This window comes from Mauremys reevesii, unplaced genomic scaffold (genome assembly GCF_016161935.1).
Source record: "Mauremys reevesii isolate NIE-2019 unplaced genomic scaffold, ASM1616193v1 Contig60, whole genome shotgun sequence".
Lineage (NCBI taxonomy): Eukaryota > Metazoa > Chordata > Testudines > Geoemydidae > Mauremys > Mauremys reevesii.
The window spans coordinates 272,554-415,042 of record NW_024100874.1 but is presented as its reverse complement, the minus strand read 5'-3'; the positions used below and the strand labels follow the sequence as shown (position 1 = coordinate 415,042).

The following is a 142,489-nucleotide window of genomic DNA, read 5'->3' as shown; positions in this document are numbered from 1 at the left end:
AAAGGAAGCTAGATTAATTCAGACTGGTAATAAGGCGTACATTTTTAATAGTAATTTTAATTAATCATTGGAACAATTTACCAAAAGTTGTTGTGGTGGATTTTCGGTCACTAGCAATTTTAAAATCAAGATTGGATGTTTTCTAAAAGATGTACTCTAGTTCAGAGACTATTTCGGAGAAGTTCTATGTTATGCAGGAGGTCAGACCGGATAATCACAATGAACCCTTTTGGCCTTGGAATCTAAGTAACTAGAAATCTAATAATAGGATTATGCACGTGTATTATGTTACCGAGTTTGGCTCATTGTAGCTAGCACCTGGTCTGAAATATAGCTATAGATCTCAGGAGGGAGAGAGGGTTGATGAAATTCCCACAGCTTCATAACTGCTAAAGAAAAGTTCTTAGAAGTGTGATCAGTGATAAGTTTTCTTTAATGTCGTATGTTTGTACAGGTGAAAAAGTACAAGAAGTTTCTTCTGGACATACTGATCGGGGCCTTACATGACGTTTTCAGTTCTGAAGTGATTGGTGAGAGCATGAAAGCACTGGCCAAAGTCCTGAAGGAGCTGAAAGAGAAGGACATCGGTTCTTCCTTCAAAGACCTCACCGAACAGATCCGGGCCTACTTTGACGATGTATGTGAACAGAACTCTCCAACCCCAGTTCAACCGATCTTGATTATACTCGATTTACGATGTGTGATGTGGACTCCCTGGGCATTGCTCATGTCAGAGTGCAGAGATTTTAGGCCCCAGGGAAGGGAAGTATTTTACGGAGGAGGAGAACATTAGGAGGATGGGGATGACATCCCTGCTCCCACAGTCTCACCCTTCTGTTCGTGATTGCCACTGAGAACCTCAAAGAAAGTCTGAATACTAGATTAGGTAGCTAGATAACCATGAAAAGGGGAGTGCAATAGAAAGTGTTGGGCCTGCTCTATACCGTTTTTATGTGAGAGGTTGGAATGATAATTCTGTTTTGCAGAGAATTTTTGAGATTTCAAATTTTGGTTTTGTTCCTATTTGTGGGAACCCCTCCCCCAAACTTCAGAACTCCTTGTGAAACAGAATTACTATTCTCAACCTAGCTCTGTTGGAAGCCTTGGCCCGGGGCAGTCTGCTCTCAGACTATCCTGGTGCTGGGAACCCAGGAAACTCTGGGAGCTAGAGGTGCCAGGGAGTTGCAAATTTGAGAGCTAGGACCCCCAGGGTCATAGGGTTGGAAGGGACCTCAGGAGGTCATCTAGTCAACCCTCTGCTCAAAGCAGGACCAATCCTCAGCTTTTTTCCCAGTTCCCAAAATGGCCCCCCAGGGACTGAACTCACAACCCTGGGTTTAGCAGGCCAATGCTCAAACCACTGAGCTATCCTTCCCCCCAAAGCTGGGAGCCTGGAAGCCTATGATCCCAGTCAGCCTGCTAGATTGGCTGCCAAGGAGCTCGATGGGTGTACTGGCAAGACACCAGGCAGGTTTCTAAGGACCCTGCCTGGCTTCTGGAGGAATTTCATCAAAATTGAACTGTCTCTAAAATATTTTCATGAATCAGAAAATTCGAATAAAAAATTGGTTAATTAAAGTTTATCTGACTAGCTGTAGTTGCAATCACTTTACTTTAGCGTAGAAGAGACGGCTGTGTGAGGTGCGTGATGGGATTGTCCCTTACTTACCAAGTTGTGGGGCTTTCTTGGCTGTAGGAGAATGATGGTCTTCGCTCAGTGGCCTTTGTCCTATTTGGCATCCTGGCTCAGTTGACAAAGAAAAAATGGAAGGCCTATTTCGCTGAGCAGGTTCGAAAGAGCTGGGTCATACTTCTGCTGCACCTGCAAGACCCAAGCCCAGAGTTTTCAATGGTATGACCAACATTGACTTATTTACTAAGCCAAAGGAATCTTCCTCCCAGTGCCAGGGGAGCACTGCTATTCCTGCTTGTTGTGGAGGCCCAAATTCTCCCCTCAGTTCATTGCCCTCCTGCTGAGTCACTTCCAGCCAGGTTGGTCCATGGCTGCCTCACCAGAATCCAGGATAGGTCATGGGTCTGACCCCTACAGGTCTCTGTTCCTGTCTGACTCTTCACCCCAGGCCCCTGCCTCCCCAGAACAGAGGAGAGACCACAGCTGTGCCTGGTGAAGCAGCTTTCATCTGTATATCTGTTCCCAAAAAGACATTGATGCTACCTCCAGGTTTCAGTGGAAGCTCTCCCCTCTATTAGTCATTCCTGCATGTTTCTGCCAGTCACATCCAGATGAATCCTTTTTTGTCCTGGAATAGATGAGCAGTCACGCAGATGAGTTCCCTTTGATTGAACACAGCACTCGGTAGGGAACAAGTCAATGGTGTGGCGCTCTTTTCAGGAATGCAGAGCTACATTTCACCTCTGTTTCCCGTTTTTGGGACTGAAGAGACTCAACATGCGATCAATAAGCACCTTGGTGGCAGAGCCGAGCTGAAGCCTGAAGAGCTCCAGGTGGACATTTGCAGACACCTTGTGAGTGAGCTGTTGAACTGTAGGAGATTATTGACTGGAGGGTGATGGGAAATGTAAATCTGCCCCAGATTCCCATTTTCCACTTCTACCCAGCCACCTGTTCTTGCTCTTATTTACCTGTGGTTCATAAAAGCATGTGCTGGCAGTCAAAGGGCACTTCTAGCCAGAGAGAGCTCATGTGTCCCTGATTTCCTCTAGGCCAAAGAAAATGCAGAACTGCTGGAGAACTTGTATAGCACAACCATCGCGTCCTTCAGTAGCAGCTGGGAAGGGATCCGGGCAGGTGCCGCCAACAGCTGGTGAGAGATGATGCCCAGTGTCCTTTTGATATTCCCATTGAGGAGACAGAAAAAATCCCACTGTGCAGCACTGAGCTGCCATTAATCTCTCTGTGCCTCAGCTTCCCACCCATAGATGGAGATGTTAATGTCCCTACCTCTCAGGATGGTGGTCGGAGGAATTCATTAGTTGCTATAAAGGGCTTGGGATTGTTGCAGGGAAGCACGGTGCAGTCATTTCGTAGTAGTGCCTGGGACACTGTCACGTAGGGCATGGTTACACTTTGAGCTGGGTATAATTCCCATCTTGATGAGACACACCCGCACTAGCCCTTTGTGCTAAAAATAGAGAGTAGCTGCGGCGGCAGGAGCAGCAGGAGGTTTAACCACCCCAAGTATGATCCCATCCAAACCCCAAAGTCTATTCTCACAGTGGCTGCTCCTCCCACGGCTTGTGCTGCCTTAGCTACATTCTAATGCTAGCGCTGTCAGAGCTAGTGTGGGCCTGTCCCATTGAACTGGGTGTGATACCTCTAGCTCAAAGTGCAGACCTACCCAGTGCTGTTCAGTGCTCCTCACTGTGACTTCATCACTGGGAGGCAAGCAGCCCACCTCCCCATAGCGCCTGCTGTTTCACCTTCCTGGCCACAGCACCTTGTCAAGGAAGCATTAGGTTCCTCCTGTTTGGCCCTGTGGCCTCTTCTCCCTAGCACACCCATGTGAGACAGGCAGGCATTGGGGCTCACCTATCAGTCACCTTGTGAGATCCTGCTTAGAACTCGCTTATTCCTGGCCCCAGTCCTTTGCTCAGACCACTAGACCAAACACTATCTTAGTATGTCTCCAATAACTGACTGCAGTGGCAAGAGGAGCACAGACTGTTTCAAGCAAATGGGTTTTATGTAAACATTCTTTTTAAAAAATGTCTCTCTCATTCTCTTCAGTGTGGACTCTAAACTGCTCTAGCATCCTCTTGCCCACAGCTCACCCTTAGGCCCACAGTAGGAGACCCCAAAGACCTGTCTAGGGGCTGCTAATATCACTTTGCACTCAACAAGGGAAGGTTTTATTGTTATTGTTGTTATTTATTTGACATTGTGTATTTAGGCATCATCCTGGAACACACAGACACTCAGCGTATGAAATGGCTGGACCTGGAACATCTGCTGATGTGTAAGTGATAAATACAGCTGAAGTCCTGCTCATTAATGAGTTATAAAGGAATTTAGCTGACAAGCAGCAGTAACCGATACCACTGGTGCAAAGTGCATCAGCCACACATCAAAGGACAAATTCACTCTTGCCCAGTAGAAAGTCAGCCTTAATTTCCCCTGAAGGAGGAAGCTGCAGAAGGTGTGATATGAGTCAGTGCATCTCCTGGTTGTCCTGGCAATGCCCCCTTCCCAGCCAGTGCTCTCCACACTTTGGGCTTTATTGGCTTTCTGTGGACTCCCCAAGTGAGAAGTAGCCACTTTCTGCTACCCCAAATTTCCCACCAGCAATTTTGCTTCCAGTAGGTGCCCTCTATCATGTGCAAACCAGCTTGGACCTGGCCTGTGTTAAATTCCAGGTTGAGTTGAGCTCAGGCAGTGGCTCCTGAATAGAGCTGGAAAATAACTGAAAAGTGGAAGCTATTGAAACAATGGACTTCCTTCCATTTGCAGCGGAGTGGATGACTTTCTGGTAGAGTCAGGGTCTCCCCACAGTTGGGAGCATGGAAGGGACCCAATGAGGGACCCTAAAGCTTTGTTTGTATTGGAGAGCTGCTGTCGTGTGGTATTCAGAAGTAATAAGTCTCCAGCTAGTTCAGGCACAGGTGACTATATGAAAAGTGAGGCCTATTCATCTCTCATGTATTTTCCACCCCAATAGAAGGACTGAGCCCAGTTTCACATTTTTCCATGTGATCATTCTGCTCAGGTACTTCAAGGTTCTGTGATCACGCTTAGCTGTGATTTGACAGTCTGTTCACTAACGTGATGTCCTCTGTAATTTCAGCTCTCCGGGTCCTAGAGAAAGACCCAAGTCCCACTGTCCAGCTGGTGGCACCTGAGCTCATAAGTGACATCTGTCCTGGCAGCGCTTGGCGAATGAAGCAGAACGGAGACAAACAGAACAAGGCGCTCCAGTGGTATAAGGGCCCTACCATCAATCAAATGTTAATCCCACCCCTTGACCCCGGCAGCAAGATGTGTCATGTGACCCCTCTAAGGACTCCTCCACTGCCATCTACCGATCAGGGTGGGTTTCACCCAATAGGAATGCCCGAGGAAGACTTGACCAATCAAGGGAGTTCGGGGCAGGTGACCTGTCCTTTGTGTGACCCCTCTAAGAACTCCTCCCACTGCCATCTACCGATCAGGGTGGGTTTCAGCCACTGGGGATCACTCCAAGAGGAGATTTGACCAACTGGGGGGAATTCTGGGGTGGGGTGACCCATCCGGAAGTGCTTCATGTGACCCTTCTAGGAACTCCTCTCACCACCCTTTACCAGTTGCGATGGGTTTCAGCTGCAGAGGACTGCCCCAAGAGGAGAGTTGACCAAAACAAGGTAGGTTCTCGGAGGGGTGAACCTCCCAGAAGAGGGTTGTGTGACCCCTCTAAGAACTCCTTCAATGCCCTCTGCCAATCAGAGTGCAGCACATCACCTCATAAGTCCCAGCGCTGGGCAGAGGAGGCCATCTCTTACCAAGAAGACGTGTTTTATGAATTGTGGAAAGGCTGAGAGGAGACATGGACTCCTTTACCACTCCCCTGAGAACTACAGACTTTGTTTTAGCCCCGAGGACCTTTGGGCTTGTATGGATAAAGCGCTATAGCAGTTACAGTTCCGAGGAGGGCCCTTTGACTCGACCATTGATAGATACCTCAGGACCCGACCCCGAACCCTCGTGAAGAACCCCGATGAGTGTGACGACCCCCCCCCCAAAGTGGGAAGATGATCATGGCTTGGGGGAGTCACTGGTGGACAAGGGAAAGACGTTGCTCAGGTAAATGAATGATTAAGAAGCGATGGTCGATCATGGGGGTATAATGGGGTTAGGAATCAACTTGGCATTGCATAAATCTAAGAACAAGCAGAGGGTTGCTTACACTGTTTTTGTCTGAAAATCTCTCAACAGCTCGACGATGCCTTTCAAGAGGCCTTTGAGAACTTACACATCAGTAGCCCTGTTGTGCATCAGCTGTTTTGCTCCTGTCTGAGATCACGGATCTCAAGAGGAAAATCCGGAAAAGGACAAAATAGAAGAATGAACCAGCTCAGAGTCTTTCGTTGTAGGGTCATGGCGTCCATTTTACAGGTGGCTGTCAAGGTTGTGTTAAACCAGGCAATTAATTAAACTTATTTAAATGTGTCCCTATGACTGTATCCCCTCCATACTTGCGTTAGTAAAAGGCGGTACCAGGAACAGTCCTGTCTCCAGACAGCTCTGTTAATGAAAATAGATTACATCCCCAGGGATGCTGGGAGCTTTGGTGGGAATCCTCTTTTGAGTGGCCAAAAGCACAGTAAAACTTTTAAATAGAAGACAGGTAACAGCTTAGCTTTCAGATCAGATGCTTACACTTTACACAAACTGGCTCAAATACATTTTAAAAGAAACAAGACCATTGTTTCAGATGTGGGCGCAATGGCAGGAAGATCTGGTAGATGTGCACGGTTCTCCAAACACAACAGAGGCTTTAAGGCGTATTATCTGACTTTATAAAGAGTGACAACCGGGCTTTCACAGAACTATACGTACCAGTCCTGCTGATGTTAATCCTTCACATTCTCTGAAGATATGGAAAACAGTTTATAGAGATGGTTTTAAAATAAAACCAGTTGTTGCCCCTTTTAGAAAAGGCGACCACGTGAGACTATCTAAAGTCAAAGGAGCCTTTGAAAAAGGTTATGAACAGACGTTTACTGATGAGCTATTTATAGTGGATGAAGCCTTAACCAGGAGCCAGAGACCTGTATACTGATTAAATGATTACGAGGTGAGACAGTTACTGGATCTTTTGCCCTGAAGAATTACAAAAAGTAAACCCCAAACAAGACAGGATTTACAGGATTGAAAAAGTTCTAGCGGATAAAGGAAAAGGGAGAAAAAAGCAGCTACTGGTGAAATGGTTTGAGGAGGCGATAAGTTTAACAGCTGGGTGGAAGCTTCTCAACTCTGTGACATTTAGACGTGAACAAAACAAACAAACAAAAAGATTCCTCCTGCAAAGACAGAGAGAGAAAAATGGCGACAGCGGGTTCTACATTACGTTGCCCAGCAATGCCAGCTCTGCAGTTTTTCCTCAGAACACCAGCTTGAACTTTACAATATGGCTAATTAAGCCCTGGGATATCCAGAGAGCCTGGGAGGTGGGTTAGTGGAAATACAATACCCGCACAGCCAGAACACTATCAATGAAGACACCCCTTTTGAAATCACCTTTGCAGGTGTGGCATGGAGTTTATCCTACAACGAGGTTATTACTCGTCCATACCTGAATTATTGGATCATATGAACAGTACTGTGGTTCGTCATCCCACACCGCCTGAGGTGGTCATGAACTACGACCCTGGGGGTAGAAAAGTTAGTCTTAAATCTGCCAATTTTACTTGTATGTTTTCTATCAGCGGGGAGCTAGCTAACATTCTAGGTTTGGGCCCGAAGCATAGAGTCCAAAAATTCCCCTTCTCAGCAGACATCACACAGGTTTTAATTTCTTGCGTCTGTTCACAGATATTGTAGAACATGAGTTTGTGGGGGACTTTTCTGTTCCCCTGTTACATTGTCTCTCTGTCCGAGGAAGGAACAATGAGTTTGTCACCATCACCTATGATAAACCTCATTACGTTCCTGTCAGAAAACACCACATCGATACCATTACCATTGAAATAAAGACAGATCAGAACAGACACGTCTTGTATTGCTTTGGCAAGGTGATCATCAAGGTGCACCTGTGTCCCCGGAGAGGCGAGGTTTCTAAAAAGCAAAACATTTGGCGATCCTAAAAATTACAGCGACCCCACCATCTACAGGAACTATTACAAAGCCCAGGTGGGATATGCCCTTCCTGGATGTCTGAGGCTGGCGTAGGTGGAATATTCCATAACCAAGCCTCTGCAGCCAGACTTGAGGCAGAACACTGCGTGAGAGGATACATGAATCTGGTACAGACAGCTGGTAAACCCGTGAAAGATCGTTCTCTGTTAATCAACCGTGAGGTTACACCTTGTTGCCTTTGACCTGTCTCCCAACCAGGAATGCACCAATCACTGTTCCCTGTTTAAAACCGGGAACCTGAGAGCAGAAATACATTTTGGGATGGCTCTAACCATCACCGTCAATATGATCGTGTATGGGGTTTTGACAACATCATAGTGATAAATCAGAGGAGAAATGTTCTGCTTGACTATATGTGAACAGGGACACCTTGCAGCTCTCACGTGTCTCATCAATGACCCCTTACACAAAAAAGAATTCCCTTATGATTGGCTCCCTGTCTGCAAGTTGTCTCAGAAACCCTTAGGTTTGGTGGTCAACACGCATCCACATAACCAACCCGGTGAACATTGGCTCACCTTGTATCTGGTGAAGTGTAACCGTGGAAGTTTTTGACTCATACGGGCACCCCCCCCCCGGATGGCGTGGTGTTTCCTTAAAGCATTATGAAATTTTTAAACAAAATTGGCACAGATAATGTGTTTCACAATAGACAATTATAAGACCCCCACTCTGTCGCCTGCAGCTATCACTGCATGTTTTCTTACATCATCGTAGCAAGGGTTTATCTTAAATTGTATTCTAACGACTTAGTGCTAAGCGACCGGATGGTGATGAATTTTGTAAAAACTAAATTTAAATTCTTGGGCATATCTAGCCTTGCTTAAAACATGTTTCGGCAAGCCCAGACATGTGTATCTTGTAATGATTTTTATAGCTATATTATCCAATACTCTCAGGCATAACAGACAATGTTTGTTTGGCATTATCAACACATTTTCCCATAGTTGCTAGGCCCCAAGAATTGCAGAAAGGGTGTTTCCACCTCAGATCCATTTTTAAAGCCATAGGGCAGGGTTTTAAACCCTTCTCCTAGGACCTTCTTGGTGAAACAATTTTCTGTGTTTTTCTTAAGGGTTTTTGTCTTAATTTGCCACTGATATTTGTACCTTATGATAGAGGGCTGCAGCACCTCTATCTTTTAGGAAGTGTTTTCTCACAGGCCAATGCAATAGTCCAGAACTAGATCTTACAAACTGTCCAAGTTGATCTTTTCACAATTTGCTACGTTCAGGGTAATACCTTTTGACTTTCATGCAGGCCTTTCTTCCCGATAGCTTTTATCTGTATGTTTCGGTCCTGCTGACACAAACTTCGGTGATGTGTTGATCTGGCGGTGTCTTGCCTAAATAATTCCGCAGAGGAGGATTCCAGTCACCCTCCTTTTCACACATATCACCAAGTCAGTGTCATGGTACAGGCACTGCTTTTGAAATCTGTCTAGCAGTTTGTATAGTTCTATGCGGGCATAAGCAGTGGTGAAACAGGCTATGAAAACACTGGTATTTCCAGAGACAGAGTACTGGTCTTTTGGGTCCTTTCAAGACACTCATGCTGTTTCATCGTCGATAAACTTGCAGGATGGAACCTTATAGTTGGGGGAAAACAGGTACTGAGAGAGTTCGTCAGGGTCTCTCACACTGCTGGTATTGGGTAGGTTTGTGGAGCAGATGATATTATTATTATTATTATTTATTATAAATCACATGAAACTGTCTTGTAAACTTAAAAATAGAAAAATACCCTAATGAATATTTTATTTAAAAAGTCATAGCTTTAAAACAAAATAATCCATTTCAGTCTGTATAACGAACAGGAGTTTTGAGTTTGTTTCTACCATTTAAAACAACAAACCCACAAACTTTTTTTTAAATACACCTCATTTTGCAAAATAAAAACCAAACGGCTTTTAAAATCAACTTTTAAAATCCAGGTTAAAACACATTTGCACACTAAAAACCAACACCCTCTTAGTTTGAAACACACCATTACCATCAGTTTGCAGCCATATACTTAAAAAAAATCCCACCTATGTTTTACAGAGAGAGAGAGAGTTTAAAATACAGTTTGCAACAAAATAGTTTTCAATAATCCCACATGCATTTAATAGCCAATTGCAGAAAGTTACCTTCTACTACAGGATAAAGTGTTGCAGGAACATGCTTGTTCTGTCCCCCTCAATGTGTGTTTGGGCCTTTGAATTAAAGAACAAGCAAAAACTGTTAGTTAGTATTAGTCCCAAATCCCTATACAACCTGTGTAGTACCTGACGTTATTAAGCAAAACTACAGTTACAATGGTTTTTACCTTGTCCAGGAGAAGAAATGCAAATTAAAGTTACAAGTTCCATTATAAACAGATAACAAAGCAATAAACATAGTAACCAATATTTACTAAGACAGCACGCCAGCGAGTGATATTATACAATATATATTTTCAGAGTTGAAAACAGGAGCATACCTCCTCTTGCAGCCCAGCAGCCATTCAAGAGATTCTGTTGAAAAAACAACCTCAGGTATTTTGGAGCGTTCATACCATCCTAACCCTTTGTTTCAAAAGGACTTCAAAATAGTAGCGAGCAGGTTGATTTGATGGCTACAGCTCTGAAATACTAGAGACTTAAGGACTTTAGGCCCCTTCCTAACATTCCCTTTTGGGAGCTGGGGTGGGGGAATTAAGCTGGCTGCACAACTGAGCTGCTTTTGGCTACATTTTTTCTTTTAGTTAAAATCCATTTTTCTGCAGGGCCTTCTTACAGTACAGTATTAAACAGTAAATCCCCAATCCTTAATGTAACTGTCCCCCCCTCAGTCCCAAGTGGGGACCTTTTGCAGATATCAATACATCTCTTTGGGGCTTGTTTTTTAAAACATTTCTTTCATGCATATTATTTGGGGTGGGGGTTGAAATAAAATGGTTGTATCACAACCATAATAAGCCCTCCAGAGCTTTTAAATGTTTGATTGTCTTTAGAGCAAATGCTTCTTCTAAAGCATGTTGAAGGTTTGTGACCCCTTGAAACATTTCAGTTTTGGTTTAGACCCTTGGGGGGGGGGGGCTTTGGTTTGTTTGTTGTGAATATATTAATTTAAACTTTTAATGGCTTTGAATTGACCCATAGCATCAACCAACTCCGAGTCATATTTAAACTGTCCAATAGCATCTGCAAATTCCTGAAGTTTTATTTCATTTCATATTAATCAGAACTCACCCACCCACCTCCCTTACCATGGGTGCACACCAATCAAATTTATCCCTATGGCAACAACGATAAGTAGTCACAGTTAGCTTCGCTATTCAGTGGGGGTGTGGTTAAAACCATTCAGGTCAACAGGATTAGTCAACTCTATTGTACTCAAACACATGTCTGAACCATCCCTGTTTGTTTCACTGTTGCAAGCAGAGTCAGGATGAGATCTACCCTGACATTTGGTGGTGAGTTGTGGAAAAGAACGTCAGGGGTTGATCTCGTTTGCGCAGGCACACCCACCCCGCCTAGCATGAGCCCACAGTAGCCCAAATGATCACTTTGGCTGCTGTGGGAACCCCAATTTCTCTGTTACTGAGGCAGAAAGAATAAAGTGTTGTTATCCTGATTATGTGAATCAAGGACAGTGGACCTGTACTTGGCCTTTTATGGCAGAGGACTCGCCATCAACTAAGTAGCACTCGCTAGGCAGGGGCGTGGGTTCCAAAACTCAGCAAATTGAGAAAGGCTGGGGAGAGGTATTTGTACCTGGTGAGCCCCAGACACTAATTCTATCTCTTCTTCCTGTCTCCACTGTGAAATGTTAGTGCTAATTTTGATTCCATGCAGAGTCTGATTACAGACTGCAGAGCTGAATTCACTTTGGGCTAATGGTGAACCAGCACTGAGTCCTCCCTACTACTTAACACAGTAAGTGGTGATTTTGGCTTGTAGTAGGGAGCCTCAGTGCCCCATTAACTGAGGGCTTGAGCCAGTTTTGCATTGTGTTATTGGAATGGAGTTCCTAGCAACTGAGCAGCTCTTGTTGCTGCCAACTCTGATGGGCAGAATGGTTACACTATAAACACATTTTTAGGATTTTCTCCTCCCACAACATACATTTCAGCTTTTGCTGTAAATGGGTCTTTTACACAAAACCACAAAAGTTAGATTCTCACAAACCATTTTTTTATTTAAAGACATACAGCTCCTTGAAAACAAACCAAGAGGCTCCATTAAAACTTTTAGCTCACTTAAGGGCCAGAGACCGTCTAACAGAAATGCAGATAGTCACAAAGCCCTTTTCAATAGATGTTTTTTAAATTTACATATTTAAATTGACAAATTTACATATAAAGTTGAAGTCTAAATCACACAGTCATGGTGCCGTTGGGCTGGGGCATCTATGACATAGCCCTCATAATCTTCAAAAGCTTTTCCCTAAGACAGTTATTAAGAACAGCATAAATAGCAATGCATACAATAGTCCACATAAATTTTTACACTCACAATGTGGCACTGGCTCAGCGAGTTCCATGCCAAACCTTCTCTTAAACTCCTTATAACCTTCATCCTCGAAGTCCTCTTCAACAATTTTTAGCGGCGTTCAGCAAAAACAAGGCGGGCCCGGTTCATCTTTGCTGCTTGATGCAACGTTGTCCAGGGCCTCCGGGTCCTCTAGAAAGGCATCATCGAGCTGTCTCAGACAAGAAACAAGTGTAAGTTCTCACTGCTTGTTTTTTACATTTACACAACCCCAGGTTCCTAACCTCATTACACCTCATCATCAACTGTTGCTTCTTAATCATTCATTTACCTGAGCGATGTCTTTTCCATTCAGCTTGTCCGCCGGTAACTCCCCCAAGCAATGATCGCCTTCCTCCTCCAGGGTGGTGGACAATGAGAGGCCGCCATGCTCATTGGTGTGTCTCGTGAATGGTTGGGCTTTGGGTTCAGGTTCTGGCGTATCCATCAATGGCTGGGCCAAAGGAATCCCCTTGGGTGTTCCCTCATCCTCGTCAGAACTGTTGCTGCTGTAGCACTTTCTCCACATAAGTCCAAAGGTTCGCGGGGCTAAAACAAAGTCTGAAGTTCTCAGGGGGGTGGTAAAGGAGTCCACGTTTCCTCTCAGCCTTTCCACAATTTCTGAAACATGTCGTCTTGGTAAGAGAGAGCCTCCTCTGTCCAGCTCTGGGACTTGTGGGGTGATGGTGCGGCACTCTGATTGGCAGAGGGCATTGGGAGGAGTTCTTAGAGGGGTCACACAACCCTCTTCTGGGTGGTCACCCCATCCCAGAACCTGCCCTGTTTTGGTCAAATCTCCTTTCAGGGCAGTCCTCTGCAGCCGAAACCCATCGCGACTGGTAGAGGGTGGTGGGAGGAGTTCCTAGAGGGGTCACACGAACCACTTCTGGATGGTCACCCAGCCCCAGAATTCCCCCCAATTGGTCTAATCTCCTCTCAGGGTGCTCTCTAGTGGCTGAAGCCCCTCCCGATTGGTAGAGGGCAGTGGGAGAAGTTCTTAGAGGGGTCACACAAACCCCGGAACTCCCCCTGGTTGGTTAAATCTTCTCTCGGGGCGTTCCTATCGGGGCAAAATCTATCCTGATTGGTATAGTGGAAGGAGTTCTTAGAGGGGTCACATGACACACCTTGCTTCCGGTCATGTGTCCTCCTTGACACCAAGTAATACCCCATGCGGTGAGGCTTCTGATGACCAGTGGGCAGGGCTTATTGGGTCAAGAGGTGGGGTTAAGTTTTGATTGACAGTAGGGCCCTTATACTCCTCGCTCCGCTACCCAAAATTGGAAGAAGACAGAGACAACTATAATCCTGGGCAGTATTAGCGTTGTCCTACTGCTCAGATGCTGTAAGTGAGAGAAGGATCAGGCCCTGTAAAGTAGCCTGGGTTGATTTTTATTACTCAAAGCGTTTTATTACACATCAGGACATCTAGTCATTCTGATGGACATGCAGCCTCTGGACAAGCTCATTGATAAGCATGTACATTATACTGCTTGCTCAGGGGTCATTGCTATAGTAACAGCCAAGTACTGGCCCAGATCCTCAAATACACCTGAGCTCTAGACTCTGGGCTGTTCTAAATTACGCTGTCTTGTAACAACCATTGCTACACTGGAGATAGCTGTAGCACAACGCACACTGTGTGTGCCATCTTCTGTTCCCAGTTCACACACCATATACTTGGGTAGGAAGCTAGGAGTTGGTGACATACAGCCAGCTACACTGGCTGTGAACTCTCTGTGCTGGTTCTCTGGGTGTTAGGGATTTGCACATGCTGGGGAATTCCTAGCTGCCTCTTAGGGCAGCTTTATGGCTACTGCCCTGCCCACTGCAACATAGGGCAGCAAAGGGTGACTTTACAACTAACCCCACCTATTGATGCACCTACCCGTGGTTGTTAGGAGTCTGAGTTCAGGTATCCGGGTTTGGAAAACCCACTCCCTGGCATAAAGTTGTCTAATGGCAACCAAAGGCCAAATATGCCTTTAAACATCAGTCCTTGTTTTCAAATATCTATTTGAAACACCACAAAGCTGATAGAGATTTAAGTGCCTAATCAGCACCTCTGCAGGTGGCTATAATGGGTATTTAGGCATCTACCTGCAGATTTTAGTGTAACTTTAGCCACCCAAGGCCTTTGTATTTGTCTTGCCCAAGCCTATGAGTTGCTGAGTGTTCTCAAACTCCCACTGATGTTATTGGGAGATAAGGATGCTCTGCCCTTCAGAGAAGGCGCTCAGCAGATATAACTCATCCTCCAAAGTTAGCTACTATGATCCTTCACCTCATATCAAAAGGTCACTGAATGGTCAGGTTTCTAGTCTCCATCACCACCTCATTCTCCAGTTTACTGTCCCCTTGGGTGCAGGGCTTGTGAGGATTCACCAGGCAGCAGTTAGCATAGGAGGGCGAAAGGCAGAGGAGTCTGGGATGTTATTGCTTATAGTTCTCAATGGGAGACAACGTTCCTGTAACAGTTGAATATTGGAAGGAAACCAATAGAGACCCCTGTTGAATTGACACATTCTGCTAATTCAAAAGTGACTCTATTAAGTAATATGGGTTCCCCTAATCTTGTAGTGTTTCCTGTTTTGGTGATTGTTTTCTATACCGTATCCAGCAGCTTATTCCCAGTCTATGTTTTCATTTTGTTATTCCCTAGTATTCTGCACTCTGTTTATGTGTATTAAGGGGCACTGGACAAATACTGATGACTCTTCACATTTCTTTTTCAGGTGCTGGCCATGTATCTCACAAACAAGATCATATGTAAATAACCCAGCTCTGGATTTTGTATATACTGTGTACATATTTCCTATTAAACTGTTTGAAGTATCTGTTTCAATTGCTCAGAGGCCTGATTTCGTCTTTCAGAGAATTGGGGCTTCCTCAATGTCCTCTGTAACCATGATGTGGGGGCTTCCTCCTTTGCCCTTTCTCCATGGAGCTGGACGAAGACCTCAGCTCAGCGCCTCTCTGGGGTCTCTAACCACTCTTCCGCAGTCCCCACAAAGCTAGATCTAATCCCTGTAGTTAGTGGCCTGGGGTTTGGTTCTTAATCATATTCTCATCTTTGTTTTTCTGGGAGTTCAGTGTTGCTGATGAATTCTGGGTTGTAAGTGGGATGGACTGTGTTCTGGTGAGTTATCCTCCCTCCTGTCTAGCCTATTTGTGGGTCAGAAGGCTATCTGTGAACAGCGTCTGTTTACTTACAGACTTAGGCTCGGTGCCTGTAATAGTGTGTGAGGGAAGGCATCTCTGCTTTTCTACGCCAAGTCCCTGTTTGTGAACTGCAAGACTTTATCGGAGAGGAACCATTGGATTCCCTAGCTTCCCCCACTGCACTACAAGGGAACGACTGTCATTGGGTATCTCTGACAGGGTATGTCCTGCTGTGCTCACTGGTCTTGTGGCTTCTTAAGGGCCAGCTCCTTTTGTTAATAATTCACATTGGACTAGAGCTGGGTGAAGGCTGATGGGGCATTCACTGAGGGGCTCACCAGTTAAACTCCACAGTTCAGAGAATCCTAGAAATGTAGGGCTGGGAGGGTCCTAGAAATATCATCCCATCCAGCACTATACTTGGGCCGTCCCTGACAGCTCTTTGTCAATGGGTTCTTAAAAACCTCCAATCATGGGGATTCCACAACCTCCCTTTGAAGCCTATTCCAGAACTTAACTATCTTTATAGTGAGAAAGTTTTTCCGAATATCTAACTTAAATCTCCCTTGCTGCAGATTAAGCTGATACCTACTTCTCCTACGTCCAGTGCACATGGAGAACAGTTGAGCGGGGTCCTTTTTATAACAGTCCTTAACATATTTGAACATGGTTTGAACATATTTGAGGGTTGGCTAAGATAAAGAGGGCCCTGGAGGAGAGAAAGCAGGTTACAGGGGTATGTGTGCAGCTTTCTTGGGGTGCCCAGGCTCTGAGTCACTTTGTTACCCATCCGGCGAGAGGAAGATTTTCTCAGGGAGCTGATATCTAGTTGAGCATAACACCACCGGTCTGTTAGCCAGCCTACCAATCTCCACAGGGCTCTGCCAGCCCTTGCTCCGCTTTGCACGGTAACAGTAATGGCACTGCAGCCCCCAAGCCCCTCTGAAAGTGTCCCCCAGTAGCATCAGATTACTGTCACAGGACACTCACAGAAATTACCGGGGAATAGAATCTAAACAGCTTGATTGGTACAGCTCAGGATCAGATCTTTATAACCTCACAGCACTGAGACATATATATAGTGGAATAATCCTAAATTCGTTACCAAAGATTAAGATTTAAGAGGTAGTGAGTCAAGATCATGGAAACAGAACTGGTTACATATAAAATGAAAATCACAACATGCTTCTTAGAGTCTAAAATCAATTATTACGGCAGTTTTTCACCTAAAGCAATCTCCCAGCAGCATTAACCAACATGCCTGGGATCCAACTTTCCTGAGGAAAGAAAAGGGCTTTTTGCAGGCTGTTCCCAGATGTGCCCTTTACTTTGGGGGTAGGTTCATTTATCAGGGTTATTCTTCTGGGGGAGGGGCTTCTGTAATTCTATTAACGTGCTGTGAAAGTCACTTGTGTGTTCACATGGAGCTCTGCTCCTTCCTTCTGCAAGTCCCCTCCCAATGGAGCTCTCCTGCAGGACCTCGATTCCCCAGGGCTGGGTTCTTCCAGCCTTAGAACTGGATGAACATGTGCACACACACACTAGCAGAGCAAGTCTGAGAGGACCAGGTCAATCAGCACTCTCCAGCTGATCCCCTCATGTGTTCCTGTACTCAATGGGCTGGGTTAAGCAGCACTTTCAAGCTGGTACCCTTATGTGCTCCTGGTCTCAATAGGCTGGATTGAGCTCCACTTTCAGCTGCTCCCTCCCCACCCATGTTCCCCAAGTTTAACACATCCCTATCACGCATTCACATTACAATTGTACTGGTAGTAACCCACTTGATGAGCAAACCCCACCGTATATTTTGGGGCACTACAGGGATCTTTAGCTTAGGTACAAGAAGCGTCGCTGCAGAGTAAATGGGGGAAGCTAAAATACAAAAGAGTAAAATTCAGAGAGAGAGAGAAAAGCAACCAGCTGAACCATAAAAGTCATTGATTGAATCATAGTGATAACCACACCAGGAGGGCTAAACAAACACAACAGTTACATTTTAAAGGTTAATACCTGAGGTAGGAAAGAAAACAGAGAGCGAGATGGATCTCACCCACTCCATGAGGCTTGAACTGGTCGGGGTTCCCAGGTGATGGTGGTAGCTCAGGGTCCTGAGTGCTGGAGACAGGCAGAGCCCCCAGCACGATCAGTCAGTAGATGAAATCCTGGTGGAACTGATGCAGAGTTTGGGTCTATACATCAGAACCCTTACCTGGGCATAGGTAGCGGGTTTTGTAGAGAAAATACAATGGTTCAAGGGAGAACACTAGATTTGTTTATGGGTAAACTGATGGCTCAAGGGTTTTCTTCTTTGCCTTTGTTCCTGTCTTTCCTGAACAGCACATACCCTTCAATCCCTGGACTCCAGCCATGCCTATTCCACCAGGTTTCTGTTATCCCTGCAGTGTCTGGTTTCACTTCCTGCAGCAGCAGCTCTAGTTCCTCCATTTTGTTGCCCAGCCTCCTTGCCTTGGTGTACAGGCATCTTAATTGCTGCTGCTTGGCTTCACCTACATTCCTCGCCCAGCTGGGTACAGTCATTCTGCTTCAAGCATCACCTTCCTGAATGGAGGGAGGGGAGAATCCCTCCGCTCCCCAAGCCAGACCTGGGCTCACTGGTGCCTGTGGCTCTGAGACAACCGGAAACACCCCAGTGGACGGGCAGGCTGGGCTGGGGGAGGGGAGAGCCTGGAGGCTCTCTCCCCGGCCAAGGCTGAGACCCAGAAAGACCCCATCCATGGGGGGCAGGGGGCTGGTGCAACATCCCAGACCAGTTCTCAGCTCCCTGCCCCCTCGGGTAAGACCTCTGCCTGTGTAGCCTCAGACTCTGCTCAGCCCTCTCAGTTGCACCCTCCATGCCCCCCGCGCAGGACCCACCTTGGCACAGGGTCGTGTTCCCATTGGAGGGGACATAGCCGGCCCGGCACTCACACCAGTAGCTCCCATTGGTGTTGATACACATGATCTTGGGGCTGCAGATATCTGGGGTCTTGCGGCACTCGTCAATGTCTGGGAAGGGATAGCGGGGTGGGAGGGGTCACACACAGCAGGGCAGGGGGCTCACTGGGGGCGAATGACCACAGAGACACCCCCAACCCATTGCAGGGGCCGTGGTCTGTCGGTCTGTCTGCTCCATCTAACCCCACCCCCATTCTATTCTCCTTTCTTCCCTGCTATGTGCAGTGCCCCAATCCCTGCAGCAAAACCCCTCCCACCCCATCCCAGACTGGGGACCAAATCTTATCCAGACCAGGACCCTGTGATGTCCCCCCTGCACCAGCCCTGACAGAGCGGGGTTAAGGGGGGGCTGATCAGCCAGTTAAGCTGCAAAGGGGAAGTGACTCAGGCTGCGTGCAGGGCGCTGGCTAGAAGGAAGCTCGCCTGGGAGGGGGCAGGTGGGGCTTCTCTACAGCCCGAGGGCTGGGCCCAGTGGTGGGGGCTTGAGTCGAGGGGGGCTAGGAAGCCCCGAGGGGGGGCTGGGAGCCCCGGAGGAAGGGTTTCGCTATTAGGCATAGGACGGAGGGGTCTGGCTTTGAAAGGCTCCCCCAGAATGGGGATCACAGCGTGACCTGGCTGGACGGCCGAGACACGGGGCAGCCACGACTGCGGGAGCTGCAATGGTGGAAGAGAAGAAAGGGGGCGCTGAACTGGAGCTAGTCGCCAGAAGGGGGCGCCATGCTCAGTGTTACAGACCCCAGCCCCATGGGTCCCCTTCCCATTCGGGATACACCCAGCCCTGCCCCTCCCCTGGAGCACTAGGAGAAGGGTGCAGAGGAGGTGGGCTGTGCCCAGGAAGTGCAGGGGTGGGTGCTGTCCCTTTAATCTAGTTTGTTTGCCCTCTGGTGGCTCTCACGGGGTCTGTGGCAGAAGCCCCAGACCCCGACTTGCGGCCAGTGCACCCACCTGTACTGACCTGGGCAGGAGTCCCAGGACCCAGGTGACTGATGTCCTGAGTATTCAGCAGTCAAAGGCTGGATTCACAGCTACGGAGACACTGCCTGGCCACTCTGGCAGTGTAATGGTCTCTGACAATCCCCACATCCTGTGCAGGGGCCTCCCCAGCCAGCCTGGAGCAGGTGTAAGGGCCCTTCATCCACCCTGCCGCCAGCCTGTTGTAGGGGGTGGTTCGGGGCATGGCCGTAGTACCCTGTGCTGGGGCTGTTCTCAGCACCCTGGGGCCAATCAGGGCAGATTGGGGGCCTGTCTAGAGCATCAGGCACTGGGGTTATTCTCTGCTCCCCAGAGCCCATGGGGGCAGAGCGCACTGTGCTGTGTCTATGGACCATATATAAGGCTCCTTCCCAGGCTCAGGGGGGCCCTAGCAGCCCGGATGCTGTGTGCTGGGGACAGCGAGGGCCCCACCCATCTCCCTGGTGCTTCTCTGCAAACCTAGGGGTTTATTCCCAATCCAAACACCAAGCCAGGGAGCTCCTGCCCCACGCTCTAGGGCAGCAGTTGAGGTCACGGCTGATCACAGCCCGGTGAGTGGATCGGGGGCCTTTGCTGCAGCTGGCAGCAGCCTCTGGTGCAGCACCAGGCCTGGAATGAGCCCAGGGGTGTGGGGGACTGAGCAGGGTGTAGTGGCAGCAAGGGGAGAGCTCACCCTGGCAGCTGTTCTCACTCAGGTGTGGGAACTTGGCTTTCCCAGACCTGGACTCGGATCCATCGAGGCAGCTGCAGGAGTAATTCCCAGTCACATTGGTGCAGTTGGTGTTGGGTCCGCAGTTTACTCCACTGAGCCCCAGACACTCGTCAATATCTGCTTCCCAGTCTTTATTCAGGTCATGTACATTGGCCAAACTGGACAGTCTCTACGCAAAAGACTAAATGGACACAAATCTGACATCAGGAATTATAAGAGTCAAAAACCAATAGGAGAACACTTCAGTCTCCCTGGTCACTCAATAACAGTCCTAAAAGTGGCAATTCTTCAACCAAAAAACTTCAAAAACAGACTCCAACGTGAATCTGCAAAACTAGAATTAATATGCAAACTGGACACCATCAAATTAGGCCTGAATAAAGACTGGGAATGGTTGGGTCATTACAAAACCCAATTTCCCCCATACTAATTTGCCCCTACTGTTACTCACACCTTCTTGTCAATTGTTTGAAAGGGGCCACTCTCATTACCACTACAAAAGTGATTTTTCCTCCCTTGGTGTCCTATTGTTAATTGAATTGACTGGCCTCCCACTTGGTAAGGCAACTCCCAGCTTTTCAAATGTTGTGTATTTATACCTGCTACTGTATTTTCCACTCCATGCATTTGGTGAAGTGGGTTCTAGCCCACAGCTTAAGCCCAAATCAATTTGATAGTCTCTAAGCTGCCACAAGGACTCCTCATTATTTTTTGCTGATACAGACTAACACGGCTGCCACTCTGAAACCTTTCCGGTTCTGAAGATCCTGGGTTTCCTTTCTGTTGGTAAACCGTATGGTCAACTGCTTGACCACACTTTGGTTCGTTATGCAGTATGCCCAAGAGACCAAATAACCAATATCGGTCTGGTTTATTGCTAATACTCAGTAACAGCATATTAACAAAGGTTCAATACAACTCCAATTTTCAGGAATATCTCCTGCAGCAGTGCTGAATTCACCTTACAAAGAAGGCTTGTGTCCAGAGTCACACCCCTAAAGCTGTCCTTTTATACCCAACCTGTTTACAAGGAAAGAGGTACTGTATGCAGCCTGTGAGGCTATTCTTAACCAATCATCTTTCTACCTTGTTTTTCCTGGTACCACACGGTACCCTTAGCTCTTTGTTCTGGACTCAGGAATTCAAGGTACCAAGGCGTGATGCACCTCTAGGCTTGTCCCATATATATTGTCCTTATCTTTGGGACATTCCAATGAGAGTAACTCCCTGCCTGTTTCTACAGTAGAACACCCCATATGTGCTGATCCTGAAAGTTTTCCTGGCTAATGCAAGGTGTTATGGGATACTTAGCACAGGTGAACAAGATTATAGGAAGATACAGGCTACCATTCCAGGCCATGTAACTGCTAGAGGTGTATATACAAGGGATGTTATATGTGTTGTTAGAGAGCTTATTCCTTCACTCTCCCACTTCCCTGGTCCTTCTCGCATGAACAGAGAGCAACAATACCCGAAGTCCGAAGGTGCAAACAATTCTGTGTTTATTGGGGTGAACTTCCAGCAAGCTTAAATTCAAGTTCATTTTCCTTATTTTCGAATCCAAACTTAGTTCCTGTTTGCCTTTAATTTATATAGTAATATTCACAGAATCAGAGAGAGACCTTGCAAATAAACATACAAAACAATACAGAAGCGAGGATTTCACAACTACATCTATACAGACATAAGGATTCTCCAGCTGGTCCCTGGTATCAAAAAAAATTGAAAAACACTGATTTATGTAATCAGTCTTGCCAGTCCCCTTACTTCCAGCTCTCTAGAGAACATCCCACAGTCTGTTGTCCCTTGTTCCTTTGTGTGCATGCCCTCTGTACACTGATACAAATGTGGGTAAGTAGCATGGAAGGTGTGAGGAGACACATGTAATGGCAGGAAAGCTGCTGCACGAACACAAACTGAATCCTGAAGAAGAGATCTGTGTATGCTTGAAAGCTTGTGTCTCTCACTATTGGAAGTTGGTCCTCACCTACCTTGTCCCTTCTATGTAACTTTTAAGTGATTAAGGTGACTCATGCCTCTCTGAGTCCTAGTGTGGACTAGGAGGGAACATTTTCAAATAGTGCCTGTGACTTAGGCCCTCACTATATTCAGTGGGTGTTGGGCTCTTAAGCACCTGCCAACCTCTGCACTTTATAGGGCCAAGTGCTCTGTAGTGCAAATTGCAGCCTTAACTCCAGCCATGTTTGTTTTAGTTTGATTTGTTTCTTACTCCAGCAGAGATGGCCTTTGAGCATTGAAAGTAAATGCAAAAGGATTTACTTCAGAATGCCATGCTTCTGCTGACCCTTAGCATGTCACTGCTATACAGCTAGCTAATTTGGTAGCTTCAAGGGTTTTTATAGTAATGTATTTCCAGCTCACTGTTCTGCATAAGTGTACTCGTGGATATATACTGGCCACTCTGCACTACTGACTACACTTTCCTCATTTTTAATTTAATATTCCACTCACAAAAAGTCCAAAGTGAATTTGGTTGGGTGTACACAATGAGTGCCACTGTAGCAATTTTAAATTTTTGTCTAGGCTATTAAAAATTAATGGCTTAACCCCATTAGAGGAAAGCTCCAGTACCTAGTATGTTTCCACTTGTTAATTGTGTTGATGATGTTCTTAGATCTTGTTTGGCAGAATGTTTTCTTGTCTTTTTATTCATTCTCCTCCAGTTGATGCTTTGGATCCAGAGAAGTTAATACAATGTCCATATGATCGCTATCATCAAATCCGAGCCTGTCGGTTTCCCTATCATCTTATAAAGTGCAGGAAGGTAGGACAGGATGTTAAGGTCTCTAATGCACTTGGGAAATCATATTTTTGTAAAGCTAATGCATGGTGAGCTCAGTATGCTTTGTTGCCTTTTGCTAGAAGGATGCATTCACTTGCTATTAGACTGGAAGAAGCCATCTTTATTTCATATTTATATCTGTCATCCATTTACCACTTAGTAAAAGCATCCAGTTCATATTTAGTAATGCACTTCAGATCAGTGCATTTGCCCCAAAGAAAGGTGATATAGGTTCTTCAGAATACCTAGGTTAGTGATGGGATTCTATTCTCTTCCAGCAGTTCACTTGTGGGACCTGGGTATTTGCTTCCCACTTCAGGGCATGGAGCAAATGCAGCCAGTGTTATATGGATGCCTTCTGGCTGGCCAAAGCAAAAATGATCTGATGTTGCAGCTAATTCTTTAGCAGCTGCACTGCTCTGATTGCAAAATAAACCATCTTTTTTATATTGCTAATAACTCTATTCAATGTACATCGGTCTGAAACTTTTGTCTCTTCTCAGTCTTCTATTCTGGGCTAGAATGCTATATATTTAACAGGAGAAGCTGCTCCTTTCTTTTGTCCTCTCAGTCAGTAGCTTATTTTAACCTCTCCAGTGCTAGTGTATATTAGTTGTATTGATATAAGCACACTTATACAGATATAACTGCATCCACATGTTAAGATGATGTACTGTATAACTGTATTGGTTAGGAATCACACTAGCCAGCATAGCTATAGTAATATAAAAACTGTGCAGAGCAAGCCTGAGCAGTGTGTGTTCTTCCTCTTTGTTGTCTTGCTCTTTTCTAAGGGTAAAGGCTCTTCATTCAGTGGGGGATAGTAGCGCTCTTCTGTGTCCACACTCGTTTACCTCTACTGGCAGAACGCCCCCAATATAGATGTGGCCTCAGCTGGAACATTGAGTAACTTCCTCCTGTTTCAGGAGAGTTAAATTTACTGCAAAGACTTAAGCTCTAGTGCAGGCAGGAACTTGTTCTCTAGTCTGTTGCTTACTTAATTTAAAAATAAAGTGGCTGAATTTTTTAGGGTTTCAAGGCACTTACTCCCCGTGTAGGCTTATTAGGGCAATTTCATCTGTGCATCGAACCATGCCAGTGATGACACTGCAGGGGTTTCACTGTGTTTGATCTGGGGCTGATCTTCAATCAGATAAATTCAGGGTGGTGTTTAAATGTAAAAATGAACAACCATAGCCTCTATCATAAACGATGCATATGCTTCGCTGTTTCTACACTGCATTTGTGCTCAGGACCTGAGCTAAGTTTTGTCTTTCCTTGTTTAAATGTTTTCAACCTATTTCAGGATGCAGATTGCACAAACCCTTCACTAGTGACTAGAAAATACAAGGGCTAGGATGAATACAGTGAGATAGCACGTACTTTTTCTGTTTCTCTAGAACCACCCTGATATTGCACAGCAGCTAGCCACATGCCCCTTTAATGCCCGCCATCAGGTTCCCAGAGCTGAGATCAGACATCATATATCAAGCTGTGATGACAAAAGCTGCATTGAGCAAGACATTGGTGAGAAAAACTCCTTTACAGACAGGGGCGGCTCTAGAAAGTAGGCTGCCCCAAGCAGCGCGGTGCGCTGCGCCGCCCTTCCCCGGTCCCGCGGCGGGTCCCCTCTTCCCGCGGCTCAGGTTGAGCTCCCGCTGGCATGCCTGCAGCAGGTCCACCGGAGCCCGGGACGAGCGGACCCGCCGCAGTCATGCATGACTGCGGCAGGTCCACCGGAGCCAAATGCCGCCCCCCCGGGAAAGGGCCGCCCCACGCGCCTGTTTGGCGCGCTGGGGTCTAGAGCCGCCCCTGTTTACAGAGCCAAAGTCACTTCTGGAACTCTTGGGCTAACAGCGTTGTAACTTAATTTTTGCTGTTAAAGATTGTTACTCTGTTATTCCATAAGCAATCCTTTACCTGTAGTGCTATGTGATACAGAAGCAACAGGAGCCCTGGGAGACTTGAGTTTCATTCATTCTGTGTCCATGCAAATTCTCCTAAGCATCTGAGAGGCAACTGGCTTGCATTACATGTGTTATCTGCCAGAGATTTTAGCGTTAAAATGGGAACTGTACATTGTGCCCTAAACTGTGTGTGCTGAAATGAGATCTAGCTGGTAATCTGGACCGCTTAGAGCGGAAAGATAGTGGCCATGAGAGAGGTGGGTCTCCAATGCAGATCTGACCTGATAGTGACCAAAAATCTTCATAGCCTGTCTAGTGGCATATGTGAAATAAATTGGTCTCAGTCCAGTTCTTAATGGACAAGTGTCTAGATCATAACAATCCTCACTTCTGTGACTGGGCCAGGAAGGCTGAGTAACTTTCCCAATTGAAGGTGGGTTCTTCCAGTTCAGAGTGGAGCAAGTTGGGGAGGGGACTATGGGGAAGCTTTCCTACCACTGCCCATGCTGTCGGCTCTGATGAGGAGTTCACTGTCCAGGTCTGTCACCCCAGCACCTAAATCACTTGGTTATGTGGGTTGTGTTCCAATGTCTCCCCCCACTGATGTCTATGTGGTTGTCACTACACTGGAAAACGTACCTGTTCTCTGGCAAAAGTAGAGTTGTACTGAAGCTAGCAATGATGTGCATGTTCATGTAGACAAGGCTTGGAGCATGACAGTAGTGGAAAAAATCCTGAGCAGATTTTTGTGACATGACAATAGAAACACACCTGAACCCTCTCCCAATGCGTATGTTGGAGCAACTGCACCATTGCTGAAAAATGTGTGCAGAATTGTTTAGCTTTAGAAGAGGCTTAAAACAGGGATTGGCAAATGAGGGCTGCAACCACCCTGCCAGATCATTTGATTTGGCCTGCTAAACATTCTGTGTTGTAGCAAACTCTCAGAGCTGGGCAATGTATAGCCTCTTAAGGTATGGCCCACCAAAGGGGTCTCATGGATTTTGTGTCCCTTTGCTACCTTCAAGGTGCCCATCCCTGGCCTAAAGAGTTTTTTGCTGCTAAGACTAGGGGAGTACTGATCAGCTTCCAGCGTATGCTGCTCCTCTCCAAAGCGTAGAGCTGTTCTGCAGCTAGGTCAAAAAATGATTAATGTCCCTAAAATAGGATTGTATTTTATCCAAAAAGATTTTCTCACTAAGAATTTTCTTTGCTTTAAGTGAGTCAGTCGAATAACTGCCACAGAGAGATGAACACTGTCAGCATGTGGCAGCCGTCCCCATGTGACGAAGACTGGGATAAAGGTGAGGAGGTTGATGACACAAGGTGGCTGTCAGCCCCTGCTATTCCCTTCTTCTTGCCCCCAAAGAAGTTACATGGACTAAGAGAGAGGTCCCATAGAGCCCTCTGCACAGATCATGTGTTGGGACACCCAGTTATACTGTCCCTGAACAAATTAAGTTCTCCTGCTTCACAGGATCTACGACACGCCTGCTATTCTCTACAAAACATCTGTTGTTTTCCATATAGTCTGTTGCACCATCTGTGCTTTGATGAAAATGGAAATTGATGATGATCTTTACACTTTATATTTCTCAATTAAATGCCTGCTTTGCTGTCACTTATGCCAAGTCTTAGCTCAAGTCTCATTCCATTTTGTAAACCTAGCAGCGTCTCTGCCATATTTCTCATTTTGTGTTGCTATGACGCTTGCAGAAGTTACTCAGTTCTGAGCCACAATGATGTCTGTTTCCTTTGGCAGAGCTACAGGAGCAATCAGATTCTGTGTTCGTTTGGGGCACGTTCAATAGTGGCATAAACAACAGGTAACAAAAGGTGTATTTCTTGTGACAGTGCTTTTCATAGAAGATGTGCTTTCAAACTACTTGTAACTCATGCTGCTGTGTTGATGGGCAGATGCAATTTACTTTGGGGTGATGGTGGGGGAGTTCCCACTGGATGAATCAACATTCTTATGCCTCTTGGTCAGTGTTTCCTGTCTCCTTTTAGTTGCAGATCCATAGGAGAGTATAAGAACATACTATTGCTACCAGATAATGGTTACTCCTCTAGTTCTACTGTAGTACTATTAGTGCTGATGGTCCTGGATTCAATCCCCACTGGTTATATATTTATTGGGGGGGTTATTAAACATTAAACTGTTATGCTGGGCATGATAGAAATGCAGACTGATGTCAGCTCTTAGGCAATTTAGGCTTAAACTTCTGACACTAATCTAATCTCTCATGACCTGCTACAAATAACTTTTAACAGCCAGGAGATTTTGCAGGCAGTTAGAGCCCTGAGTCAGAAATAATTTTATTTTTGAAGTGTAATCACAATGTAGGTTCGGAAAATAAAGCATAATGTGTCTGGTCATTATCTGTCTCACCCCTGAACAACCAAATCATTGTACTGTGCCTTACCTGTCTAATCAAAGGTCATCAACGTACGGCCTCCTACAGCCTGTAACAGTGACACAGAATTGAAGGACTGAAAGGAACCTCGAGAGGTCATCTAGTCCAGGCCCCTGCACCCATGGCAGGACTAAGTATTATCTAGACAAGTGCTTTTCAAACCGTGGGTTGTGGCCCAGAAGTGGGTCATGGAACAGAAGGCACTGGGTTGCAGTGGCTCTGGTCAGCACTGCTGACTGGGCTATTAAAAGTCCTGTCGGTGGTGCTGCCCAGCTAAAGCAGGCTAATCCTCACGTGTTCCGACACCGTGCTGCGCCTCGGCGGCCAGCAGCAGGTCCGTCTCCTAGGTGGCGGGGTGGGGAGCCACGGGGCTGCATGTGCTGCCCCTGCCCGAGCACCGGCTCTGCACTGGGAGCTGGTGGGGGGCAGTGCCTGTGGGCGACAGCCACGCGGAGTCACTTGCACGCCTCTGTCTAGGAGCTGGACCTGCTGCTGGCTGCTTCCGGGGCACAGCGTGGTCCGTGGTGCCAGGACAGGCAGGAAGCCTTCCTCTTCACCCCTGCTGTGCCACTGACCGCGAGCTGTCCGAGATAAACCCGTGCCCCAGCCTTCAGCCCCCCCAAACCCCGAGCTCCCTCTTGGGCCACAAACCCAGTATCCCTCGCCCCAGCCAGGAGCCTAGACCCCCTTCTGCACCCCAACCCTTGCCCCAGCCCAGAGCCCCCTCCCACACCCTGAATCCCTCATTCCTGGCCCCACCCCTCAGCCCTCACCCCCACACCCCAACTCTCTGCCCCAGCCCTGAGCCCCTCCCAGACCCCTCATCCCCAGCTCTTTTGGATCATCTAGGTCACCAGAAAAAAAGTTTGAAGATCACTGATCCAGACTATCCCTCACAGCTGTCTGTCTAACCTGCTCTTAAAAATCTCCAGTGATGGAGATTCCACAACCTTCCTAGGCAATTTATTCCAGTGCTTAACCACCCTGACAGGAAGTTTTTCCTAATGTCCAACCTAAACCATGCTGAAATTTAAGCCCATTGTTTCTTGTCCTATTCTCAGAGGTTAAAGAGAAGAATTTTTCTCCTTTTTCCTTGTAACAACCTTTTATCTACTTGAAAACTGTTATCACGTCCCTTCTCAGTCTTCTCTTCTCCAGACTAAACAAGGCCATTTTTTTCCAATCTTCCCTCATAGGTCATGTTTTCTAGCCCTTGAATCATGTTTGTTGCTCTTCTCTGGACTTTTTTCAATTTTTCCACATCTTTCCTGAAATGTGGCCCCCAGAATTGGACACAATACCCCTGCTCTACTCCATGCTGATTAAATGTCAACTGAAGAATTACTTCTCGGATCTTGCTTACAACACTCCTGCTAATGCATCTCAAAATGATGTTGACTCATATTTAGCTTGTGATCCACTATGACCCCCAGATCTTGTTCTTCAGTGCTCCATCCTGGGCAGTCATTTCCCATTTTGTATGTGCGCAACTGATAGTGGAGTACAGGTCTGTCTCATCTTACGCTGGGGTTACGTTCCGCGGTCAGTGCGTAAAGTGAAAACGGCGTATAGTCAAAATTACATTGAGTTGAATGGCAGGCGGAATCGCCCGCACTACAGGAACAGTATTTAAATTATTTTTCTCTTTTTTTGCCAGCCGCGTAAAGCTGAATTCGTGCATGTTAAATGCACGTAAGATGTGACAGACCTGTACTCTGGATTTGTCCTTATTGAATTTCATCCTGTGATTGGTTCCCCCCGGGGTGCCACCTGGAACTGGGGTTTCACTGAGCCCTGTGACTCACCAGCCTGGGCTCCCTCTTAGCACTGTGCTGCTGTGACAGGCTATAGACTGCTCCCACCAGCATTCACACAGGCAGGGACACACCCAGCTGCAGTTGCATGCAGGCTTTGGACAGCCACTGCATGAACCAACAATAGAGAGACTACAGCCAAAATAACCCCCGGCCTGGGACCCCAGAGTTGTACCATCCTGCCCTGATCAAAACATCGACCAGTATGAATTTATTACCCAGTTTGCCATTCCCTCAATGTGGAGAGGACCATGCATACTTGTGTTAAGCAGGCTGAGATTTTTCCCAAGACACTTTGGTCACAGGCACACGGGTTTAGATAAAATCTATCTTCTGTAGTTAATAAACTTGTTTTTTGCTTTAAGTGATTATAAGTGATAGAACACAGACCAAAGCGGATTACCTAGTAAATAAACAGAACCGCAAACTAAGCCTAAAATTCTAGAAAGATTGGATATGAATTAGCAAATTCTCACCCTGGCTGACAATATAAGCAGGCTTGCAGATCCTTAAGGGACAAGCTGCATTTGTTATGCAGCTTGGGATCTTGTACCCCGTTCCAAGACTTTTTCTTTCAGAGCTTCTGTCTGTTGAGTTGTAGGGGAGTGAAGACAACCGATGATGTCACTCTCTGCCTTGTATAGCTTTTTCATATGGCAGGAACTCTGTTTCAAACTTGGTTTCCAGACCAGTTTGTGGAAAAATTCAGGTACCCAAAATGGAGTCCAGAGACATGTGAACTGGTCACATGCCCTTGCAGAGTCGTAGCAGCCATAACTTACAGACTGGCCTTCCACGAAGGCTAAGCTATTCCACAGCCAATTGTCTTTGTTGATGAGCCAGTAACCTTCTTTGGCTTTTTCATTGTTGTATCTGAAAGGCTGGCTGTGGGTGTTTTCTAGAGTAAGCCCATCTGAAATATAGATACCTAGTCAATATTCATAATTTCAGATACAAAAACGATACATGCCTACAAATAGGATACTTGTATTCAGCAAATCATAATTTTCCCAATGACTCCTTACATGACCCATCTTGTACAAAATGCTTCATAATTATGCCATGATCATATCCTAATAATATTACTATGATGAATATGGAGTGTAGTGTCGCACATCCTATTTACTTCAGACCATTTCTCCAGTTTGTCCAGATAACTTTGAATTTTAATCCTATCCTCCAAGGGGCTTTCAACCCCTTGCAGCTTGTTATCGTCTGCAAACTTTATAAATGTGCTCTATGCCATTATCTAAATCACTGATGAAGATATTGAACAGAACTGGACCCAGAACTGATGCCTGTGGGACCCCACTCAATATGCCCTTCCAGCTTGACTGTGAAACACATACTCTCTGTGCATGGGTGGCAAGTTTGTAAAAATTTTGGTGGGGCCCAGAACCCGCCCCCAACTCCGCCCCCCCAAACTCCGCCCCCACCTGCCTAAGGCTCTGGGAGGGGGCTCGGCGGGGGAGGTCTTGGGTGCAGATCGTGGGCTGGGGATTAGGGTGCAGGAAGGGTGCTGGGTGCAGGCTCTGGTCTGGGGCAGGGGGTGGGTGTGCAGGAGGAGGTGAAGGGTGCAGGCTTTGGGATGGAGTTTGGGGTTGGGAAGGGGTGTGTGGGAAGGGGGAGGAAGTTTGGGGATAGGAGGGAGTGCAGGGTGAGGACTGTGGGGCTGAGGATGAGGGGTACATGATGCAGGAGGGGGCTCAGGGCTAGGGAAGAGGGTTGGGCTGTGGGTGAGGGCTGTGGATGAGGGGTTCATGATGTAGGGGCGCTCAGGGCTGGGGCAGAGGATTAGGGTGTGGGGGGATGAGGGCTCTGGCTGGGGCTGAGGATTAGGGTGCAGGGGGATGAGGGCTCTGGCTGGGGCTGAGGATTAGGGTGCAGGGGGATGAGGGGTTCATGATGTGGGGACGCTCAGGGCTGGGGCAGAGGATTAGGGTGCGGGGGGAATGAGGGCTCTGGCTGGGGCTGAGGGTTTGGGGTTGGAGAGGCTCAGGGTAAGGGCAGCCTGCCTTGCCAGTACTGGCGGAGGGCAGGCACTAGGACCCTGCGGCAGCAGACAGCAAATCTGCTGGGAGCCCTCCCGGCAGCAGCGCGCTGCGTTCTGTCAGGCAGGGACACAACACAACGCGGCGGAGGGGGGGGAACCCGCGGAGGGGGGGTGGCAGGCGGGGGCTGGGACCTGCTCCAGGCAGGGTCGCAGCGGCGGGGGGAGACCTGCGGTGGCTGGGGCCGATCCAGGCAGGACGGGTGGGGGGGGGCGGGAAGAGACCCAGCTCCAACTATTGCTGGAGCAGGGCGCCCAGCCCTGAATATTGGTGGGGCCCGAGCCCCACACAAATATATAACCTGCCGCCCATGTCTCTGTGAACGATTTTCCAACCAGTTATTCACCCACCTTATAGTAGCTCAATCTAGGTTGAATTTCCTTAGTTTGTTTACAAGGAGGTCATGCAAGTCAGAATCAAAAAAAGTCCTATTAAACTTAAGATGCACCACATCTACCACTCCCCTCCCCCATCCACAAGGCTTGTTACCCTGTCAAAGAAAGCTATTAGGTTGGTTTGACACGATTTGTTCATGGCAAATCCATGCTGACTGTTACTTATCGCCTTATTTTCTAGGATTCTGCAATTGGATTGCTTAATTGTTTTCTCCATTATCTTTCCAGGTACTGATGTTAAGCTGACTGGTCTGTAATTCCCCAGATTGTCCTTATTCCCTTTTTTCTAGATTGGCACTATATTTGCCCCTTTTCCAGTCCTCTGGAATCTCTCCTGTCTTCCATGACTTTTCAAAGATAATCGCTTATGGCTCAGATATCTCCTCAGTCAGCACCTTGTGTATTTTAGGATGTATTTCATCAGGCCCTCCCAACTTGAAGACATTCAACTTGTCTAAGTCATTTTAACTTTTTCTTTCCCTGTTTTAGCCTCTGATCCTACCTCATTTTCACTGGCATTTACTGTTCGACATCTGCATGAAGTCTGCGTATATAGAGACAACTAGGGCATGTGTGCTGAGATGCCATTTACAGTTGAGGGCAGTGCAATATTTATAATCAAGCTTTAACTCTGATTTTTCTTGCTGTCTTTGGCTTATTTATTTCTTGTTTGGTTAACTGATTAATTGGGGATTTTAGTCAAAAAGTAAATGGCATCACCGTATTCTACACTTTTGTCTAGCCTTTGCGAGAAGTAACTGTTCTGATTGCATGAAGGTTTGTTTAAATTAACATACTCTGTCTTCTTCAATGTTAGAAAAATACTCAAATATTTATAGTAAAAGATACTTGGCTAGAAGAAGTACACGTGTGTAGGATAATTCTTATTTGATCTCTTTCAGCCCTGGGTCCAGCGTAGTGATGGAACTAAAGAATAACCTAATGCCAGGCATGAGAGCACCCAGGTCCTTGCCATATAGCCTATCCTGGAAAAGCAGTAAGTGCAAAGGCAGGTGGTCTCCCCATTCTGTAAGCTGGGGCCTACATGTTAGCTCAAAGTGGAACGGGATAACTTTTCTCTGTATTTGTATTCCGTGTGTCAGCATTCTCCTACATGAACTGAAATGCTTTTATTCCCACCATCAGCAAGTGGAGATGGAGAGCTCTGTAACACAGTTCTCCCTAGAAGCAGGTGCATTTCTGTGGTGGGTGGAGTATCCTCTGTGTCCAGGTTTTATTTTACTGTAGGCGGCATTGTGGCAAAGGTTGTCTGGCTCCATGTATTGCCCCCATTACTATGGCCTCTGACATCTAAATATCAGATTATTATTCACTGCTATTGGTTGAACAAAAGTTGAGGCTTACAAACGGGTCTGAGTTTGGCACAGTGGAGCGCAACACAGTTGTAGTTCTTCAGGTGTAGCTGCTACGGGAGTCAGTGGAAGCTGTACATGTGTGTAGCAGCTGTAGCGTTTGGTTTGGTTTTGCAAAACCTGATTGAAATCTCATAGCTAGGGTGTGTCTATCCAAGGAAACCTCCAAGGGATTACTTCCAAGGGAATGTAACCTAAACTGAAAAGGTCTTTGTTATTTGAAGTAAGTGTTCACATAGGAAGCCACCCACATAGTGGTGTAGTAATGTGTACTCCTGAGGGAATTCTGCACTAAAAAATTAAACATTCTGCCCACAATATTTTAAAAATCTGCATATTTTATTTATCAAAACACAATATAATCACACCAGTTTCAGTTATTTTGGTAATTTAATTCAAAATACCTGTCAGCCAGCAAAAAAGATTCCCCCAGAAGTAGAGAGTCAAAGAAACTCCTACAACAGCCCAGTTCCTGTTTCTCTGTTACGCTTTTGTTGGGCACCTGTCTGAGTGTGTCACACGTGTCAGCTGGACACATCTTGTCTGACATCCACACCCCCAGCATCCAGCTGTGGGACACCCCCCAGCCCAGACACCTGCACCCCCTACCACCCAGAGCATAGCTAGGGGGAGAACAGGGGGAGCGGCTGCTCCCCCCCCCCCCAGCACCTTTTCCAAAAGTGGCGCCTTTCCAGACAGCACTGGACTCTGGAGCCAGGTTTTGTGTGCGTCCGCCAGCTGGCTCTCAGCTCTGCACTGCCTTCCCGCATCCCCAGCCCGGCTTGCTCCCAGGCTGCCGGTGACAGCGGCTGGTTGCCTGGCTCCCCGGGGATGAGGAGGAGGAGGCTCCTGCCTGCCCACCCGCAGCTCCCCGGCTCGCTAAGCTGAGCCCCGCTTGGCACATGCCGCCCAGGCAGGGGTGGGCTCTGCCGGGAGGGGAAGGGGCGGCAGCACGGTGGGAGGGGGCTGAGAAGCAGCAGTCCCATTGGCCCCCGGCAGCCCCATGCAGAGCGAGGCGGCCACGCGGTGGGTAAGGTAGCTCTGAAGCCCAGCTGGTGCCGATGGAGGAGGTGGAGAAGGAAAGAAAAAGGCGGGCGGGGGTGTTTCTCGTGGTCTCTCTTCAGTGGCGTCTTTTCTCTGCAAGCAGCGGCAGCCCGGGGAATGACTGTGCTGCAGTCGAGACGCTGCTCTGCTCCGGGGGGTGCGCGGGGACGCCAGCCGCTGATGTCTCTGTGCGCTGAAGTTGGTCCAGTGGAGCAGGGAGGCGAGGATGACGCCGGGCTCTCCCTTGCGGAGGGGGCTGAGGGAGTGGCAGGACCAGGAGGCAAAGGAGAGACTTTGAGTTATTGCCCCCCTTCTCGTGCTTAACCCCCTCCCCTCTTTCTTCTTTCTCTCTCTGTGAATTATCACTAATTCAAAATAGTAGTGTGCAAGTGGACTGGATAATGGTAATAGCATAATCTCTTGTTGTAACATTCTAAACCCTACTACCTGATTTTTATATTAAACACTTACTATACATCATACAATAAATCCGACAGTAACAAAACCTAGGAAAACTTTATTCTTTCTGTGTCTTATTTAAAGTTTTCCAGTAATCTCCTCTTGCTTCAGAATGCCTCATGCATCACCCATACTGTTTGCAATAGGATTCAGCCTGTGGCTTGGCTGCTGACTCTTCACTGCTTCCTGAAGAGCTGGGAGCTCAATAATAATCTCAGACAGATACTATATCCAGAAGCACAACTCTGTATATGGGGAGAGAGGGGGGAATTATTGACCTTGTGCATATGTAATGGTGTTTGGTGTTTGTAAGACAAGGTATAATAATCACACTTCCAAATTGCAATGAACTGTGGAGAAGTTCCTGTTTGGTGTGAGAGATGTTACCTATACCTAGATGCACTCCCCTTCCCCACCCCCAGCCCTATGCATGCTGGCTTGGGACTATCACTGCTGTAGTGTCAACTTTTAGAGAGCTTCACATGCACCTCTTCTAGTATTACAGTAAGTTAAAACAAGCTACAGTACATTGGGACACTAATACTCTATTACAGTGTTTGCATTAGCATATTAAAAGCAATAACACTTAACAGACCAGTGTATCCAGGACATAACTAGCACACTTCCCCCACTGATACCTAGTAGTTGCACTGTTATCTCCCATAGCTACTTACATTGAAGCTTTTTTTGTTAAAACTAAATTGGGAAGAAAGACGATTGATTCAGAACTTGTTTAATGGTTACTTTATTGCTATAGGCTTGGAGGGAGGAAGGTTTCTATGATGTAGGAAAGATCAGGTGTTTTATCCAAAACCAGAATATGAATGGTGCTGTTCTTGGTGGCTGGCTGACCTTGAATTATTGTCAAAAGTTAGAGGGTGTACGCCTCTCCTTCCTCACATTTTGGTTGAGGATTCCATTGATAAGGGCATTGGCCTCAAACACCTGGTTGTAGGACTCTTCCATGGTATAGTTTTCATCTTGGGTGGTCCCGTCCTAATTATATTGAAGCATGTACTTTAGTCTTTGTAATTCTCTGTTATAACTCGGTAGCTTTTTATGAAGGCAGGAGTAAAATAAAAGTAGCTGCAATAGTTCCACAGTTAACTCAAACTGAATTTACATAATTTAAATCAGACTCCTAATCTTAATTTTTCCTTAATAAATAAATCCATAAGAAAACTCTGTTGGGGAAACTGCTACAGTTTACTTGAGAGTGCACTTCTCCTATATAGGTCATAAGGATCCTATCTGGCTGAATACTGGCTGCTCTTTCTTTTTGATCTGCCGAGTGACTGATGCTTTTCAGATATCAGTTATGGGTACAGGAAGGTTTCATTGCATTTTATCTCTTGGCCCCTGCTACTGTTCTCCCTTCTTGTTGCATTGATAGTGAGTGAGTGTGTCTCGCCTTTTTTTTTTTTTAAATCATATTTGCTAGGGACAGTCATGTCCTCTTCTCTCCTGATGTCATTGTAGATGCAGGCAGTGCAAAATGTACTCAAGTCATATAGTATCTCAAATGCAAAGCTGCATTTCACTGATCTGAGGTTTGAAGAACAATGTGGAACTAGCTATTTTATGGGATGTCTAGATTTCATTCCTGTAATAACAGAACTGGTGATAGGAAAGCAGGAAGGTTTTTTGTTTTGTTTTGTGTGTGTGTGTGTGTGTACACACAGCTTAAATTGGTTAAAAACCCTAACTTTCAGTACTCAGTGTTTCAAAAATGTTAGACTGCCAACCTGTGTCGTAGAGATGTCTTTTGTTTAATCCCCCCCCCGAATAAAGCTACTTTAGGGGAAATTACTGCTTTGTCCAACCCCGAAGAGCTATGAGATCTTTGCTCACCAATTCTCATTCTTGTATTTGTCATGCCTTTTTGGTGACTTTAGTATTATAATCTATTATAAATAAAGTGCATTTCATTGATTTTTAAAATGAAATTAGTAACTTGAAAAAATATCACAGGTTTAAAAAAAATACCGGCCAATTATAAACTACTGTATTGTCATTTACTTTCTAGAATCTAAAGTATATCTAAGTATAATCTGTGCAAACACTTCTGTTGCCTGGATCATTCTTGTGTTTTTATTTTAAGTACAAAATATGCATACCAAATTTAAAAGTATGTAATTAGTAATTTGATATGTCGGGTGGTATCTTTTTTTTTTTTAATGTGTTCACTCCCCCTGATGATAGAACCTGGCTCTGCCACTGAGAGGGAGAAGCAGCCTGATGCTGGGTCCCAGGCTTGTACAAAGTTTCCTGCATGCCACTTCCTTCCTTCAGGACATGCTGGGAACTGCACCTGCATGGAGCAGTCCAGCGCCCCCTCTCCCTGGCAGTGTCATGTATTTGCAAGTTGGAGAGCCAGGCTCTGGTTGCTCCCGCATCTGCTACTGACAGTGCTGCAGAGCTGCTGGCTAATTCTGCTGGGAGGGGGTGTGTGTGTGAGGGGGAGGAAATAAATTTCTGCATTGTGTTGTGGCTCAAAATTCCTCCTGGAGTAAATGTTGGAAAATTTCCCCTATATACAAGCCTGGGTCTGTGCACAGCAGTGTCTATGGACGAGTCTATTGTCATTGTTGGGGAATGTGGGCTCAAGACTTGGCATTTTTCTCAGTCCTCTGAGTCCATCCCTGATGTGCTGAAATGGCTGTTACCCCTCCCAGAGTCTGATCCTGGGCTTCAGCTCCATGCCCTACTGTGAATGGCCTATCTCAGCCCTTTGCTGCATGGCTGTCCTGCTTTCCTGTCAGCTACACATCATGCCAGTGGAGGGGATGGGGGTCTCTGAAACTGATGTCAGGTTGTGGGAACTGGAAAAGCTTCAGAAAAGAGAAGCAACAATGATCAAGGGTCTGGAATGGCTTCCATACAAGGAGAGACTAAAAAGATGACTAAGGGGGTTATGATAGAGGCCTATAAAATCATGACTGTTGTAGAAAAAGTGAATAGAGAAGCATTATTTCCCGTTTCACGCAATACAAAAACCAGGGGGTCACCTGATAAAACTAATAGGCAGCAGGTTTCATACAAACGGAAGGAGGTACTTTGTCACACAGTGCACAACTAACCTGTGGAGCTCATTGACTTGGGGTGTTGTGGTGACCAAAAGTGTAACTGGGTTTAAGCAAGAATTGGATACGTTCATGGAGGATAGATCCATCAATAGCTATTAGCCAAGATGTTACTCCCTTGCTTTAGGTGACTCTAAACCTGTGACTGCTAGAAGCTGGGCGTGGAAGAGAGGGGTGGATCACTCCATAATTGCTCTGTTCTGTTTATTCCCCTTGAAGGTCTGGTAGGGGCCACCAATGGAGACAGGATACTGGGCGAGATGGAACGTGATCTGACCTAATATGGCAGCTCTTATGTTCTTATGAACTCTGCCACATATGACTCTTCACAAGGTTTTGTTCTTTTAAAAACTGATTCAGTTGCCCAGTGTCCTAATAGCCTGATCCCCAAAGCATGGAGTTCAGGGTAACTATTATTAAACCGCCTCATTGTATTCCATGCCATTTGGATCTTATGGAGGGAGTTTCATGTACTCGCCCCGTACTTACTTGAAAATCTTTTACCCCTTAGACAGCAACAAGCACTAACTGGAAGGAAGTGTGACCCATTGAGCGTTTGTTTTGGTCCCCTTGTCAAACTGTAGCTGTGACGTCCTGGCCATAAAGCTGTCCTGTTCTGGGGATGCCTGAGGCTTCAAAGGAATTCTCTTGCAATATCTTGCTTTCTTTCAAGTGGCCATTAGTTTAAACATATGGGGGGATTATGGTCTTTTACTTCTGAGTATCTGACAGTTTCTGTGATGTGGGCATCTGTTCCCAGTGTGAGCCCCACCAGCTACAGAGACTGTCTCCTTGATCTTGGCCAAGTTACTTAAGCTCTCCGTGCCTCAGTTTCACCATCTATAGACTGGAGGGACAGTAATACTCACCCTGCAAGCTAAGTATTACTAACTATCTGAGAAGATCAACATGTAACTTATGAAGCATCAGATGAAAGGTGATGGAGAAGCTCAAAATAGCATTATTAGGGTTTACGCTTTGAGTAGGAATTTGCCAGTTTTAAAAAAAGCAGGCCTGCACTTTGCAGGAGATCCCCATTGAAGTACACCCGTTACTTGATACCAGCTGTAAATTGCCAGGCAAAAGCATGAATGAACTGAGGATGCAGTATCGTGGGCGCAGTTATTTGCAGTGCAAAATACACTCCACATAAATGGGGGCTTGGTGTGAAGCTTATTTCTGTAGTTTTCGCACCCTTTATTTTTATCACTGTATTTTGAGCTAGCAGGTCAGGATTCATGCAACTGTAACTCTGAAGTGTTGAGTGATGAATACGTTTCAAAAGCATAATGTCTAACAGTCTGGTTGTAATACTCTGATTTAAGAAAAATCTGAAAATCATAATACACTATGCTATGGGGGAGGGGAGCTGAGAGAGATGTGATTAATTCCTAAGAAATGTGGTTTCCCCAGCTGTTAGGCCTGCAAATTCATGGTGATATTATTTATATTGTTACAACCAGGATCTCATGGTGCTAAGGGCTGTACAAACAGAACAAAAAGACAGTCCCTTCCCCAAAGAGCTTAGAATCCAAGTAAGAATCTGAAAGTCATTCTGGCTTGTGCATTGCCAAGAATTAGAAATTCTGCACCTGGAACTCAGTTTGACTAATCTGGCTGTACACAAGCCAGCTCTCACTCTCAGCTGTGCTGGCTTTGCAGTGCTAACAGAAGTAGTTTGGTCAGTAAAGTAAGCAGAAAGATAACAAACAAATGCACCTAAGTAGCAGGTCAGAGTAAAGGGAACTGTCTAATATCCTCGATTTTTCAAGCCAGTACTATACTTTAAAAATGCCCCATTAAGTGGATGTACTTAGAGCAGCAGTGAAGTTTGCGTTTTGCCTTCAAAACACTCCTCTTTGGACTCCTTTAACCAAACCTGTTGGGTATAACCAGATGCTTAATCACCTCCCACATTTAAAAAGCCAGCCAGCCAGCCCAGGATATTGTACCAATTTCACAATAAAACCTGTTTGGTGCATGTGTCTAGGGAGTAGAGAATGCATTGTTGGCAGTCCTCTGCTTTTTTTTTTTTTTTTAATGCAGAGGTGCATGGATGGGAAATTGGTACTTGGGCCACCATTCCTGCACTAGTTAGGTGCAGTTCTGAAAATGGGGTTCCCACAACTTGGTACCAGATTTTCAAGATTACCGAGGAGTTTTTGTTTTGTTTCCCATGTTTTGAAAATGCTGTTCCTAAAAGCTGTCCCTGGCTGTAATTTTGTTTGTATTTCAATAAAACCTGTTTTGGGTTGCTCAGACTGCCTTGTCCTCTTACACCACTTTAGCAGGCCATTTTATTTCCTTTTCCTTTGTATTTCCACACAAAAATGAAGAGAGAGAGAACCTCTTTATAGCATCTCTCTCTCTCTCTCTCTCTCTCTCTCTCTCTCTCTCTAATCCTGTAAGCAGCCCCGTCTGCTCTGAAGAATTCCATCATCTCAGAATGGTAGATTACATTACCTCCAGCACCGAGTGGTGAATTCTAGATTGTAGTGAGATTGGTGTGACTGAGCTGTGTGTGCCTTTAACAAGGCTGTGCATTGGAGAATAAAATCTGATTTAAGGAGGTAATTGATCCAGACTAGCAACAGGAAAATGAGCCCCCAGTAGTGGCAACCTAGAACAACACAAATAGGTTTTAGGCTATAGGTAACATTTCCAATGCTTAAATTACTTAAGAGCCTTTGGCCTTGTTGGTGTGGGAAAAGATTTTTTGGTTTAAGTGAAAGTCTGAATTTTAACCATTTGAGCTGCATGGGTCTGAGGCTCATGGACATTGAGTTCAGTATCCAAAAGGCCTTTGTTGGTTTGTCTTAATCACCTCCCACACTAAGCCACTCTTCTACTGGAAGAAGAGTGCCCCTGCAGGCGGGTTACACCACTAGCATCACTAGTCCTAAACAGCTGCATTGACCTGAGTTCCAGTCATGCCCATCGCTCATTTCTCAGTTTCCAAAGCATACAGTATTAGGAAATACAAAATTAAGATTTAAACGTAAATTCCATTGTCTGGTAAAATAGCAAGACTCCTAATTTATTGTCACAAAACCACCCCCGCCTTCACCCAAACCAAATTACCAGTTCTAATTAACCTAATTTTGAGTCTGAAGTGCAATAGCTACACTATCTTCATCAGTGTGTATAACTTATGGTAAAGCATAACATTGACACTGACCTTACGTGTAAACAAAATACCAATCACAATGACTAACCTATCTCCAGCCTTGGAAGTCTGTAAAACATGGTATCAGTCAGCTTCATGGCATTCCCCTGATAGTCAAGACCTAAATCCCATTTTCAAAGGTGAATGAGAAACTTGAGTTTAATGTAAACAGATTGTGGTGGTCCAAAATACTGTTCCTTGAACACTTCTCTTTTGGAAGCTATTGCTAAAATCTTTCACGAATGAAAGAAAAATTCTGCATAATTTTGAAGCCTGTAATGCAAAATTTAAAACAGAAGGACATCATCAGCTAGGGGAAACTGTCAGAGCTCTACACTGGAGCAATGGCAGTCTGTACCGGCAACCAGCTCTGGCCCAGAGCTAACGAAGAAGGTGACTTAAATCTGGTTGTGCAAAGGCTTATCTAAACGTGCTTTTCTGTAGGCACGTGTGGTCCTATTGAATGGGACTCTGCACATAGCATTAAATACATGTTTGCAGGACCCAGGGTTATGAGTCAGCCGTGCATGTCACACGAGTTTGGCTTTCAGAAGCAGAGAACTTTTACGTTGGGATGGGTTTGTTCTGTTGGTGGTTAGTGCTGTGCCCTTCAAACTTGAGCTGAAGTGAGAGCTCACAGTTTGAATGGGCTCTGGAATGATTCTGGTTTGGGAAGGTTCTTTAAGAAAGCATTCAGTTCCCTGGTGCTGCAGTGCATTAGCTCTGCTGCCTTTGCTTTGATCATGTTTTTTAGCTGTCAGTCTAAAATAGTCTCAAAATTGTGTTTTGGGTACTGCAAAGGGAAACAAGCACTTCAAGCACCTGCTAGAATTAATCCAGGTAAAAATGTCTGATTTGGGGAGAGGGGAAAATAAACGTTTAAATAACCCCTCCCAGGTCCCTGCAGTCCTGGGGTTCTCACAATGCAAGTGACTCCTTGTTTATCTTTATTGCCTGTGACTAAATTTTTGAAAGCACAGACGGTTCCAAGGCCTGCAGCTGTGCTTGTCAGACAGGAGTGTGAAATCCCCTTTCTTTATGTGCGGAGCACTTAGAGCAGCCTGGAAGCTGAGCATCCTTCCCACCAGGCTGGAGAAGCATCTCAAATGCTGTTGACCCCTTTATGGCATCTTAAGAAGCGGCATATTTCTGTCAATACCTTCAGCAAATTGTGTGTTGTCTATTTCATGTTGGCCATGAAATACAGACCGCCTGATGGAAACCTTATTTCAGAATGTCAACGCTGGGCGCTTTGCAGGGCAGGCAGCGTTCGCAGCCCTCACGTTCGCTCCTCACACGCGGCAGGCTCCCCGCGGGGCCGAGAGTTGCTTTTCTTTCTTTCCGAGGCGCTTTGTGTCTGGAAGGCTGCAATTGAGGCTTTGGCTGTGCAATCTCCTTCTGGGCTTTGCTTCCAGACTTGTTTAAATTGGGTTCTTTGCAGACTTGCTTTTCTCAGCCTCTGTGTTTGTGTTTCAGCCTGAGAGGATAAAAGCATTTAGCCACTCCGGTTCCATGGTGGAGTGAATAATCCCCACACAGCCCTGCAGGTGCAGGGAGGCTGGCAGGTATACTTCTTTAATTGCAAAAATAAAGCATCAACCCAACTTAATTTGGCATTTATCCCTAATCAGTGAGCGCTAGGGCAGGCCTGTTCCTGAGATAAGCTGCAGCTGATGGCTGGAGGCCAAGCCAGAGGCCTTGTCCTGTTACTGCAGATACAAGGAGCCAGCAGGGTGTGTGTGGGTGGGGGGACAGAGTTGAGCCCTGGGGTGGATGTTGCCCCATGAGCTGAGCCGAGGTTGGATTCTAAGGTGGGGTGGCTGGCTGGGGTCACTAGTTTGGGGCATGGAGGGATGAGCTTTAAAGTGCCTGGTTTGTTTCTGGGTCCCTGGGGGACTCCCCATTGGCTTTGGCTTGGGAGGGCGACAAGGTGGCAATTACCTCTCAAGATGCTGCCCTGGTAGGCCTGGCCCTGTGGCATCATGGGAGAGGGGACGGGAGTGACCTCTGCAGGGAGGGTTTGAGCCCACCCCTCACACCAGCGAGCCCTCCCCAGCCATGGCAGAGCGCAGCCCACCCTGTGGGCACAAGGGGGAGCTGGGATCTGTGTGCCCCGCGCAGCAGCCTCCCTCAGGGCAAAGCACCCCCGGCTCCTGAGGAAATGGCCTGGCTCCTTGGCCTCAGGCCCTGCGCAGCCTGTCCCACCCCACCCCTTTAACACCAGCCCTGCGCTAGCGCTTTAACGTGGCTTGTGTGGTCGCTCTAAAAAACCCACCTCCCCGAGGGGCGTCGCTCCCAGCGCTGATGCACTGTCTACACTGGCATGTTCCAGTGCTGAAACTTGCAGTGCTCGGGGGGGTGTAGACAAGCCCGCACCCTCTTCTGCCAAGCAGCAGGTCCCTGCGCCGGCTGAGCCTTTCTGGAGATCAGGAGGATGGCGGCGTAGTTCATGTAGCGGCTGCTTCTTCCCTTGATCCGGGAGCACCAGCTGGCAGGCCTTGTGCCTGTAACCCACAACGGGGGGTGGGACGGACGGACAGAAGAGCTGTCCCTTCTGCTCCTGGTGTCTGGGCCAATGGAGATGTCAGGAAAATGGGGGAGGAGGTGGGGGCAGGGAAGGATAGGATAGGGCACAGAGGGGGCAGGTGGGGGCAGGGAAGGACGGGACAGGGCACGGAGGGGAGAGGCGAAGCTGGGGACCGAGGCAGGGAAGGATGGGATGGGGTGCAGAGGAGGGAGGCAGGGACGAGGGTAGGGAAGGACAGGATGGGGCGCAGGGGGAGGAGGCAGTGATGGGCAGAGTAGGACGGGATGGGACACAGAGGGGGAAGGCAGGGATGGGGGCAGGGAAAGATGGAATGGGGTGCAGAAGAGAGGTGGGGATGGGGCAGGAAGGATGGGATGGGGCTGGGGGGGAAGGTGGGGGCTGGGGCCGGGCTGGGAAGGCTGGACTGGGGCCAGTGGGGTGAAGGGGGGCAGTGAAGGACAGGAGGGGACAGGGCCAGAAGAGCGAGGGGAATGGGGAAGGATAGGATAGGATGGGGCTAGAGGAGGAAGGCGGGGAGGGTAGCAGGGCAGGACAGGATGGGGCACAGGGAGGAGATGGGGGTGGGGAAGGCTGGGACGGGGCCAGAGGGGTAGGCGGGAAGGGGGGCGGGGCGGGGGGGACGGGACACAGAGCGAGGAGGCAGGAACGGGGGCAGTGAAGGATGGGATGGGATGGGGCCAGAGGGGGCGAGGAGGGAACAGGGGTGGTGAAGGATGGGGTGGGACCAGAGGGGTGAACGGGGGCAGGGTAGAACGGGATGTGACCAGAGGAGGAAACAGGGCAGGGAAGGACCGGATGGCAGGGCCGCCCAAAGGGGAGGGCAAGTGGGGCAATTTGCCCCAGGCCCCGCAGGGGCCCCCACGAGAGTTTTTTGGGGCCCTTGGAGAGGGTCCTTCACTCGCTCCGGGGGCCCGGAGCTTCCTCCGCATCGGGTCTTCGGTGGGGGGGTCCTTCCGCCCTGGGGCCGAAGGACCCCCACCGCCGAATTACTGCCGAAGCGGGGCCCCCTGCTACCTAAGACCCCAGGCACCCTGAATCCTCTGGGCGGCCCTGCGAGATGGGACCAGATGGAGGCAAGGGGCGAACGGGGGTGGTGAAGGATGGGCAGGAAGCGGGGGGGAAATGGGGCAGGGAAGGACTGGGCCAGAGGGAGCATGAATTTCTATGCAGCCCTGCACACCGCTTATGGGGGAGGGATTCCGGCTCCTGAGGGAGCTCAGGATGGCACCAGAACACACAGGAGGAGACAGGCCACACCAAGTGGCCCCTCTGCCATGGGGCACAGGGTGGCTTCCTGCAGGGCCAGCTCTGGGCCTGTTCGACTCGTCGGCCCCTGTGCAGACACAAGAGCCTCAGCTGACCAGCTCCAAGGACGTGCGCCTCAGTTTCCTTCTGAGCGATGTGAGGGCTCATGATCCCAACACCCTCCCAGGGCCCTGCGGGCAGGGAGCCTGCAGTGAAAGCAGCGAAGGGAGCCCAGAAGGGCTGGGATCTGCCTGCTGCTCTGCTGCAGCTAGTGCAGGGCTCTTAGCTGAGGGGTCATGACCTCCCTGCCCTTCCCATATTGCTCAAGGGGAGGGGGCCTGGCTGGCCGGGAGGAGAGGAAGGGTTCAAGGCTCTGTCCTGTCTCTGAGGGCTGCTGCTCTGATGGCACAAGAACCTGTGGTTCGTTGCCTGTTTGGAGATGAACCATGGAAACAGAAGGCAAGTGGGGTCAATCAATGTGATGAACCAGGGCAAACAGATGCGGGAGGCTGAGTCAGTGCAAGCAAAGCACGGCCGGCTGGGGCGACTCAAGAACTGGGCTGAAGTCGGACTTAACAAACAAGCGATGGGGCCAGAAAGTAATGGGCCAAAATCGGTGGTGTGAGTATTAGGGTTAAGTGGTGGACAAAATACTGAGCAGAGGAACTGTGCCCCCCGTGGCCTCCCTTGTGGGGTTCTTAAAAAGAGAAGGCAAAAAAAAAATCCCAGTCCAGCTCTCACCTGGATCCCAGCATCCCAGCTCATCTTGTCCAGCTCGCGTCGTCTCATCCTGCTCACCCCCAGGGCAGAGGGAGCCGACCAGACCAGAGGACTTCCTTCCCGGCCAGCAGACCTTGCTCTTGTTCAAGGAACTTTGTTTTTCAGTTGTGAGACTCCTGAAAACCATCCTGGCACCCAGTCCCCAGCCCAGCAGTGGGGACAGCCGATGGGCAGCGCTGCAGGGACGTGTAAGAACCTTGCATCCCCTTTGGGTTACTGTCTGCCCCACTATTTCTTCCCGCCGGTCCTCTCTCTCGCTCCCTCGGCTTTTCCGCAACTCCTGAAATGAGCTGCACTGCGCGCATCACCACAGCGAGACGAGACCACCCAGTCCTGTCTGAGGAGAACAGACCCAGCCAGATGGTGTCCCTGACAGGATGTGAGCCTGAGACCAGACCAGGTGTTGTGGCCGACCTGCCAGCCTAAAGCAGCCTGCCGTCCTGTGGTCCAAGAACAGCAACAAACGCTGTATTTCCCCCACATGTCTGTCCTTTCTCTCCCGCACCGTGGGTCTGTCTGGCTTAAAACCGGGAACAACGAATACTCGGCACACGGCAGGGCTAAAGGTGAAATGCCCCCTTTCCTTTTCCTCAAAGAAAGGATGGTCATCAAAATAAGAGACTCAAAAACATTTTGCCTCCAAAAAAGGCTGCAATAAGTTTTAATTCCGGTTGTTTTGCTGAATCTGTTTCAATATAAACACTTGTTTTGATTTTGTTCTTGTGTTTAATCAAAAAACTTTCAGCTTGAGAATAAATACTTAAGCCAGGGCCTCTGTAAAACAACCCAGGCTGCGGGGGCAGCAGATGGCGCTGGAGAGCTGGGAGAGGGAATCCCTGTGTCAAGTCTCCCTTGCCGCCTTCGCTGCTGGGAGGGTGGATGGTCTAGTGCAGGTCAGCACAACATGCGGGGAGGGGAGGAGGCTGTGCGGGCGGCGGGCGGGAGCAGGCAAGCGGCGGGGCGGGGCGGGGGGCTGAGGAGGCGGGTGGGCAGTGGCGGGGGGGCAGGTGAGCCGGCGGCGGGGGAGGGGGGCTGAGGAGGCGGGCGGGCAGTGGCGGGGGGGGTAGGTCACCAGCCTGTGCCCCTCCAGCCCCGACACCCCCAGATCTGCGAGCGCAGCAGGTGGCTCATCCCGAGGGGCCCCTGTTCCCCCCTCCCCCTCCCTAAACGGGGGTTTTGTCCCCGCACAGGGTCTCGCAGCGGCTCCCACCCCCGATTTTTCCCCTTCAGCCTCTCTCCTGCCGCTACCTGCAGCAGCTTGACCCCCCCCCCGGCCAGTAAATTTCTGCCCCCCGCTCAGACCCTGGCAGCCCCCCCGCTGCGATTTGCCCCCTTGAGCCTTTTAAACCACCCCAAAGAGGAGGCAGCAAATCGCCAGTAGAAGTGAGGGCAGCGAGAGGGCAGCGGCGACAGCGAAGGTTACTGGGCATGCTCAGTTCGGGTGCGCATGCTCAGTGCAGCCAAAGTAGCGACCCTGGAGCGGTGAGTGTTTCTGGCGTTACAGCCCCTGCCTCCACTGTGAGCCGGGAGCCCGGGCTGAGCCGCTGCTGCTCCCCAGCGGGGTGGGTGCGGGGAGAGCCCTTCCCTAGCGCCGCTCTGAGCCCAGCCGGGGACTCTCTGCGGGGCAGCCCTGGCTCTGCCGCCACCAGCCCCTGAGCCGGAGCCTGCGGGTGGGGCGAGACCCGGGGGAAGGGCCGGGGCCGGGCGGGAAAGTGACTCTGCACCACCGGCCCCTCCTCGCCCCAGCTCTGCTCCCGGGGGGGGCGGGGGGCTGCGAGTCCCAGAGCTGCTGCCCTCCCTGACCCCCCCCCGGCTCTGCCCCCCCGAGCGCCTGCAGGAGCCGAGCCAGCTCCGGGGAGCGAACGCCCCGGCCGGGCCAGGGACCGAGTCTCCCAGCCGAGGGGAGGGGGAGGAGCAGAGGGAGACGGGGGGTGGGGGGAGACTGGCAGGGGCAGCAGGAGCAATAGGTGGGGAAGGAGGCTCCTTGCTCTGCCCAGCCCCATTCCCTGCAGCACCCCGGGGCACATTGACTTTCCTGGGACAAGGTGAGGGGCAGGGAGAGGAAAAGCAGCTCGCGCTGCTGGGGGGATGCGCTGCCCTGGGGACAGTGTCAGGGGGATCCTGCAAAGCAACTTCTTGGATTCTGCTTTTCATCACAGCTGGAGCGCACAGTGACACAGACAGTGCCCTGCACAATTTCAGTCTAGAGGACCATTTCAGTTGCCCATAAAATTCTCAAATTTTGTACACGGACCTCGGGTCCAATACCGTTTGGCAGTTACTGGATGTAGTGTAGCTGTAGCCGTGCCAGTCCTAGGATGTTAGAGAGACGAGGTGGGTGAGGCAGTATCTTTCATTGGACCAAACAACAATACCAAAATATACAGAAGTTGGTCCAGTAAAAGCAGGGCCGGCTTTAGAGCGATTCCCCTATTCCCAGGAATCAGGCTCTTTGCCTACGAGGGCCCCACAGCATCCAGAAGAGGGGCCCCGCACCCTCCGCTGAAGTGCCACCAGAAACAGCAGTACCCGATTGAGCTGCCTCGAATTGCCGACGCAATCTTCGGCAGCAGCTCATTCGCTGCCGCTGTCTTCAGCGGCAGCTCTTTTGAATCGGGCCCTGCACGTCCTAAAGCCAGCCCTGAGTAAAAGATATTACCTCAGCTACCTAGTCTATCTAAAAGCTTTAGGGTAGGCAGTCTCTGTCCTGGATGAATTTATTAATGAATGTTCGATGGGAATCCATGTCTCCCATTTTCAAGAAGGGGCCGGGCAACTGAGAAAATTACAATTTTACCATTTAAAAAAATGTCAATTTTATGCCAATTCTGCTGTCGTAGGAATTTGGACTAGAAATTTTACATTTGACAGAGAAGGAGCACACAGTGACCCTGACAGACCAGGTCTACACTAGAAAATTAGTTTGGTTTAAAAATCCACACCACTGAGCCCAGGTCTACACGGGGGGGGCGGGGGTTGACCTAAGATACGCAACTTCAGCTACGCGAATAGTGTTGCTGAAGTCAGCATATCTTAGGACGACTTACCTGGCCATGAGGACGGTGGTGAGTTGACCGCTGCCGCTCCCCCGTCGACTCCGCTTCCGCTTCTCATGCGCTGGAGTTGACGGGGAGCGCAATCGGGGATCAATTTTATTGCGTCTACGCTTGATGCAATAAATGGACACCCCCACTCCGATAGATCAATCATCACCCGCCAATCCAGCGAGTAGTGAAGACCTGCCCTCAGTGACATGGCTAAAATGACCTAAGTCCCCATGTAGACAGCATGAAGTAAAAGGAAGAATTTTTCAGTTGACCTAGCTACCACCAGTTGGGCAGGTGGGTTACCTATGCAGATGAGAGAATCCCTCCTGTTGACACAGGTAGTGTCTGCACTGAAGTGCTACATCAGTGCTAATGCAGCTGTGCCACTACAGATATTTAAGGTAGACCAAGCCCTCTGTGTTGGCTGCATAATTTCAGTGTAAAGGGACCTTTTCAGTTGCTTTTAACATGCTCACAGTTATTAGATGGACCTCAGGTCTGATCCAGTCTGGCAAATCCTATGTTCATCTTTAGGGTTGAAAGTCTCCATCCAGGGGTGAGTACTTTAGAAAGTTGGAGGAAAACCATGTAGTTTATTTCTGAGAAAGAGCCAGTGGGGAAAAGTACAACTTAGATAATGTTTTCACCCCTCAGCCACGAGGCCGAGAAGTGATATAAAAATATAAATTTCTGAGCAATTCTAATGCCTTGGGCGACAAGTTTGACAGAGAGAGAATTCCTAGTTCAAACAGTCTCCTCTCTGCAGTCTGGTTGATATCTGTGTCCAAGTATACATATCCACACAGGCTGACTTTTTTCAATTCAGTAAAATTGGTTTAATGACTTGAGATCCAATCTTGCAAGTTTTTTACACACATGTATGTCTTTGAGCATTTGAGTGGTCCTGTTGTCTTCATTTAATGTCTATTATTGTGAGGGTTTAAAACTGTCTCCATGGATTTAGTCCTGGTGGGAGGGGTCGGGTCTATGCTGTAATTAAGTCACCATGGACAAGAATTTTACGCACTGGAGCTTAAAGTTGATTTTCTCAGTCCATATTCAGACAGCTAAATACGAGGCCTGATGATCAGCCCTGCTGGCCACTCAACCCCAAATTTGGAGGCTCAGCATTTTTGAAATTCAGGCCACTTAGTGAGAGACCTCACTATGGATATAGGAGCATAGCTTTAGGTTTCTCTTTTTGAAAATCTTGGCTCAAGCATCACCTCAGAATGGCAGAGTCTAGAACATTTGTCTTCAGGGGAAGGGACAAGAATGAACTGGGATGTGAAATTGTCTAGAGCCCCTGAAACTGCCCCAATTACCCTTCTCACCCTGCCAGACTTCAGAATAATGCCTATGTTTCACTCCAGATCATCCCATCCCCTTGAGAGACGGGGAAGGGAAATGGCTGCAGCGGAGCTGGTGACCTTCAAGGAGGTGTCTGTGTATTTCACTGAGGAGGAATGGGCTCTGCTGGACCCAGGTCAGAGATCCCTCTACAGGGACGTCATGTGGGAGAATTAGGAGACTGTGACCTCACTGGGTAAGGAATCCTGTCCCCTTGGGTACTAGACGCGGGTGGTCTCTGAAGCATCTGGGTCTGATTCTGTGCAGGGTTCTTCATTGGTTCCCCAGATTTCAGAGGGATCAATCCCTGAAACCCCACAATACATGTGTGAGAGTCTCTCTCTCCTCTGCACTCCTTACATGGAATAGGAGTTTCACAGGTATAATGATGGTGCTGTTCTCCTCATAATCAAGGCAGTCAATTGGGACAAGCTCGCTTTCTCCCACTGTTCCGAGGGCAGGGTCCACCTCTGGGGCATCTGCCATTTCAGGGTTTATCTGCACATGCCTGGTATAAAAGAAAAGGTAGCCCAATGGTTATGGCTTTGGCCTGACATTCAGGAGACCTGGTTTCTATGTCTTTAAGTATCAGGGGGTAGCTGTTGTTAGTTTGTAGCCACAAAAACAACAAAGAGTTCAGTGGCAACGTTGAGGTAGCTTCACAAAGGAACAAAGGTATGGTGGTGCTGAGCATTGCTGTGCTTAGAAAATCTCTGTGAGTTACAAAGCATGAGTTAGGGGCCCAAGCAAACTTTATCACTTTGATTTTATGTTTTCTCCTATGTCACTGATAAAAATGTTAAATAGCATAGGAACAAGAACTGATTCCTGCAGGGCCCCACTGGAAACAGAGCCACTCAATGATGATTCCCCATTTACAGTTACATTTTGAGATCCATCAGTTAGCCAGTTTTTAATCCATTTAATATGTGCCATGTTAATTTTCTATCATTCCTGGGTCAAAATGTTGTCTGGCACCAAGACAAACACCTTACAGAAGTCTAAGTTTATTATGGCAACACTATTACCTTTATCAACCAAACTTGTAATCTTTCAAAAAAAGATATCAAGTTATTTTGACAGGATCTATTTTCCGAAAACCCCTATTCAGGGGTGAGCGGCAGACGGTTCGCAACGGTTCGCGCGAACCGTTTGCTAAAATTAGACGCCGGACAGAGATCCGGATGCTAAAGAGCCAGGCAGGCAGGGGTGAGCTGGAGCCGGTTCGCACTGGTTCCCGGGATCCCGGTTGTTAAATTTAGCAGCCATTTTAGAACCGGTTGTTCCAGGACAACCAGTTCTATAAGGGCTGCTAAATTTAACAAAAGCTCCGGCTGAAGCTCACCTCCCGCTCCTCTCCTGCTCCGCCCCCTTCTCCTCCCCTTCCCTGCTTCCCGCGAATCAGATGTTCGCGGGAAGCCTGAACAGGAGGGAGGGAGGCAGGCAGGCAGGTAAGCAAGCGGGCGGAGGGGCTCGGCTCCTGCCCTGGGGTCAGCGGCTGGGCGCGGGCGGGGCTCGGCTCCTGCCCCGGGTCAGCGGCTGGGTGGGCGCGGGCGGGGCTCGGCTCCTGCCCCAGGGTCCGCGGCTGGGTGGGGGGCGCGGGCGGGGCTCGGCTCCTGCCCCGGGGTCCAGGTCCGCGGCCCGGCGGCGGAGCTTGGCTCCGGGTCCGTGGCCCAGCGGCGGGCGCGGGCGGGGCTCGGCTCCTGCCCCGGGGTCCGCGGCCGGGTCCAGGTCCGGCCGGGCGGCACAGCAGGGCTCCTGTCCCAGCGTCTGAGGCCGGTCTGGCTGGGCGGCGCGGCTCCTGCCCCAGTGTCCGGGTCCCAGCCCCAGCCCAGCTGGGACCCCATCTCCAGGCAGCAAGGTAAGGGGAGCAGGGAGGGCGTGATGGATAGAGGGCAGGGAGTTGGGGTGGATTAGTGTTGGAGCAGTCAGAGGGCAGGGAACAGGGAATTGAATGGGGGTAAGGGTCGGGGGAGTCAGAAAGGAGCAGGGGTTGGATGGGGCGGTGGGGGGCAATTAGGGGTAGGGATTCCAGGGACAGTCAAGGGACAGAGAGAAGGGGTGGTTGGATGGGGTAGGGGTCCCGGGTGCCATCAGGAATGAGAGAAGGGGTTGGATGGGGTGGCAAGGGGCAGTCAGGGGACAGGGAAGGGGGGTGGATAGGGCATATGGGGGGGGCTGTCAAGGAACATGGGGGGGTTGGATGGGACAGGAGTGGGGAGGAGGAGGAACCAGTTGTTAAAAATTTGGAGGGAGGAGAGAACCGGTTGTTAAAAATTTGGCAGCTCATCACTGCCCCTATTGATTTGCATTAATCATAGAATCATAGAACTTAAGATCAGAAGGGACCATTATGATCATCTAGTCTGACCTCCCGCAAGATGCAGGCCACAAAAGCTGACCCACCCACTCCTGAAATAATTCTCTCCTTGACTCAGCTGTTGAAGGCCCCAAATCCTGAAAAGACTTCAAGTAGCAGATAATCCTCCAGCAAGCGACCCCTGCCCCATGCTGCGGAGGAAGGCGAAAAACCTCCAGGGCCACTGCCAATCTACCCTGGAGGAAAACTCCTTCCCGACCCCAAATATGGCGATCAGCTGAACCCCGAGCATGCGGGCAAGACTCTCCAGCCAGACACTCAGGAAAAAGACTTTCAATATCCCAACATTGACCCTCGGTACTAATTACCAGTGGTCACGTTATTGACCTATTGACTAAATCACGTTCTCCTATCAAACCATTCCCTCCATAAACTTATCAAGCTTAATCTTAAAGCCACAGAGGTCCTTCGCCCCCACTGTTTCCCTCGGTAGGCTGTTCCAGAATTTCACTCCCCTGATGGTTAGATTAATTACATTAATAAAGAATTAAAGGAGGATAATCAAGTTTCATATCAGCTTCTCCATTATCTTGCTCAGGACTGATGTCAGGCTGGCAGACCTATACTTCCCAGGTTATCCTGTTTACCATTCTAAACACTGACACAAAAGTAGCTTTCTTCCAGTCTTCTGGAAATTCCCCAGGGCTCCAAGACTTATTGAAAATTAACATTAACCGTTCATGAGCTCCATAGCCAACTCTTATAAAATCCTTGGATGCTGACTTAAAAATGTTTAACTTTAGTCGCTTCTGTTTATGTTCTCCAGAAATACTAATGGAATGGAAAAAGTGTTGTTGTCACCAAATGATGAGACTATATAATCTGTTTTTCCCGCAAAACAGAACAGAAATATTTATTGAACACTTCTGCATTTACTGCATTATTATTGATAATTCTTCCATTTCCATCTAATAATGGACCAATACCATTCTCAGGGTTCTTTTTGTTCCTAATATATTTCAAAAACTCCTTCTTAATGTCCTTAATTCTGCTGGCTGGAGACTTCTGTTTGTGTTCCTTGTCTTCCCTTATCAGTTTCCTTCAATTGCTATCTTCTGATTTATATTCATTATTATCAGATTCCTCTTTCTTCCATTTGTTATGTATTATTATTATTATTATTAATGTTTTTTAAATAACTAGACACCTCAGATTGAAATTCAGAAAATTTAGCATGCTAGGTGGCTCCTCAACTAAACTAGGCCATGGGAGATACTCAGCCAAGGAGGTGCTAAGCCCTGCCCCCGCTCCAAGATAGGTGCTGAAGTCTGGGCTGCAGGAAGGCACCTCTTTCTGCTTGGAATTCTCAACTGCCAAGTGTCTTTTCAGCTTAGTTGCTGTGCTGTTTTAGGAAGAAGCTGTGGGGAAGAGCTGCTTTTTCATAATGTTTAGTTCAGTGGGGAAGGTACTAAGCTAGGTTAGGAAGGACCCTGCTTCAAGTGCCCTCTTCTGCTAAGGGGGAGCAGGGAAAATTTGAACTGGCTTCTGTTACTTTTCAGGTGAGTGCTTTACCTCTGTGCTACGGGATATTCCGATGGGAATCTCCCTCAGTCTGTCCTGCTAAGCTCTTCCAATATGGATAACTAATGTAACAATGATGGGTCCAGAGACAGCAAGAGTGAACACCCACATGAGAGGGACTCTGTAGCCTCGTGGTTAGCACACTTTCCTGGGAGACCCAGACTCCAGAGTCTCTGCTTCAATGGCTTTTTATAAGTTGCTTATCCACAGTGGAACAGCTTCAACAGGAGATCCTGAGGGAACAGCACATCAGAATCACTCATAGTCTAGTGCAGGCCTGCACAACATGCGGCCGGGGGGCCATATGCGGCCCGCATGGGCTCACTGTGTGGCCCGCGGGGGGTGAGTCGGTGGGCTCATTGTGCGGTCTGCGGGGGGTGAGTAGGCAAGCGGCGGGTGAAGGAGGGGGGCTGAAGAGGCGGGCGGGCAGTGGCAGGGGATGAGGAGGCAAGCCGGGGAGGGTGGGGGGCTGAGGAGGTGAGTGGGTGGGCGGGCAGTGGCGCGGACTGAGTAGGCGAGCCAGAGGGGTGGGGGGCTGAGGAGGCGAGCGAGGGTCAGTGGCTGACCTGTTCTACTGATCTGGTCTGGCTCCCATCCCCTCTCCAAGGGCTGCAGCTGCCTGGAGGTGCTGCCTTCCTCAGTCCCACCTCGTTCATTCCACAGGGCCATTGATTACAAAGCTGTGGGGGAGGGGGAAGATCTTAGTCTACTTCTAGCAAAAAGAAATTTTTCTTTTACCTTAATTATACTACCTTAGGGGCCCGCTATAACATATTACCAAGGTTCAATACCGCTGTTTCAGTGGGGCAGCGCTGGGGAAGAAGGGTTTGTTTCACTGGGGCGGGGGGGGGGGGGGGAGGGGGAATATTTCATTGGGGCTGGGCAGTGCTGGGGGGGGCGGTTCGGTGGGGCCGAATGGGTTCGGCCCTCAGCTGTTTTCTCTGGAGTAATATGGCCCTCACCGCTTTACGAGTTGTGCAGCCCTGGTCTATGTAATTTCAGTGCCATAGGGAGATTCCTGTCAGGGGACGCTAGCTTCATTTAAAATTAGCCACTGGGGGAGGGATCACATGAGAAGAGCAAGAGCCTTCCCAAGCCTAGCAAGGGAGACCCCCTCCCTTGCATTCCCTGAGGCTTCAGAGGGGTTAATTCAGTGGTTCTCAAACTTTTAGACTGGTGACCCCTTTCACACAGCAAGCCTCTGAGTGCGACCCCCCCCCCTGTTCTTATGTTCTAAGCTAAATGAACCCAAAGTTATGGAGACAGATATGAGTCAAGGAAGCCAGCAGAGTATCAGAAACCTGGAAAAATCTCTGCCTGGATGGGCTCAGGTGTTTGGTCACAAGCTGAGGTGGTTCAAAAGTTTTGGATTTTTTTTTAAGCAGAATTTTTTTATTGTTTCTTTAAACAATCAAACACAGCAAGCAACAAATATTTGGCCACACACTTCTGAAACCCCAAACCATGTTCAGGTTTTGGCAGACTAATTTCAGCTTTTCAATAAAAAAACCCACAACAAATGTTGAAGGAAAACAGACATTGTCCGTGATTTTTTTCTGCTTTTTAAAACCCCTAGTTTTCGATCCAGAAAAAGTTTTGATGGAAAATATTTGTCCAACCCTTTTAGTGAGCTTTATGCCTTTTAGCACTAGCTGATGCTGAGAACCAGTGATACCTTGTAAAGAAGTTTTCTCAAAACTGGGTTTGTGCTGAGATGCGGAAGGTTTATTTTTCCCAGGGCCGCCCGTGGGTGCGGAGCAAGTGGGGCAATTTGTGCCGGGCCCCGCAGGGACCCCCACGAGAATATAGTATTGTACAGTATTGCACTGTTTTTTATGGAAGGGGCCCCCGAAATTGCTTTGCCCCAGGCCCCTGAATCCTCTGGGCGGCCCTGGGTGGGAGAGGGCTGTGCTGAAGGTCCTGATTAAAACCCTACTGATGATGCAAGTGGGGGATCCAAGGGGCTCATGACCCCCTGCCCTTCCCTGATTGCAAAGTGAGAGGAGGGAGTTCTGGGCAGATAAAAGGGGGCTTGAGGAGGTGCTGATTCTGCATCCCTCACCTGGTTGCTAAGGGGCCCGATCCTGTATTGCTTAGGGACCCCCCCAGCACTCTTAACCTCCCCCTCCCCGCCCTTTGCAGATGGAAGCTCCCTTTGTACCAAAGTGCAAAGATCCTGGCGACACGAGTAACTTTGACAACTATGAGGAGGAGGAGATCCGGGTCTCAACCACTGAGGAGTACGCCATGGAGTTTTCTGAGTTCTAGGACCAGCGGCCCCCCCAAGAAGGGTGCATGCGGAGCGGGGGGGAGTTGGATTTTGGTTTCATAGATAAATTAAATCTATATAGCCCTGTGGCTAGGTCTCCCCCCCCAAATCCCCCCTTTCCACAAAGAAGCTTGAGAGTCCCATCTAGAGGGTGAGGATATCATCCACCCCGCCCTGGGAAACACGTCTGTGTCCTCCAACAACACTTGTTTCACTGGAAAAAAACAAAAGAACCCCCCACCCCCACTTCCTACTTAACAGTGTGCTTTGTTGTTAACATGTTTGAAACAATTACCAATAAAGTTTAAAAAAAAAATCAGACTGGCATGTGGCTGTTCAGCTCTAGGGGACAGTTGTCGTTGCTGTGATGAGCCGGGAGCTGTTCCTCTCCCTGGAGGCCCAAGGAGTTCAGGGATGTGGCCTGGGGGTGGAGTGGGGGGGTCGGCGACTGCCATAAACGGTGCCTGAACTCGCCTGGAGTTGAAAGCCCAAGGGGACGAGTGTCGGTGCTGAAATGGGGAGGTGGCGTGTAGTCGATGGATAAACGGGCATCCCAAGCAGCAGCGGAGAGGTTATTTTATTGCTGGGTCGGAGGGGGGGGGGGGCGACAGCTGCTGGAATGCCATGGCCAGGTCTGGTGCTTCATAGGCCATAAGCAACACTGTAAACATCAGCTGGAGATCTTAGGCGCTCAGATGCGGGGGCAGAAATGGCACTAAGTGACTCTCATTTCTAGGATCATCGGAGCCTTTCATTAAGGATTGAGCAGGGTGTGAGGGGGAAGCTTCTTTCCTAGTGAAGTGTGTTCTGGGCACATATGGGGGACGTGGGGAGGCCTTGGGGCCCTCGAGGGGAGCTGGTCTGCAGTCCTTGCAGGGTTTGATGCACGTTGGAAGAGGCTGGGGCGTGGGGAGGTCTGCGCTGTCTGCATTGTCCCTGTTCTGGGGTTAAATGGGGACCTTCCGCAGCTCTCGATGGGGTGCCTGTATGTAATGGAAAACCCGCTGGGCTTGCTGCTCAGTTGTGCACTGGTGAGAGTGCTCTGGCTCAGACCTGCTGAGGGGTGTCTCTGTGACAGCGTTCATTTGGCCGAGCTCGAGTGCGAGCGGCCCCGCTGCAGTTGAACACGCAAGCTTCTGCATCCCTGCTCGTGTGCGTTGCTAGGACTCCTACCTCCCGTGGCTCTTAGAGCTGCAGTAAAGTGAGCCGCTGGATGGATTTTTCCCAGTGACTTGCGGGAGAGCTTGTCCATCCTCTCTGGCCACCTGGAGGAGAGGAGGGCAGGGCCGGCCAGAGGATTCTGGGGGCCTGGGGTCTTCGGCGGCGGGGGGCCCCCGCTTCGGCGGTAAGTCGGCGGCGGGGGGTCCTTTCCTTCTGGGACCCGCCACTAAAGTGCCCCAAAGACCCACGGCGGGGACCCCCCGCTGCCGAATTACCGCCGAAGCAGGACCTGCCGCCGAAGTGCAGCCCCCACCACAGGTCTTCGGGGCACTTCAGCAACGGGTCCCACTTTGGCGGTAATTCAGTGGCGGGGGGTCCCCGCCGGGGTCTTTGTGGCACTTTGGCGGTGGGTCCCGGAACGGAAGGACACCCCCTCCACCACCGACTTACCACCAAAGACCCGGCTGCACTCCGGCGGCGGGTCCCGCTTCGGCGGTAATTCGGCGGCGGCGGGTCCTTCTGTCCCGGAGAGGAAGGACCCCCGGCCAGCGAAGAGCGGGAGCGAAGAAGCTCCGGGGGCCCGGGCCCCGCGAGAGTTTTCTGGGGCCCCCAGAGCGAGTGAAGGACCCCGCTCCAGGGGCCCTGAAAAACTCTCGTGGGGGCCCCTGTGGGGCCCGGGGCAAATCTGGGCGGCCCTACTTGGGCATGGGTGTGCCTTGGGCTGTGTGTCCATGGTCTTGTAGGGGTTAGGGAGCATGCATTTGTGTCTGCACAACACTGCCCTCAGGTGGGCACAATATGAACCGCTCGGCTGTGTGTCCTATGCCCTACACTGCCCCCAGCCAGGGGGATTCTCCAATGATTCTGGTTGAAATGGGAATAACAATAATATCTGTGGTGCACTTTGCCCCTGGGATACAGGAACACGCCATGGTGTGTGGTGTGTAGGACCACATCCCCTGTAGACGTGATACTGACCACTTAGCTCAATCCCCAGAGTGGTGCCCCCTAGTGGTGGATCAGTCCAATCAGCCTTATGTTCTGCCTTTGCTCTCCCGTGGGGCTGGGGGAAGCCAAGCCTTGGGGCCCAGCCCCCCTCACTCACAGTAGAGTCCTTGTTTTAAATCTCCTCCTCCTCCCCCCCCGCCATCTCTTCCCTGATCTAACTTTAGAAACGGAAGCAGATAGAGCGGAGATGATCAGATTAAACAGGAATCTCCCCCACTCCCTGGTGTGGGGACTATGACAATGCTACCCATGGGGTTGGGTGGGGGAACTGGGCAGCCCTAAGTCTGTGCAAAGGGTCCCGTGCAAAGCTGTCATAAACAGATAGTTAAGGGTTAAGGTCTCTTTTACCTGTAAAGGGTTAACAAGCTCAGTAACCTGACGAACACCTGACCAGAGGACCAATCAAGGGACAAGATAATTTCAAATCTCTGTGGAGGGAAGTCTTTGTCTGTGTTCTTTGTTGGTTCTTTTGTTCTCTCTTTGGATCTAAGAGAGGCCAGACATATATCCAAGTTCTCCTGAAGTATTTCCTACTATCCAGTATAGTGAGTATTAGAAAGGCGGATTAGTCTTATAATTAATTTCTGCATTTGCAATTGTGTGTTTGCTGGAGAAATATCTTTATTGCTGTTTGCTATTACTTTGATTATTCTGAGAAAGGAGGGGGGAAAAGTCTCTCCAGGTTTATAAGCTAGACCCTGTATATTTTCCATCCTGGTGTTACAGAGATAGTGTACTTTCTTTCTTTCTTTTAATAAAATCCTTTTCTTTTTTAGAACCTGATTGATTTCTTCCCTTGTTTGGATTTTCAGGGGAAGGGGAGGGGGGAAAAGTGAATCCCTCTTTGTTTTGATTCAAGGAGTTTGGATCAAGGTATCTCTCCCAACGACTAGGGGAGGGGGAAGAAGGTGGGGGAATGGTTTATTTCCCTTTGTGTTAAGATCCAAGGAGTTTGGATCTGTGTTCCCAGGGAAAGTTTGGGGGAACAGGGAGTGTGCTAGACACTGGAACTTCTAGCTGGTGGCAGCTTTACCAGATCTAAACTAGGATTTAAGTTTAGAGGAATCCATGCAGGTCCCCATCTTGTGAACGCTAAAGTTCAAAGTGGGGAATAAACCTATGACAAAAGCGCACTCAGCAGGTAGTGAGCGCTGCAGCCCCCTCCATGCGCTTCCATCTCTGCTGTGTCCTCTTAACAAGCCCCCCACCCCCAGCTCCCATAACATGGTTTCCCCCAGTGACAGCAAGAGATAGTCCCTACCCCAATCTAAAGAGATCTGGAAACAGGCACAGAGAGGGGAAATGATTTGCCCAGTGTCACACTGCAAGACAGTGGCAGAGCCAGGGATACAACCCAGGAGTCCTGACTCCCAGCCTCCACTCCCCAACCACTAGACACAACTCCCCTCCCAGAGCCGGGGATGGAACCCAGGAGTCCTGACTCCTCCCCACCCTCTATCCAATACACACTACCAGAACCTGAGCCACCATCTAGGGGAAGGGGACGTGTCTCTGTGGTGACCTGTCCTATGTCTATCCCTTGCCCCACCCGCATTGGGGCCCCAGGGCTCCCCGTTTCGCTTTTCTGAGCACAGAGTCATCCCCCACTACCCTGAAAAAAATGAATGGGGGGAAGGATAGCTCAGTGGTTTGAGCACTGGCCTGCTAAACCCAGGGTTGTGAGTTCAATCCTTGAGGGGGCCATTTAGGGATTTGGGGATTGGTCCTGCTTTGAGCAGGGGGTTGGATTAGATGATCTCCTGAGGTCCCTTCCAACCCTAATAATCTATGATTCTATCTATGATTTCCACCTCCTCCCTCCCTGACATTTCCCTAGGCAGCTGGCAGTGAGTGTGACTGAGGCTGGGCTGCCTACACAGAGCTGCGCTACTGACTCACCAGACCTGGTGGCTCTCATTAATGTCACCCAAGAACCTCGGAGCCTCAGGGATAGAGCTGGATTGAAGTTTCCCTGGGGTGTAAATCCAGAGGAACTCCACTAAGCCCAGCTCCTGCTCTCCCCTGAGCCAGCTGTAACTGACATTGGGCTGAAGCCTGTCATCGCTCGTCCCTCTCCCATATTCCCCCTGTCACCCCTGCATTCAGCTCCCTCTGCTCAATGCCCCAATCGAAGCTGGGGAGGGACCAGATTAACCGTTGGGTCCCATATGCCCCTCCCAGTGCCCTCTTTGAAGTCTCCTGGCCTGGCGCCCTGCCCCCATTCTGATGCCCTGCCCAGAGCTCCTGCTCCGGCAGGCCTGGGCGAGCACCTCACGGGTGTCAGCTGGAAAGGGGAGATGGAGGAGGAAAGGAACAACGCAGGGGATGGTAGCATCTGGGTATCTCAATCCCCCCAGGGGAGCCCCCCAAAGATGCCCCCTCTGGCTCCCCACCAGCTCCGCCCCTGCTCAGCTGCACCCCGAAGGGTTAACAGCTCGACAACAGGACCCACCCGCACAGGGAACCCAGTGCCCCCAGATCACCCTTGAGCAGAGCGTGGGCAACCCAGGCACAAGAGCTTAATGATAATAACTGACCCTTGTCTGAACAGCACGGAGTCAGAGATACCCGCCAGGGACTCAAGGTAACAGGTTGGAGGCTATTGAGGGTGTTGAATGAGATCAGGGCCCCCTTGTGCCAGGTTCTGCACTGACCTGGACTGAGATCAGTGGGGACCGACCAGGAACGATGGCCAATGGGAGCTGTGGGGGCGGTGCCTGCAGGCAGAGGCAGCGCGCAGAACCGCCTGGCCATGCCTCTGCCGAGGTGCCAAGGGACATGTCACCACTTCCAGGGAGCCCCCTTAGGTAAGCCCGGAGCCTGCATCCCTCACCCCCTCCCACGCCCCAATCCCCTGCCCCAGCCTGTGAAAATGAGCGAGTGAGTGAGGGTGGAGGAGAGCAAGGGACAAAGGGAGGGGGGAATGGAGTGAGCGGGGAGGTGAGGCCTCAGAGAAGGGGCAGGGCAGGGGGTGGGGCAAAGGTATTCGGTTTTCTGCAATTTGTAAGTTGTCAACCCTAGGTGCTGCCCAGACGCTGACCAAGATCGGGGCCCCCTATGGTGCCAGTCGTGGATCACGAGAGAATCTTCCTCACTGCATCTGCCTCTTCCTTACAGAGGTGCTGTGGTGGGGGGAGCCCAGGGCTGGGTTAGCAGGGGGCTGCGGGTCGGGATTGAGGGGCACCGGCAGAGCTGGGGAGAGGGGGAGCCCAGGGCTGGGCTAGCAGGAGTCTGCGGGTCGGGATTGAGGGGCACCGGCAGAGCTGGGGAGAGGGGGAGCCCAGGGCTGGGCTAGCAGGAGGCTGCGGGTCAGGATTGAGGGGCACCGGCAGAGCTGGAGAGGAGCCCAGGGCTGGGCGCTGGCCCAGGGCTGGGCTAGCAGGAGGCTGCGGGTCAGGATTGAGGCTGGGCGAGAGCCCAGGGCTGGGCTAGCAGGAGGCTGCGGTCGGGATTGAGGGCACCAGCAGAGCTGGGAGAGGGGAGCCCAGGGCTGGGCGCAGGAGCGCGGGCGGGATTGATTGAGGGCACCGCTGGGGAGAGGGGAGCCCAGGGCTGGGGCTGCGGGTTGGGCTGGGGATCTGCACAGCTGGGGCCCCTGGCAATATTCTTCCCGCTGCCCCTGTCAGACCCTAAAGCTGGATGGTAGAATCTGAGAAGCCAAGACCCCCATGGGACCACAGCCCCACCCCCAAAAGAGCCAGGCGTGTCCCTCCGCTCCCCCTCGCAGCCTGCAGCGCCCCCCTCTCCCTATCGCTGCGAGCACTGGGGGACACGTCTCCCCTCTGGGGGGCGCTGCAGGGTGGGGGCCCAGGCTGTTCCGCAGCCCCTAGTGGTGGCACTGGGCAATGCAGGCTGCAGACCCAGGGGGAACCCAGGGTCTATCTGTGTCCTGGGTGCAGCTGGAGATCGGGTGCCCCCTGGAGATCCCAGACCCCCTGCTCCCCCCGCCCGCTGTGGAGCCCCCGTCCTACCTTGTGTGGCTGAGGTGACGAGGATGGCGGTGACGCAGAGGCTCCAGAGGGCGTGGGCGAGGCGGGCCATGGTGCCGGCCGGGCGATTGGCACGCTCGCTCCCTGGCACGGCTCTCACCGGCCCGAGCCCGGGGCCTCTCCCGGCATCACACAGGAGGGACGATCCGGCAGTCAGCAAGCCTGGGGGAGGGAGGGGGGAGAAGCCATGAAACAAGCTGGGGGGGCTGCGGGGTTCACCCCACCCCATGCGCGGCAAGAGCCCCCTCCTCTATCTCCCAGCCCAGTAGCACCACCATTGGAGAGGGGAATTCCCCCCTCTGACCCAGGGCCAATACGGGTCCCCCCCCCAGACCGTCTATTCTCCAGGGCAGGGATTGACAACACCCAGCCCCACTGGCTTCCCCAGCCCACCGCCAGCTAGGACCAACCCTGGCACGGGAAGGGTTAATAATGGGCTGACCCAGCTCTGTGAGATCCGTGGGAGAGTGGGGTGGATGGGGGGAAGGTCAGAGACAGGCAGCTCTTGGGGGCATGGAGGCTGCGGGGGGCGGGACTGAGGACAGGGTGGCTCCAGCAGCCCCCCCCCACAGAGCCCCCCGCTGAGCCCCCCGCCCCGCTCCCCGCAGCACAGCGCCCCCGCTGAGCCCCCCGCCCCGCTCCCCGCAGCACAGCGCCCCCGCTGAGCCCCCCCGCCCCGCTCCCCTCAGCACAGCACCCCCCGCTGAGCCCCCCCGCCCCGCTCCCGCGGCACAGCGCCCCCCCGCTGAGCCCCCCGCCTCGCTCCTGCAGCACAGCGCCCTCCGCTGAGCCCCCCGCCCTGCCCCCTGCTGCACAGCGCCCCCGCTGAGCCCCCTGTCCTGCTCCCTGCGGCACAGCGCCCCCCGCTGAGCCCCCCCCGCCCTGCTCCCTGCGGCACAGCGCCCCTTAGTGCCACACTGGGGCATTGGGGTCAGCACTGATTGTGAGGGGACAGCGCCCCCTGCTGAGCCCTTGGCCTCAGCCCTTAGTGACAGACTGCAGCTCTCCCCACCATCTGCGGTCCCAGCTCACCCCTGCTTAGCCAGAAGTGGGAACTAGTGGTGACAGCTGAAGGGCTGGGAGTCCGGACTCCGGGGTTCTTTTCCCGGCTCTGGGATGGGGGTTGGGCGTAGCAGTGAGAACAAGCCAGGCTGAGTGGCGCTGGGTTTGTCGAGGGATCCCGGACACTGGGATGCCCCCGTGGACTGGAGCCCCGGCCAGCAGGACCCCGGCTGTGCCATCCGCACATCTCTCCCTCCCGCCCGGCTGCAGGAGCTGGGCCCGGAGCGCAGGCAGCACATGTGAGGGGAGCTTTCCAAGGCTCCTAGTTATGGCTTCCTGGTCTCTCCGGGAGGCGGCTCGGTCTCCTGGGTGAAGACACTGCGATTTAAGAAACTGCCTAATTACATCTCAAACTGCCAAATTATGGCAGATCAGCCGGGAGGGGAGGGGTCTGGTGTGTGGTTCGCCCACACGCCTGGGCTCTAGCCTCAGCTTGGGGAGAGGAGTAGGGGTTATTGGTTAGAGCAGGCAGCTGGGAGCCAGGACTCCTGGGATCTATTTCTGGCTCTTGGAGGGGAGCGGGGTCTAGTGGTCACAGCAGGGGGGGGGATCTGGCCTCCTGGATTCCCTTGCTACATCCTGGTGTGACTCACGAGCAAGTGCTTTGCCCCCTTCTGTGCCTCGGTTTCCCCAAACATAGAATGGAACTAATGAGGGTGGGCCCGACGCTTAGATGACCTGGAAGGTTTTGGTGATGCGAACACTTTGGGACCCTTGCTAGATGCAAGTCGGGTCCTGATCGTTATCAGGGAGAACCAGAACTGGACCCTCCTGCTACTGCAGGGGTCGCTGTGGGGCAAAATGACCTAGCTAGGGCCAGGCGAATCGCTCAGGTGAGGGCCCTGCATCAGAACCTTTTCCCAGCGAGTCGGAGCAGGAATTGAGGGGTCTGGGCCAAATTCCAGTGTTAATTCTACAATCCTGGTCACCTCATTTCCCTCCTGTAGCTTCTTCACGTGGAAAAGCCACTTGCTCTTGTTCTAAAGTGTCTGACAGTGATGGTGCGTGACAGTGAAACAGCTGCCACACCTCACCCCAGAAGTGGCTGCATCTCAGGGTTGGGTGAAGGATCCCTGTGCTAATACTGTGTGACTGCTAAACAGCTGCTGAGCCCTGGAACCTCAGTGCTGGCTGAATGATCCCCATGTGGTGTCTCTGTGTGCTGCCAAGCAGCTGCCATGCTCCACACCAGAGGTTGCTGCCTTTTAACGCTGGGCAGGCGAGTCGCGTACAGTGTGGCCGCATGGCTCTTAAAAAGCAGCCGCGCCCCACCCCAGAGCTGGCTGCAATGCTCAATTTATCAAGCGCCCCAGCTCCATTACGGTGCAATACACTGGCTGAAACCCCCACACCCTGCTTGTGCCATGTCCCTGTTTAGCGTCTCCTCGCAAAGGTGCCTCCCAACTCCCTGGAAAGCCACAGCAAAGGGCAGCGAGATGAACAAGCGTCTGGAAATCTCCTGCTCTAGCGCCAACAGATTTATCGGCCTTCGGAGCCCTGGATTCCTGACCCAGCAACAGCGGGTTCCCTGGAAACTCCCCACAGCCCATCCGCTGGGCAGCGCCCAAGCAACAGGGCTGCCAAGTCTGCACACACAGGAGGCTCCTTTCTACAGCAGAAGACGAACAATTATTATCCGCATTAAGGTTGTGACCAGGATGTGGGGGGGCCCCCTTGTGCCGGGCGCTGCCCAGACCCCGGCCGAGATCAGGGCCCCCGTGTTCCGGGCACTGCCCAGGATCAGGGCCCCCTTGTGCCGGGCACTGCCCAGACCCCGACCGAGATCAGGGCCCCCTTGTGCCGGGCGCTGCCCAGACCCCGACCGAGATCAGGGCCCCCTTTTGCCGGGCGCTGCCCAGACCCTGACCGAGATCAGGGCCCCCTTGTGCCGGGCGCTGCACAGACCCCGGCCGAGATCAGGGCCCCCCTTGTGCCGGGCGCTGCCCAGACCCCGGCCGAGATCAGGGCCCCCTTGTGCCGGGCGCTGCCCAGACCCCGACCGAGATCAGGGCTCCCTTGTGCCAGGAGCTGCACAGACCCCGACCGAGATCAGGGCCCCCTTGTGCCGGGCGCTGCACAGACACAGCAAGAGGTTGCCCCTACCCCATAGAGCTCACAATTGAAACAAAGGGAAGGATTGGTCCCCCTTATTTTACAGAAGGGGAAACTGAGGCACCAGGTGATGCAGTGACTCACACCAGGCTGCATGGGGAGTCAGTGGCAGAGCAGGAATCGAGCTCAGCTCACCTGAGTCCCAGCATCTGACCCACAAGCCCATCCTGCATCAGTGGGTCACGACCTGTTAACCCTGCAGAGACGGGCCGGGCCTTTTGCAGCACCCCTGTGTGCCCGTCCGGCTGCTCCAGCCACAGGGCCGGGGCTATTTTAGGACATACCATATCCCAGTGCCTGGTGGGCAGGATGGTCCCCACCCCCTCTCCAGGGCACTTCCGGCCTGGATCCTGCCTCTGCGCTCCGGGGCATGGAAGCTGCCGTCAAATGAGAGGGAATTTGGAGCAGTGCAGCGAAAATGATTAAGGGTCTCAGAGGATTGAATTACAAGGGGAGATTAAAAGAACTAAATACGACTAGCTTGGCTAGACGGCGGCTAAGGAGCGCTCAGATAATTGTCTGGGAGTAGCTGAAGGATGTAAATATCGAACGGGGGGGTGGGAGGGGAATTATTTGAGAGGAGATGTTAAACTCTAGTGCAGCGTGGTCATGTGGTAAAGCACTGCGGCAGGATGCGGGAAATCTGGGCTCGAATCCCACTGCTGTCACCAGCAGGCCGGGTGAATCAGTTCACTGCTTTGTACCCCCATTTCTCCTACAAGCTGCAAATCCTCCCTTGGTCTGTTAGAAGGACGGTGCTGGGCTTAGAGAGGAAGGCAGCTATGGCACTAAGATGGGCTATGGGGAAATCAGCTCCGCTCCGCTGCAAATATTCTGTGTGACCCCTGCGGGAGTCTCTCTGTGCCTCCATTTCCCCACAGGTAACACAGAGAGAACAGTCCCTGCCCTACCGCACAAGGGGGCTCAGATACTATCGGAAGGGATCTCTTAGGGGCTGGCATTGCCTCAGCAGCACGATGGTGGGGGGTTTCAAGGCCCAGCTCCTGGAGTCAGAAGAACCCTTGCTCCTGTGGCCCTGGGGACAGCAGGGAAAAGCTGGCTTCAGAGGAGAAAAAAAGAATACTGAATTCATTGTTATCTAATAAAACAAATCTCATGATTTTAAGTCCATCTTGCAGTGTTGGGGGCCTGGTTCACGTCCGAGGTTGGCAATGCTGCCATCTCTCGCTACATTTGTACAGCCCCTGGCACAACAGGTGCTGAGCTCAGTTGGTGCCATTTTTTATTATTCTTGGGGAGGCAGCGTGGCCTAGTGCAGAGCGCACTGGACTGGGACTCTGGAGCCCTGGCCACTGGCCTGCTGGATAACCTGGGGCAAGTCCGTTCCCCGCTCTGTGCCTCAGTTTCCCCAGCTGTAAAGCGGGGATAATGCTACTGACCTTCCTTTGTAAAGTGCTTGGAGCCCAACTGATGAAAAAGGCTGGTTAAGAGTCATTATTCATTTGTAATGTAGTAGCACACAGGAGCCCCCGTGACGGATCAGGACCCCATTGTGCCAGGCGCTGCACAGACACAGAGCACAAAGCTGGCCCCAGCCCCAAGAGCCGACAGTCTACGTCCAGTCTCTGGACTAGAAATGACTCTGGCTCTGTGCTGAGAATCAAACCCACGGCGTCTCTTGCAGATGACAGGTGCGACGGCGCCCCCTGATCCCAGCCTGATTCCACATGGAAGTCATGTATGCAGGGAGCAGGGCAGCTAATCTTGGCCAAACAAGCACAGCTGACTGCCACCCCCACCACTGGAGCCTCACGGGGGTGGGGGAGGGAATCCCCACGGACGTTATGCAGTCTGGGGGCTCTGGCACTCAGCTGCGTGGCTCTGAGGCTGGGTGGCACACCCACTCCATCTCTAGGGGGTAGCCAAGGAGAACCAGTGTCGCTTAGCAACATTTAGGTGTCCCGGTTACATCGGGGAGAGGTTATTGGGGGACATGCACTGGATATGACCTCCCCCAGGGGAGGGGCCATTGTGGATCATGGCTCCACCCACCATCCTTCCTCTGAGGGCGAGAGAGTCTCCTCCACCGCAGCCCTCGCCATGTGGCCAGCGGGCACAGCACAGCCTGCCAGGCAGACTCGCGCCTGCAGCTCCACCAGGGTTTGCAATTAAAAGCCGCAATTAATGGGCCGATGTAATGCTGCGAAGCAGGGGGCGGGGAGATGCTGCGTGAATGGGGCACACGATACAGCAAAGCCGCAGGGTACAGACCATGCTATCAGCCACTGGCCAGCCCTGGGTGAGTGGCCGGCCCTCCGGCCTTGGTAGCCTGCAGGAGCTCTCGCTCTGGTCCTTTCACCATGCCGAGCTCTTTAGTGGGAGGGCTCCAGATCGCGCTCCCTGTTTTCCCGGGGAGGGCGGGGGGACCAGCTCACCCTGTGTGTGAGTGAGTGGCAGTGCGGGGAAGAGAACCCAGGATTCCTGACTCCCAGCATCCCCACTACCTGGCTCTACCCAGAAGACCTCTCTCCCATCTCAGAGCCAGGAAGAAAACCCAGGAATCCTGGCTTTCAACCCCTCACCCCCAGCTCTACCCACCAGACCTCACTCCGCTCCTGGAGCTGGGAAGAGAACCCAGGAGTCCTGGCTCTCAGCTCCTGCTGCCAGCTCTACCCAACGGACCTCACTCCCCTCTCAGCCCTGGGAGGAGAACCCAGGAGTCCTGGCTCCCCAGCAAGCCCCCCCTTCCCTTTGACAGTGGGATCTTTACTGACAAAGGCCTTTACTCTAGAACCAGTGACACATCTCCATGGTAACAGCTCATCTTCGTAGCTCCTTGACACTCAGATCCATGTTAGGTGGGGGGGAGCGGGAGGATGGAGGGGGAGGTAAAGGGGGGAGGGGTCCAAAGACAGGGGGTGCGGGATGGTTTTGAAATCAGCAATCAAGCCTCTGGCTGCTCATCAGGCACAATCAAACCCGCCTGCATCCACCCTGCCCCCAGATCTGGGGGTGCCCAGAGGGAAATGACCCATTTCCTTGGCCGAGCCCTTGTCAGCAGCATCCCGGCCCAGTTGCAGAGCCTGCCCCCGCCCCACAAACGTACTCTCCCAGCCTGTGCAAATGGCAGCGTCACCTCGCTGAGCTGCCGGCAGGCCCATCTAGCCCGGCGTCCTGGCATGGGACTATCGACAGCCCCGGGCCATTGGTTACGGCTCCGTGTACTGAAGGAGTCTTAGAACTGAGCTGGGAAATCAGGGTCATCCCTGCTCCTTTATCTGGGGCACAGGAAGCCTGAAATGTTGGTTTTTCTGCTTGAAATTCAAGTCTCGTCCACTCTGGGCGTCTCTATGGAAAACTAGGGATCAGACCGGATTCTGAGAGCAGTGATTCCATGCACACCTCAGCTCATTCATGCCGGGCAGTGAGAGGGTTCAAAAAAACATCTGAGCTGTTTAAAATCCCAGGGTCTGACGCTCCCATGGCTTTTCCCCTTTACACCAGGGCCCGGTGAGCGTGAAACACGACAGTTTCACACTCCCCTTACACTGGTGCAAGTGAGCTCCCAATGTCCTGGATAAACCAGGAGCAGAGTTTGCATTTAGTATTGGTGATGTTTATTGAACTCAAACACCCAAGGAGCAGTTGGGAGAAAATAAGTCCCTGATAAAGAAGCAACACCTCACCCCCCTTGCCCTTCCAGTTAAAGCTGTTTTCTCTGATTTCGATTTCTGTTGTTAAAACGTGTTCACTAACATCTGTTAGTTAAGGGCGTGTCTAGACAGGGCTAGAAGGCTTGTTTTAACCCATGTTAGTTAACATCTTTTAGACCAGGAAAGTTGTATTTTTACCGACATTAGCTAGTCAGGATGAAGCCTAGGATAGCAAAGCAGAGAGCAGGAGCTAAAATACAACCTGGTCTGTCCACACTGGACTTCTAAAACATGGGAGCTAACCCGTTTTTAAAATACACCTAGTCTAGACCAGCTCTGACGTGCCAGCTCAGGGGTGGACAAACTTTTTGGCCTGAGGGCCACATCTGGGTATGGAAGTCTGTGTTTATGTCTCGTCTCTGCCTGGCTGCTCGCAGCTCCGGCCTGTCCCTGGATCCCTGGTCGGGGCCGTCACCTGCAGCAGACGACCCCCGCTCTTATCGCTGTGACATGCTGGGGGCTGCTGGGTGGGGTTAGTGCTTGGGCGGGAGAGTGAGGAAAAGGGGGCGGGGGGCTCTGGAAGGGGCTGCTTTTCCCTCCGGAACAGGTCTAGGGGGTGCTGTGCTTTTCCCACGAAACCTGACCTAGGGCAAGTCCTTTCTTGGCTCTGTGCCTCAGTTTCCCTGAAAGCTGCTGGGGCCGGGACTGTGTTTCTGTGCAGTACCTGCCATGCCGGAGCCTCTGTGTGCAGCCAGAAACCCACTCACGACCGACGACGCAGATGGTGCAGCTGGCTCTGGGTACAGCAGGGTCCCGGAAGCGTCACCTCACAATAACAATTCAGGGCTGGCAGAGCATTTGCCAGCACATCTCAGAGGAGAAAGGGACACGGTGGCTGGAGTATGAATCTGTGACGTGGGAGAACCAGGTTCAATTTCCTGCCCAGCTGCAGCCTCCTGGGGCAAGTCAATGAGTCGGTCTGTGACTCGGTTTCCCCAAACGGGACTATTAGCACTGCCTGGCCTCCCAGGGGTGTTGGAAGGGTAAATACACCACAAAATGTGAGGTGCCCAGACCTGGGGTGATGGGGGTAATGTTAACCACACGTACATAGCAGCACTCACACCCCATTACCGCCCGGTTAGTGCCCGGCATGAATATTGTAGGCATGACTGTTGGCCACTTACACCAACTGAATTGTTTTTTTTCCCCACAATGCTGTTCACCGGCATCTCCCACAATACCTTGGAACTGGCCAGCTCAGCATTTGACCTAAGCGGAGAGGAAAACTTGCAAAGGCTAAATCCGTGAATATCCTGCCCCCGGCGCAACCATCACGGACCGGTATCCGGCATGCAGCAGCCAAAGCACAGCGGAGACAGGCCCAGCCCAGAACAGGCTCAGGAGCTGGTACAACCTGGCGGGCCGGATCTTAGATGAGGTGTAAGGTGCTTGCTAATGTGTCCTGTAAATACACGTGGGTTTAGAGGGCGTATCCTCCACGCACGGGGAATATGCTGCGAGAGAGGAACTGAAGAACAATGCAGTGAATGGTGGGTATTTCGGGGGTGTCCTCAAAATCCGAGGCCCCAGGCTGCAGCCCCCAGCGCCGATCTGGCGTTGGGGAGGTCTTTTCATACTGTGCTGTTTTGTCTTTAGCCACTATGCATTTGGCTTCGTCTGGATATTTAGTCTCCAATATTTTTCATCGTGAACCACGAGTGTGTCACACGCTTGGCTATGCCGAATATCACCAGTTCAGGGCTTGCTCACACCCAGCTTGTGCTACTCCAGATCCAATGCCTGAAACAGGCCAAACCGGGTGTGAATTTCTACCAGGGAGGGGGAATTTCCCATTGGAACAAGTGGCCCAGGGATAGAGTCTCTGGCCTTGGCTGTTCTTGCCTGGAAACCTAGGAACTGGGCTAGTTATTGGGTCCAATCAAAGGGGAAACTGGGTGAAATTCTCTGGCCTGTGATATCCAGGAGGCCAGACTAGATCATCTCATTCTAATGGTTCCTTCTGGCCGCTGGGAATCTCTGTATGTCCCAACTCTGCTGTTGGACTATTGTTGGGGACTTTAACCCCGTGTGGAAGCCAGTAAATAATTAACAAGGTTTTGAAGAGATCTTAATGAATGTTAGTTAGCATGAGTTAGGTTAACTGTGACCCTGGTGACGTGAGGAAGCAAGATAATGTAAGACAGAGTGAATTGTGTGAAAGTTATTACGACCTTGCAATGTGCAGTCTTGCAGTCTTGTTTTTCTAGTGAGATAGGAGGAAAGCTTATGTATAAACAAAATGTATTTGTTGTTTTTTACTGTCTGTATTATTGCTAGAAATTGTCTGTAAAAGGTATAAAGGCTTGCTGTGATTGTTTACCAGTTGAGAGACCTGTCCAGGACCCTGTGTCCTATGGCACTCTCTCCCTCCATGGTAATTACTGGAGAAATAATAAAGTATTTGATTTTGCTGCATCCAAACAAAAGTGAGAACTGAGTTTTTCTTCGACAATTTGGGGGCTCGTCCGGGATGGCAACGCCCACGGACCCACAGACAACTACTACGGATCATTCCCCTTGAACCCCATGGCGCCACATGAGAGGTATGAGACCTTTGAAATCTCTATTGGGGTATCGGAGGAGGACTTTCCGTGAGGACATCTGTCTCTCTGTTGGGCTCACGCCATCTGAACTTATTGACTGTGCAGCAGGATCAGATGCAAAGTGGTATTGGGAGAGGCCCCAATAAGGTTAGTTTATAGCAGTACTGGGAACTGCTGAGTTGGCCAAGGAAATGCATAAGGTAATGCATAAGGTAATGCATAGGTAAATGCATTAGAATGCACTGGTGCTGAGGGTTTTTACCGCCTCAAGAGGGTTGTCATACCACCTCATGGTATTGGTCGGACCAGGTAAAGATGCATCATGGTTAAAAAAAAAAAAAAAGATAAAAAGGTTGAAAAAGGGTTAAAAAGACAGAAAAAGAAAAAGGAAGAAAAAGAGGCCTTGGGTGTGTGTGTGTACACCAGTGTGAGTGGCTGTTACCGGGCTAGCCCAGTAACTAGTGGATCTTTAGGAGATCCGACCCACGGTGGGCTGACTCAGCCTGGCATAGTCCGGCGAGGAAGCTGCCTGGGTCTAGGAGTGTGTGAACCCATCTTCCCTCCCCTTTCCTTGTGAGTCTCTCCTGTGTGAGTGGAAAATGGGTAAGGGACTGTCTAAATATTCCACCTTACCCCCTAAGGGTACCCCAGCATATTACATGTACGTACATTATGGTCCTAAAACCTGCAGGTATTTAAATGATTGGAATCTGTATACGCGTGAAAATTCATTTAAACAATGCCCATTAGAAGGTACCTTCAATCTAGATAAGATCATATATCTCAGTGGAGCTTTAATCACAAAGAAAAACCTCTGTAACAGTGTGAGCAATTTGTCTAGGAACGGGTTAATTTGAAATTCGGCTTAGCCCTGAGATAAGGGAGAAGTTGTTTTGTCTTCAAGGTCATGAATTAGTGCGGACTATGCTAAGTGCTAAGTAACTGCTTCAGCCCCAGCTGGTTGTGGAAAATAAAAAAGGCAAAAAGCAGTATAAGTTACAAACTGAGATTGCATTTGCAAAGCTTAACGGTTCAGTGAGATCCAACAGTTTTTGCAACCCTGAAGCCGGACAGGCAGCTGACCTGAACTGGAATCTCTGAAAGAGACGCCGCAGGAGATTCCAGGGTGTAAAAGAACAGCCATCCCAAGAGTGGAAGCATGTTGGAAATGCTGGACAAGCTGTATACAGGATAATCTCCCGTCCACCTATTTCCCTTCTCTGAACATTATACACAGACATGCCAGTCTGGATATGTGTAAGTGTTAAAGTGGCTTAAGGCTTGGGGCATTCATATTTTTCCCGAGTGATGTGGGAGCATTCCCAACACTCTCCATTGTTGTTTTATTATTTTAATGAAGCTTTAAAATTTGATTATATGCTCTGTCAGTTTGATCACCTGACATGAGGGATAAATTAGTAATAGGAATTTGTCACAGTTTGGTGAGCAATTGCAGAATTTACACCATCTATCTGTTTTACCCTTGTTAGTTTATGTTTGCTTTGTTTGGTACTGTTGGTGTTTTGTGTTAAGAATAGCATGATTATAGGTGAGCTCTAATAGAATAAGGAAACACTATTTGGTTTTGGTGCACTATTTAGCTTTGGCTCTGTTTTGTTTAACCGGTTACTGATGTTTTTCTGCTCTGTTCATTTGGGCGTTAGGTGTGTGAGCGGAACTGAACTTCTCGTTCATAATTCCTCAGGGTGGAAGCCATGTGGGGGATGAAGCTCTGGGGTTGTCCTGAAATTTTACAGTCCCGCCCCCCCCCATAGCGGACAATATAATAGAAGTAGAAAAATTTGGCTTAGACTGTAATTTTCTTTGCTTTTTGTGTAATTTTCTTTTCTGTTTAAGTGTCAGCAGACAAATGGGTGGGTCTCTGGGTAGACCCCCAAAGGGGTTTGGATTATGTGTTAAGTGAATGGCCATGTATTTTTGCCCAGGTGGCAAGCCTTACTAGGAAGGACTCAGGTAGTCTTGTGAGTAGAAATGTTTTGGGGACAAGACCAGAAGGGTGGGGGCTAGTTGAGTAGCCCACCCTCCTAGCTAAGAACTGGTTGTGGAACAAGCTAGTGTCCATGGACGGGACGATTCAGTGAGGAAAAAAGGATCGGGCCCAGGCAGGCGGGCAACAGACAGAGAGATTTGGAAACTTTTGAGGGTGTAGTGGAAAGAAGGAGTAAGTGAATATAAGCATGAGGATTTCAAATACTCAGAAGGATATTTGGAATGGTGATTTGCATTGGTAAAGTGGCTGTTGGGAGGAGAAAGCAATTGATTTTTAAGGGAAAATGAAAAATTGACTCTGTGTTTGCTGGGGGGAACAGCACTTGAACTTTGTGAAAAAGCTGAAGAGAACAGTTTTTTGGTGTCTTTGACATATTTGTGAATGAATTCAGGCAAAGAAATTATTAGATTGCACTCATTTGGCTATGAACAATTTTGTTAAATCAGTTGAAGAATGTATACAGTGCTATGTAATGACATTGTATTAGGCCCTACAGGCACTATAAGTGGTGATGTTTTCTTTCAGTGTTTAAAAGCAGGAGTTAAAAGAAATAAAAAGCAAGCCGGAGAGCATCTGTGTTAATGCAAATTAACTAACTGATAAGGTAGAGGCCGCTGAACCAGGGCTGTCTAAGAAGCACATACGAGAAAATATGGGGTAATTCCTCGTTTTGCCTAGAATCAACAAGAGTATTTGTATATTTTAAGTATTTAACTGCCCCGAAGGGGTGGACCTCTGTTTTTGTCTTTCAGATAATCAAAGAACATTAATGCCAGCTACACAGCATTCAACATACTATGATTTACTGGCAGTCACAATTATGTTGTGTGTTCTATGTTCTGTTTTGTGGTGTTTTGCCAAAAAATTGTTGTGTTTAATATTTTCATGAGATGGTCTGATTTGACATCAAGCGAAAATGTTGCATTGCAATGCAGATACTTGTTTTGTTCAACTTAGAGTACAAAGTGTTTAGTTATATCAGAAAAATGTGATATACTAAAGTCTAATACATTTTCTTAAGTAAGAGAAAGAAATTACATTGGCCAAATCTTTTCATTGAGAATTGTTGTTAAAATTTGCATACTGACAGTCTTTGGACGCAAGGACATGAAAAGTTAACCCACTCCCCATATTGTACGAGGGATCCTTCTGGCTACCTCAGACTTTTAGCCAGAGGGCTGGGGATGGTGGATAGCTATTGGACTAGAAGTTATATTAAGTGAACTTCTCAAAGTGGGTGTGCTTGTCCTGGCTTGTTCTTCCAAAGTTCTGTAATAAGGTTATTTTAGTGAAAGGGTATATGTGGCATACTTGATTAATAAGACTAATGTACTGTATAACAGTAATGTTTATGTGTTCATGGTATAAAAGGTGTATGAGTAAAGGGTAACAGTTTTCTTTGTATGTTAACGAAAAAAAAAAGAAAAGAAAAAAACGCCAAGAAGGGAGAAAAAAAGAGAATGGCTAACATGCGCTGGCCCCAGTCAAGGACACCGCTTGGCTGCCTACCAAGGGAAGGGGGGGGGGGGGAAATGGTTGCTACAGTTACACGAGATTGGTGTGCAGCGGCCAGCCCACTCTCCTCCTTGGGGACCTTTTGTAAATATTCAGATTGATTTTATTTCGATGTCTACATGTTGTGGTTATGGATATGTATTTGTTTTAGTTGATGTATTTACCAATTGGGTTAAAGCTTTTCCCAGCAGGAAAGCAGGTGTCAGGACTGTTGAGACATTTTGCTTAAAGATTTTGTGCCACGTTTTGCCATCCCTGTGGGTATCAACAGTGATCGTGGGATTCATTTTTACTGGACAGATTGTAAAGGAGTTATGTGCAACTCACTGCCCTCACCACCCACAGTTGGGACAGTGGAACGCCAGAACGGGATTTTAAAGAATAAACTGGCCCAGATTTGTGCTGAAACGAACTTAAGGTGGCCGGATGCCCTTCTTTTGGCACTGAGGTGTATGAGAACCATTCCCAATCGAACGACTGGACTCAGCCCTCATGAAATTTGACAGGACACCCAATGCTGACTACCAACTGCACCCCCGCTAACCCCAGCTCAGATGGACATTCATTTGCTGGATAACATAATGCTTAAATATTGTCAGGCACTAATGAAATGTGTTAAGTCTTTTTATACACAGGTGATGGAAGCACTACCAAAGGATCCTGTGCAACCTTGCCACTCGTTGGAACCAGGAGCCTGGGTCTACATAAAGATCCATCAGCGAAAGACTGCCTTGGCTCCATGCTGGAAAGGCCCTTTCCCAGTCCTGCTGACTACTGACACCGCTGTGAAGTGCCACAAACTGACTGCTTGGACCCAGGATTCTCACTGCAAAAAAAAGACCCCTCCACATCAGAAGACTTTTCCTATTGATGATTAGCCTATTCTTTCTTCTAGTTCTACTGTACTTCTGGACAGCAGGGAAAAAGCTCCCTTGACCACTGACAGACCAACTGTGCCTTTAGACTTTTCTAGAAAAGAGCACAGCTATTACAGGGTGATATGTGCTGGAAACCTCTCCCCTGTAGGATGCTAAACCTCGATTGTTTTGGGAAAGAAGAAGACACACTCACTCCACTGACATTGCCAAAGTCCAGGAATTCCTGACTGAAAAGGACACTGAGAACTGACCCTGGTGAAGAAACAAAGAATTACATACTGGCAGGAAGAACTTTGTGGGACCCATGCTTGGGACTGTGGTATTAATTGGATTTTGGGGTTTATTCTACAGGCTGCGCCCTGTGTTTTGGATAAATCCTTCAGTATGTATTGCCCTCCCTAATTGGATTTTACCTGACGTTGCCCTTATCCAGTTTTCTACATACCCAGATTGCTCACAAGGGGCTACCATTAGATTAGCACAACAAAAAGGCCTGGGTTATTTCCTCTGGACAAAAAGGGAATTGACCAGATCCCTGTGGGCTGGGTTATTTCATTTGGCCAATAGTGTAGTAGCCATTTGGACTATTCTTCCAGGCCAAGAACATGATAAGAAATTGGGGCAACTAGAAAAGGCCACTAGTCTTATTTTTGAAGCTCAGCTATCTTCAGTACAGGCTGGAGTTGCTGAGTTACATGTAATTTCCACCCTTAGTTCTATGACCCAGAAGTTACTGACAGAGATGGTATTGAATATCACTGAGGCTGGGAAGGCATTGCAGTGGGATCTGGACTAGACTTGGCCCACTGCCCTTACAGACGTCAGGAGTACCATCTGATCTGTGGTCATGAAGACATACTTGGACACTTTCTGGATGGAAGTGTGGACATTCACAGTGCTCCTTCCAAGCATATGGACCGGTTAGGGTGGGTGTGGGCTCCCACATACCGAATCCTGCTGGGTCCATGGGGAGGATGCCTGTGGGACTGTAATTGTTTACCGAGACATCTGGGGAAATTAGACCACCTGGTATCTCCAACTGATTTCTAGACAGTACCCCTAGAATGACACCTGACATTTTGGTTAAGAATAGAGAGTCAATGGACATTTTGGCCGTTAGAACCACCACAGCTCAGTGTATCTATAAACTGAAGCTAGGAGAAGTTGTCACTGTTTATGACAATATTTGTTGAGGGGGTGGAGGTCAAGGAACTACCCTGACAGGACACCCAATTTTTTTCAACCTAATGATAGCTGTGTGTGCGTTAATGACACCACTTTACACGATATACATATTGATCTTACCACTGCTGCAGGCAATCCTATCATTTCCTGGCCTGCAGATAGAATGTTACATGTAGCTCTTAGATTTCAGGTATATTTTAATTAAACTAGAATAGTACCTGATTGGTTTCAAAATTTGCTTTCATTGTTACCTAAGGTTCGAAGAATCTCTGAATTGCAAGGGCAAATTCCCATGTTTTAGAATGTATATCAAGCTGGAAGGAATGCCTTTCATACAGCTTATAGAGTGTTTACTTTATGTACTAGGTATGATGTTTTGTGCTTTGTGTTCACGATTGTACAACAGCCCCATTATATTATTCCTATAGGATTGTTATTATTTGTAGTGTTGTTAGTTAATTTAGGATTATATTGTTGTTGTTGTTGTTGTAAATAACGTAAGAATAGCAATACCTTTCATGTTCGTGCTGATCATGCATTGTCATTACATCCCATGAAAACCCTAAGATTGACATATTTGCTGTAGAATCTGATATCCATGGTTTGATGCAAATTGGGATTTGAAATGTTTGTTGTACTAGAAGTACAAAAGGGGGGAGTGTGGAAGCCAGTAAATAATTAACAAGGTTTTGAAGAGATCTTAATGAATGTTAGTTAGCATGAGTTAGGTTAACTGTGACCCTGGTGACGTGAGGAAGCAAGATAATGTAAGACAGAGTGAATTGTGTGAAAGTTATTACGACCTTGCAATGTGCAGTCTTGCAGTCTTGTTTTTCTAGTGAGATAGGAGGAAAGCTTATGTATAAACAAAATGTATTTGTTGTTTTTTACTGTCTGTATTATTGCTAGAAATTGTCTGTAAAAGGTATAAAGGCTTGCTGTGATTGTTTACCAGTTGAGAGACCTGTCCAGGACCCTGTGTCCTATGGCACTCTCTCCCTCCATGGTAATTACTGGAGAAATAATAAAGTATTTGATTTTGCTGCATCCAAACAAAAAGTGAGAACTGAGTTTTTCTTCGACACCCGACAGCGAAATTCGTTGTCTGTTCACAAAGAGACAGGCAACACCAGCAAGGTCCGATCAAAAGCCTTTTATTGACAAGTGCACGCATCAACAAAAGGCCGCTCGTCTCCAGTGAGAACCAGCCCCTTTTTACAGCTTAGCATTAGCCTATATAGACAGTTTTATTACGTCATACATCACTCACTTGAGCAAAACCCACCCCCCTTTGTTTAACAACTTAAAACTAGACACTTTTAATATACACACATGCCTAGACTTTATGTCTACAACTTTAGATTATTAATTATATCTTAACAACACCCAGTTAGAAATACAGGGGAGTTTTTAAACAAACCTATAACTCAACCAAAAGTTAGAATCTGAACCGTGGGATGATAGAGTTCCTTATCAGCTCTTCAAACACTGTCCTTAGCACAGCTAATGGTATGCCAGCCATGCAATCCCTGGTTTATCTCAGGCTTGTCTCACGTTTTCCAGGGCTCTGTTAAACAATGCTGCTTTTCAATACTTTTCCACTCTGGGATTACCCAAAACCTTTGCTAGCCTGATTTCAGTCAGGTTAGCATAACTGTTTTGTCTGCTATATTTTCATTCAGGCCTAACACTATCACATGGTTTCCCCCCTCCAGCATGATCACTGGTCTTAGCGGAGAGGAACTTTCTAACCTCAGGGTAAAGCTGGTGTCTGCAGGAGACAGAACTTTCTCAGGGGCTGGTTGGGACAGCGGAACTACCTGCCACATGAACTACGGACCAGCCCAACCGCATGAGCTGGGTGCGTTCCTCCAACCAGCCTTCTCCTATAAGTGCAGCGCAGGCATATAAAACAGACCCTCCTCCCACAGCAAACCAGTGCACGGCACACCCGGCTCTAGCCCTGGAGAGAGAGTCCGAACCACATAGGACAGATGAGAATCACGTTGCTTCGTGCTCTGGGAGCAGAGCTGCTGGGCCATCCCTTCCCCACCCATTCTCCTTCACTACCCAACCTTCTCGGCAGTGACATCAGCCTCCCATCACCCGCTAGGGGCATCCCCCAGCAAGACCCTTGGTGGGTTTGTAGTGCCCTGATCGAGGCTGGGCTGTGCAGGTTCTGTCTACACTAGCAGGCTCCCGGGTGGCTGGTTTCCTAAAAGCCCTGCTCCGGTTCCAACAGGAATGAATCCAGGGAAGCCCCAGGGTCTGGGGTATGCAGGAGGTCGGCCTAGATGATCACAATGGTCCCTTCTGGCCTGGGAACCTATGAATCAATTTCCTGTGGAGATTAATAGAAACATTTCCAGCCCGGAACGGCCCATCTAGCCCAGCGTCCCACATCCGACAGGAGCCAGCTGCTGCAGAGGAAGGTGTAAGAACCCTGCAGTGGCAGCTGGGAGATAATCTGCGCCCATATCAGGTTTTAGCCTGGGCACTAATAGGCAGAGATCGTCTTAAGCATCAAATCAGGAGGTTTTATCTCCCTGCCAATACGCTGCTGGCTGGACTGATTAACTCTGGATAGTCTCCTTCTCCAAAAAATGTCCAACCTCTCTTTGAAGCTCGCTAGGCTCTCGGCCTCGCCGACATCCTGTGGCAGAGAGTTCCAGAGGCTAACGCCACCTGGTGTGAAAAGGGGATTTTCTTTGGTCAGTTCTGAATCTGCCCCTTTCAGCGAACAGAATCTCCTAATCCCTTTTCCCCGCCCCCCACTTGGCATTATTACAGATCCTTTTAGCCCATCCCCTCGCACCCTGCTCTGAGCACGGAGACCTTTCCCTGCAGCATCAGGACAGGCTGGGGCAGCTTTGAAGGGCCCAGGAGCAGCCCCTGAGGTTGTGACGGGCTCCCCGGACTTTTGGCTGCTGGTCAGTTTCAATTTTGCCCATGCAGCACCGGCCCCACTCGTCATGGTCCAGCCCATCCCCTTTGGGCCCTGTGGGAATGTTCTTTCTCAGGATTTGCCAACTACTCCACAAGGCTGTGATCTTCCTGCCAAACAGTGCCATGTGGGGGGGAGGGCGGGGAAATCTATGTTTGTAACTGGCCTTGAAGCAGTAGCCAAGCAAAGGGCAATTCGCACAATGAGTCTCACTCGAGCTCCTAGAGGCTGCAATTGAGATCAGGGCCTCTTGTGCCGGGCGCTGCACAGATACAGTCCCTGCCCCCGAAAGCTCACTCTTTAAATGCAGGGGAAACTGAGGCACAGAGACAGGAAGGGACTTGCTAAAGGTCACCCAGCAAGGGCAGGAAGAGAACCCGGGAGTCCGGAGTCCCAAGGGAGAGCCCTACCCACTAGGCTACGCTGCCAGCTCAGAGCCCCCAGCCAGTGATTGGCAGGGCTGTAGTTTTCCATGTGTTGTAGGGAGAGAGGGCTGCTGGGAAATGTAGTTCCCTTTAATCTTTCCATGCAGCTAGAGGCAGCGGCCTCCAGGCAGTGCAGGAGGGGGCAGGTACCCCCAATATCCCACAGCACCGTGTCACATGCAGACTCCCCAGCGCCATCAGCAGTGGGGCACAAACCTGTCTCAGGCTGTGCCGCGGCAGCGCTTTGAAGTGCTAAGTGTAGGCAAAGCACCAGCGCTGGGAGAAAGCTCTCCCAGCGCTGCCCGTACTCCACCTCCCTGTGGGGAATAACGGACAGCGCTGGGAGCCGCGCTCCCAGCGCTGGGGCTCTGACCACACTGGCGCTTTGCAGCGCCGCAATTTGCAGTGCTGGAGAGGGTGTGTTTTCACACCCTGCTGCAGCGCTGCAAATTTGTAAGTGTAGCCAAGCCCTCAGCTACAGGCCTGGGATCTCCCAGCAGCCTCCCTGCACCTGCCCCCAGCCTCAGCAGCCACCAGACTGGAGCAAAAGGCCTTTGCAAAGATCACTAAGGCCCTCAGGGCCACAGAGAGCTCTGGCTTGGCCCCTCTGGAGTGGGGCCCCGTGGGGGACATTCCCCTTTTATAAGCACCCCTGTGGGGCAGCTGGGACCCTGCCCTCAGCTCAGGGTCCCAGTCTTGGTCCCAGCCTTTCACCCACCAGGCACCATCCAAAGGCCACTGCAGATGGGCACCGGAACCCAGCCCTCCAGCGCAGCTCGGCGGGGAGCCAGGTCCGGTGCAAAGACTAAAGTGGGGAAGATGTCGTGGGTGGCACAGAAAGGGTTAATGTCTGCAGCCCCAGACAGCTTCAGACTGACTGAGAGCCCAGGGCTGGGTTAGCAGGGGCCGCAGGTCAGGCTTGAGGGGCACCGGCAGAGCTGGTGGTGGGGGGCGGGGGGCAGGGCTGGGTTAGCAGGGGCCACAGATCAGGCTTGAGGGGCACCGGCAGAGCTGTGGCAGGGGCAGGGCTGGGGCTACAAGTGAGAATTGGAAATTCTGCAGTTTTGCTCCATCTCCCACCTCTGTCCCTGCCCCAGCTGGGGGCTCTTTATAACCCCCCAATTTGTGGCTGAGGCCAGAGTTTGACAAGAGCCAGAGGAAGGGGGGGCGGTTAATGGCATATCCACATTTTGGATTTGGGTTCTGGGCTCACCCCCTCCCGCTCTGCCGGTGCCCCTCAATCCCGACCCGCAGCCCTGCCCCCCCCCGCCCCGCTCTGCCGATCCCAGAGAGATGGCGTGGGACGCCCCGCGGCCGGGGCCGGGGCTGGAGGGAGCTGCTCGGTGTCAGGGCGGGAAGGAGCTGAGGGGGGATTGTTTGGGCATCGCAGCACGGCCGGGAGGATTAGCCGAATTCGCTGGGAACAGGCCGTTCTCCGTGTCCTCATTAGCAGCGAGCAGCGTAAATCACAAATCTGAGCACGAGCGATATGTCCCTGCCTCCCCCGGCGAAATGGAATCTGGCTAATCCTGAGAATGGGGGGGGGGGCTCTGAGTGAGAAACCTCTGCCCTGAGCTCTGCCGGTGCCCCCCAATCCCGACCCGCAGCCCCGCATTAGCCCAGCCTCGGCTCCTCCATCACAGCTCTGCTGGTGCCCCCCAATCCCGACCCGCCGCCCCCCGTTAGCCCAGCCTCAGCTCCTCCATCACAGCGCTGCCAGTGCCCCGTCCCGACCCACAGCCGCTCTCCGTCACAGCAGCTCTGCCGGCCCCCCAATCCTGACCCCCAGCCCACCACGGTGGCCTCCTGCCTTGTCCCTGCCCTGCTCTGTGTGACTGTCCTGAGGGTGCTGAGTGCCCAGCATGGGTCCAGCTGGGTAGGGGCCGGGGGTGGGAAGGGCCTGGCTGGAGAACCCCCTCACGGAGCGTCCTGGCAGAGAGGGATGATTAACAGTCACTGCCACAGGCAGCTGCTGGCATTGGTGCACATGGGCGCAAGTCAGGGCAGCACCGCGGTGCAGAAATCGTATGGGGCTGAGGGTGGGGGGCCCTGACCAGAGCCTACAGTGAGGGGTGTGTGAATAGGGATAGATAGATAGATAGATAGATAGATAGATAGATAGATAGATAGATAGATAGAGGGGGTGACTGGGGATGAATAGACACAGGGACAGAGGCGGTGAATGGGGATGGACAGACAGACGGACAGAGGGGGTGAATGGGATGGATAGAGAGATGGATAGAGGGGTGACTGGGAATGGATAGGCTGACATAGGGGGTGAATGGGATGGATAGATGGACATGGGGGTGAATGGGGTGGATGGACACAGAGGGTGATGGGGGTGGAGAGACAGACAGACACAGGGGGTGCCTGGGAATGGACAGACGGACACAGGGGGTGCCTGGGAATGGACAGACGGACAGAGGGGGTGACTGGAGCTGGATAGACAGATGGACATAGAGGGTGAATGGGATGGATAGAGAGACAGACAGAGGGGGTGTACGGGGATGGATAGATGGATGGACATAGTGGGTGTAGGGGGTGGACAGATGACAGAGGGGGTGATGGGGTTGGACAGAGAAGATGGACACAGGGTGATAGGGATGGACGGATGGACAGAGGGGGCGATGGGGGTGGACAGACGGACGGACAGAGGGGTTCATGGGGCTGGACTGTCAGTCGTGGCTCATTCTCAGCTCTGGCTGGGGCCGTTCTCTGCGGCTGGAATGTCCATCACCCCGGCCGGATTTAACCGAGACTCCAGCTTCGTCCCCCTCCCCCCCCCACCCTTGATCTCTAATGACCATGAGCAACCAGAATCTCTCGTCCAGAGCTGCACGTGGAGACAGCAGCACAATGGCCCCTAGCACTGGGGCATGGGGGTCCCTGATCGTGCAAGGAGAGCGCCCCCTGCTGAGCCTCCACTCTGTTCCCTGCAGCACAGCGCCCCCTAGCGCCGCCTTGGGATCAGCTCTGACAGCTGCGGAGAGCGCCCCTTGCTGAGTCTCACCCTGCTCCCTGAAGCAACCCATGTTTTTGGAACACCAGAACAGAGGCTACCCAGGCACCAGCAAAGCAAGCACCTGCTTGGGGCAGCTCATTTGCAGGGGCGGCAGGGAAGCTGAGAACCAACAGGGGGCTCTGGGAGCTGTAGTTCCTTGGTTAGCTCCCTGCCTAAAGAGCCAGCCCTGGAGCAGGGAAAGAACTACATTTCCCAGCATTCCCTTGGCCACTACCAACTGGAAAGGAAGGAGGGGGACCTCATGCGGCAGCCTGCTGTGAGTGGAGAGAGACCATATTTTAACATTCAAAAAACAGGACACTCCACGGGGAGGGTAGCCCCATCCTGCCACCATCCACTCCCTCCTACTGCCCCCTCTCAGAAACCCCAACCCATCCAACCCCCCTGCTCCCTGTCCCCTGATCACCCCCTCCTGGGACCTCTGCCCCTAACTGCCCCCCAGGACCCCACCCCCTATCTAAGCACCTCTGCTCCTTGTCCCCTGACTGCCCCCTCCTGGGACCCCTGCCCCAACTAAGCCTCCTTTTGACTTGTCCCCAACTGCCCCCTCCTGAGACCTCCCAAACTTCCCCCCAGGACCCCACCCCCTACCTATCCCCTGACAAACCCCTGGGACTCCCATGCCTATCCAACCGCTGCCTGTCCCCTGACTGCTCACCCAACCCCTGACCCATCTAACCCCCTTCTCCCTGTCCCTTGACTGCCCCCGTAACCTCCTATCCCTTCTCCAACCTCCAGCCCCTTACTGTGCCACTCAGACCAGCGTGTCTGGCTCCGCGCAGCGCCAGACACGCTGCTGCATACATGATGCCGTGCTCCCCCCCACACACACACCCAGCACCTGCCTTCCAGATTTGAACACCTCAAAATTCAGGAGTGCTCAAGCTCAGTTTGGGCAGCTGCTACTTCATTCCCAAATCAATTATACTGATCCACTGTAACTTGCTGTAGAAAAAGTAGGATAAAATTGAGCAAGAAATGCTTCCCAGTGATTATTAGGACTGGAATTGCCATTTTCAACAGCCATTGCCTTTTTTGTTTGTTTGTTTGTTTGTTTGTTTGTTTGTTTAAAAGGAAGACAGTGAGATTGCATTGGCAAATTCCCCATAGAAAGAAAGAGTGGAACAAAAGAATAATAAAGGCACCTCAACTTTTCCTCAATTATGTAGGACAGTCTTATAATATGCATCCAGATATCCTCCAACCACACAAGCTGAAAATTGTTCCACTTTACTGCAGCTCTGTAACCATATGGGAACCAGTCCTGTCAGTGTTTTGTGCACATCCAAAATTCCTGCTGAATGACCCGCCCTGGGAGCGAGTTACCAGGGCTGCGGCAGAAGGAGGGTGCAGGTGTGTGTGGGGGGAGAGCCCAGGGCTGGGGCGGCAGGAGGTGTGTGTGTGGGGGGGCACTGGTGGGGGGGAAGGGGGAAGCCCAGGCCTGGACCGGCAGTGGGGTGGGGGGAAAGGGTGGGGAGAGCCCAGGGCTGGGGCAGCAGGGGGGTGTGGAGAGGAGCCCAGGGCTGGGACAGGGGGGGCAGCCAAAATTTTTTTTGCTTGGGGCGACAAAAACGCTAGAGCCAGCCCTGACTGCTGCCTTGTGCATCTGCATTAAGAGACGCTCTTTAGTGACACAGTCACATCAGCTCTACCCACAGGACCCTGTCCCAGTCAGGGCACTGGCTGGCCTTGCCCCGGGCCTGGATCCATTTTATGCGGGGAGAGAAGGCAGCTGTGGTAGGACCCTGCCTCATCTGTTGCAGAAGCTGGAAGATGCGGAGTGAATAGCAAGGAAGGTCTTATGGCTAATGGGGGGGACAAGGATTCCAGAACGCAGCTGAATGACAGGATCCCAGCACCCGCTTCCACTGGGGTGCTGGGACTGCGAGGGGCGACCTCAATCTCTGCATTGCTGTTTCCCAGCTGGGCAGTGGGGATACTACTCGTCTCGTGGGGTGTTGGGAAGAGAAATTCATTCATATCCCAGAAGCCCTCCGGGATGAGTGCCACAGAAAAGTCAATGAGGACATTAATAACTCTGGGTTCGGACGGTGGCAGTGAATGGGGTCTGGGGCCACACACTGAATGAGGGTGACAAAAAGAAAGCTGGCATAACTGCTCATCCAGTGAATGCCATCTGTCCTGTGCACTGAATGAGGCAGGGGTCTTGTGAAAAGAATAGCTTTGGATGTCATGAAAGAGCGACTTATAATGCAGACACAGCAGAGGGCAGAGTTAAGGTTACCCAAGCAACCTTAATTCTTGCATTTCCCAACATTGTAGCCCTTTGATTTTGCCACCTTAATGTTCTTTTTGGATGAGATGTTGATATTTTTTGCTTCCTAAAAATGCCACCTGACTTCTTGTCTCTCTTCAGCAGGGATCTTGGGACAAAGGAAACTGAGTCGCTGGCATTTTTGGTAAACCCGTATTTCAAACAACACCACAACTGAAGCAGCTGATTTTCAATGCTCCCTCCCATCAGGAACAGATCTCACCCGACTTGGGATCGGATGGAGGCAGAGCAAAGGTGCCTTTCCAGAGACGCAAGCAACCAGGAGAAGACAGCGTCAGCAAAAAGGCACCACATTGCAAACTCATTGTTATTTATATCACAGCAGCACCTTGGGGATGGAGGCACAGCACAGACCTGGACCAAGATCAGGGCCTCACTGCGCCAGACGCTGCACAGACCCCCAGTGAGACAGACAGTCCTTGACAAATAATTTACACACAATGGATGGGAAGCTAAGGCACAGGGACTTGCACAAGGTTGCAAACGAGTCAGACGAGAACAGAGCCCAGGTATCCCGAGCCACCACCTCCAAGTGGCCTCTCCTGGAAGCAGCTCCATTTGATCAACCTGTGGAACTCCCTGCTGCAGGGTGTCACAGTGGGTTCAGAACGAAGGCTCACGTGGGAAGGGGAATGTGTCACCTGGCAGGGAGGTATGCGGGGGTCAGAGATATAAACCTGCTTCTGGGCAGGAGCCGAACACTGGGGTCAGGCAGTCGCTTCCCCTGGGCTGGTATTCCCCCCTCCACTGGACTAGCTGGTGCTAGTAGTGACGGGATGCCGGGGCAGATGGGCACACTGGTCTATGCCTGTGTTTCCATCACAGGAGTGGGAGCCCAAGCCCACTGAAGTCCTTCCAGCCACTGCTTCGGGCCCAGGGTCTGGCCCCAATTACCTGGCTCTGCCCAGAAATGTGCTGAAATGTGGGGAGCCCCTGTTCATGCCCCCTGGGGATCCCCCCAGAAACGCAGCCCCCACGGGAAGCCCCTGTTCCATCCAACATCCTCACACGGGCTCTGATCTGGGTCAGACGGGGCCACTGTTTGGGAGCAGGGGCAGGACCCCCCCACACCCCAGCCGGAAAAGAGGCAGCTCCCCCATTTGGGGTCCATTTTCCCAGACTCCTCCACCATCTCCCCCCACCAGGCTCCTTCCCCCGGAGTGACGGCAAAGCTGCTTGGGCCCATCCCGGGAGGGGCGGGGGCAGAAGCCTCTTCTGAGACAGACCCTGAGGTGGGGGGAGGGGACCCCTTGGCTTTACCACCCCTAAACCTCGGCACGCGGCCCCCAGCCCAATACCCCCTAGAGCTGGCCTGGGGCCAGCACTGACGGCCAGGGGGAGAGCGCCCCCTACAGATGCTGCAGCCACAATGGCGGAGCCTGAGACGCGGCGCATGGCTTGCATCTGTTACACCAGTGGGGCCCAACCTGGCCCCCTTTACATGGGCCAGGAATCCAGGCCCCCTTTGCAGGCCAGGAGCCTGGGGGCCCCTTGTGCACAGCTCCCAGACGCGCTCCTCCCCAGCTGCGCTGCTCCCCTGGCCCAAACCCCAGCAGCTTGGGAAGGACACTGAGTGACCGTCCCGTCCCGCCCCCCAGCTCCAGAGCTGCAGGCCTGGCCCCCGAGGGGCTGAGTCATCACGCGGTGCCCCCAGGGGAGCTGGGCCATCACCCCAGCCGCCTCACCTGGCCACGGGACACCGCAGCATGAAACAGGAGCCGGGACGCCCTTGACTTGCGGCTCCCCCAGGGGAGGGATTGGAAGACAAGGAGGGGAGGGGAGTGGAGATCAGGCAGCACTCGGCCCCCCCAGCCCGGTGTTAGGTTCTCTCGCCTCAGCACTTTCCCTCGGAGCGAAGGTCAGGCTGGAGAAGGGACCTGTCCCCTGCTCAGGGGCGCCCGGGATGGGATGGAGGGCTGCAGGTCGGGAGTGAGGAGCACTCTGTTCCCAGCCTGGGACTCCCCAACCTCCCCAGCTCAGCCGCTGCTCCTCACTCCTGACCCGCAGCCCCTTCCCTTATCCCCGCGCTGCTGACGCTTTCGTGCTGACCAGGCTCCTCCTCGCTGGGCTTTGCTCTGCTAATGCCCAGGGGCGGCTCCAGGCCCCAGCATGCCAAGCGCGTGCTGGGGGGGGGCAAGCCGCGGGGGGCGCTCTGCCGGTGCCGCCAGGGCGGCAGGCAGGCTGCCTTCAGCGGTTTGCCTGCGGAGGGTCCGCTGGTCCCGCGCGTCGGAGGACGCCTGCAGGAGTTCCGCTGAAGCTGCGGGAGCAGCGGACCCTCCGCAGGCAAACCGCCGAAGGCAGCCTGCCTGCCGTGCTTGGGGCGGCAAAATCCCTAGAGCCGCCCCTGCTAATGCCCCTTGGTCCTGGCCTGTAATGACCCTGGTGCTCGCAGGCCTGGGCCTCGCAGCGGAGAGCAGCCCTGCCAGCCATGCCCCTTCGCTGGGGGGCTGGAGGAGGGCATGCGCTGCCCCACCCCCGCTCTGGGGAGCTGGCTCTGTGGGGTGAGTATCTGCGCTCGGCGCTGGGGTGTGGGCAAACCACGCTGCAGGCCCTGGCACGCACAGCACGTCGATGGCAGATTGGGGAATGACCCCAGGAGTCCTGGCTCCCAGCCCCCTCCTGCTCTAGCCACTAGACCCCACTCCCCTCCCAGAGTAGGAGTAGAACCCAGGAGTCCTGGATCCTCAGCCAATGCTCAGTAACCTAGACTCCAGCTGTCTTAAAACCAAGACAGTGTTCAGATCCACTGTTGTTACGCACGTTATGGTTGCGTCTAGAAACAGAGTCAGAGGCAGCCCCTGCTCTGAAGAGCTCAGTCTGAATACACAAAGGAAGGTCTATTATCCCCATTTTACAGATGGGGAAACTGAGGCGCAGAGGTGACTTGACTCAGCCAAGGTCATCCTGAGGCAGGGCAGTGAAACCAGATCTCCCCCAGCCCCACACCTTAACCACAGGCCCCTCTTTCCTCTTGACCACATGCCATACTCCCTAGACTGCTCCGAGCAAAGGGAGAGTCTCGAGAAATCTTCCCAAGGAGGAGACCCCGTCGGGATCCTCTCGTGACCGGGATCCCTGCTCCCTTCTCCCGCTAGCACCGGCTCATTTGAGCTGGGGGAAGAGCCAATTAGTTTCCTTTCTGGTTTCCAAATGATTTTTCATCTCTATAATTAATGGGCTAGTCAGCGCTGAACTATGTGGCAGGAAAATTGCTAGTTAAGGGGATGGGGGTAATTTTCTCGATATGATAATGAAGGTTGCTTTCTTTCTTCTTTCCACCCTGCTTTTAAATAATGAATCTGGCATTAAGGGTGGGGGCAGGTGGCGAGGGCCTGGGAGGCCGGGATACCTGCTTTCAGCTCACAGGCCGGGGGGGCGGAAGGAAGAGGGTCTAATTAGCTCTGCCAATGCCAGGCTGCTCCCTGCTTGGGCTGTCAGCAAGCCTGGAACCGCAAAAGTGCCGCCAGTGTCACGCGGAAACAGATAGGTGCCTCCACCCAGCTGCAATAGTAGGCTCTTGTCCTGTTGTGCCAAGTGGCCACTAGAGGGGACTGAAGATTGACACTGGGCGAATGCCCATCCCCTTTGTGGCTGCAGTGGGCAGAGAACTCTGAGCTGCCCGTGGACAGATATGCTCTAGGCCAAGGGTGGAAATGGGGAGTTCAAAGATTGCCCAGATACCCTTAACTCTGCCCTTCCTCTGCACTGTCCTCATCCTGCTGGAAACCTAATGCCTGGGAACTACAAACCCCAGGATGCAACAGGGCTGAAACTGACATGATGAGACACAGAGATTCTCCCTCCATTCACAAAAGGAGACCCCAGGGGTCAGTAGCCTGGGACTCAGGACACCTGTGTTCTATTTCCATCTCTGACCTGCTAGGTACCTTGGGAAATTCATTTCCCCTCTCTGTGCCTCAGTTTCACCTTCCACCACTTGTCTGGATAAATTCATGGTGGCTAAGTCCATAAATGGCTATTAACCAGGATGGGTAAGAATGGTGTCCCTAGCCTCTGTTCGTCAGAGGATGGAGAGGGATGGCAGGAGAGAGATCACTTGATCATTGCCTGTTAGGTTCACTCCCTCAGGGGCACCTGGCATTGGCCACTGTCGGTAGACAGATACTGGGCTAGATGGACCTTTGGTCTGACCCGGTACGGCCTTTCTTATGTTCTTATGTCTATTTAGACTGTTGGCTCTCTGGGGCAGGGTCTGTGCTCGGTCGGGGTCTGTGCAGCACCTGGCATAAGGGGGCCCCGATCTCAGCTGGGGTCTCTAGATGCTACCATAATACACCTAATGAATGTCCTGGGAAGTCACGAGGGGGGAACGTCTCCACTGCTCCTAGAAACACTGATGAAATGGGGAAAAACCCTGCAGATCTGGCTGGTTCCTTCCTAGCTCCTGATCCAGCGACAGGGCCCGGAACCCGCCCTGCCGTGGAGCGAACCTGCACCCAGGTGCCCGGCCAGGCCCATGGCAGGGCCCCGTGGCTGTGACACAGGAGGGCGTGGGCAGGTGAGCCATGCTCTGGGGAGGGCGGGACTGGATTGCGAACGGCCTGACTCGGAGACCCGCCGTCGTCAGCGCAGACGGGACGAGCGCCCCACGCCACCATCCCCAGCCACAGCAAAGGGAACCGAAGGAGGAGCTGGGGCTGAAATGATCACACAGGGGGCGTGACAGCTTCCCAGAGTGAGGGCCCGGGAGCCCATCCCCCACGGAGCCCCTCGTGCCCCACCCCTTCTCTGGGCTGCTTTATTATTAGTGATTCTTTGTGCTGGGGCATGTCTAGGAGCCCCAGTCATGGGCCAAGACCCCACTGTGCCAGGTGCTGCACAAACCCCACCGAGATCAGGGCCCCTTTGTGCCACGCGCTGCACAGATCCTGACTGGGATCAGGGTCCCCTTGTGCTAGGCGCTGCACAAACCCCACCGAGATCAGGGCCCCTTTGTGCCAGGCGCTGTCCAGACCCCGGCCGAGATCAGGGCCCCCCTTGTGCCAGGCGCTGCCCAGACCCCGACCGTGATCAAGGCCCCCTTGTGCCGGGCGCTGCCCAGACCCCGGCCGAGATCAGGGCCCTGTTGTGCCAGGCGCTGCACACACTAAGGCCATGTCTACACTAGCACTTATGTCGGCAAAACTTTTGTCGCTGAGGGGTGTGAAAAACACACACATACCCGACAGACATACGTTTTGCCGGCATAAGTGGTCGTTTCCACAGCACCATGTCGGTGGGAGATGCTCTCCCCCGGCATAGCTACCGCCACTCGTTGAGCTGGTTTTATGATGTCGCTGGGGGGAGCTCCCTCCCGCTGGCATAACGTGGCCACATCAGCGCTGTGATAGCCGGGCCGCTGGAAGCGAGAGTCCGTCCCCATCTCAACAGGCAAAGGAGGGATTAGTTTCCCCATTTATCAGATGGGGAAACCGAGGCACAGAGCGATGACGTGACCCAGCCAGGGTGGCGCAGATCTGGGACCTGCCCCCAAATCATCTGGATCCCAGTCCAGAGCCTATTCCCAAGCCCAGCCTTCCACTGCCAGCTTGTTCTGGGGGCACAAAGGAGCCACGGCTCTGAACAATGGTATCATGGCTACAGATACAGAACAGGGACAACTGCACCCCTTTGCCGGGGGGGGGGGAGCACGGGGTAAGGATCCTGGGGTGCCTCGACCATGGGGTTCCCAACCTGAGCTGTGACCCCACCCTTCCTGGGGCACTTTGTGCCTCCCCCTCCCCGTGTCTCTTCCTGGCTGGTACGCTCAGCACCAGGGGGTTGGGCTCAGCTCATCCCTGCTCCAACCAACATACCATGGGTCGGGCTTCCCGTGGACGTCAGCACCCTGAGAGATCAGGCCCAGGGGTCTCCAGCTGGGTGCCCCTGCTCTGGGACACCCCCAGAATTCTGTGGCGGCTTTAGAAAAGCTCTAGAGCCCAGCACAGAACCTGCAGTCTGCCCCCTAGTGGCTGCTCCACAGAGAGGATAAAAGCCTACAGCTCCTACTGGCCGGTGGAGTTCCTCCTTTAGCTCAAGTGAGCTAGTAGGGGCCACGTGTTGGGGCTCTCAGCTGAGGGGTTTGGGGTGTGCTAGACACCAGTACCGCTCAGAGAGGAAGGGCTCATGGACTTTGGGGGAATTTGGTCTCTCACGTCAGCCTCAAACATGGTGGGAAAATTCCCAGGTTTCGCGTGGCATCTGGGTGTGGGAAGCTGGGGGGCAGCCATGTGGGGCCAGGGTCTGGGATTCAGTGGCAGAGGTGGCCTGCGGGGAATACACAGAGGGAGCTGGGCTGGCCGGCAGGACTCCTGGGTTCCATGCCCACCTCAGGGGAGGGGTCTAGTGGTTAGATCTGGATGGGCTTGGAGTCAGGAGCTGCCGGTTCTATCCCAATAGCGGATGTGAATGAAGCTGAGTGGGTCGTGGTGGTGGGAGGAGCCAGGACTCCTGGGTTCTGTCCCCGGCTCCGGGAGGGGAGTGGTGTTTAGTGGTTGGGGCTGGGGATCAAGACTCCTGGGTTCCCTCCCCAGCTGCACCTTGCTGCATGACCTTGGGCAAGTCACTGCTTCATCCCGTGCCTCAGTTTCCCTCCCCATGCGACAGCATTGAGTCTGAGCTCGCAAGGATTGGCTCAGTCCTATCCGAGAAGCCTCCGATGGGCCACATGCCGCTAATTAACCATCGTTAATACACCCAGCCCCAGGCTGGCTTCTGCAGGGACTCCCCTCGCTTTTATCATCCTGCTTCACAGGCTTCCGTGCCACTCAATGACCCATGGAGTCTTAAAGGGACAGCATCACACACAGGCCCAGCTGAATGGTGGAGGGGGGTTCGGGGGAGGACACCAGGATCTATGTGAGCTGGAGGCTGCATTTACGTTTGCTGCTGGCCTTAGCTTAACCCCTCCGAGCGCTGAGACAACGCAGGCCGTGGCTGCGAGGCTTAGTGGGCGGAGACGCTAGGCCATGAAACCCAGGGTTTATTCCTGGCTTGGCTGCTACCTGGCTGGGTGACCTAGGGCAAGCCCCTCCCCTCTCTGTGCCTCAGTTTCTCCTCCCACTCTAGGTCTGTTCAGGCTGGCAGCTCTTTGAGGCCGGGACTCACTCGCTCAGTGTCTGTGCAGCACCTGGCACCCCGCTCTTGGCTGGCACCCCCCAATACACCTAATGTTAAGATCTGAGCCCTGAACGCCAACCAGCACTCCCAGCGGGGTTCTACTGCTTCAGCTAAAGGAGGAACTCTGTTCACTGGCAGCAGTAGTAGGCTATTATCCTCTTATGTGAACCTCCCGGGTTCTCCCCTGGCTCGGGGGGGCTGAGAGTCAGGATGCCTGGGTTCTATCCCCAGCTCTGGGAGAGGAGTAGGGTCTAATGATTAGAGCAGGGGAGGGGGCAGGCTGGGAATTAGGACTCCTGGGTTTCTCCCCAGCTGTACCTCCACGTTTGGCATTGGGACAACACACCAGTGGCCAAAAGGAAGCTGGAATGAAGCTCCGCCAATCACAGCTGGCAGGTGAAAAATCCCAAGTGCGGAACGGGGATTTGAACCTTGAGTCTCCTAGTCCCTGAGCGTGTGAGTCGTCCTCGAGGGAGCGGCACTCCCAGAGCTCTGGCCCCACAGCCCTCACCCCTAGAGGGCGCTGCTGGGCCCAGGCACGAGCGGCCGAATCCAGCGCGGTGCCCGGGGCGGGGGTTGGGTTTGCTGGGGCGGAAATTCGATTAGGGCATTTTCCAAACTCTCACGGCCCCTGCGGACTCCGACCAAATTGAGCAGGGACCGTGCTCCCTGGCCCGGCACCAGCCAATTATCTCCCTAATCAAGTCTGCGCTGGATTATCATATCAATTAGCCACCGCCTGGGACGGGGCTGCGAGACAGGTAGGGGTTGCCGCGGCTGGAGGGAGGGGGCGGGAGGGGTGTGTGGAGGAACTACAGAGGGGCAGGGGGGACGGGACAGGGGAACAGAGAGGGGGAGGGGAGGATGATTGAATTAGGAGCGGCGAGAGATGATGGAAGATGGCAGAGAGACAAGAATCATCTCAGCCGTTTCTCCAGTGCTGCTCATCTCAACCGCTAGACGTACGTAGCAGGGAGTGCCCCCGGCCTGCTCCCCGGCGAGCGTAACCCAGCCCTGGCTCCACTGCAGTCAATGGGCCAGATCCCCCGCAGGTGTAAAGTGGTGTCGCTCCACTGGAGTCGATGGGACCAGATCCCCAGCTGGGGGCCCGCTCCCAGGGCCTCTACTTCTGGGGTGACTCAGTGTCACAATCTGAACGTCGCCACCAGAATCTAGCCTTCACGGTTGACTCAAGAGACCTGAGGGTCACCAGTGTCAGCGCCTTCCTGAGTCTGCAGAGAGCCTGAAGCAGTTGCTGGGAGAAAGGCGACAGCCCCAGCCATCGTGGAGACCAGATGGGCCCGTTGCTCTGCTCCATGGGGCTGCGGGGGGCGGGGGGGAAGACAACAGGCATCTTGCCAGGGCCATGTGCTCAGAAAAAGAGGAGGGAGGGTCTCATGGTGCTAGGCTGGGACTCAGGACGTCTGGGTTCAGCTCCTGGGTCTGCCATTGACTCACTGAGTGACTTTGGACAGGAGGTTTCACTGCTCTGTGCCTCAGTTTCTCCACCTACAGAAGGGGGATAATCCTCCCTTTGTTTAAACTGGAATCTCTTTGGGTCAGGGAGGGACTGTCTCTCATTGTGTGTCCATGCAGCGCCCCGCCCAGCGGGGCCCTCAAGATCAGGCTCCGTGCAGAGCCTGGCAGCACAACGGGGCCCCGATCTCAGCTGGAACCTAAGTGCTGCAGAAATCTAAATAACACCCGGACGCTGTGCCAGTGGCAGGTTTCGAGGGGGTGGCACGGGGCGCTGATGGGGGTAGGAGCTCAGAAAGGCTCTGTTTCATCCCAAGTCAATGGGTCCAGATCCCCGGCTGGGGTCACAGAATCATAGAATATCAGGGTTGGAAGGAACCTTAGGAGATCATCTAGTCCAACCCCCTACTCAAAGCAGGACCAATCCCCAGGCAGATTTTTGCCCCAGATCCCTAACTGGCCCCCTCACAGATTGAGCTCACAACCCTGGGTTTAGCAGGCCAATGCTCAAACTGCTGAGCTATCCCTGCCCCCCCGTTGGAGTCAATGGGGCAGATCCCTTGCTGGGGTAAACTGCTGGATCCTGCTCTCTGACAGAGCCCCTTGTGTCCGGGAGATCCGCTCCCGAGCTCGGATCCACCTCATCCTGGCCACCGCCGTTATCGGGGGGAGAGTGTGAGACCTGAGGGCAGCAGATTATGGGCACCAGAGGAGAGATGGGGGGACCCCTATCAGCAAATGTGGGGTGAAACCCCCCATTTCCCTCTCTCCCTTATGTAATAGGATGACCCACACCTTGCTCCACCCACTGCCCCGATGTAGACAATGCCCACCCCCAACAGAACAGGGGGGTGGGTACTAGGGTGACCAGATGTCCGATTTTATAGGGACAGTCCTGATATTTGGGGCTTTGTCTTATATAGGTGCTTATTACCCCCCACTCCCACCCCGATTTTTCACCCTTGCTGTCTGGGCACCTAGCTGGGTACAGCAATTGATGGGGGTATATGAGGATGGATGGGTGGGTGGGTGGATACAGAGATGGGGTGAGGTGGGGGATGGGTGGATGGATAGATTCAGAAATAGGGTGAGGTGGGGGATGGATAGATACAGAGATGGGATGGGATGGGGGATGGGTGGGTGGCTAGATAAGAGATCGAGGAGTGTGGGGGGGATAGGGGTTGGACAGATACAAAGATGAGTTGGGGTGGGGGATGGGTGGGTGGCTAGATGCAGAGATTGAGGGGTGTGGGGGCATGGGTAGACGGATAGATACAGAGATTGAGGGTGTGTGGGGGGATTAGGGGGGTGGATAGATACAGAGATCGAGGGGTGTGGGGGGTATAGGGGGTGGACAGAGACAGGGTGGGGTGGGGGATGGGTGGGTAGATAGATACAGAGATCAAAGGGTGTGGGGGGGGATGGGGAAGGGACAGATACAGATATCGAGGGGCGGGGGGGGGGGGAATGGGAGGATGGATAGATACCGAAATCGAGGGGTGTGGGGGGAATGGGAGGATGGATAGATACAGAGATCGAGGGGGGGCCATGGCATTGGCAGAGGTGCTGAGAGCCATTGTAAACCCTGTACACTATGGAAAGCACTTCAAGCCAAGGGGCACTGCCACCCCCAACCCCCCTAGCTTCAGCCCCTCCCCCACCCAGGGGTGACGGGGCGAGCGAGCCGATAACCTGGCGATGGGGAGATCAGTGGAGAGGCAGAGCCCAGCAATTCTCTCCCATCCCTAATTTCTGTCTCTCTCCCATGGTCTGATGCTATATCCCCCGCCCCCCCCCACAGGCGCCCCACCCCGATGTGGTTCCAAACCTGTGATTCCCCGGGCACATCTGCCAGGGCAGAGAGCTCACCCCCACCCGCCCCGGAGATGTGCGTGCATGAGCAGATGAGGTGGCCTTAATGCATTCAGTGCTACCGCAGAAGGCCCACTGGGAAATACGCCCCCGCCACGCCGCCGTGCGCCGGAGCTGGGCGCCAGGCAGGTAGTGCGGCTCCAGAAACCGGTGGCAGACACCCCCGCTCTGTCGCCGGCTAAATAATAACAATGAAAAGCAGGGAGGAGCAGATCAGCTCCCGGGCTCCAGAATTGGGGCTAAAAATCGCCACCTCTGCCAACCACACCCCAAAATCTCTTCCCTCCTGGCTCTGTCTGTCTGCCGAACCACCCCTGGATGGCAGCCGCTGGGGGGTGGGGCGGAGAAAAGCATCAAACGTCACCCCCGGAAATGAAGACTCGAGGTGTTGGGGTGGGGTGGGGGTTGGTAACCAGCTGGGATCCCTCCGCTCCCCGTGCTCTGGGGTGCTAACAGCCTGCTCCGACTGTGGCATGACCCCACCCCGGCGTGCGGGGCATCGGGGCTGGCTTCCCAGTGCAGCCGGTTCAGGGCCGGGGCAGAAGGCGGTTGAGACGAGGGTGAGGGCTCTCAGCTCCTGGGTTTTTTTTCCTTTCTGCGGTGTCTGTTTTGGGCGTTCCCGGGGGTGAGGGCGGCTTCACCACAACAGGCCGTGGGCACAGGGCGCAGGCTCTGGCCGGAGGACAGCCCCCGGCCTGGGCGGATGCAGCGCGAAAAGCAGATGCTCTGGCCATGTGAACCCGGGTGTGGTGGCTGATTGACACCAGCTGGGGGTCTGGCCCACTTGTCTGCTACTCCAAAGCCTGCCCCACGGGAGCCCCCCTCCCCAGGCATCAGGCCGTACCGTTGGACATGGATTGTGATGACAACACCCAGTGCATTTTATAAGGGGATGAAATTCTCAAGGCCTTGGCAAACCCAAGTCCTAGATTTCCAGCCAGTCTGACCTTTTGACCTCTTCCAGCCAGAGAATCCCCCCAGGAGCCCAGGAACTTGGAGGGGGGCGGCCTGTGGAACTCACTGCCACCAGAACACCGCGCTCCGGGACAATTATACAGAACAGGAGACTCTCCAGGGGTATAATAATGAGGATTAAAATAGAACCAAGCTACTGGGCAGGGATCTGAGCCTTGAGCCAACTGCTACCTACTACCCGGGGAAATATTCCCTGGGGGCAGGCGGTCCTAGAATTGCCCTACTAGGGGGTCTCCTTATGGCCACCGTCGCAGATGGGATACCGGGCTAGGTGGGCCCCTGACCTAAAGCAGGCTGGTAATTCCTGCATGTGAACTGGCACCAGACAACCAAGCTTCCTTTCTCTTGTTCAATTAACCCATTGGGCACTGGAGGGCTCCCCCCTTTCCCAGCTCCCACTGGAAATTCAGCCCCCTAAATCCCCCTGCAGGGAGGGAGGTGGCGTTGTTTGCCCAACTCCGAGTGCCACCTTATGTGGCTCGGTGGGCTGCTCTGCAAGCGTCCGGCATTGAACACAGCCCTATCGAGATGCCCAAGCTAAATGGCGGAGTTGCCCTTCACTGCAGCAGTAGTAGGGCTTTTATCTTCTGCTTCATTTACACTTTGCCACCACAGCTGGAATTATTATTATTACAGCAGCTCCTAGAGCAGGGGTCTGCAACCCGCGGCTCTGGAGCCGCATGCGGCTCTTCAGCCTCCTTGTTGTGGCTCCTTTCGGCCTTGACAAAAGGAAAAAAAAAGAATAACGGTTATTTATTAATTTAATTTTTATTTATATATTATTTTATTTTTGTTTATTTTGTTGCACAGTTATCTTGGAGTTCGAGGTGATACTTTAACATCGAATTTTTAAAAAGTTTTATAATTTGTCAATTAAAATATGCGTCACATCCACATCTATAGCCCTCGCCTTTACCTGCAGGCGGCTTCTTGAGTGTGCGACCCCCGCGGTAAGCTAACCATGAATACATCCCAAAAAAGAAAAATCTCAGAAGAAAATAGAGAGTTTAATTCTGCATGGACAGATTCCTTTGCCTTCACTGCCAACGACGCTGGCTTACCTGTGTGCTTGATATGTGGCGAGAAATTAGCAAACAACAAAAAATGTAACGTTGAAAGACATTTTCAAAACAAGCACTCAGCATTTTCTGAAAAGTACCCAACTGAAGATGGGCAAAAGAGAGCGATTTCGGAACTACTACGGAAAGTTGAGCAGAGCAAACATACTTTCAAGAAGTGGATCAACTCTCCAAACTCAACTACAGCTGCTAGTTTTGTGGCAGCTCATGAAATCGTAAGGAGGGGGAAGCCGTTCACAGACGGAGAATACATGAAAGAATCGTTCATAAAAATATCAGAGCATCTATTCTCCAAATTCAAAAACAAACAGGAAATTATTCAGAAAATTAAAGAAATGCCTCTCTCTGCAAAGACCGTCAAGGACAGGACCATTAAAATGGCAACAAACATCACCAGTAAGCAAATTGATGACATCAATTCAGCTCAAGCATATTCAATTGCCTGTGATGAGTCAAGTGATGTAAACGATATTGAGCAGACAGCACTGTTATGCAGATATGTGAACTCTGATGGGAAGAACTGATTGAACTCATACCGCTAAAGGGCCAAACGTGGGGACAGGACATTTGTGAGGCTGTTTTGAGTTGTCTAAAAGCCAAAGGAATAAACACCACTCACCTGGTGTCAGTGTCTACTGATGGTGCACCCAGTATGAGAGGAGCACAGAAGGGCTTTGTGAATTTACTTCAAAAGTCGCTGGATCAAGAGCTGATGATGTTTCACTGCATCTTGCACCAAGAAGCACTGTGCGCTCAAACATTCCCCCCTGAATGTGTGGAAGTGATGAACCTCGTTATTAAGATAGTGAACAAAATAATTGCAAACGGGTTAAACCACCGACAGTTTTGTTCATGGTTAGATGAAGTCAAGAGCGCATATTTGGATCTCCTGCTGCACAACAGAGTTCGGTGGCTGTCAAGGGGAGACGTGCTGAAACGCTTCGCTGCTTGTCTGGAACATGTGAAAACCTTCTTGGAAAGCAAAGGCCTCAGCTATCCCGAACTGGGAGACCTCAATTGGCTGGAAAAGTTTTATTTCATGGTGGATATGACAAGTCACTTAAACACGCTGAATAAAAATCTCCAGGGAAAGGGAAGCACGGCCCTGCAGTTGCTGGAGCATGTTCTGGCGTCTGAGCGCAAGATGACAGTGTTTGCCAGAGATGTACAGAGAGGTACGCTCTCTCACTTCCTCCTGAGAGAGTTCAAAGAAGAGAACAAGCACATAAATTGTGATTATTTACACCGTGCAATTATGGCAATGCAAGCTGCATTTGGAGAAAGATTCAGCAAGTTCAGAAAGGAAAAAAACACTCTGTCCTTCCCTGTCACACCGCTGGACATCGACCCATCCCTGCTGAACATATCCGCATTCACAGGGATAAGTCAGCCCGATCTTGAAATTGAACTGGCCGACATAGCGGATAAAGACTTATGGGTGTCCAAGTTCAAAAGCCTGACAGCGGATCTCGAAGAAGTCGCCCGTCAGAAGGCCACTCTCGCTAAAGAGCACAAATGGAATGAAATGCGAAGAGGATGAGAGCACACTGAAATGGACTTGTCAAAAAACGTTCCTAATTTTATATTTACTTTTTTAAAACTGCTAAGCTGCAACTATATGTTTTTTATATTAAAGTGGGCTACATTTTATTTTAATTTTACACAAATACGGGAAGGACTCAAAAAGGCCTGCATAGTTCAGTGTTTAATTTATTTCAAAGTAGGCCTACACATGCACACTGCACTTCTGTTTGTTGTATTCTGTTGTTGTTACAGGTAAAATTAAAAAAAGATTACAACTTTTGAAAGTTTATAAGCAGTGTTATGTTTTATGCTCCAGACTATTTTTCTTTAGTGGAAGAGGGGCAAAATGGCTCTTTGATAGTAAAGGTTGCCGACCCCTGTCCTAGAGAGACCAAGATCAGGGCCCCTGTTGTGCCGGGTGCTGCACAGACGCAGAGTGAAAGACAGGCCCTGCCTCAAAGAGCTCACAGTCCACGAGGGGAAACTGAGGCATGGAGGATGGATGTGATTGGTAGGAGGCGGCAGCAAGGCACATGCACTGCCTACTTCAACCCACAGGAGTGTGTGTGTGGGGGGGTGTTTTCACCTCCCTCCTCAGCCAGAGGACAGTTCCCAAGAGGAGGAGCCAATCTTAGCCCCGCCCATGAAAGCAAGACCCTGTCCCTTAAGGACCTGATGGGGGTGTAGTGTAACCCTCCACGGCTGAGTCCAGACTGGGATTTAGGGGAGCCCCCTAATGGCGACACCAGACCGCACAGGCTGGGCAGCCAGAGGGGCCCACAGGGTCTGTCTGTGTCCAGCAGCCTCATCAGTGACTGACCCAGCCGTGCCCTGGCTATGCCACTAGTGGGAGCAGGAGGCTTTGGTACCTCGAGCTGTGCAGTGGGCCCCTGCTACGAGAGGCCACAGCTCGTGGTGCCAAGGGAAAGTGACCCGGCGGGGGAGGGGGGAGTCTGATGGCTGCCACAGGGCACCTGGCACAGGGGGGTCCCAGCTACACTCGCAGGCAGCACCAGGTGGGGATTAGCAGAGATTGGCCCTCACAGCTGAGTCACTCGGTGCAGGGAGAGTTCTAAACACTGAGGGGCTGGGGAGGGGGGCATCTGTGAAGGGGAAGGAAGTTTGGGGGGTGTATTCAAAGGGGGAGGCAGAAGGCATGCGCCAGTTGCATTCCCTTCCTCTGCTTTTCCCGGGGGAAGTGCAGCCCTTTGGTTGGCTGCCATGTGAGTTTGCTGGGGTGGCCTCGGAAGAGCCAGGAATAGAACCCAGGAGTCCTGGCCCCCAGTGCCCCAGTGCTCTAACCGCTAGACCCCACTGCCTTCCCAGAGCTGGGGACAGAACCCAGGAGTTCTGGCTCCCAGCCCCCCACTCTAACCACTAGACTCCACTGCCTTCCCAGAGCTGGGGACAGAACCCAGGAGTCCTGGCCCCCAGCCCCCCCCACTCTAACTGCTAGACACCACTGCCTTCCCAGAGCTGGGGACAGAACCCAGGAGCCCTGGCTCCCAGCACCCTGCTCTAACCGCTAGACCCCACTGCTTTGGCACCCCCACTCCTCTGCCAGTTTGAGGCTGCCCACCCATTACACCCGCCTGCCCCCCCCGACTACCGACTGCAGGAGTCCTGGCTGCCAGCCTCCTCCTGTTCTAACCCCCAGCCCCTCCTCCCACCCTGCAGAGTGGGGAGCAGAGAACCCAGGCGTCCTGGCTGCCTGGAGCTGGGACTCCAGAACTAGCAGGGACAGTGCTTGGGGACCAGTTTATCTGGACACCTCCCTACTCAAAGTTCTGGGATAAAATAGGACTCTGCTCCCTCCCTGGTTCTGTGGAACCCGACTCAGTTCTGATCCAGATCCCGGTTCCTATGAACTCTTCCTCACCCCCCAAAGCAGTGGGACTGATCCAGATGTGGTGAAGGGGGGCTTGGCAAGGTCAGAGCCTCCCACCCTCCCGAAACAGCTCTGCCAGGCCAGATGGGACTTTCCCACAGGGGTGGGGTGGTACTCTGTGAGTTATACCTCCTGGGGGGAGGCTCTAGTTACCCCTTCCCCCAAGGTCCCCACATGCCAAAAGCCTTAGTAGGAGGGGATGGGGGAGGAAGATCCCAGGCAAGGAGTCAGGACTTGTGGGTTCACATCCTGGCTCTGCTCCTGACTCTCTGCATGACCTTGGGCCAGTCCCTGCAGCTAGCTCCGTGCCTCACTTTCCCCATCTGTAAAATGGGAAGAAGTGTCTGTCCTCTCCCGGTCTGTTCCGACTGAGAGCTCTTCAGGGCAGGGACTGGCGCAATGGGGTGAGCCAGCCCCAATCTCAGCGGGCACCTTGAGACCCAGCAATAACCTCTGAAGCAAGGAGCAAATTATTGGGTTGCCTTAATATTCACTTCCCGGCTTGGGCGGGGGGAGGGCGGGTAAAGCTGGAGTTTGGCCCAGAAGCCCCTCCCCCCACAATTTTCCTGTAGGGCAGAAAGCAAATTGCCCAGAGCTGGACAGCTTGGGGGGGGGCATGACACGAGTGGGGGCTGATCAGTGGCCAGGCCTGTAGGACAAAAGTCAGCACCCCTCCCCTAAAGGAACCTCCCCCCAGCAGCAACCTCGGCTGTAGTGTCCCAGCCCTGCTGCCTGGTTAATATTCCAGAGGCATCTGCCCACCCCTGGCCACCACCCTGGGGCTGGAGAAGCCAGGGGCTATTTTTAAGGCTTTTGTTTGGGGGGGAGGGGAAGATGGGAAAGCCAGAGAAACCAATGCATGACAATGGGAAGTTCCCCCCCAAACACTGTGCCCATCTTGGGGCATTGGTCCCCTCCACCAGGGGGTGCAGTGGGGGAGACCCCATGCACACATTGGCGTGGGAGGGGTGCACCGCCTCCCCAGCAGATGGGGGAGGGACAACCCCCACAACCAGCTTCCTCCTGCAACATCCCACACCCTCCTTCTCCTCGCGGGTGGGCGTGTGTGTGTGTGGGGGGGGGGGGAGACCTCCAGGGACCCCCACGATGACCCCCCCATACTCAATTTCCTCCCCCCGAAGCAATTACTCCCACCCCATCCGCCAGCAAATCGCCATTTTATTATGAAAACCCAGGGCGAATTTGATTTGGGGTGGGAAGGGGGGGGGGCATTTGCAATTGAGGTACGGGGACTGAGATCCTAGATGGGGGCGAAATCCAGAAAATGACATTAACCTGGGGCGGAGGTGGGGGGCTGGCACGGGAGTGAAATTGACAACGCGAGCGAGGGAATTGGGAGGCTGAGCATAGTAACAGGTTTTTCTGTCCACTCATCCATCTCCCTCCATCCATCTCCCCCTCGCTCTGGGGCTCAGCCCCACCGAGAGCGTCCCCCCGCCCCCCGCTTTATTTCTTTCCCCCCTGCCCCAGCCAAATCGAGAGAGGAAGGTCAGCAGAGGTGGGTCAGCAGGGTGCACTGGAGCCATGGACCGAGCCCGAGATCCGGGGACCCTCTCCCCCAAACCCAAAGGGGCTTTCAGAGGCGTAGCGAGTGCCCTCAGTACCCTCCGTCCAGAGGGGGCCCCGCAAGGAAGGGGGCCCCTAAAAGTGGCAAAAAAAATGTAAGGTATTACTAGGTAAGTGACATTTATTGACGCTATTGCACAATCCATGTTGGTTTTACTGACAAAACCGTGAAGTCATTATGATACATCATAATGCTATTGGCTACATCAGCTGTCCGTCGGTCAGTTTCAAATTTTAGTTGGACCCATTCAAAGAATGTGTATTTGCGTTCATAATGGCGGTCAGCGGATAAATGTTATTAATTTAGTTGTTTAGTTTTTTATCGTTTCCAACGCAGAAGCGTGCTTTGTGATGTCTAAGAGAACGTATAAGAGCGGAGCTAGTAAACGAAAGGCAGCAAAAGATGCCGAGAAGGAACTTAAGAAAATTCCAAAGTTGTCAACGTATTTTGCGCTGCAATCCAACGTACAGGCACAGGCACTTGAAACGGACAGCGCTAGCAGCGACGAATCGTATCCAGAAGTATCCAGAAGTGCTTCAAGTGAGGTCGAAGGTGAAGCCAGTTGTTCTACCAAACAAACTGTGACAGATATTCCAGCTGCTGCCGGGAAAGAAGTATCTGAATCTGAACCACTGACTGATGATCCAGGAGATTGGCCGTCTATAATATCGGACAGGCAAGTGTGAGACATTGTTGCATGTGGCCCACCGCAGCAGAATTAAAGTTACAAATTTCCATTTAACGAGGAAAGACGGAGGTTCACAAGTACTCATTTCTATCGAACCATGGCAAATGGCGAGAAAATAAGACGTTCATGGTTAATGTACTCAGTTCAGAAAGATGCCATTTTTTGTTTTTGTTGTAAATTATTTGGCACTGGCGACATACCGCTACGTGGTGGAACATCTGCTTGGAAAGCACTGTCAAAAAGACTTCAGCAGCATGAAACAGGCAAAGGTCATCAAGACTGTATGGTGAAATGGTTTGACCTTTGGTCAGGCATAGTAAACCGTACATCTGTTGACCAACTCGAATTGCAAGCTTTTCTGAAAGAAAGAGATTTTTGGAGAAATGTTGTCAAACGCATGGTTAATGTCGTTATTTTCTTGTCCGAAAGAAACTTGGCATTCCGGATTGAGACATGGCAAGGGGGCCGAATCCTTCCCAGGGCTGACACGACTCTTCCCCGCACCGTGGAGTCCCTTCCCCATTTTCTGGGCGTGGGGGAAAGGGGAAGAAAGCAGAACCAGCGCCCCCCTTCCGGGTAAGGGGAGCAGGATCGGGCCCCTCCCCCACTCCAAAAGGTGAGGCCGCCCCGGTTTCAGCCACACTGGCCGGTCCAGAGGGGAATAAAGGGGCGCCCACACCCCATTTTAAGGGGGTAGCCAATCAACACCTCCCCAGTTGGGATTGGCCCCAGAGGTGGGTGCTGGGCACAGCTCTCCCCCACCCGATGGTTGGCAACAGCCCTCACCCCTCCCTTATTAGCCATTCCGCCCATAGGCGGCAGGTTTGTATAATTTTTGGTGGGGCCCAAAAAGGTGGTGCCCCCCCGCTCCCGCCCTGTAAGCCGATATAAAATGAAGCTACAACGCGTCAGTGCCACAAGATTACAAGGGTCAATTAAAAGTGGAAAGTCAGAAGCAGCACTTGCCTACTTCAATATACAGTATTATATTTTGTTGCATCTGTTGTGATGAAGTGGGAATGTTCTTAATATTTTCTCTGAATACTGTGTGGGTGCCTCAGTTTCCCCTGCAAGATGCCAACTGAAGGTGTTGGGGACAAAGAGATCAGGTGGCCTCCTTGTCCAGAAGAGACACAGAGGCCAGAGGAGGGATTGTCAGTTTGGAGCTGGCTGGGGAAATTGGGAGAGACCCAGAACTTGGTTCTGGGCTCCCCACCCCCCAAGATGGACCTGACAGAGGGGTTCTGTTTTCTGTACCAACAAGCTCTGTTTAAACTGTGTTCCCGTCATCTAATAAACCTTCTGTTTTACTGTCTGGCTGAGAGTCACATCTGACTGCAGAGTTGGGGTGCAGCGACCTCTGGTTGCCCCAGGACCAGCCTGGGCAGACTCACTTTGGAAAGTGCATGACGTGGAAGGGCATGCTGAATGCTCCGAGGTCAGACCCAGGAAGGTGTAAGCTTCTTGCCCTGGAGACAGTATGCTCCGAGAGAGGAGGCTCCCCCAGAGTCCTGACTGGCTTTGTATGGAGTTGTTCCAAAGCATCACAGCATTCCCTTCCACACCGTGCACTTCCCAGAAGTCCGCACAGGCACTGACACTCCCTCCTCCGGCCTTTGTCTCTTTTCCAGGCATTAGGAGGCCACCTGATCTCTCTGTTCTCCAACACCTTCAGTTGGCACCTTGCAGGGGAAACTGATTTGGAAGAAATGAAGTAAAAGCTGCCCAAACCGAGCTTGAGCACTCCTGAATTTTGAGGTGTTCAAATCTGGAAGGCAGGTGCTAGGGGTGGGAGAGGGCTGTGGGCTCCATGGGGGAGCATGGCAGCAACTGTCTGGAGCTGCATGGAGCCAGATACGCTGGTCTGAGTGGCACAGTAAGCGGTTTGGGGGTTGGCGAAGAGGTAGGGAGTTTCGGGGGGCAATCAAGGGACACGGCGCAGGGGGAGTTGGTTGGGGCAGAGGTTCGACGGGGCAGTCAGGGGACAGGCAGCAATTGGATAGGCATGGGAGTCTAAGAGGTTTATCAGGGGACAGGTAGGGGGTGCGGTCCTGGGGGGGAAGTTGGGTGGGGTCTCAGGAGGGGGCAGTTGGGGACAAGGAGAAGGGAGGCTTAGATAGGGGCTGAGGTCCCAAGGGGCAGTTAGGGGCAGGGGTCTCGGGAGGGGGTAATCAGGGAACAAGGACCAGTGGGGCTTAGATAGGGGGTGGAGGTTCTGGGGGGCAGTTGGGGCAGGGCTCTGGGGAGGGGGCAATCAGCGGACAGAGGCTGGGATTCAAAGGGCTCTGGGCTGCTGGCAGCCGCGGGGATCCCAGAGCCCTTTAAATCCCAGCCCCGGCTGGGAGTCAGAGGACTCTGGGCTGCCTGCAACCCCGGGGAGCCCAGAGCCTTTTAAATCCCAGCCGTGGCCGGGAATCAGAGGGCTCTGCGCTGCCCGCTGCGGCGGGGAGCCCAGAGCCCTTTAAATCTCAGCCGGCTGGGATTTAAAGGGATCAGGGCTGCCTGCAACCGCGGGGAGCCCGCAGCCCTGAAAAACTCAGCCGCGGCAGGGATTTAAAGGGCTCTGGGCTCCCCGCGGTTGCAGGCAGCCCAGAGCCCTTTAAATCCCAGCCGCGGCTGAGATTTAAAGGGCTCTGGGCTCCCCGCCGCAGCGGGAAGCCCAGAGCCCTCTGATTCCCGGCCGCGGCTGGGATTTAAAGGGCTCTGGGCTGCCTGCAACCGCGGGGAGCGCACAGCCTATTAAATCCCAGCCGCGGCCGGGAATCAGAGGGCTCTGGGCTGCCTGCAACCGCGGGGAGCTCAGAGCCTTTTAAATCCCAGCCGCGGCCGGGAATCAGAGGGCTCTGGGCTGCCTGCAACCGCGGGGAGCACAGAGCCTTTTAAATCCCAGCCGCGGCCGGGAATCAGAGGGCCCTGCGCTGCCCGCTGCGGCGGGGAGCCCAGAGCCCTTTAAATCTCAGCCGCGGCTGGGATTTAAAGGGCTCTGGGCTGCCTGCAACCGCGGGGAGCCCAGAGCCTTTTAAATCCCAGCCGCGGCTGGGAATCAGAGGGCTCTGGGCTGCCTGCAACCGCGGGGAGCCCAGAGCCTTTTAAATCCCAGCCGCGGCTGGGAATCAGAGGGCTTTGGGCTCCCTGCTGCGGCAGGCAGCCCAGAGCCCTCTGATTCCCTGCAGCGGCTGGGATTTAAAAGGCTCTGGGCTGCCGGCAGCGCACAGCAGGGGAGAAACCTAGCTCCAAATATTGCTGGAGCAGAGCCCCTGTCTGTGAATATTCCTGGGGCTAAAGCCCCAGGAGCCCATATAAGTCGGCGCCCATGATTCCGCCCGCATCCTACCATCTTGGAAGGATACATATGAAAAAAATGTGTCCCCTCGCCCCCGATAAAGCCCGTTACATAAAGATACGTATGGGGGGGGGTCTGTCCCAATCTCTTGTCAGAGCTGTTCTGTATCTACATCTACCCCTGCCCCTCCACCTCCCCGCAGCGAGAGGGGATCGAGAGCCACCCAGAGCTGGAAGAATTATCCCTGCCCTCCCCCTCCAGAGATTACGGTACTCAGGGGTAATTGCCCCCCCCCACACACACACCAGAAAATACTGCAGTAGGAGCGGATCGCGGGGTGCCGGGCAGGTGGCTTTGTCTGCTGCACCCACCGATCAGACGCAGGGGCGCCCCCTCCCCTCCTACCCATTCTCCCGAGGAAGGGGGGGGGGGGGGTTGGATGCATCCCTTCCTGCCAGCATCCCTGCTAGGAAGCATGTGTGCCCGCCCCCCCCCCCCTTTCCCTCTCCCGGGGACTGGCGCAAAACGATCCCTGTCGGGGAAAACCGGAGGAGGGAAAAACCAAACAGATGACAGGCCCCATTCCCGGTCTGAGCGCTGGGGGGGGGGGTATCCATATTTCCAGAGATCTGAACGCTCTGCCGTTCCCGTCTCCCCAACCCTCCCTCTTTTCCTGACCCCCCCGCACCTCACCCCCCCCCGCCCCCTCCCCCTCTCCCTGCAGTTTAGCACGGAATTCAAAGCCAGAGAGGGTCAATGGATCGGTTATTTACCGGGGGGGGGCTGTCAGATCTCACCAACCCCCCCAGGCATACACACCAGTGGAGAAACAATCAAGCCAGTGACTTACCTTTAGCGATCCAGCCTCCGGTCTCCTTCCAGCGGGCTGCTCCATTCAGCTGGTCCTATTCCACTCCGGCTCGAGCCATTTCGCTTTCCTTGCCCCCCCCCCCCACGCCCTCCCCCCACAAGGTGTTAGGAGATCGGAGCGAGCGATGGAGACCGGCGGGCAGCGTCTGCCGAGCTCGGGCTGGATTCGGGGGTCGGCTTCAACCTGGCGCGGATCGCTCCGGATCCTCTGCCCTGCAGTGTGCAGGGGCGGGGGAGGGGGGGTGTCCTCGGGTGGCTTGTTTTCCTCCCCGCTGGATGCTTCTCCAAACGGATCCCCTCCCCCCACACAAAAATACAACAGAGGAAGGGGGAGAAAAATAGTCCAAGCCGGCTCCCCCCTCCGAATAACCCCGACCCCCCCCAAGCACCCCCGGCTCTCAGGAGGTCTCCGCCGGGCGCCCAGTCCGCTCCAGCGCGGCGACGGGGTGTCTCTGGCTAGATCCACGCGTGACAGGCAGTCCGGGCATGCTGGGGAGCCAGCGTGCAAGCGAGATCAGCCCCGCCAGCCCTGCCCGCGCACACGCGGGGCTGCTGCGGGGTAGGGGGGGACCCCGCAATTCCACGGAGCGGGGGGGAGGTTCGGGGGCGTTTCTCGGCAATCTTCCTCCGGGGGTCCCCGTCTCCGGGACCTCGCAGCCGCTGGGCTCCTCCACCGTCCCCCCAGCGCCAGGAAGGGGGCGCAGCGCAGCGCCCCGCTCTTCCGCCCCCTCGGTAGCCCCGCGATCGGTGCCTCTCCGCCGCTGTAACTACAGAAACATGAACCGCTCCAGATTTGCTACTTTGGCTGCACTGAGCATGCGCACCCGAACTGAGCATGCTCAGTAACCTGCGCTGTCGCCGCTGCCCTCTCTCTGCCCTCACTTCTACTGGCGATTTGCTGCCTTCTCTTTGGGGCGTTTAAAAGGCTCAAGGGGGCAAATCGCAGCGGGGGGGCTGCCAGGGTCTGAGCGGGGGACAGAAATTTACTGGGCAGGGGGGGTCAAGCTGCTGCAGGTAGCGGCAGGAGAGAGGCTGAAGGGGAAAAATCGGGGGTGGGGGGTGGTAGCCGCAGTTAAGCCGGGGGGGGGGGGGAGACGCTGCGAGACCCTGTGCGGGGACCAAACCCCCATTTAGGGAGGGGGGGACAGTGGCCCCTCGGGATGAGCCACCTGCTGTGCTCGCAGATCTGGGGGTGTCGGGGTTGCGAGCGGGGGGGCACAGGCTGTTTTCAATTCTGCTTCCTGTCAGCCCCGGAGCAGGGGGCGAGTTCCTGGGGCTGGGTCTTAAAGGCACCTGCAGCCCAATTCCCAGACTGTCAAAGCTCAGACACCGCAGCGCCTCTCGATCCTGTACAAGTGCTGCGGGGATTCTGGGGGGTTCTGCATTTTAATTTAATTTTAAATGAAGCTTCTTAAGTGCTGCGGGGCTGTTAGCAGGGCGGCCGTTTCCCGGGGGGGCGGCATTTGGCTCCGGTTGAGCTCCCGCCGGCATGCCTGCGGCAGGTCCGCTGGTCCCGGGCTCCTACATTTTCTGGATGCCACTAAAAATATAAAAATCTGCTTCCCCGGTGCTAATTTACTGCTACAGGAGACTTGATGCAGTGAAATAATTTCCCTATATTCCATCAAACTCTGCATCACATCTCTTGAGTATTTAAAAGAGTATCTCATAACTATTTGTCTATGTAAAGTATCAGAACAGTTCACAAATTTTAGGATTGTCTTTTGCTGCATTACTCTTGCCTGTGAATCCAACTCTTACAGTCCCATGTTCACACGTCATTGCTTGTGTGTAGAAGCTGATTCACAAATATTCAGTAAGTGTATTATATGGTCTCACCCTACATCGTTCCCAAGGGCAAAAATCTTCTGCAACAATGAAGGCTTGGGCTGATGACCAGTGGCTGCAGAATTTTTGGATGCATCTTTGTGCAAAACTCGCCAAAATGAAAGCTGCACTGACAGTGGAGAAGAAAAAACAATTGCACTATGGGGATCTGCAACAACAGATTACTTTCTGTCAATCAGTGGTCTTTCTCCTAAACTAAGGTGAATGGATTTCTTTAATGTAAATAGTCACAACATATGGTTAAATATTTTATGATCAATATCCTGTTAAGAACTCAGCAGTCACAGATAATACCTGTCTTCTTTGAAAACCAGGGCACATTATCCAGTCTTTTCCCCCACCCCAGCACAACCAAAACTGATCTGAGAAAAACCTTGCATAAAGCAGTTAATGGAGGTGCGAGACATACCTACTTCCTTGGTGACAAGCTTTAGGCAACACCCCATCCTCATTCACACCCACCGTAGCAGTAGGACAGACTTCTAGTAGTGAAACTCTGATTGATATCTGATTGATATCCAAAATACCGAAGCAGACAAATTAATTGTCAGCCCCCTGAAGGAACACCACCCATAATAAGAAGTGATCAGCTCCTATTATCTAGCCTAAAGAAATTCCTTCAGTCCTCGGTTTACCCATAAACAAATCTAGTGTTTTCCCATCAACCAATTCAACCAATTGCATATTTTCTCTACCAAACCATTTCCTCCCTCTCAATTAAGAATTCTTATGCGTGCATAGACCCAAAGTATGCCTGATTTAGAATCATAGAATAGAATCATAGAATCTCAGGTTTGGAAGGGACCACAGGAGGTCATCTAGTCCAACCCCCTGCTCAAAGCAGGACCAATCCCCAACTAAATCATCCCAGCCAGGGCTTTCTGAAGCCTGAGCTTAAAAATCTCTAAGGATGGAGATTCCACCACTTCCCTAGGTAAAAACATCTACTCCTGACAGAATCAAGATTCTGAGTTAAGAACATCAATGCAGACTCACGAGTTCAAGCTTCCTGGAGTGGGTGAGTTCCCTCATTTTATCTCTCTGTTTCCTTTTCTACCACAGGTATTAATCTTTAAGAATGTAACTTATTTTATTTAGGCTCTCCTTGTGATGTAAGGGTGATGATAGGGACATGCTAAATCTGGGACACTCATCCAATAGGTCAATTTGGCACATTAGCCAGGAGGAAGCAAATTGTGAGCATTTTCGACCACAAACCTCATCCCTCCCGATTTGCAACCATCCCTGGACCAGTGACAGGTGCACAACCATCCCTGGACCAGTGACAGGTGCATAACCATCCCTGGACCAGTGACAGGTGCATAGGGAGCCAAGTCAATGGAAATAATCAAGGAGGAAGCCAGTGGAAAACATGAAAGGGGCCACTCTGGTTACCACCTTGGGGTCAGGGGAGTGCTTTGTACCCCCAAACCTGAAATTCCTTTTCACGTATTCACACACAAAACAGTGAAAGTGTGCGCCTCGATCATCCAATAGGTCAATTTGGCACATTAGCCAGGAGGAAGCAAATCGTGAGCGTTTTCGACCGCAAACCCCATCCCTCCAGATTTGCAACCATCCCTGGACCAGTGACAGGGGCACAACCATCCCTGGACCAGTGACAGGGACACAACCATCCCTGGACCAGTGGCAGGTGCATAGGGAACCAAGTCAATGGAAATAATCAAGGAGGAAGCCAGTTGCTGGCAAGCCACACTGTATCTCCATTGAACCGTTCATTAGAACAGTATAGTATGCACTTTCTGTTATGCTATCATTAGTCACTAGACAATGGCCCGGTGAAGCCGGTGATGGGAACCAACCTTTACCAATCAGAATGAAGTAAACAGGTGTATCAATCATATAGTAATAAGTAACCTGTGTGATGTCAATCATGTAATGCTGAGAACCAGTCTGTAAGAAAGAGAATAAAAGCAGCGGTCTGGGACTATACCAGGACGCCTCACTGCAGCCTTGTCTCGTCTCTGTTTCCCGATACAACATCTGGTGACCCCGACGTGATCCAGAGACAGGACCCCCGACTCATCGGCTGGCTTAGCCTTGGTGCACCACAGCGCAACGCGCTCCCTCGTGAGTATGGGGGGGGACTTATCCATTCAGCAAAAAGATCATGCAAAAGAGTTATTGAAGCTTATCAAACAGGACGGGTGTACTGCAGTATCGTTACGGCACTTGGAGGAATTGCTCCGAGTGATTGAGTATAAGTGCCCATGGTACTCGAACCGAGGCTCCCTAGATCACTCCGATTGGATAAAGATCGGAGAGGCATTGTTTAGGGAACCTCGAGCCGAGATCCAACATATTCTGTTGTGGCAGCACTGTTCAGCTGCGGTGGGGAGATTACGAAAAGAGGCGTCCCCCTCCGCACCTCCCTTGCTCTCGGTGGAGGCACCTCCTGCCTATCCCCGAGTGCTCCCTCCAGCCCCTTTTTTAGCACCAAAAACTTCTGCACCAGTGGTGGACACCCTGGGGCAGAAGTCCCTTCATCAGGGTGCTGTCTGTGCCGCCCTTGCGGCGGCGCGGGCGAGCGGGCAGGACCCCTTATTGGAAGAATGGGAGGGAGAAATCCCTTTGATGTTTCCCCTGTCTTATGACCCTCCCAATGAGGCAGGTGAGGTGGTAGCTCGGCACTCCACCCTCCCGTACTCAATTCTTCGGGAGCTTAACAAAGCGGTACGTGAGTCAGGGCTGCATTCCACTTATGTGCAGGGTATGATAGAAGGGATCGCTAATAGTTATACTATGATCCCGGAGGACTGGAAACATCTATTTCGTATGATCCTTTCCCCTGCACAATATGTGGTATGGGATAATGAGTTTAAATTAGCAGCCCTAGCACTCGGTAACGCGCAGAATACTGCTGAGCAAATATATGGGACAGGAGCTTTTGCCACCATAGAACAACAATCTGTATTGCCCATGGAATCTTTTCACCGCACGGCAATGTGCATTCAAAGAGCCTTTAGGCGCGTTCCAGCCTCTGGCAAGCCCCTTCAATCATTCACAAATGTTAAACAACAAGCTACGAAACCTTATCATCATTTCGTTGATCGCCTCAAGGAGGCTGTTCAACGCCAAATTGACAATCCGGACGCTCAGACGGAACTCCTTTTACGCTTGGCATATGAGCAGTCCAATGCTGACTGTCGGAAAATTCTCCAAACTATCATTCACCGCCCTAATTACACACTCGCTGACATGTTACAGGCATGTGCCGAAGTGGGCACTCAGACCCACGCTATGGCACTATTGGCAGGAGCAATCCGTCAAGGTAATAAACCTACCGGTAATTGCTTTAACTGCCAGCGACCTGGACACTTCAAAAGAGAGTGCCGAGCCCCAGGAGGTGGCGCTTACAAGGGCGGAACTAACACCACCGGGGGCCGTCCCACAAAAAAATGCCCGAAATGTAATAAGGGATATCATTGGGCCAATCAATGCCGCTCCTCAGCCTCAGATAATTCGGGAAACTTTCGACCGGGCCCCCCTCCAGCCCCGGTTTAAAGGAGGGAGCTTTGCCTGCCACAGCTGCTCGACCAGCCACACAAGACAGTGCTGGTTTGGATCTTATTAATGCAGTAGATATGCAATCCCCTCTCCCTGGTGACGTACTCCTCATGCCTACGCAGCTTTCTGGTCCGCTTCCCCCAGACACATTTGGGTTAATTTTGCCTCGTTCTTCTGCCAGTAGTCAGTCTATTATGATTGTGCCCGGAGTTATCGATTCTGATTACACCGGAGTTATCTACGTTCAAATTTGGAGTCACCTTCCCCTCAAATTAAAGGCGGGGGATTCTTGGGCTCAACTGCTAATTTTACCTTACACAGCGCCGGCCGGACCCGGCCAAGCGAGTCGTGCCGGCGGATTTGGTTCTACTCGCGTTAATCTGGAGCAGGGTCCCCTTTTTCATCCACAGATTGCTGCAGTATTACAACACATTCGAACCCACAAGCCGACCCGTAAGTATACCATCAACGGTAAGGAGCTCTATGGGTTGTTAGACACTGGAGCGGATGTTTCAGTAATTGCACAAAAGCATTGGGACCCTTCCTGGCCTTCCGAAGTTTCCCCCTCTGTTTGGGGAGTGGGAGGCCCACAATCTTCCCGACAAAGCACCAATTGGCTCTCAGTATGGGATAGTGAGGAGGGGCGAGAGGTTGCAAAAATTCGTCCGTGCATTTTGCCAATTGACATTAATCTCTGGGGGCGAGACCTATTGTCTCAGCTGGGAGCCTCCCTAGTGGTGCCATGACACGTCAATGCTCTTCACACACTGCCCTCCCCCTGGAATGGAAAACCCACGTCCCAGTGTGGGTTGAACAATGGCCACTCCCTCAGGAAAAATTAATAGCCCTTAAAGAATTAGTTCAGGAACAGTTAACCGAGGGACATATTGAGCCTACTACTAGCCCATATAATACTCCGGTCTTTGTTATTAAGAAAAAATCTGGACGCTGGAGATTATTACATGATCTCCGAGCTATAAACAAAATTATGGAACCTATGGGAGCCCTTCAATGTGGGACCCCGAATCCGAATGTTATACCACATGATTATCAGTTAGCAGTAATCGATCTTAAGGATTGTTTTTTCTCTATTCCTCTCCTCCCCCGTGATCGAAAGTACTTTGCCTTTACTATCCCTGTTTTGAATAATAGTCAGCCAACAGAACGCTACCATTGGAAAGTTCTTCCCCAGGGTATGCTAAACAGCCCCACCCTCTGTCAATATTATGTAAATCAGTCTCTCTTACCCTTTCGCAAACGGTACCCTATGCTTAAGGTTTACCATTATATGGATGATATCCTCATAGCAGGGACAGAACTCCCTCCTTCATGGCAAACTGACCTGCAAAATATGCTCCAGGAATACGGCCTTCAAATAGCCCCAGAAAAGGTACAATGTATAGAGCCCTTCCTTTATCTGGGACATAAGATGATGGCCGCTTATTCCATTCCGATTATCCCAAATTGCCTTGAAAACCAACATTAATTACGTCACCCTTCAGCAAGTCCTTGGCATAATTAATTGGGTACGTCCCTATTATCGCCTTGATACCAACATGTTAAGTCCATTATTTGATGCTCTTCGGCAGGGGCGTCACCCCTCCGATATCATTTCTCTCACAAAAACACAATTAGATGCCATTGAGCAGGTAAATCAATCTCTTGCAAAGGTTTGGGTGGATCGTGCCGTGGATAACGAGCCTCCACGTCTCGCTTGTCTTCAAGGGGTGACCCAGCCTTGTGCTGCCCTCTTTCAAGCACCCGAGGCTGGGACGGTACGAATCCTTGAATGGCTTTATCTCGCCCACACCCCAGCAAATACCCTTACTCCCCTTCCCTCCATGCTTGCCTCCCTTATCACCAAGGGACGCCAGCGAGCATGGGTCCTTTTAGGCATTGATCCTGTTGAAATAGTACTTCTGATCCCCTTGCATTTATGGCAAACTCTTTGTGAAACTAATCCCGAGGTCCAGTGTGCATGCTCAGCCTTTACTGGGGTCTTCTCCTGTCACACTTTGAAGGACCCCCGTTTCAGCATGACGCAGCGAATACCCCTTAACTTTTGCTATTTACTCTCCCCAACCCCGCTGCCAGATGTGCTTACAGTATTTACGGACGGAAGTCCACACCGTGGGGTTCTCTCTTGGCGTGACCCATCTTCTACCCACTGGTGTTCTCTGTTTACCCTACCCCAAAGCTCCGCCCAGCGTGCTGAGCTGGCTGCAGTAATTTTAGCCTTTAATCGTTTTTCTATGCAACCGTTTAATATTATCACTAACAGTTTATATGTAGCCAATGTTGTTTCAAATATTAGTGGTAGCTATGTATCACCAGCGCTAGATAAAAATTAGCTAGCTTTGTTTTTAGCATTGCAACATCTTATTCATTCCCGTACCGATCAGTTTTTTATTGCTCATATTCGAAGCCACCAACCTTTCCCTGGCATGTTGACAGAAGGCAATGCCCAGGCGGATGCCCAACTTAGGGCATTCCTTTGTACTCCTATAGAAAGTCATGCCCTACACCATCAAAATGCCAAGGCATTGGCTAAACAATTTCAGATCCCTCTCTCAGATGCTCGAGGTATTGTTCAACAATGTCCTCAATGCACCCTTAACCCACAGGGTCCTCCCATAGGGGTAAATCCCCGTGGTCTCGGAGCCAATCAACTTTGGCAGATGGATGTCACCCTTTTTCCCCCTTTCTCCCCTTGGAAATACCTGCACGTTGTTGTCGACACGTTTTCTGGTTACATTTGGGTAACTGCCCAAAAAGGGGAGGCTACCAAACATGTTTGTAATCACTTGATTCGCAGTTTTGCGGTTATGGGCAGCCCCATTGAGTTAAAAACCGACAATGGCCCTGCTTACTGTTCCTCCGCCATGGCCGCCTTTTGTGCCCGGTGGGGCATTCTCCACAAATTCGGCATTCCTTATAATTCCCGGGGTCAGGCCATTGTTGAAAGGGCTAACCGCACCCTAAAGGAGGCCCTTACTAAACAAAAACAAAAAGGAGGAGTGCCCCTATCCTTACCAGATAAGGAAGAATGGCTGGCTCGTGTCTTGTTTACACTGAATCATTTAAATTTAACCTTGTTTAATAATCAGTTTTTATCTACAGACCAGAGCCATTATAGACAGACCGAGCCCCTTCCGCGCCGAAGGTGATATATCGCAAGTTGCCAGGACCAGAGTGGAGCCTGCCTGTGCCACTCATCACCTGGGGCCGGGCTACGAGCAGTGTCAACTGAAACCGGCCCTGTGTGGGTTCCCGCTCGCTTTGTGAAGCCGTGGAGAGATGGCCTGGCATCAGGGGCTAAAGAATCCCATTCCGGATTTCAGTCTAACCCTGACGGATAGGGCAGACAAGATCGACAAGGCCCGAAAGCGTGGCACACCTAACACTGCCATAACTTGGGGGCAGGTCAAAGCTTTATCACGGCAGGCTGAACATGTATTAGAGCGGCTATAGATTATTTACTTATGCTGCATCATTATGGGTGTGAAAAGGTTAATGATATGTGTTGCTTTAATATTTCTGATCATCATCATTCAGTTGAAAATCAACTCAAGATAATTAAAAATTTAACAGATCAAATCAGATACAATCCAGACCCCTTCGGGGGATGGTGGGATTGGCTCTCCTCATGGCTTCCTAACACTGGGTGGTTGCATCAGCTTGTCACCTTTGGGGGACTCACTGTACTGTTACTCGTGCTGTTTTGCTGTGGCATTCAGTGCGTCCCCTCATTAGTTTCTCTCTTCATTAAGGGCTGTCCGTGGACTAACCCAGGGCCCCCTCGTAAGTATTAGTCATGTTAACAAAACAAAAAAGGGTGAGATGTAGGTACAAGTGCTGGCAAGCCACACTGTATCTCCATTGAACCGTTCATTAGAACAGTATAGTATGCACTTTCTGTTATGCTATCATTAGTCACTAGACAATGGCCCGGTGAAGCCGGTGATGGGAACCAACCTTTACCAATCAGAATGAAGTAAACAGGTGTATCAATCATATAGTAATAAGTAACCTGTGTGATGTCAATCATGTAATGCTGAGAACCAGTCTGTAAGAAAGAGAATAAAAGCAGCGGTCTGGGACTATACCAGGACGCCTCACTGCAGCCTTGTCTCGTCTCTGTTTCCCGATACAACAAATGGGGTCACTCTGGTTACCATGTTGGGGTCAGGGGAGTGCTCTGTACCCAGAAACCTTACCTCCCTATTCACATATTCACACACAGAAAAGTGAAAGAGCATGCCTCAAGCATCCAAAAGATCAGGGTTCAGCAACCTTTCAGAAGAGCTGTGCCGAGTCTTCATTTTGTCTCTCTCATTTAAGGTTTCGCATGCCAGTAATACATTTTAATATTTTTAGAAGGTCTCTTTTTATGGCTATAATATATAACTAAACTATTGTTGTATATACAGTATATAAGGTTTTTAAAATGCTTAAGAAGCTTCATTTAAAATTAAATTAAAATGCAGAACCCCCCAGAACCCTGCAATAGGTCAATTTGGCACATTAGCCAGGAGGAAGCAGAATGTGAGTGTTTTTGACCACAAACCCTGTCCCTCCTGATTCGCAACCCCATGGACCAGGCGGCAGCAAGTCCTGAGCAGGAGCCCAGATGGTTACGTTGTGCGGCAGAAACTGCAACTGGTTGCAAAACGGGAGGGTTTCGAAATGTGTCATCGCACCTGATCAGATAGGCATTAAACACCGCCACCAACAACGCAGGTGAAGCCAGCCAGCCAGCCATGAGGCTGTCAAATGAACTCACAGGAAAATAAGCTAACACCACTCTGGACTAGTCTACACTGGCACTTCACAGCACTGCAACTTTCTTGCTCGGAGTGTGAAAAAACACTTCTCCCCTCCCCTCCCGTCCTGTCCCTCTGGGTGCTGCACGGGTCAGCACTATAACATGCTAATACAACCTATGCACCAGCACTGGAAGCCACACCCCTCAGGGAGGTGGGTTTTTTAGAGCATTGGGAGAGCTCTCTCCCAGCGCGGTTCTGTGATTACACAAGCCGTGGACAAGTCCTCGGTATCCAGCCTCTCAGTTCTTGTCCTCAAATGAAGCCTGCACAACCCCTGCAAAAGATGAGCCTGAAAGCTGAAATTCCTAACTCTGCTAGACACTAAAAGTCATGGACTGGAGAGAGAGACTGGAGCGATAATCCACTAACAACGCCCCATCCCCCACAGCTGCCTTCCCCCTTATGACTGGAGGGGTGTTAACAGACCACTTCACCATGAATGGTCCCTTGAAATGTGTTAACTACTTATGCAGGAGCCAGCAGGAAGGCTCAGTCCTGTCCAGGAGGAGCCAGCGGTTGCTCTCACTGATTTTAGTAGCAGGGGATCTGGCCTTGTCCATGCTATGGGGTTTCAGGGAATTGATTCCCACTGCTTTGGATAAGCCAGCAGGCACAGGAGAAACCTCAGCTCCTGGAACAAAGTGCCACCATATTAAACCTGCAGCCCCAGAGCCTTGATGTCAAATTCCAACAATATTGAAGCTGTGGGAGCTCAGTGGGGCAAAGGAGCTCAGCAGGGGATAAGCCTGCCAGTGTCCCCCAAGTGCAGGCACAGCCTTGCCAGCTACAGCACCCTTGGCCATAGTAGGATTTGACATGTTAACCACTGTCAAAGTTAGACTCAGGACTCACAGTTTGTCAGACCACTCTGTTTTATTAGCACAGCGCTCTGCTAATGACACCCAGATAATGTGAGCACCATGCAAGACACAAACTATCTTATTTATACAGATAAAAGGGTGAGAACTTAACAAGATAACAAAGGAGGCAGAATCAGAGAAGTTTACCTGGGCTAGGCATGCATATCTTATTTCCTTACTAACTATTACCCATCTTCTGTTAATGTTTTGCCATTAGCACCATTGTTTATGCCTAATGTTTCTTTTCCTGGCACCTGTATTTCAACATTTCTTATTTCTGCTTAAAGGTACATACAACATTTCTTTAATCCATTTTTATTTTTACAATATAATTCATTCTACTTTCACACCACACACCCTCAGACCCCTGCCCACTGGACACCTTGTTTAGAATTTAAAGCTGGTAAGTGTTGCATTATACAGCTTAGTTTAATAAACGAGTCAAGACAAAGCAGTTGTACTTTAGCATGTGTTAAACTGGTCGAGTGAAACACTAGCCACCTCAAACACCAAACCTTTAATCCTATTTAAAGCAAAAGCCCACAGTGGTCTAAACGGAGTTATCTACAGGAAGAGTTGACCAGAGTAGCTATTCTGGGATAGTGCCCCAATGAGGTTGGGGCTATTTCAGAACAAGCATGATTTTATTCCAGGATTTCTTCACTTATGAAGCACATGAATTATTCTGGAATTGAAGTCACAGATTCTGAAGTACTCAGGGAAGGATCACTGAACGCCAGTCAGCTTCCATGTGTAGACAAGGTATAGTAGTGACTGGTAACGCGAAAGGTAGCATGGTGTGTGGTTTCACGCTCTAAGGCCTAGTCTACACTAAAACTTACGCCGACCTTGCAATGTCCCTTCGGAGTGTGAAACATTCATCCCTCGAGAGATGTAGTTAAGCCAGGATTGAAAATTACCTGCACCAAACAGCGCACAGGCCAGTGTTCACCTCCCCTTCTGAAGGGGAGATTTGCAGGACAAAGGGCAGGGATGAGGCATTTGAAGTACAGCTGGTCAGAAAATGAACATTTTTTTTCCTTTAGAAAATTTCATTTTGGGGGGCAAAGATTTATATATATTTCAATGTTTTGGCTGAAAATCGAAACATTTCAACTTGGAAATGCTGCTGCAGTGCCTCATGGGAGCTGTAGTTTGGATGCCTCAGGCCCCATTCTTTAGAGATCAGGCTACTTAGTCAGTCTACATCTCCCATGATGCACAACGGTCACTCCTCTTGAAGAGAGAAAGTGATGCATCATGGGAGTGCCTGGTGCATTATGGGAAATGTAGGGTGGCCAGCCCTAATGTAAAGGTTTGGAAAAACAGGGGGAGGAGTGACAATCTATAGCTACAGACTCTGCTGGCCACAAACACCATCCCCATGAGACCTCCTCACCTCCCCCCTCACCTGTTTTCCCACATAGAAGTTTTTGTCTAACCACATCACTGATCCCAACGTGCACTGGCTGGGCCTCAGCGACTCAGCAAAGGAAGGGGAGTGGCGCTGGCTGGATGGCAAGTCCCTCTCTGTTCGGCCTCTATGGAGAAAGAACTGTCCGTTACAATCAGTTGTTTCTGCTTTAAAGAGCCAGATGGAGCACTGATACTATTGCAATTAATGCCAGAGGGGTTCCTGGTCCCCTTTATTGGCTAAAGCATGTAAAGAAGGTTGAGTCTGCTACTGCCTCCATGCTAATGTCATCCAGGGTCAGCACAGAGCAGGGACTGGACCTGGGATGTTCCTGGGGAGCAAAAAGCTGCTTTCCAATGGGGCATTCTGAGTGTCCTGCTAAGGAAAGGTGCTGGGGAGAACAGCAACATGGCCATGGGGACAGGGCCATGGAGAAGGAGGCAGCACTCCTGGGTTCTAGTCCCAGCCCCATGAGTGTTCTCTGCTGGCAGACTGTGAGGCACGTGTCTCCCTGCTCTATGCCTCAGTTTCCTCCCCTGTAAAATGCACTGGAAACTGATGTCCTCCAAGCTGAGAATAGCTCTGGCTTGAGCAGTGGCTGGGCCAGCTTCCCCCTATTCAGTGGTTAGCACCAACCTGCCCTGGCCCTGATCTCCAGGCACCACCTCAAGCATTGAGTAGGTAGATCCGTCCATGCCCACCTTGACTCTCTCTGCTAAAACTATCAGACCAGTCACGGCCCATTGGCCTTGGTGACATGGAGGCCTGTCCCCTAGGAGCTGGCTCATTTCACTCGACCTGCATGGAGGAGGTTTTCGAACCAGAGACACTGTATGCATGTGGACTCTGTTCTGTTGCTATGACTCCAGCCACACTGGGGATTGGGTGGGAGATGATTGTCACCAGGGCAGCCTGTGTAAGCCAGGAACAAGTGGAGCATTTGCAGGGGTGCTGGGATACAGGCATCCACCGGTGGGAGTTGCGGTAGGAGCAGAGCCATCTAAATCATGTTTCTGCAGTGCAGGCACAGTCAAGCATCGGTCTCTTTGTGCCCCGACTGCCCTCTCTGCTGTGATGAGCAGCCAGCCATTCTCTGCGTTCTTCCATCCATCCAACTTCCTCTTACCCAGCGACTGCACCACCTGGCCTGCCAACCCCTGCTGTTTGGATGGTGACATTTAAAGGCAGCTAGAGCTGTATGAAGCAGCTGGCATCCACCAAGGTCCTTCCATCCAAAGTTTTTGGTACCCCACCTCCCTTGTAGAACTTCCATACCCACCTCTAATTCCATGGGGCTTCGGTTTGCATTTCAGGTTCTGGGGGACCGGGGAACCCAGCAATGTTGGGCAGCAAGGGGAGGACTGTGGCAGCCTCCGCTTCAACGGGAAGTGGAATGATGCCACCTGCCCCGTGACTGAGCACTGGATCTGCGAACAGCAGTGCTAGCTGAGTCCCGGAATCCACAACAGGGACGGGAAGGAGTGGGGGGTGTCACGCAGCCTGCCCCACGTGGGACAGCTTAGGAGCTATCATCTCTCTATAGCAGTGATTCTCAGACTACCACTCGTGAAGTGCAAGAAGCTCTTCAATGTGTCTCCTGCAGCTCTGCAGCACACGCTATTGAAACTTGGTGATTTAATTATTAGCAGATCTAAGTTATTAACCAATGTGGATGCTTTTACTATGTTATTAACCCATTAAGTTATCAACTTGCACTAAACTACTAACTTATTTGTTGTGAGAATAATAGATATAGATAAAAAATGAAATATTTCCCATCATAATGTTTAAATATGAATAGTACTATAGGAAATGAAACAATCAATTCACCTACTGTGGCTCTTTAGCATAATGGTGATGGCTAATTCAGCTCCTGAGCCGCTGAGGTCCATGTATCACTGCTCTACATGTTGGGCGGCTATTGCAGCGAGCTGAGCTATGGGACAGGATCATGGAAAGCAGAGGTGCAGAAGCTGACTGGCACTGGACCATCTAATCCATGCAGGAGTTTTCTGGTACCATCCTGGCACATCTTTACATCACTTGTGCCCAGAACCTTTTTGGTATGTGTGTTTTTATAGCATCAGCCCACTACATGCCAGATTCTGGGAGCAGGGTCTGCCTCTGGTTCAGAGCTGAACTTTGTTTTATATCAGCAAAGTCTTGGCCATTACCTTAGCTCAGGCCTTAGCCTCAGACCGGGCCTCTGATACAAGGACTTTTGTTTCAGGACCTCATCTTACTACATCCCCCCACTTTTTGTCTTTTTATGGGGAGGATGTTTTCCCATCATCCCAGAAAATCATAATGCGTGGAGTAAAGAGAACCCAGTGGGCTAAACATTATTATGTGGTTACCTTATTTTACCATCCATACACTCATGCCCCATCTGTCCCTTAGTCGGCACATTCCCTCGTACGACTGATAGACAAATTTTATTATCCAATTATTATTAGTCCCTTATGGTGGGCCTGGGAATGTTAGTTTCGGGACCTCGACTGAGTTGTGGGGTCTGTGCTTGTGTGTTGTTAACTTCACTGAATGGTATGAGATGGCCTTTGCCGGTATTTGTTAGTCCACACTTGGGGCTTTGTTAAGAAAAAAAATCTAAATTTTATAAATAAAATAAATATATGGATATATATATAAATGAATATATGTTGTGATTACTATGTGACTGATAAATGATCATATGTGATATATGACGGGGGTTTATATGCTGTATATGTTAGAAGTATATTCTTTAACACCTTACTCCTTAAAATGATTATTCATTACCACAGCGGTACTGATTCACATTCGCATCCCCTTCTTCACTCAGTACTGTAACTTAGCTTTCTTGGTTTGACATAACATGTAACAGCACATTCCCATGAGAATAACAATTGTTAGGGCGTGGACTCCCATTAGAATTACGCTAAGGGTTCGGACCACTGGATGTAAAGTCACATCCTCCAGAATTGCCCACCAGAGTCTTTCCACCTCTCTTTGTACATTTTCTATTTCATTCATTTGCTGCTGGATCAATTAAGTTATTTGTATTAGAGGTTCCTTGGTTCTCGCCACCAAATCATGTCTATCCAACTGCAAGTGTTCCACTGGGGGGAACAGCTCAATCAGTAAGTCTTGTAAGTGTTCATGTGGAATGATCATTTCAATGACAGTACTGCCTTTGCTTGTTGGCCAGAGGCCTGGGCTCCTATTTGGTATTCTGCTGGTAACAAGTATGCAGAATCCAGCATCACTTGTAGGGCAAATGTTGCCAGCTATGGAAAAAATTATGAAAACCTATAGCACAGATCCCATCCTGAATTTGTACTACCTCATTAACCAGTTTCTTTTGTCCTAGTTCAGCCCAACCTTTACTTGTGTTATTAATATCAATTGTGGCGTAGCACTCACACAGTCACAGGGGGGTAATGCTGGACATATGGCTTGTTTACAAGCGTCCCCACACTATTTGCCTAATATACCTTAACTGGCTCCTGAAGCCGTCTAGGAACTGCCATCATGAGATATACGCTTTTGCCGTCCGCATTGTCCAATCTTGGAACCCTATTAAAATTTAGAAAATTGTAGAAAGACAGGTGTAATATGGTTTATGCCTCGTTGCTGTATTTTTTTCAAGATGTTTGTGAGGTTTAATATCCATGGCCAATTCTAAAGTTGCAACTGCAACAAACTTTGCTGTACAATTTTGATTACTCTATTGCCATAGGCTGTGCAAGTAACTGCCAATGAAACATCATTATTTTTTTGTGCTGTTGATGAGGGACAGAATGGTAGCATTCAGGTGGCCAGGGCCGGCTCTAGGTTTTTTGCTGCCCCAAGCAAAAAAAAATTTGGCTGCCCCTCGTCCCAGCCCTGGGCTCCTCCTGCTGCCCCAGCCCTGGGCTTTCCTCCCCACCAGTGCCCCCCCACACACACCTCCTGCCACCCCAGCCCTGGGGTCTCTCCCCCACCCCCACCCTCCTTCCGCCACAGCCCTGGGTCACTGGTAACTTGCTCCCAGGGTGGGTCATTCAGCAGGAATTTTGGATGTGCACAGAACACAAACAGGATTGGGTCCCATATGGTTACAGAACTGCAGTAAAGTGGAACAATTTTCACCTTGTGTGATTGGAGGATATCTGGATGCATATTATAAGACTGTCCTACATAAATGAGGAAAAGTTGAGGTGCCTTTATTATTCTTTTGTTCCACTCTTTGTTTCTATGGGGAATTTGCCAATGCAATATCACTGTCTTCCTTTTAAACAAACAAACAAAAGGCAATGGCTATTGAAAATAGCAATTCCAGTCCTAATAACCGCTGGGAAGCATTTCTTGCTCAATTTTATCCTAGTTTTTCTACAGCAAGTTACAGTGGATCAGTATACTTGATTTGGGAGAAAAGAAGTAGCAACTGCCCAAACTAAGCTTGAGCACTCCTGAATTTTGAGGTGTTCAAATCTGGAAGGCAGGTCTGGGGTGGGGGTGGGGGGGGCTGGGGGCTCCGTGGGAGAGCACGGCAGCATGTATGCAGCAGCGTGTCTGGCGCTGCGCAGAGCCAGACAAGCTGGTCTGAGTGGCACAGTAAGGGGGCTGGGGGGGTTGGAGAAGGGGTAAGGGGTTTGGGGGGGCAGTCAAGGGACAGGGAGAAGGGGGTTAGATGGGTCAGGGGTTCGGGGGCCGTCAGGGACAGGCAGCGGTTGGATAGGCATGGGAGTCCCAGGGGTTTGTCAGGGGACAGGTAGGGGTGAGGTCCTAGGGGAAGTTGGGGAGGGGTCTCAGGAGGGGCAGTTGGGGACAAGGAGAAGGGAGGTTTAGGTGGGGGCTGGGGTCCCAAGGGGCAGGTAGGGGCAGGGGTCCTGGGATGGGGCAATCAGGCGACAAGGACCAGTAGCGCTTAGATAGGGGGTGGGGTACTGGGGGGGCAGGGAGAGGCAGGGGTCCCGGCAGGGGTGATCAGGGGACAGGGAGCGGGGGGGGTTGGATGGGTTGGGGTTTCTGTGGGGGGCAGTCGGAGGGAGTGGATAGTGGCGGGGGGGGAGCTTCCCTCCCCGTGGAGTGTCGTGTTTTTTGAATGTTAAAGTCTGGTCTCCCTACTATTCACAGCACTCACAGCACGCTGCTGCATGAGGTCCCCCTCCTTCCTTCCCAGTTGGTAGTGGCCAAGGGAATGCTGGGAAATGTAGTTCTTTCCCTGCTCCAGGGCTGGCTCTATAGGCAGGGAGCTAACCAAGGAACTACAGCTCCCAGAGCCCCCTGTTGGTTCTCAGCTTCCCTGCTGCCCCGGCAAATGGGCTGCTCCAAGCAGGTGCTTGCTTTGCTGGTGCCTAGAGCCGCCCCGCTTGTTCTTGACAAATCCATGTTGATTCTTACTTATCACCTATTATCCTCTAGCTTTTAATAAATTGGTAGATTAATCATTTTTTCCAGTATCTTTCTGGGTATTGAAGTTAGCCTGTCCCATCTTTACTTCCCTGAGAACCGTTTTTTTGAAGTTTGTCCTTGTTATGAACCTCACCCACCCTCCATGAGTTCTGGAAGATTATCACTAATGGTTCAGAGATTGCTTCAGCTAGTTTCTTAAGTACTCTAGGGTGAATTTCATCCGGCCCTGCAGAGTTGCATAGATCTCACTTAGTAAATATTCTGTATCTATTATTTCCCTATTCTGGCCAGTGTTCCTTCCCTCTCATTAAAATTAACCAGTGTGAAGTATCTGTTTACAACTAACCTTTTAAATCCTGCATTCAGTAAAACTGAAGAGGTGCCCGTACTGAATGGCTGGTTGCTAACATAATGGTCAAAGATGTCAGTGTCCTGGGGTTGTTAATGTGTCTTGCTTTAAACAGTCATCTAAGGTGGTGCAGCCGTAATGCCGAAGTCACATTCTGAGCAGTAGCTCTTCTTAACAGAAACAAACCAAAGAACAGATCTTCATCCAGCTCACAGTGTGGCTCCCTATGCATGAGTTGGTGCTATCCAAGTCTCAGCTGTGACCTTAGCTCTTGTCTGCAGCTGTCGTCTTGGAGACGCAGACAGAACATCAGTCCCATTCCAGGTGGTGCCGTAGTAACAGGGTTAACACAGGAAGAAGATGGAAGAGGCGGCTAATGACTATCCGTGCTTGACGGTGTCAGAGAGCGGGATGTGGGTGGTCAGGTCTAGTGGTCAGAGCAGGACCTGCAGCCAAGAACCAGAGCTGTGGGTCAGAGCCAGGAGCCAAATGCCAGCGCCAAGGGTCAGAGCCAGGGGCAGGAGCCAGAAGTTGGAACCCAGGGTCAGAATCGGGGTCGGAGCCGAAGCTGGAGATGAGGAATCAGAGCTGAGGGTCAAAACCAGGTTACCTGGAGAGAGACAAGGCAGGAGCTGGGCTGGACCAGGCTGGAGCTACCATAGCTGTGGGCAAAAGCTTTGAGCAGCTACTGAACTGCCACTGCTGGGCTTAAGAGCCTCTCTACTGACCCTTCCCACCAATCAGGCAGCTTGGTACAGGCTACCTGAGCTCGTTAGGTTGCCTGGAGACTGGCTCTGCTGCAGGCCCTGATTCCCGACAGATGGTCCTTGTTGATGGTCCCATATGGCAGGTGCTTCAAGAGAGGGACTCCTCAGGACTTGGGGCTCTCCAGTCCTCCCATCCTGGTGTCCATGAGCTCAAGGTGAAGAGAGACAAAGAAATACACGCAAGCTCCTCTTCCTAGGATCACTCTCATGTGTGGGTCTTACCAGGTCCCCTTTTCTTGTGGCCCCTCCTAGAGGAACAGCTCTGGTCCAATCAGTGTCACATATGTGCTTCTTCCAAATAGATCAACCTTCCACTGAGGACAAACACTGCACACACAAGTGGGTTTTGCCCATATAAAGTCAATTTCTGCTCAGTGACTTCCTCTTTCTCAGGTGTTTCCTGGTGGATACCCCTGTCCTGTCTGGATTGTGGTGAGCAGTGTGGTGTGGTTCACCTGCCTTATTTCCTCCTCTGTCTGCTTTAGAACAACACATTCCCTGTGGCTAAAGAATTTTTTTCCTCTCCTGTTTGCCATTGCCCAGTGGAGTCTATCATAGAATCATAGAATCCCCCTGGGTAAGAACATAGGGACGGATGGGAGAGAGATCCTGCAGGCCAAATTTAGGCTCCATGGTAACATTTTTTGAAACACTTCCAGTTCCACACATATGGCCAGTTAGACAGGCAGAAATGCAGGGTCTCAATGCATGGATGAGCTGATGGCTTAGGGACAAGGGGGTAAGATTTATTTGGAACTGCGGAACCTTTTGGGAAATGGGGAGTCTATTCAGGCAGGATGGGCTCCACCAAAATGGAACCACATTGCTGGCACTTAAAATTAAAGAAGTCATAAAGCAGTTTTTAAACTAAGGGCTGAGGGAAAGCCAACATGGACCTAGGGGTTACGGTGGATGAAAAGCTGAATATGAGTCAACAGTGTGCCCTTGTTGTCAAGAAGGCTAATGGCATTTTGGGTTGTATAAGTAGGGACATTTCCAGCAGATCGAAGGACGTGATCATTCCCCTTTATTCAGCACTGGTGAGGCCTCATTTAGAGTACTGTGTCCAGTTTGGGGCCCCACACTACACGAAGGATATGAATAAATTGGAGAGAGTCCAGCGGAGGGCAACAAAAATGATTAGGGGGCTGGAGCACATGACTTATGAGGAGAGGCTGAGGGAACTGAGATTGTTTAGCCTACAGAAGAGAAGAATGAGGGGGGATTTGATAGCTGCTTTCAACTACCTGAAAGGGGTTCCAAAGAGGATGGATCTAGACTGTTCTCAGTGGTAGAAGATGACAGAACAAGGAGTAATGGTCTCAAGTTGCAGAGGGGGAGGTTTGGGTTGGACATTAGGAAAAACTTTTTCACTAGTAGGGTGGTGAAGAAATGGAATGGGCTACCTAGGGAGGTGGTGGAATCTCCTTCCTTAGAGGTTTTTAAGATCAGGCTTGACAAAGCCCTGGCTGGGATGATTTAGTTGGGTTTAGTCCTGCTTTGAGCAGGGGGTTGGACTTGATACCTCCTGAGGTCCCTTCCAACTCTGAGATTCTATGATTCTATGATTCTATTCTATGTGTGGAGGAGCATGTGGTTTGGACAGAGACATCCCTTAGGGGCGGATCTATTAATGGAGATTCTCTATGTCCTAGTAAGGAGGTGGCTAAGGAGAGGATGGAAGATGATAAAATACAGGTAGGCTCTGATGAGAAACAGTCAAATAAAAAAGAGTCCCATTCAATTACATCATGTAATGGCAGAGAGCTAAAAAGTGACAAGTTTTTAAAGTGCTCATATACCAATGCTAGAAGTCTAAACAATAAGATAGGTGAACTAGAGTATGTTGTATTACATGAGGGTATGGATATAATAGGCATCACAGTAACTTGGTGGAATGAGCATAATCAACGCGACACAGTAATACCAAGTTACAAAATATATCGGAAGGACAGAACAGGAAATGCTGGTGAGGGTGTGGCAATAGAAAGCGTTAAGTCAAATGAAGTAAAAATCTTAAATGAACCAAACTGTCTGATGGAACCTCTATGGATAGTAATTCCATGCGCAAATAATAATATAGCAGTAGGGATATACAACCGACCACCTGACCAGGATGGTGATAGTGACTGTGAAATGCTCAGGGAGATTAGAGCGTCTATAACAATCAAAAAGTCAGTAATAATGGGGGATTTCAACTAGCCCCATATTGACTGGGCACATGTCACCTCAGGTCGGGATGCAGAGATAAAGTTTCTTGACACCTTAAATGATTGTTTCTTGGAGCACCTAGTCCTGGAACCCACAAGAGAAGAGGCAATTCTTGATTTAGTCCTAAGTGGAGCACAGGATCTGGTCCAAGAGGTGAATATAGCTGACCATAGTATATTACCATAGCTGGTAATAGCGACCATAGTATAATTAAATTTAACATCTCCGGGTGGGGGGAACGCCACAGCAGCCCACCACAGGAGCATTTAATTTCAGCTAGGGAACTACACAAAAATGAGGAAGTTAGTTAAAGAGAAATTAAAAGGTACAGTGCTGAAACTGGAATCACTACAAGCTGCATGGAAACTTTTTAAAGACACTTGAATAGAGGCTCAATTTAAATGCACACCTCAAATTAAAAAATATACTAAGAGAACCAAAAAATTACCACCATGGCTAACAAGAAAGTGAAAGAAGCAGTGAGAGGCAAAAAGGGCTCCTATAAAAGGTGGAAGTTTTGGCGAGTGGGGTGCAGGGGAGGGAAAGGGCAAAGGCAGGTTAAAGGAGCATTTGTTGGACTTTCACAACGGAAGGGGAGAAACTGAGGCAAAGGACACTGCCCAGTATATTCTGGGGTAGGAGTTTTCTCATGGTTAAGGCTACAATTATGTCATGGAGGTCACGGACATGAAGCCTTTCCCCTCCAATTAGCTCTGTCCCCCAATAATCCCCACCCCACAACTGACCAGGGGGCAAGGAGATCCCTAGCCTGATGGGGGAGGAAGGCCATGGAGCGCCCCCCCCCCCCACATGTGCACTGGGCCCTACCTGGAGAGGCTCCGATGCCCAGGCCTGCGGGGCTTGGCCATGATGCTGATCTTCTTGATGCCGTGGAAGGGGGCAGCATGGGGCACAGTGGTGTGGACAGGGAAGGCCGTCTCCACCACCATGCATCTCTGGCTCCCCTATCTTCAAAGCCCAGAGGCTGGTGTAGGACTCCTTGGTCTCCAGGCTCTATGCCGCTAGGGCCCATGGGCCACATTCATGGCTGTGCTGGCAGCAATCTCCGGCTTCTGCTGCACCTGGATCACCATGACCAGGAGTGGGGTGGGTCAGAGATGGGAGGTGACTGTTCTACTCTACTCAGCGCAGGAGAACCGTGTCCAGGTTTGGGTGCTGCACTTCAAGAAGTGGTGGTGGGAGAGGCTGGCCGCCCTGAGTGTGCACCTGTGGATTGGTTGGGATTGTAGTCGGGGCAGGGAGCCTCTCCTGTTACTTGCCCAAGCGCAGCCACGCTTCAATTTTTTGCAGAGCAAGCCTGAGTATGTCTCCTTGAGCTAGAAGTTTCCCCTAGGCATACACTACATTGGTGTAACGTGCAATTTCCTCTGCTCCCTCCAGTGCTCACGTTGCACCAACTGAGCCTCAATCCAGATTCTCTGAAACACCCTGAGATTTACTGAGCCAGATTCCTGGGGCTGGCTGAAATGGGCTCATCTGAGATGGGCTCAGTATGAGACTAGAGCGTGGAGGGGTCCCAGATGGCTTTTCACCACTTTCACAGCTACTGAATCCAGGGAATAACTATGGATCAGTCTGGTTAAATCTATTTCTGAGGTGTTCACCCATATATGCTGAGCTAATATATTACATGATCAATAGGTATGATTCAAATCACCTATATTAATATGGATAGTATGTGCTTAACACGTTAGGATATAGATATTCAAGCCTGTCTGCAAAGGCCTATACTTTAAGAATTTAGGTGTATTCGTCTCACTTAGCTACTTACAGAGGTAAAAAAGAAAGACAATGATTTTGATTCTATCTGTGTAAGGGCCTTCTCTCACTGGGACAGTCTGAGGCCCTGTTTAGTCATATGGAAATAAGGCAATCGGGGGCTGTTAGAAAGGTGATCCGATCCATCACCTCCAGAGAAAGGGAAGAGCCTAGAAGATATGAAAGAAAATTTAGTTTGATAGTTTTCTGCCTGGAAAGAACTTGCTTCTTAATAGACACAGCTGGGAAACCCTTCCGTCTGTATAGATGTAGTTGTGAAATCCTCACTACTGTATTGTTTTGTATGTTTATTTGCATGGTCTCTGGTTCTGTGATTGTTTCTGTCTGCTGTATAATTAATTTGGCTGGGTGTAAACTAATTAAAGTGGTGGGATATAATTGGTTAGCTAATCATGTTACAGTATGTTAGGATTGGTTAGGTAAATTTTAGTAGAATGATTGGTTAAGGTATAGCTGTGAATATCACTATATAAATTAGGGGCAAACAGGAAGTAAGTTGGGATTCGAAAATAAGGAAAAGGAACTTGAATTTAAGCTTGCTGGAAGTTCACCCCGATAAACGTTGAATTGTTTGCACCTTTGGACTTTGGGTATTGTTGCTCTCTGTTCATGCGAGAAGGACCAGGGAAGTGGTAGAGTGAAGGAATAAACCCTCTAACAACACATATAACATTCCATTGTCTATACACCTCTAGCAGTTACATGGCCTGGAATGGTGGCCTGTATCTTCCTATAGTTGTATTTACCTATGCTAAGTATCCCATAACACCTTGCATTAGCCAGGACAACTGTCGGGATCAGCACATGGGAGTGTTCTACTGTAGTAACAGGCGGGGAGTTACTCTCATTGGAATGTCCCAAAGATAAGGACAATATATACGGGACAAGCCTAGGAGGTGCATCACGCTCTTGGTACCTGGAATTCCTGAGTCCAGAACAAAGAGCTAAGGGGTGCTATGTGGTACCAGGAAAAACAAAGTCAGAATAGCCTCACAGGGTGCATACAGTACCTCTTTCCTTGTAAACAGGTTGGGTATAAAAAGGACAGCTTTAGGGATCTGACTCTGGACACCAGCTTCTTTGTAAGGTGAATTCAGCACTACTGCAGGAGATATTCCCGGAGATTAGAGTTGTTTTGAACCTTTGTTCCTGTAATATGCTGTTACTAAGTATTAGCAATAAACCAGACCGTTATTGGTTATTTGGTGTCTTGGGCATATTGAATAACGAACCAAAGTGTGGTCAAGCAATTGACCATACAGTTTACCAACAGAAAGGAAATCCAGAATCTTCAGAACTGGAAAGGTTTCAGAGTGGTAGCCATGTTAGTTTGTATCAGCAAAAAATAACTAGGAGTCCTTGTGGCAGTTTAGAGACTAACAAATTGATTTGGGCATAAGCTTTCGTGGGCTAGAACCCGCTTCACCAAACGCATGGAGTGGAAAATACAGTAGCAGGTATAAATACACAACGTATGAAAAGATGGGAGTTGCCTTACCAAGTGAGAGGCCAGTCAATTCAATTAACAATAGGACACCAAGGGAGGAAAAATCACTTTTGTAGTGGTAATAAGAGTGGCCCATTTCAAACAGTTGACAAGAAGGTGTGAGTAACAGTTAGGGCAAATTAGTATGAGGGAAATTAGGTTTTGTAATGACCCAACCACTCCCAGTCTTTATTCAGGCCTAATTTGATGGTGTCCAGTTTGCAAATTAATTCTAGTTTTGCAGTTTCACGTTGGAGTCTGTTTTTGAATTTTTTTTTGTTGAAGAATTGCCTCTTTTAGGACTGTTATTGAGTGACCAGGGAGATTGAAGTGTTCTCCTATTGGTTTTTGAATGTTATAATTCCTGATGTCAGATTTGTGTCCATTTAGTCTTTTGCATAGAGACTGTCCAGTTGGGCCAATGTATATGGCCTGAATAAAGACTGGGAAGCAGATATTAACGAGTGTCTGGGGCTCAGTGGAGTAAACTGCAGACCCAAAACCACCTGCACCAGTGTGACTGGGAATTACTCCTGCAGCTGCATTGATGGATGTGAGTGCGCTCTGCCCCTATGGGCTCTGGGGAGCAGAGAATAGGCACAGCACAGTGTGCCCCAGCCATGCCCCCGATCCTCCACCTGGGTCCTGGGGAGCAGAGAATAGCCCCAGTGCCTGACGCTCTAGCCAGGCCCCCAATCTGCCCTGATTGGCCCCAGGGTGCTGAGAATAGCCCCAGCGCAGGGTACTACGGCCATGCCCCGAACCACCCCCTACAACAGGCTGGCGGCAGGGTGGGTGAAGGGCCCTTACACCGGCTCCAGGCTGGCAGGGGAGACCCCTGCACAGCATGGGGGGATTGTCAGAGACCATTACCCAGCAGGGTCTCCGTGTAGCTGTGAATCTGACCTTTGACTGTTTAATACTCAGGACACCGGTCACCTGGGTCCTGGGTCTCCCGTTGCGCAGGTCAGTACAGGTGGGTGCACTGGCCGCATGGCGGGGGTCTGAGGGCTTCTCCCATAGACCCCCCCTGAGTGCTACCAGAGAGCAAACAAACTAGTTTAAAGGGACAGCACCCAATTCCCCTGCACTCCCCTGGGCAGAGCCCACCCACCCTTCTCCTAGTGCTCCATGGGAGGGGAGGGGCTGGGTGTATCCCGAATGGGGAGGGGACCCATCGGGCTGGGGTCTGTAACGCTGAGCATGGCGCCCCCTTCTGGTGACTAGCTCCAGTTCAGCACCCCCTTTCTTCTCTTCCACCATTGCAGCGCCCGGAGTCGCGGCTGCCCCGTGTCTCGGCCGTCCAGCCAGGTCACGCTGTGATCCCCATTCTGGGGGAGCCTTTCAAAGCCAGACCCCTCTGTCCTATGCCTGCTAGCAAAACCCTTCCTCCGGGGTCCTAGCCCCCCCAGGGGCTTCCTAGCACCCCTCGCCTCAGGCCCCCACCACTGGGCCCAGCCCTCGGGCTGTAGAGAAGCCCCACCTGCCCCCTCCCAGGTGAGCTTCCTTCTAGCCAGCACCCTGCACGCAGCCTAGATCACTTCCTCTTTGTAGCTTAACTGGCTCATATGGCCCCCCTGCCTTAACCCCGCTCTCTCAGGGCTGGTGCAGAGAGGGGATCGCAGGGGCCTGGTCTGGATAAGATTTGGTCCCCAGTCTGGGATGGGGTGGGAGAGGTTGTGCTGAAGGGATTGGGGCACTGCACATAGCAGGGAAGAAAGGAGAATAGAATGGAGTGGGGGGTTAGATGGAGCAGACAGATTGACCGGCAGACCACGCCGCCTGCAATGGGTGGGGGGTGTCTCCATTGTTATTCACCCCCAGTGAGCCCCCTGCCCTGCTGTGTGTGACCCCCTCCCACCCCATTATCCCTCCCCAGACATCGACGAGTGCCGCCAGACCCCAGATATCTGCAGCCCCAAGATCCTGTGTATCAACACCAATGGGAGCTACTGGTGTAAGTGCCAGGCTGGCTACATCCCCTCCAATGGGAACACGACCCTGTTCCAAGGTGAGTCCTGCTGCAGGGGACATGGAGGGGACATCTGGGGGGGGGGGCTGAGCAGAGTCTGAGGCTGCACAGGCAGAGGTCTTGCCCGAGGGGGCAGGGAGCTGAGAACTGGTCTGGGATGTTGCGCCAGCCCCCCGCCCCCCATGGATGGGGTCCCTCTGGATCTCAACCCTAGCTGGGGAGAGCTCATCCTCAAGACCCTCACCTCCCTCCAGCCCAGCCTGTCTGTCCACTGGGGTGTCTCCGGTTGTTTCAGAGCCACAGCCACCAGCGTGCCCATGTCTGGCTTGGGGAGTGGAGGGATTCTCCCCTCCCTCCATTCAGGAAGGTGATGCTTGAAGCAGAATGACTGTACCCAATTGGGCGAGGAATGTGGGTGAAGCCAAGCAGCAGAAATTAATATGCCTATACACCAAGGCAAGGAGGCTGGGTAACAAAATGGAGGAACTAGAGCTACTGCTGCAGGAAGTGAAACCAGACACTGCAGGGATAACAGAAACCTGGTGGAATAGGCATGGCTGGAGTCCAGGGATTGAAGGGTAGGTGCTGTCCAGGAAAGACAGGAACAAAGGCAAAGAAGAAAACCCTTGAGCCATCAGTTTACCCATAAACAAATCTAATGTTCTTCCTTGAACCATTGTATTTTCTCTACAAACCCCCCTACCTATGCCCAAGTAAGGGTTCTGACCCAAACTCTGCATCAGTTCCACTAGGATTCCATCTCCTGACTGATCGTGCTCGGGGCTCTGCCTGTCTCCAGCACTCAGGACCCTGAGCTACCACCATCACCTGGGAACCCCGACCAGTTCAAGCCTCATGGAGTGGGTGAGATCCATCTCGCTCTCTGTTTTCTTTCCTACCTTAGGTATTAACCTTTAAAATGTAACTGTTATATATGTTTAACCCTCCTTGTGTGGTTATCACTATGATTCAATAAATAACTTTTATGGTTCAGCTGGTTGCTTCTCTCTCTCTCTCTCTCTCTCTGAATTTTACTCTTTTGTGTTTTAGCTTCCCCCATTTACTCTGCAGCAACGCTTCTTGTACATAAGCTAAAGATCCTTGTAGTGCCCCAAAATACTGTGGAGTTTGCTCATCAAGTGGGTTACTACCAGTACAATTGTCATGTGAATGTGTGATAGGGATGTGTTCAACTTGGGGAACATGGGAGGGGAGCAGCTGAAAGTGCTGCTCAACCCAGCCTCTTGAGACCAGGAGCACATAAGGGTACCAGCTTGAAAGTGCTCCTTAACTCAGCTCATCGAGTACAGGAACACATGAGGGGATCAGCTGGAGAGTGCTGATTGACCTGGTCCTCTCAGACTTGCTCTGCTAGTGTGTGTGTGCACATGTTCATCTAGTTCTAGGGCTGGAGGAACCCAGCCCTGGGGAACCTAGGTCCTGCAGGAGAGCTCCCTTGGGAGGGGACTTGCAGAAGGAAGGAGTAGCGCTCCAATATGAGACTTTCACAGCACGTTAACAGAATTACAGAACCCCCTCCCCCAGAAGAGTAACCCTGATAAATGAGCTACCCCCACAGTAACGGGCACTTCTGGGCACAGCCTGCAAAAAGCCCTTTTCCTTCCTCAGGAAAGTTGGTTCCCAGGCATGTTGGTTAATGCTGCTGGGAGATTGCTTTAGGTGAAAAACTGCTGTAATAATTGATTTTAGGCTCTAAGAAGTATGTTATGATTTTCATTTTATATGTAACCAGTTCTGTTTCCATGATCTTGACTCAGTACCTCTTAATTCTTAATCTTTGATAATGAATTTAGGATTATTCCACTATACATATGTCTCAGTGCTGCGAGGTTATAAAGATCTGATCCTGAGCTGTACCAATCAAGCTGTTTAGATTCTGTTCCCTGGTAATTTCTGTGAGTGTCCTGTGACAGTAACCTGATGCTACTGGGGGACACTTTCAGAGGGGCTTGGGGGCTGCAGTGCCACTACTGTTACCGTGCAAGGTGGAGCAAGGGCTGGCAGAGCCCTGTGGAGATTGGTAGGCTGGCTAACAGACCGGTGGTGTTATGCTTGACTAGATATCAGCTCCCTGAGAATATCTTCCTCTCGCCGGATGGGTAACAAAGTGACTCAGAGCCTGGGCACCCCAAGAAAGCTGCACACATACCCCTGTAACCTGCTTTCCCTCCTCCAGGTGCCTCTTTATCTTAGCCAACCCTCAAATATGTTCAAACCATGTTCAAATATGTTAAGGACTGTTATAAAGAGGACCCCAATCAACTGTTCTCCATGTGCACTAGACGTAGGAGAAGTAGGAATCAGCTTAATCTGCAGCAAGGGAGATTTAAGTTAGATATTCGGAAAAACTTTCTCACTATAAAGATAGTTAAGTTCTGGAATAGGCTTCAAAGGGAGGTTGTGGAATCCCCATCATTGGAGGTTTTTAAGAACCCATTGGACAAAGAGCTGTCAGGGACGGTCTAAGTATAGTGCTGGATGGGATGATATTTCTAGGACCCTCCCAGCCCTACATTTCTAGGACTCTCTGAACTGTGGAGTTTAACTGGTGAGCCCCTCAGTGAATGCCCCATCAGCCTTCACCCAGCTCTAGTCCAATGTGAATTATTAACAAAAGGAGCTGGCCCTTAAGAAGCCACAAGACCAGTGAGCACAGCAGGACATACCCTGTCAGAGATACCCAATGACAGTCGTTCCCTTGTAGTGCAGTGGGGGAAGCTAGGGAATCCAATGGTTCCTGTCCGCTAAAGTCTTGCAGTTCACAAACAGGGACTTGGCTTAGAAAAGCAGAGATGCCTTCCCTCACACACTATCTCAGGCACCGAGCCTAAGGCTGTAAGTAAACAGACGCTATTCACAGATACCCTTCTGACCCAGAAACAGGCTAGACAGGAGGGAGGATAACTCGCCAAAACACAGTCCATCCCACTTACTACCCAGAATTCATCAGCAACACTGAATGCCCAGAGAAACAAAGATGAGAATATAATTAAGAACCAGACCCCAGGTCACTAACTACAGGGATTAGATTTAGCTTTGTGGGAACTGCAGAAGAGTGGTAAGAGACCCTAGAGAGGTGCTGAGCTGGAGGTCTTCGTCCAGCTCCATGGAGAAAGGGTAAGGGAGGAAGCCCCCACATCGTGGTTACAGTGGACATTGAGGAAGCCCCAATTTCTCTGAAAGACAAAATCAGGCCTCTGAGCAATTGAAACAGATACTTCAAACAGTTTAGTAGGAAATATGTACACAGTATATACAAAATCTGCAGCTGGGTTATTTACAGACGACCTTGTTTGTGAGATACATGGCCAGCACCTGAAAAAGAAATGTGAAGAGTCATCAGTATTTGTCCAGTGCCCCTTAATACACATAAACAGAGTGCAGAATACTAGGGAATAACAATACGAGAACATGGACTGGGAATAAGCTGCTGGATATGGTATAGAAAACAATCACCAAAACAGGAAACACTACAAGATTAGGGGAACCCATATTACTTAATAGAGTCACTTTTGAATTAGCAGAATGTGTCAATTCAACAGGGGTCTCTATTGGTTTCCTTCCAATATTCAACTGTTACAGGAACATTGTCTCCCCATTGAGAACTATAAGCAATAACACCCCAGACTCCCTCTGCCTTTCGCCCTCCTCTGCAAACTGCTGCCTGGTGAATCCTCACAAGCCCTGCACCCAAGGGGACAGTAAACTGGAGAATGAGGTGGTGATGGAGACTAGAAACCTGACCATTCAGTGACCTTTTGATAGGAGGTGAAGGATCATAGTAGCTAACTTTGGAGGATGAGTTATATCTGCTGAGCCCCTTCTCTGAAGGGCAGAGCATCCTTATCTCCCAATAACATCAGTGGGAGTTTGAGAACACTCAGCAACTCATAGGCTTGGGCAAGACAAATACAAAGGCCTTGGGTGACTAAAGTTAAGCACTAAAATCTGCAGGTAGAAGCCTAAATACTCATTATAGCCACCTGCAGAGGTGCTGATTAGGGCACTTAAATCTCTATCAGCTTTATGGTGTTTCAAATAGATATTTGAAAAACAAGGGGACTGATGTTTAAAGGCATATTTGGCCTTTTGTTGCCATCAGACAACTTTATGCCAGGTGAGTGGGTTTTCCAAACCCGGATACCTGAACTCAGACTCCTAACAACCACGGGTAGGTGCATCAATAGGGGTGGGATTAGTTGTAAAGTCACCCTTTTGCTGCCCTACGTTGCAGTGGAGCAGGGCAAAGTAGCCATAAAGCTGCCCTAAGAGGCAGCTAGGAATTCCCCAGCATGTGCAAATCCCTAACACCCAGAGAACCAGCATATAGAGTGTACAGTCAGTGTAGCTGGCTGTATGTCACCAACTCCTAGCTTCCCACCCAAGTATATGGGGGGTGAGCTGGGAACAGAAGCTGGCACACACAGTGTGCGTTGTGCTACAGCTATCTCCAGTGCAGCAATGGCTGTTACAAGACAGCATAATTTAGAACAACCCAGAGCCTAGAGCTCAGCTGTATTTGTGGATCTGGGCCAGTACTTGGCTGTTACTATAGTAATGACCCCTGAGCAAGCAGTATAATGTACATGCTTCTCACCGAGCTTGTCCAGAGGCTGCATGTCCATCAGAATGACTAGATGTCCTGATGTGTAATAAAAACGCTTGAGTAATAAAAATCAACCCAGGCTACTTTACAGGGCCTGATCCTTCTCTCACTTACAGCATCTGAGCAGTAGGACAACGGCGAATACTGCCCAGTAGTATAGTTGCCTCTGTCGTGTTCCAATTTTGGGTAGCGGGAGCGAGGAGTATAAGGGCCCTATTGTCAATCAAAACTTAACCCCATCCCTTGACCCAATAAGCCCTGCCCACCGGTCATCAGAACCCCATGGGGGTATTACTTCTGGGGGCGAGGCAGACACATGACCGGAAGCAAGGTGTGTCATGTGACCCCTCTAAGAACTCCTTCCACTATACCAATCAGGATAGGTTTTGCCCCGATAGGAACACCCTGAGAGAAGATTTAACCAGCCAGGGGGAGTTCCGGGGTTTGTGTGACCCCTCTAAGAACTCCTCTCACTGCCTTCTACCAATCGGGATGGGCTTCAGCCACTAGAGACCACCCTGAGAGGAGATTAGACCAATTGGGGGGAATTCTGGGGCTGGGTGACCATCCAGAAGTGGTTCGTGTGACCCCTCTAGGAACTCTGTGACCAGGGCCGATCCGGAGAACAGAAGGGTGTGCTGTCTACCGGGTGCTAAAATACGGGATGTGGACCTGAGGTTGAAAAGGATCCTAAGAGGAGCGGGTAAGAACCCTTTGATCATCCTTCATGTAGGAACGAATGACACGGCTAGATTCTCGCTAGAGAGGATCAAGGGAGACTATGCCAGGTTGGGTAAGACACTCAAGGAAATTGAGGCTCAGGTGATCTTCAGTGGGATTCTACCTGTCCCTAGGGAAGGGCGCCAAAGGGGTGAGAGGATCGTGATGATTAATAGTTGGCTGAGGGAGTGGTGTTACAAGGAGGGCTTTGGGATGTATGGGCACTGGGAGGCTTTTGGGGACAGACAACTGTTCTCAAGGGATGGGCTCCACCTAAGTAGGGAAGGAAGTAGACTTCTAGGAGGGAGGCTGGCTCATCTGATTAAAAGAGCTTTAAACTAGACACTGGGGGGAGACGGTCGGGAGAGGTCCTAGTGCTCCACGCCAAATTTTCACATTGGGAGTGAGGACAACAAGATAACAACAGATATAGCCAGAGGGGGGCGGTTACGTGTAAGGAAGAGGGGGGGGACAGATACTAGATCTACAAGTCATACTGGAAGTACTGTGTCCCTACCGAGTTGGGTGAAAAGAGTGAGAGGAGCCCAACAGGAAAAATTAGGATGTTTGTTCACCAATGCGAGAAGCTTAGGTAACAAAATGGAGGAACTGGAGCTCCTGGTCCGGGAATTGAAACCGGATATCGTAGGAATAACAGAAACATGGTGGAACGGTAGCCATGACTGGAGTACAGGTATGGAAGGTTATGTGCTGTTTAGGAAAGACCGATGCAAAGGTAAAGGTGGGGGAGTAGCACTGTATATCAATAATGAGGTGAAATGTAATGAGATAACTAGCACTGCAATGGACAATACAGAGTCTGTTTGGGCAATGGTCACATTGGGGAAGAAAACTACCAGAGCCTCACCCGGGATAGTGATTGGGGTGTGCTATAGACCGCCAGGATCTAGCTTAGAGATGGATAGAGAGCTCTTTAATGTTTTTAAGGAGGTAAACACTAATAGGAACTGCTTGATCATGGGGGACTTTAACTTCCCGGATATAGATTGGGAAACAAATGCCAGTAATAATAATAGGGCTCAGCTTTTCCTAGACGTGATAGCTAATGAATTCCTTCATCAAGTGGTTGCTGAACCGACGAGGGGGGATGCCATTTTAGATTTGATTTTGGTGAGTAACGAGGACCTTGTTGAGGACATTGTTGTAGGGGACAACCTTGGCTCGAGTGATCATGAGCTAATTCGTTTCCAAATAAATGGGAGGATAATCAATAGTGCATCTGAGACTAGGGTGTATGATTTCAAAAGGGCTAATTTTACTAAATTAAGGCGACTAGTTAGGGAAGTGGACTGGGCTAACATATTTAGGGATCTAAGGGCAGATGACGCCTGGGGTTACTTCAGGTTGAAGTTGCAGGAGTTGTCAGAGGCATGTATCCCGAGAAGGGGGAAACGGCTCATAGGTAGCAGTTTTAGACCGAGCTGGATGAGCAAGCGTCTTAGAGCGGTCATTAAGAAAAAACAGAAAGCATACCAGGAGTGGAAAATGGGAGGGATCAGCAAAGAAACCTACCTTATTGAGGTCAGAGGGTGCAGGGAAGCTGTGAGAAAGGCAAAGCGACGAGTGGAGATGGACCTAGCGAAGGGGATTAAAACCAATAGCAAACGGTTTTTTAGCCATATAAATAGGAAGAAAACCAAGAAAGAAGAAGTGGGACCGCTTAAAACTTTAAACGGAGTGGAGATTAGGGATAATCTTGGAATGGCACAATATCTGAACGAATACTTTGCCTCGGTCTTTAATGAGGCTAATGAAGGGCTAAGGAATAGTGATAGAGGGACCGATGGGAATGAAGATATGGGGTAGACATTACGGTATCTGAGGTAGAAGCCAAACTTGAACAGCTTAACGGAAGTAAATCGGGGGCCCGGATAATCTTCATCCTAGAATATTAAGGGAATTGGCGAGGATATTGCTAGCCCGTTAGCGATAATCTTTAATAAATCCCTAAATTCGGGATTGTACCGACTGACTGGAGATTAGCTAATGTAGTTCCTATATTCAAGAAGGGGAAAAAGTGACCCGGGAATTATAGGCCTGTTAGTCTAACATCTGTAGTATGCAAAGTCATGGAAAAATCTTAAAGAGAGAGTGGTTCCGAGCATGAGGCCGATGGCAACTGGGATAGATTACAGCATGGATTTACGAAAGGTAGATCGTGCCAAACCAACTTGATCTCCTTCTTTGAGAAAGTAACAGATTTTTAGACAAGGGAAATGCGGTGGATCTAATATATCTGGATTTCAGTAAGGCGTTTGATACGGTACCGCATGAAGAATTACTGGTTAAATTGGAAAAGATGGGGATCGAAATGAAAATCCAGAGGTGGATAAGGAGCTGGTTAAAGGAGACTGCAGAGGGTAGTATTGAAGGTGAACTGTCCGGTTGGAGGGGGGTTACCAGTGGAGTTCCTCAAGGCTCGGTTTTGGGTCCGATTTTATTCAATCTATTTATTGCTGACCTGGGAACCAAGAGTAGGAGTGGGCTGATAAAGTTTGCGGATGACACCAAGTTGGGGTATTGCCAATTCGGAAGAGGATCGGGATATTCTCCAGGGAGATTTAGATGACCTTGTAAACTGGAGTATTAGTAACAGGATGAAATTCAATAGTGAGAAGTGTAAGGTTATGCATTTAGGGATGTCTAACAAGAACTTTAGTTATAAGCTGGGGACACACCAGTTGGAAGTAACGGAGGAGGAGGACCTAGGAGTCCTGGTTGATCGCAGGATGACTATGA

At 50.8% G+C, this 142,489-nt stretch overlaps 2 protein-coding genes and 3 long non-coding RNA genes across 7 annotated transcripts in view; 3 read left to right on the top strand and 2 right to left on the bottom strand.

The window, feature by feature from the left end:
- The window catches only part of LOC120394494 (protein maestro-like), a 4,431-nt gene extending 2,573 nt beyond the window's left edge, over positions 1–1,858 (top strand). Inside the window, exons 3-4 of the mRNA XM_039518719.1 lie at positions 455–637; positions 1,697–1,858. Of these exons, the coding sequence (XP_039374653.1) occupies positions 455–637; positions 1,697–1,858 (345 nt within the window). The remainder of the gene's footprint in view (positions 1–454; positions 638–1,696) is intronic.
- Positions 1,859–21,963: 20,105 nt separating this feature from the next.
- Positions 21,964–34,416, top strand: LOC120394493 (gametocyte-specific factor 1-like). Its single transcript, XM_039518718.1, has 7 exons — positions 21,964–21,970; positions 22,788–22,888; positions 24,307–24,433; positions 26,034–26,117; positions 26,576–26,639; positions 32,393–32,487; positions 34,011–34,416. The coding sequence occupies exons 1-7, from the start codon at positions 21,964–21,966 to the stop codon at positions 34,229–34,231; spliced, it is 699 nt and encodes a 232-aa protein (XP_039374652.1). The 3' UTR covers positions 34,232–34,416.
- An 11,261-nt stretch (positions 34,417–45,677) lies between these two features.
- Positions 45,678–56,074, top strand: LOC120394484. 3 transcript variants are annotated; one of them, XR_005592308.1, is made up of 3 exons: positions 45,678–46,081; positions 49,609–49,781; positions 55,629–56,074. It is a non-coding gene; the product is annotated as an uncharacterized LOC120394484 (long non-coding RNA). The 3 variants fall into 3 exon arrangements; XR_005592306.1 differs by lacking the exon at positions 45,678–46,081 and adding an exon at positions 46,610–46,670; XR_005592307.1 differs by lacking the exon at positions 45,678–46,081 and adding an exon at positions 48,577–48,791.
- Positions 49,971–108,770, bottom strand: LOC120394485. Its single transcript, XR_005592309.1, has 3 exons — positions 107,926–108,770; positions 61,896–62,075; positions 49,971–50,093 (listed from the first exon to the last, which is right to left on the bottom strand). It is a non-coding gene; the product is annotated as an uncharacterized LOC120394485 (long non-coding RNA).
- A 28,838-nt stretch (positions 108,771–137,608) lies between these two features.
- LOC120394487 lies at positions 137,609–139,277 on the bottom strand. The gene is made up of 2 exons (XR_005592311.1): positions 139,124–139,277; positions 137,609–137,718 (listed from the first exon to the last, which is right to left on the bottom strand). It is a non-coding gene; the product is annotated as an uncharacterized LOC120394487 (long non-coding RNA).
- Positions 139,278–142,489: the final 3,212 nt, after the last annotated feature.

Bases quoted from the DNA above. Each gene is read 5' to 3' on its own strand.
- LOC120394493 (XM_039518718.1), top strand. The intron at 26,118-26,575 runs GTGAGGAGGTTG...TTCCTTTGGCAG, and splicing joins TGACGAAGACTGGGATAAAG to AGCTACAGGAGCAATCAGAT. The intron at 32,488-34,010 runs GTAAGTGCAAAG...CTCTGCAAGCAG, and splicing joins TAGCCTATCCTGGAAAAGCA to CGGCAGCCCGGGGAATGACT.